We start from the raw sequence: 144,179 nt of genomic DNA, 5'->3' as shown, positions 1-144,179 counted from the left end.
AGCAGGCATGACAGATATTATCATAAAGCATACCGTTTTTAAAAATCTGAAAATAAAGAATAAAAACAACAGGGAACGAATGTTCTGAGACTACAATAGCAATGCATCCTCTTGAATGGTGCTGTGGCTAATGCAGACTGAAAATCTAGCCCATTCATCCACGCTCTAGAATTGTTCGACTCATTTGGTAATCAAAAATATGGCTTTATTATGCGATGTTCAGTCTAGGTTTTTATGCAAAAAGAATTGGACTGATTCACTTCAAATTCGGTCCTACTGATAACTACATTGATCGACATATCATAGTCAACATATCATAGTCTTTATTTGATAGGCTGTCTGTTTCGTCTAATAAAATCCCTGCTGCTACATTGGTTTCTTATTTACACTGTGCACACTACCCATCAACGAGACGTGATTTACTAAACACTGCAGGAAAAAAACGGAATGTGTTTGCGTATTAAACTATCGTGTCACTGCCGGTCTACTCGGGTTTAGTGTCAGATACACTACGTTTTGTGCACGGGATAATTTAGTAAATAAGAAGGCGGATAGATAGCGCAGATGGTTTTAAGTGTCGGGTCAGATTATTTCGTGGCTGGCTACAGTGGTAAAACTCATTCTGACGGAAAACACACGCACACACAGAGAGAGGAGAGAGGAGAGAGGAGAGAGGAGAGAGAGAGAGAGAGAGAGAGAGAGAGAGAGAGAGAGAGAGAGAGAGAGAGAGAGAGAGAGAGAGAGAGAGAGAGAGAGAGAGAGAGAGAGAGAGAGAGAGAGAGAGAGAGAGAGAGAGATCCCTTCGGGCTCTTTTTGCATGAATTATGGGAGGCTCATTCTGCGCGAGAAGCTGTTCATTCTCATACTGCGTGCCATAGCTTCTCCATCATTCACAGACATACCTCCAAAATGTGTTTTTTTTTTGCTGAATTTTGCAGAATGGACATAGTTTAAATATATTTCGTATTTTCAAACATCTATACATGTTTTATCCTAGTATCGTAATAATAATCAAACACAGAAATTGGTTTGAATAAAGAAAACATTAGCAAATTTGTCATCAAGGTGATAGTAAGTAGGCATTTAGCCTATACTATCAGTGTGCTGTTGCAAAGTAACCAGATAGACATACTCTAGGCTATATGAGAGCAGTAGACGGATTAAGACGATTAAAGGGGTCACTATTCATGAACCCACATAGGTTTAGCACCTCACTTCTAAATTGGAAATATAGTAACTATAAGATTCACTCTCAAGACTGGTTGGTACTAGAGGTTCCACGGGTCTCCTCAGAGTTAGTCAAAACTGCTTTCAGTCACTATGCCCCTCAGTCCTGGAATGACCTACCTTTCACTCTAAAACTTGATTCCTTGGCCCCTAAATGTGAATTTAGGTCGCTAATTTAAAAAAAAACGTGACCAATGAAAACTGCACCTGTTTTGATTGACTGAATATATTCGTTTCTACTGCCCTTTTTAATGTAATGTAATTTACTTGTAGTGATCATGCTTAAATGTGTTGCTCACATTGCTTGAACTATTTTTCTCAGGGCACCATTGGAAATGAGACCATGGTATCAATGGGTTCCTTTCGTTAAATACAGGTTCATTATACAAATAAAATAATAGTCTAATTATCGGTGAATAACCCTAACTATAGGGCCTCCAGATAGGGCACAGCCGATGGAAAACAGTAGGCCTAATGAAGATGAGTGACAGGGTGCTGGTTTGAAATATTTAGATGCCTTTAAATATTTCATCCTGTAGGCCTATCCTAACCTACATTTACAAGGACACTTGAGTGCATGAATAAAAGATGGTGACATTTTGGATATCATAAACGGAGGTCTGTCAATAAACAATTACGCAGACAATGGAACAGCGCGAAAACTTAGGCCTACCGGTAGCCTAAGCCAAGCTTACAGTAAGCCTGCCTATATGGCGGTGTAAATGTTGATTTCATATGGAAACATAGTAATTAACAACATGCTGTTACTCTTTTACTTAGCTTAGACATAACCTATATATCAAGTGATAAGACTGCATTCACGTTTTTAGAAATTAAAATCAAAAACATACATTTCTTGAGGGGCTAATAGACACATAGGCTAGGCTAAAACCAAAATACTGTAACTAATTGAAATAAAACAATCAATTTACCACGTATATGGTTCTGTTTAAGTCTATGGGTAAGGTTTTGTCAAGTATAAGCTTATATGCTTACTACCACAATTTCGTATAATGTTTAATGTGCGCATTTTACATGACTTTAATAGGTATAGGTCTTTAATTGGTTAACAAAGGCAAAATATGAAATAATACATATTTTTCGATGATTGACACAAAAATAATCAGTTAAGCTACATTGCCAATCAAAGTATGGAATACTTATTAATTGTATAAAATACAGTTTGAGGTAGAGCTACAGTGAACATATTACAATTGCATACACAACTGTGCCAAAAGACAGTATCCTGACACCGATATCCCCGGATGGACATTCACCAACTCAACCACACACAGACAGTGGATTTCATACAACGACTTCGGTTCTGTCTATTGCTTTGTTCGTCATAGACCACACAACCCCATCCACAACCAAACTCGACACTGTCTATGAGCATGATTAGACAAACCAGGTCTGGTATTGAAGCTGGCACATTTTCATTGTCAGATGGGATACCGTCCATTCTATTTGTCTAAAAATTCCAATGTACTACTTAACAAAAATCACACACACACACACACACACACACACACACACACACACACACACACACACACACACACACACACACACACACACACACACACACACACACACACACACATGGAATCATGTAGTTACCAAAATAGTGTTAAACAAATCAAAATATATTTTATATTTGAGATTCTTCAAAGTAGCCACCCTTTGCCTTGATGACAGGTTTGCACACTCTTGGTATTCTATCAACCAGCTTAACCTGGAATGCTTTTCCAACAGTCTTGATGAAATAGCCCTTACACAGCCTAGAGGTGTGTTGGGTCATTGCACTTGAATAAACATTCAAAGTTCTTGAAATTTTCCAGATTAAGACATGAAGGTCAGTTAAAGTAATGATGGACTGTCATTTCTCTTTGCTTATTTGAGCTGTTCTTGCCATAATATGGACTTGGTCTTTTACCAAAGCTGTGTTCGAATACTCATACTAACTGCACTAACCGTACTATTTGTGAAGTAAATTGAGTATGTAGTATGTTTATTGGTCATAGTATGGATATGGTTAGTATGCCAAAAGTTCCCGGATGTCGTACTAAATTCGTCAAAATACGAAGTATACAAGCAGTGGACACTATTTCCCTGCTTTTAGGGCCCATAATGCAATTCTTCTGAAAATGGGCGTGGCTTCACAACGTTTTCAGATTTGAAGAAAATGGCAGAAAATATGCAGCAGAAGTCCAACGACAGCAGATACAAATTCATTGCTTTAACTAATTATGATAAATGTTAAGAAAATGTTAAGCAATGTAATAAAGTAATGACTTTTCAAAAAAGTTACGTTACACGTTATGTTAGCTGACAATTTGCTAGCTATGCTATCCATACGAAACGCATAGCATTACAGCAGTATGTACCGGTATGTTATCTACTGTTCGTTACCTAACGTTAGTTGGTTACTATTACATCGAACTTGCCAGGCAGTATATTAAGTATAATCTAACTAACTACTAAAAGTTTATTGACTTGATTATTCACGTCCTTCTTAGCTAAGTGGCATAGTCAATGTGCGTTCTCAATGGACATTGTTCATTCTGTCTATCTACTCTGATTTCAGAGATCTCTCCTCTGAGTGTGGCAGAGCGCAAAATAACTGTTGAATTTATGAACGCTCAACACGTGTAAGTAAACGTTGGCAAAAAAAAAGCGTAATTAAATTGTTGCCAGCAGCACAGAAACAGTCACCAACGCTCTGGTTAACATGAAAACAGCCTAATCAGCTCTGCTAGGGCGAGTAAAATGATCAGAGTGAGGTGTTCTGTCATTTGTGTCTGGAAGTAGCTAGTAAGCTAGCCAACGTTAGCCAGTTAGCTTGGGTGCTTGACTGCCGTTGTGAGGTCAGAACGCTCAGATCAACCATACTCCTCAGCAAGAGAGTCCAATGTGTGCGCCGAGATCGAAACGCTCTGAATTCACGAACGGACAATCTGACAATGCTCTGGATTTATGAAAGCCCAGAGCGCACTCTGAGGACACAATTTACAAACACACCCGAAATCGTAAAATGTCTAGCTAGTCATTTGTTATGCTAACAAGCTAGGAAGAGATTTTATAGCAACAGCATCAACTTCCGGGAAACAGGCGAAACGTTAGTACACTCAACTGAAAGGATACCATTCGTTTACACTAAAATGAACTAATAGTATATACTATGCAGAATGTACTCATTAAGTATGGAGCATACAGTATGTTAGTATGGGTATTCGAACTCAGATAAAATAGGGCTCTCTTCTGTATACCACCCCTAACTTGTCACAACACAACTGATTGGCTCAAATGCATTAAGAAGGAAAGACATTCCACAAATTAACAAGGCACACCTGTTAATTGATATGCATTCCAGGTGACTACCTCATGAAGTTGTTTGAGAGAATGACAAGAGTGTGCAAAGCTGTCATCAAGGCAAATGGTGGCTACTTTGAAGAATCTCAAATACATGTTATTTTGATTTGTTTAATAAACCAAACAACAGAAACACAGGTGAAACTAATTAGACAAAACAAACAGACAAACGAAAAAGGGATCGGTGGCGGCTAGTAGGACGGTGACGACGACCGCCGAGCACCGCCCGAACAGGCAGGGGAGCCAACTTCGGCGGAAGTCGTGACAGATGTAGAATAGTGCAATAATACATCTAAAAATAGAGGTGGTCAACAAATAACACTGACCATGACAAATGAGATTATTCTAAACCTGTTTGACTGTATTAAAGCATACTGTTTTGTCAAATGCTATTTATTCAAACAATACTGCTCTTAATTTCTAATATACAGTACCAATCGAAAGATTTGGACACACCTACTCATTCCAGGGTTTTTCTTTATTTTTATTTTTACTTTACTATAATAGTGAAGACATCAAAACTATGAAATAACACATATGGAATCATGTAGTAACCAAAAAAGGGTTTAACTTCTTGACGCTAGGGGTCAGATTTTTTTTATTTTAAATAACGTTCCGAAGGTAAACGGACTATTTCTCAGGTCCAGATCGTAGAATATGCATAGAATTTACAGATTAGGATATAAAACACTCCTAAGTTTCCAAAACTGTCAAAATATTGTCTGTGAGTTTAACAAAACTGATTTTGCAGGCGAAAACCTGAGGAAATCTAACCCAGAAGCGATTTTTTAAATCTGTGTTTCATTGCCCGTCTTTCTTCCATTTAAAGGGGTATCAACCAGATTCCTTTTCCAGTGGCTTCCTCAGGCTGTGACCAGGCTTTAGACATAGTTTCAGACTTTTATTTTGAAAAATTAGCGAGATTTTTCTAAACAAGTTAGGTGTCCTTTGATTAGTTCCTGCGCGCGAGAGGGGTAGCTCTCCATTTTCTTTCTCTCTTTTATTGAATAGGTTACTGTCCGGTTTAAATATTATCGGTTATGTATGTTAAAAACAACCTGAGGATTGATTATAAAAAACATTTGACATGTTTCTACGAACATTACGGATACTTGGAATTTTCATCGAACGGAACGAGGCTGTGGTTTTCTGAACATAACGTGCAACCCAAATGGCGTTTTTTTGTTATAAAAGTAATATTTATCGAACAAAATGAACATTTATTGTGTAACTGGGAGTCTCGTGAGTGCAAACATCCGAAGATTAACAAAGGTAAGCGATTAATTTTATTGCTTTTCTGACTTTCGTGACCATGCTAATTTGGGGCTAGCTGTTCTAGCATTGATTGATACACTCACAAAAGCTTGGATTGCTTTCGCTGTAAAGCATATTTTCATATCTGCATATCTGACACGATAGGTGGATTAACAACAAGCTAAGCTGTGTTTTGGTATATTTCACTTGTGATTGCATGATTATGAATATTTTTAGTAATATTTGGCGCCCTGCAATTCAGCGGTTGTTTAGGAAAATGATCCCGCTAAAGGGATCCGTAGCGCAGAGAGGTTAAACCTCTTGACACTACAGGGGGTGCTGTTTCAACTTGGACATTTATCGTTCCCAAATTAAACTGCCTCGTACTCAATTCTTGCTCGTACAATATGCATATTATTATTACTATTGGATAGAAAACAATCTCTAGTTTCTAAAACCGTTTGAATTATGTCTGTGGGTGAACCAGAACTCTTTCTGCAGCGAAATCCATGACAGGAACTGCGAAGGTCTGAAAACGAGGCTCTGTTCTCAGATCAGTTTAAAGCTCTGTATGTATCCTATGGGTCGACATGAACTGCACCCGCCTTCCCCTGGATGTCAGTAACCAATGAGAAGTGGAATGGAGTTTCTACGTAGTTCTCAGAGCTTATAAAAGGCCAAGGAACAAAGGGAGCTCTCTTTTCGACGTTCGTCATTGCGCAAAGCAAGACCTCAGGATGGCATTTTGAAACGCTCAGTTATCGACCTTAGATATATCCGTCTGTAATTTAATTCGATATAGGTGTTAGAAACATCATAACGAAGTTATTTTAAACCGAGTTATATCAGTTTATGCGAGTATATTGCTATTTTCGGAATTTCCTTAGTATTACGTTTTGGGGATTTGGGCATGTTGTGGCCACATAGCTATTGTTAGCTGCTAATTCCGAAGTTGAAGACGACGTTTTACAACCAAGCAACGATTCTTTTGGACAAAGGACACCTTGCCCAAGATTCTGATGGAAGCTCGTCCAAAAGTAAGAGCTATTTATGATGTTATTCCGTATTTATGTGGAAAAATGTAAACGGATTTGTCCGCCATTATTGCGGCACTAGTCTGGCTGTAACGCACACTGTATGTCTAGTAACGTTAATTTTAAAAATCTAACTCAGCGGTTGCATTAATAACTAATGGATCTTTCATTTGCTGTCCAACCTGTATTTTTTAGTCAATCTAATCGATAAATAATCGTAAACTTAGGTGCCTTTCCAAGATGGCGCCGGCCAGAATGCATGACCTGTTGCCACTGATCACATTGTATAACCACGATTTGTGCTGCTAAATATGCACATTTTCGAACAAAACCTATATGCATTGTGTAATATGATGTTACAGGACTGTCATCTGACGAAGTATATCAAGGTTAGTCAAAAATTATATATCTTTTGCTGTATTGTTACGATCGCTAACCTGTGCTGCTGGTAAATTGCTTGTGTTTCTGGCTATTGTGCTAAGCTAATATAATGCTATATTGTGTTTTCGCTGTAAAACACTTAAAAAATCTGACATATTGGCTGGATTCACAAGATGTTGGGCTTTCATTTGCTGTACGCTGTGTATTTTTCAGAAATGTTTTAAGATGAGTAATTAGGTATTTGACGTTGGTCTATACAATAAATATGTTATCAGACTGTCATCTTATGAAGTTGTTTCTTGGTTAGTGGCTATTTATATCTTTATTTGGTCGAATTAGTGATGGCTACTGATGGAGTAAAAAACTGGTGGAGTAAAAAAAGTGGTGTCTTTTGCTAACGTGGTTAGCTAATAGATTTACATATTGTGTCTTCCCTGTAAAACATTTTAAAAATCAGAAATGATGGCTGGATTCACAAGATGTGTATCTTTCATCTGGTGTCTTGGACTTGTGATTTAATGATATTTAGATGCTAGTATTTACTTGTGACGCTATGCTAAGCTATGCTAGTCAGCTTTTTTACTGTGGGGGGTGCTCCCGGATCCGGGTTTGGGAGGAATTAGAGGTTAATGAGCTTTCCTATTTTTAGTAGTTGGAACCGCCCTTGTTTTGTGCGGGATTGTCTTTTTGTTACGTGTGTCCGTTTTAGGTAGAGGTGGATTTATTTTTTTCTATTTTACTTGGCACCCTGTGTTTTTGGGTTGTCACGTTGCTGTCTGCGAACCTGTATGTTTGGGCTTATCATTCTTGTGTGCATAAGTAAAAAGCACTTTTCCCCAGTGGAACTCTCTGCGTCTGTTCCTTCACCCACCTAGTCCCGCGTGACAGAATCCCACACCAAACGAAATGGAATCAGCAGGAGCAGCCGCACCTCCTCTCCCATCGATGGAGGAAAGGGTCCTCCACCATACCAGTGTTCTCCACAGGATTGGTTCTGCTATGGATCTTATGATGGAGAGAATGAATCGATGGGAGAGGAGTGGCCTTCCCACCTCATCTCCAGCACCCCCTCCTCCAGCACCTCCTGTTCCTGCTACCGCATCCGGCTCCGGGGCTCTTCGGCTGGCACTCCCACGGGAGTATGATGGAACGGCGGCAGGGTGTCAAGGTTTCCTCCTACAACTGGAATTTTACCTGGCGACCGTTCGCCCTACCCCCTCCGGAGAGGAGAGCGTGAGCGCCCTCGTCTCCTGTCTGACTGGACGAGCCCTAGAGTGGGCAAACGCAGTGTGGAATGGTCCAGACTCGGCGAGGGATCATTACCCCGAGTTGAACGGCTGTTCCACCTGCGTCAGGAGACGAGGAGCGCAAAGGAATTTGCCCTGGAGTTCAGGACCTTGGCCGCAGGAGCAGGGTGGAACGACAGGGCCTTGATAGACCATTTCCGATGCAGCCTCAGGGAGGACGTCCGCAGGGAGCTAGCGTGTCGGGACACCACCCTCACGCTGGATGAGCTCATCGACATGGCCATCCGTCTCGACAACCTGCTGGCTGCCCGCGGGCGTTCGGAACAGGACCTGTCATTTCCACCTCCCAGCCCTCCTGCTCCTATCCCTATGGAGTTAGGAGGGGCGGCTTCGAGGGGGACCGGAGGAGGAGTGTGGTTGGCGAGGACACACGTCCGACCGGTGCTGGAGGACCTCGTCTGGGAGTCGGGAGGGCAGGCGGAGCACTACTCGATCACCCCAGGTGAGTCAGCACCAGACTCACCCAGAGCTTCCTGTCGGTCATATGTATGTGTTAATCTCTTTCCCTGGTTTTTCTCCCTCTCTACAGCATAAGGTGCTAGTCGATTCAGGCGCAGCTGGGAATTCCATGGATCGGGGGCTCGCGTTAAGGCTAGGGATTCCCCTTGTGTCGTTAGACCTACCTTTCCCCGTGCACTCCTTAGATAGCCGACCATCAGGGTTAGGAGTGGTCAGGGAGGCCACGGTGCCGCTGGACATGGTAACGCAGGGGAGTCATAAGGAGCAGATTAATCTGTTCCTTATTGATTCACCTGCGTTTCCAGTGGTGTTGGGAATTCCCTGGCTAGCTCAGCACAACCCGGTGATTTTCTGGCGACAGGGGGCTCTGAAGGGGTGGTCAGAGGAGTGTTCAGGCAGGTGTATAGGAGTTGCCGTTGGTGCGACTACGGTGGAGAGTCCAGACCAGGTTTCCACCGTGCGCATTCCCTCTGAATATGCCGATTTGGCTATCGCCTTCAGTAAAAAGAAGGCGACCCAATTACCACCCCATCATCGAGGGGACTGTGCGATAGACCTCCTGGAGAACGCTGCACTTCCTAGGAGTCATGTGTATCCATTGTCCCAGGCGGAGACAGTAGCTATGGAGACATATGTTGCTGAATCGCTGACCAGGGGTACATTCGGCCCTCCGCATCACCCGTCTCCTCGAGCTTCTTTTTTGTGAAGAAGAAGGAGGGAGGTCTGCGTCCGTGCATTGATTATCGAGGTCTAAATTCCATCACAGTGGGGTTTAGTTACCCACTACCTCTCATCGCTACGGCGGTGGAATAATTTCACGGGGCGCGCTTCTTCACAAAACTGGACCTGAGGAGTGCGTATAATCTGGTGCGTATCCGGGGAGGAGATGAGTGGAAAACCGCATTTAGTACTACATCTGGCCATTATGAGTACCGCGTCATGCCATATGGGTTGAAAAATGCTCCAGCCGTCTTCCAATCCTTCGTAGATGAGATTCTCCGAGACCTGCTCGGGCAGGGAGTGGTAGTGTACATCGATGACATCTTGATCTATTCTGCCACCCGCGCGGCGCATGTGTCTCTGGTGCGTAAGGTTCTTGGGCGACTGCTGGAGAATGACCTGTATTGCAAGGTGGAGAAATGTGTGTTCTTCAAACAGGCCGTTTCCTTCCTGGGTTATCGTATTTCCACCTCCGGGGTGGTGATGGAGGGTGACCGCGTTACAGCCGTGCGTAATTGGCCTACTCCGACCACGGTGAAAGAGGTGCAGCGGTTTTTAGGGTTTGCCAATTACTACCGGAGGTTTATCCGGGGTTTTGGTGAGATGGCTGCTCCCATTACCTCACTGCTGAAGGGAGGACCGATGCGCTTGCGTTGGTCAGCAGAGGCGGGCAGAGCTTTCAGTCGTCTGAAGGAGCTGTTCACAAATGCGCCCGTGTTGGCGCATCCAGACCCCTCTTTAGCGTTCATAGTGGAGGTGGACACGTCCGAGGCGGGGGTCGGGGCCGTGCTGTCCCAGCGCTAGGGCGTGCCACCGAAGCACCGCCCTTGTGCCTTCTTTTCGAGGAAACTCGGTCCGGCGGAGCGGAACTATGACATGGGGGACCGGGAGTTGTTAGCTGTAGTCAAGGCTCTGAAGGTGTGGAGACATTGGCTTGAGGGGGCGAAACACCCTTTTTTCATCTGGACTGACCAGCGTAATCTCGAGTATATCCGGGCAGCGAGGAGACTAAATCCGCATCAAGCTAGATGGGCCATGTTTTTCACCCGGTTTCGGTTCACCATTTCGTACCGGCCAGGCTCCCAAAACACCAAAGCCGATGCGCTGTCCCGCCTCTATGATACCGAGGAGCGGTCCGTTGAGCCAACTCCCATCATTCCACCTTCATGTCGCGTGGCACCGGTAGTATGGGAGGTGGACGCGGAGATAGAGAGGGCCTCACGGTTGGAGCCACCCCCCCCTAACTGTCCAGCGGGGACTCAGTACGTGTCGAGGGGGGTCCGGGATAAGCTAATCCGTTGGGCTCATACTCTCCCCTCCTCGGGTCATCCTGGCATCGAGAGGACAGTGCGGAGTCTTAGAGGGAGATACTGGTGGCCCACGTTGGCTAAGGACGTGAGATTTTATGTCTCCTCCTGCTCGGTGTGCGCTCAGAGCAAGGCTCCTCGGCACTTGCCTAGAGGGAAGTTACAGCCCCTCCCCGTTCCACAACGGCCGTGGACACACTTATCGGTGGACTTTCTTACCGACCTTACCCCGTCCCTGGGAAGTACTACGATCCTGGTTGTTGTGGATCGGTCTCCTGCCGTCTCATCCCGTTGCCCGGTCTCCCTACGGCCCTGCAGACTGCGAAGGCCTTGTTTACCCATGTCTTCCGGCACTATGGGGTGCCTGAGGACATCGTTTCTGATCGGGGCCCCCAATTCACGTCCAGAGTTTGGAGGGCGTTTATGGAGAGACTGGGGGTCTCGGTCAGCTTGACCTCGGGTTTTCACCCCGTGAGTAATGGGCAGGTGGAGCGCGTAAACCAGGATGTGGGCAGGTTTCTGCGGTCATATTGCCGGGACCGGCCTGGTGAGTGGGCGAGGTATGTTCCTTGGGCTGAGCTCGCTCAGAACTCCCTCCGCAACTCCTCAACGAACATGTCCCCTTTTGAGTGTGTGTTGGGTTACCAGCCGGTCCTGGCCCCATGGCATCAGAGCCAGACCGAGGCTCCTGCGGTAGAGGAATGGGTACAGCGCTCCAAGGACACCTGGAAAGCCGTCCAGGAATCGCTAAGACTAGCGGGAGAACGGCAGAAGAGGAGCGCTGACCAGCACCGCAGTGAGGCCCCCGTGTTCGCACCGGCGGACCGGGTCTGGCTCTCGACCCGAAACCTGCCCCTCCGCCTGCCCTGTCGGAAGCTGGGGCCGCAGTGTGTAGGGCCGTTTAAAGTCCTGAGGAGAATAAACAAGGTGTGTTACAGGTTACAACTTCCTAGGTATTACCGTATTAACCCCTCGTTTCATGTCTCTCCTCAGGCCGGTGGTGGCTGGTCCCCTGCAGGAAGGTGAGGTGCCTGAGGTCCCTCCGCCCCCTCTGGACATCGAGGGGTCCCCGGCGTACACAGTACGTGGCATTCTGGACTCGAGACGACGGGTGAGGGGCCTACAGTACCTCGTGGACTGGGAGGGGTACGGTCCGGAGGAGAGATGCTGGATTCCGGTGGGGGACATTTTGGATCCTTCTCTCCTGAGAGATTTCCACCGCCTCCACCCGGATCGCCCGGCGCCTCGCCCTCCGGGTCATCCTCGAGGCCGGTGGCGGCGCGTTGCGGGAGCCGCACGTCAGGGGGGGGGGTACTGTCACGACTTCCGCCGAAGTTGGCTCCCCTGCCTGTTCGGGCGGTGCTCGGCGGTCGTCGCACCGTCCTAATAACCGCCACCAATCCCTTTTCCGTTTGTCTGTTTGTTTTGTCTAATTAGTTTCACCTGTGTTTCTGTTGTTTGGTTTAATGAGCTTTCCTATTTTTAGTAGTTGGAACCGCCCTTGTTTTGTATGTTACGTGTGTGCGTTTTAGGTAGAGGTGGATACATTTTTTTCTATTTTACTTGGCACCCTGTGTTTTTGGGTTGTCACGTTGCTGTCTGCGCCCTGTATGTTTGGGCTTATCATTCTTGTGTGCATAAGTAAAAAGCACTTTTCCCCAGTGGAACTCTCTGCGTCTGATTCCTTCACCCACCTAGTCCCGCGTGACAACATCGAGGGGGGGTCTAATCCTGAATGCTGATTGGTTAAAACCGCATTCCAAACGGTGTCTATTCCACAAGATACAACCGGCTAAATCTATGATGTTATAATACATATTTACTCTGTTCCATCTGACTGTGCAATACAATTCAAAATCCATATGTCTGCAGCTTGCCTTCCCTTATGGCTTACCAAATTATTGAATTAATGACTTAAGGCCAGGCACCACAGGCTGAAATTACATTTTTGAAACAATTTTGAGATGTTTTGGTATTTTGGTCCTTTAATATGAGTACTTTCAAAAAGTAAACATAAAAATGTAAAAAACATAATGTAAATGTATATTTTCTTTAGTTCATAATACTACAATCATCAACTTTTCATGAATTTAACCACTTTTAAATGGACATACATCCGTAATTTCAAAGCTCACTACATTGAATCACACATAATTTTAAAGCCAATTTCATAAAGAATGTTACAAACTGGACTATATGTAGTAACTTACTTTGAAGAAATGGTTCTCGGGTCATAATAGGCGTTTGGTGATTGGCAGGCAAAAAATTACATGTAGGCCTACTTGTCTTTAATAACTGCATGCCATTCCCGAAAGTCAGATTCCTCCCACACGCCAACAACATTTTCTCAGTTTCAGAAGCATCTACATTTACCAAAGTTTGTGTGGTTATCCATAGATACATTCTCCAGACTTACTCAGAAGGAATTGTTAATATGTTGTCAAAGTTTTATTCTAGATAACATTTTATTGGAAAAATGTGCCAAAAAAAAGCATTTTTAGATAACAAAAGTATGAGGACACCTGCTCGTGGAACATCTCATTCCAAAATCACGGTCATTAATACGGAGTTGGTTCCCCCTTTGCTGTTATAACAGCCTCTACTCTTCTGGGATTGCTTTCCACTAGATGTTGGAACATTACTGTGGGAACTTGCTTCCATTCAGCCACAAGAGCATTAGTGAGGTTGGGCACTGATTAGGCCTGGCTCGCAGTCAGCATCAGTGAGGCCATTCTACTGCCAATTTTTGTTTATGGAGATTGCATGGCTGTGTGCTCGATTTATACACCTATCAGCAACGGGTGTGGCTGAAATAGCCAAATTTGAAGGGGTGTCCACATACATTTGTATATATAGTGGATGTGTCTTTAGTATTTTACAGATAGAAAGATGAAAAAAGTATTTATCCAAAATCAGGTCCTGGAGTCTCTTAACAAACTAAAACCATAATATTTAGGCCAACTTCATCCAGTGTTGAGAAAAATGGATTTGCGGTATGTGCAAATACCACCTAATTTGCATGTTTTATACAATATTTCCGTAAAAAAATGTATAGGCTACAAAAAAGTATTATATTTGTGTCTAGAGCTGATGGTAACATATCCATTCTATCAGGTACACAGGCACTATGCTAGATAACATTCTCTAGTGACACTGTGTCAGACACTGTATCAGACATGTAAAGCCTGGATTAAAATATATATCTGTATAACAACGTGTTGCTTTTCTCATAAGCTTTGCCATGATCAGTTGAGATGAATGAATATTTGTTTTCAATCAAAATGTATTCTTTCTTTTTGACTGCAGCACAGACTATAGTGCTATTTGTAAAAGTGGTGATATACTAGTACTGTACCATTCCATTGTGCTCATTCTCAACAACAAATGGAGAGTAGAGAGAGACACAAAGAGAAGAATAGACAGCCTTGAATGCCCTGATAGATATGCGGCAGGTAGCCCAGCGGTTAAGAGTGTTGGGCCAGTAACCGAAAAGTCGCTGGTTTGAATGCCCGAGCTGACTAGGTGAAAAATCTGCCGATTTATCCTTGAGCAAGGCACTTAACCCTAAATGCTCCTGTAAGTCGCTATGGATAAGAGTGTCTGCTAAATGACTAAAATGTAAATACACTGCTCAAAAAAATAAAGGGAACACTAAAATAACACATCCTAGATCTGAATGAATGAAATATTCTTATTAAATACTTTTTTCTTTACATAGTTGAATGTGCTGACAACAAAATCACACAAAAATGATCAATGGAAATCAAATTTATCAACCCATGGAGGTCTGGATTTGGAGTCACACTCAAAATTAAAGTGGAAAACCACACTACAGGCTGATCCAACTTTGATGTAATGTCCTTAAAACAAGTCAAAATGAGGCTCAGTAGTGTGTGTGGCCTCCACGTGCCTGTATGACCTCCCTACAACGCCTGGGCATGCTCCTGATGAGGTGGCGGATGGTCTCCTGAGGGATCTCCTCCCAGACCTGGACTAAAGCATCCGCCAACTCCTGGACAGTCTGTGGTGCAACGTGGCGTTGGTGGATGGAGCGAGACATGATGTCCCAGATGTGCTGAATTGGATTCAGGTCTGGGGAATGGGCGGGCCAGTCCATAGCATCAATGCCTTCCTCTTGCAGGAACTGCTGACACACTCCAGCCACATGAGGTCTAGCATTGTCTTGCATTAGGAGGAACCCAGGGCCAACCGCACCAGCATATGGTCTCACAAGGGGTCTGAGGATCTCATCTCTGTACCTAATGGCAGTCAGGCTACCGCTGGCGAGCCCATGGAGGGCTGTGCGGCCCCCCAAAGAAATGCCACCCCACACCATGACTGACCCACCGCCAAACCGGTCATGCTGGAGGATGTTGCAGGCAGCAGAACGTTCTCCACGGCGTCTCCAGACTGTCACGTCTGTCACATGTGCTCAGTGTGAACCTGCTTTCATCTGTGAAGAGCACAGGGCGCCAGTGGCGAATTTGCCAATCTTGGTGTTCTCTGGCAAATGCCAAACGTCCTGCACGGTGTTGGGCTGTAAGCACAACCCCCAACTGTGGACGTCGGGCCCTCATACCACCCTCATGGAGTCTGTTTCTGACCGTTTGAGCAGACACATGCACATTTGTGGCCTGCTGGAGGTCATTTTGCAGGGCTCTGGCAGTGCTCCTCCTGCTCCTCCTTGCAACAAAGGCGGAGGTAGCGGTCCTGCTGCTGGGTTGTTGCCCTCCTACGGCCTCCTCCACGTCTCCTGATGTACTGGCCTGTCTCCTGGTAGCGCCTCCATGCTCTGGACACTACGCTGACAGACACAGCAAACCTTCTTGCCACAGCTCGCATTGATGTGCCATCCTGGATGAGCTGCACTACCTGAGCCACTTGTGTGGGTTGTAGACTCCGTCTCATGCTACCACTAGAGTGAAAGCACCGCCAGCATTCAAAAGTGACCAAAACATCAGCCAGGAAGCATAGGAACTGAGAAGTGGTCTGTGGACACCACCTGCAGAACCACTCCTTTATTGGGGGTGTCTTGCTAATTGCCTATAATTTCCACCTGTTGTCTATTCCATTTGCACAACAGCATGTGAAATTTATTGTCAATCAGTGTTGCTTCCTAAGTGGACAGTTTGATTTCACAGAAGTGTGATTGACTTGGAGTTACATTGTGTTGTTTAAGTGTTCCCTTTATTTTTTTGAGCAGTGTATATGGATTTCAACGATAACTATCCAGTAGATATGTCTATATACTAGACAGACACAAAGGTGGGAATAAAAGGTATATTACTAAATGAGACCACTGAAGATTGAGACACCAGAGAGGGGGTGATAGTGCAACAATCACACAAACAACTACTGTTCATTTATTTCTCAATTTGCCATAAAAGATGAGTACATTTACTTTGAGTCATCAGCATGGAGCTAGCTGGGTCGTAGATTCCCCAGGGCAGATAGGACGGAACATGGAAGGAGAGTCGAACATACACAGTAGCATGTAAACAGTCTGGAAGTGACCCAGATTCCCTCGGATCAGTCGAGCAGACGAGACGGTACAACACTCATCCTGCCACTGTTTCATTCTGAATCACCTTCATTGTTCCCTCCCACTACTAAGCATACACCACACTATTATTACTCCCTCATAGAATCACATGCAAAATACACACACCTGCTTACAATCACACACACTGTACAGTAAGTTAACATTCACTCACACTAACCTAAATACACACACACACACACGCTTGAACATTTTAATAATTCTGTTGAGTCTATAACCCTGAAGCAACCATGTCATACCCTTTGACCTGTCTCTAAACCTCCTGAACCCTGTAAATCCTGCATTCCAAAGCAACCAAACAACATCAACACATACTGTATCTGCCTGGCATGCATACAGGGGAGCACATACCCATGCTATCTGTTCCTAGAGCTGCCTAAGGCATGGAGTTAGTCACCCTGGCTTGCCAAACTCTAAGGAAGCCATCAAATACTACTGTCTAATAATTGTTCACAGGGCGATTTGTGTCAGTATTGTGTTCAGTTCATTCTGCTTGACAGACTGTTTTACTCTAGTTTCATAAGGCTCAGCTGCCACAGGATTAACTTTCCAATTAAGATATCATGTCAACAACACTGGCCATAACCCTATTTTGCCCTGGATGTATTTAAGTCTGCTACAGAGAACTCTAAAATAAGTCATTTCATCCATACATTGCTTAATCACTACACAGACAGAAGGGTTAAGCCAAAGCTGGAGGCCTCGCAGAGCTGTGTTTTCAGTCCCATTTGTCCTCGAGGGAGCACTGGCTCTCGATGCTGCGTTTAATCTGTGGATTTGAGGTAACAGAGAAGACTTCTTATCCAGTGACCCATTGGCCTCCAGTGTGTGTAATCCACCGACTCCCAGTCAGAGAGCCCTGCTGACACGAATAGAGGAGGGCCAGGGCTAGTGCAGCTGCCCGCCAGTGTGGGGACAACCCACATGACTTGCTGCCTGACACAGATACTGCACACAACACTTTGTCTCAACAGACACACAGTACACAGCATATAGGCATCACAACAGAGGTGTAATAAGAAACACGATAAAACATACAATATTTTTTATCTTCATGCCGTTTTACAATCCTCTTTTACAATACTCTTAATGTATGCTACATTTAATTGGAATTAGGCTACATTGTGTTACTAGTGAGAAGATAACTGTTACATATATGCAAATCATATCAAATCCAATTTTATTTGTCAATTGCTTCGTAAACTAATGGTGAAATGCTTACTTACGGGCCCTTCCCAACAATGCAGAGAAAAAGGAAATAGAAAATGAATTAAAAAGTAAAACACATAAAAATAAAATCATTAACAAATACACAATAGGTAACGATAAGTTGGCTATATACACGGGGTACCAGTAACGAGTCGATGTGCAGGGGTACAAGGTAATTGAGGTAGATATGTACATATAACTAGGAATAAAGTGACAGATAATAAACAGTAGCAGCAGCGTATGTGATGAGTAAAAAAAGTTAGTGCAAAAAGGATCGATGCAGATAGTTAAATTGTGTGTAACCAAATAGCTACACGGACTAACTATTTAGCCGTGGTACAGCTTGGGGGTAGAAGACGTTCTGGGTCCTGTTGGTTCCAGACTTGCTGCATCGACATCGCCTGGTATAGAGGTCCTGGATGGCAGGGAGCTTGACCTCAGTGATGTACTGGGCTGTACGCACTACCCTCTGTAGCGCCTTGTGGTTGGATGCCAAGCAGTTGCCATACCAAGCGGTGATGCAGCCAGTCAAGATGCTCTCAATGGTGCAGCTGTAGACATTTTTTAGGATCAGAGGGCCCATGCAAAATCTTCACAGCCTCCTCAGGGGCAAGAGGCATTGTTGTGCCCTCTTCATGACTGTGTGTGTGTGAACCATGATAAATCCTTAATTATGTGGACACCGTGGAACTTGAAGCTCTCAACCCGCTCCACTACAGCTCCGTCGATGTGAATGGGGGCGTTCTCGGCCCTCCATCTACTATTGTCCACGATCAGCTCCTTTGTTTTGCTGACGATGAGGGAGAGGTTGTTGTTCTGGCAACACACTGCCAGGTCTCTGACCTCCTCCCTATAGGCTGTCTCATCGTTGTTGGTAATTAGGTCTACCGCCGTTGTGTCGTCAGAAAACTTAGTTATGGTGTTGGAGTCATGTGTGTGGGTGAACAGTATGCAAATTGGAGTGGATCGAGGGTGTCTGGGATGATGCTGTTGATGTGAGCCATGACCAGCCTTTCAAAGCATTTCATGCCTACAGATGTTAGTGCTACGAGGCGATTGCCATTTAGAGAGGTCACCTTGGCGTTCTTGGGCACAGGGACTATGGTGGTCTGCTTGAAAAATGTAGGTATTACAGACTTGGTCAGGGAGAGGTTGAAAATGTCAGTAAAGACACTTGCCAGCTGGTCAGAGCATGATCTGAGTACTCGCCCAGGTAATCCGTCTGGCCCTACGGCCTCGTGAATGTTAACCTGTTTAAAGGCCTCACACAGCCTGGTGTGTTGGGTCAAATGATAGTCCCACTAAGCTCAAACCAGATGGGACGGCGTATCGCTGCAGAATGCTGTGGTAGCCATGCTGGTTAAGTGTGCCTTGAATTCTAAATAAATCACAGACAGAGTCACAAGCAAAGCACCCCCACACCATCACACCTCCTCCATGCTTCATGGTGGGAACCACACATGCGGAGATCATCCGTTCACCTACTCTACGTCTCACAAAGACACAACAATTGCTACCAAAAATCTAAAATTTGGTCTCGTCAGACCAAAATGACAGATTTCCACCGGTCTAATGTCCATTGCTCGTGTTTCTTGGCCCAAGCAAGTCTCTTCTTCTCATTGGTGTCCTTTAAATCAAATCAAACTTTATTTGTCAAATGCACCGAATACAACAAGTGTAGACCTTACCGTGAAACGCTTACTTACAAGCCCTTAGACAACAGCGCAGTTCAGGAAGAGTTAAGAAACTATTTAACAAATAAACTAAAAGTAAAAAATATTAAATAATAAAAAAATAACACAATAACATAACAAGGCTATATACAGGGGGTACTGGTACCGAGTCAGTGTGTGGGGGTACAGGTTAGTTGAGGTAATTGTACATGTAGGTAGGGTGAAGTGACTATGCATAGATAATAAACAGCGAGTAGCAGCAGTGTACAAAACAAATGGGGGGGGGGGGTTCAATGTAAGTGGCCATTTGATTAATTGTTCAGCAGACTTATGGCTTGGGGGTAGAAGCTGTTAAGGAGCCTTTTGGTCTTAGACTTGGCGCTCCGGTACCGCTTGCCGGGAGGTAGCAGAGAAAACAGTCTATGACTTGGGTGACTGGAGTCTCTGACAATTTTATGGGCTTTCCTCTGACATCGCCTATTATATACGTCCTGGATGGCAGGAAACTTGGCCCCAGTGATGTGCTGGGCCATACGCACTACCCTCTGTAGCGCCTTACTGTCAGATGCAAAGCAGTTGCCATACCAGGCGGTGATGCAACCGGTCAGGATGCTCTCAATGGTGCAGCTGTAGAACCTTTTGAGGATCTGGGGACCCGTGCCAAATCTTTCAGTCTCCTGAGGGGGAAAAGGTTTTGTCGTGCCCTCATCACGACTGTCTTGGTTTGTTTGGACCATGATAGTTCGTTGGTGATGTGGACACCAAGGAACTCGAAAGTCTTGACCCGCTCCACTACAGCCCTGTTGATGTTAATGGGGGCCTGTTCGGCCCGCCTTTTCCTGTAGTCCATGATCAGCTCCTTTGTCTTGCTCACATAGAGGGCGAGGTTATTGTCCTGGCACCACACTGCCAGGTCTCTGACCTCCTCCCTATAGGCTGTCTCATCGTTGTCGGTGATCAGGCATACCATTGTTGTGTCGTCAGCAAACTTAATGATGGTGTTGGACTCGTGTTTGGTCACGCAGTCGTGGGTGAACAGGGAGTACAGGAGGGGAATATGTACACACCCCTGAGTGGCCCCAGTCTTGAGGATCAGCGTGGCAGATGTGTTGTTGCCTACCCTTACCACCTGGGGGTGGCCCATCAGGAAGGCCAGGATCCAGTTGCAGAGGGAGGTGTTTAGTTCCAGGGTCTTTAGTTTAGTGATGAATTTGTGGGCACTATGGTGTTGAACGCTGACCTGTAGTCAATGAACAGCATTCTCACATAGGTGTTCCTTTTGTCCAGGTGGGAAAGGGCAGTGTGGAGTGCGATTGAGATTGCGTCATCAGTGGATCTGTTGGGGAGGTATGCGAATTGGAGTGGGTCTAGGGTATCTGGGAGGATGCTGTTGATGTGTGCCATGACCAGCCTTTCATAGCATTTCATGGCTACCGACGTGAGTGCTATGGGGCGGTAATCATTTAGGCAGGTTACCTTTGCTTCCTTGGGCACAGGGAATATGGTGGTCTACCTGAAACATGTAGGTATTACAGACTCAGTCAGGGAGAGGTTGAAAATATCAGTGAAGACTCTTGCCTGTTGGTCCGCGCATGCTTTGAGTACACATTCTGGTAATCCATCTGGCCCTGTGGCTTTGAGAATGTAGACCTGTTTAAAGGTCTTGCTCACATCGGCAACCGAGAGCGTTATCATGCAATCAATGCAAATTAATTTTTGTTTTTGTTTTAGATTCAGTCTCTCACAGTTGAAGTGTACCTATGATAAAGATTACAGACCTCTACATGCTTTGTAAGTAGGAAAACCTGCAAAATCGGCAGTGTATCAAATACTTCTTCTCCCCACTGTATGTGCCCTCTGTTCCCCACTGTCGGTTATTGTTACCATGTCCGTTGGTCCTGTGAGTACCTGTGCTGTTGTATCGGCTTCCATGCTACGTGTTATTGTGCACTTGTTTTACGGGTCTTGTCCCGTGTATTATTTAGAGGTTTACACCTTGCTATTTTGTTTGTGTGGAGTAAATAAAAAACCCTATTACATATTCCTGCGCCTATCTCCAATCATTAGACAATGTGACAGATTGGCTCAAACGCAGAAAGAAATTCCATAAATTTACTTTTAACAAGGCACACCTGTTAATTGAAATCGATTCCAGGTGACTACCTCATGAAGCTGGTTGAGAGAATACCAAGTGTGTGCAAAGCTGTCATCAAGGCAAAGGGTGGCTAATTTGAAGAATCTCAAACATAAAATACATTTTGATTTAACACTTTTCTGGTTACTACATGATTCCATGTGTTATTTCATAGTTTTGATATCTTTACTATTATTCTACAATGTAGAAAATAGTAAAAATAAATAAAAACCCTGGAATGAGTAAGTGTGTCCAAACTTTTGATTGGTACTGTATATCATGTGCTGTTCCACAATCTGTGCTCTGAAATAGCATCTTCATACAAGTTCATTGTCACGGCTGTTCAAGGAAGAGGACCAAGGTGCAGCGTGGTGAGCGTACATTTTCCTTTATTTAATAAAAATGATGCCGAACAAAACAATAAACACTACAAAAACAAACCATGAAGCTAAAGGCTATGTGCCATAAACAAAGTCAACTTCCCACCAAGACAGGTGGAAAAAAGGGCGTATGGGCAGTCTGGTACGTTGAGCTGCCACAGGGCTCACCAGGCTGTGGAGACATACGGGAGGATTAGTTCTAGGCGCAGGCACAGGCCTCACCAGGCTGGAGAGACATACAGGAGGCCCTGTCCTAGGCAGAGGCACCGGATACACTGGGCCGTGGAGGCGCACTGGAGGTCTCGAGCTAGGAGCCTGCACAACCCGTCCTGGCTGGATGGTTACTTTCACCCTGCAGATGCGGGGCGCAGGCACAGGACGCACTGGGCTGTGCAGACGCACCGGAGACACAGTGCGCAGAGCCGGCGCAGGATATCTCGGGCCGTAGAGACGTACTGGTGGCCAGATGCGCTGAGCCGGCATCCTCCGACCTGGCTGGATGCCCACTCTAGCCCGGCCGAGTCGGGGAGCTGGAACGTAGCGCACCGGGCTGTGCACACGCACTGGAGACACCGTGCGCTCCACCGCATAACACGGTGCCTGACCAGTACGACGCTCGCCACGGTAAGCACGGGGAGTTGGCTCAGGTCTCCAACCTGACTCAGCCACACTCCCCATGCTGCCTCTCGGGCTTCCTTGCTAGCCGAGTCCTTTCGTAACGCTGCCGTTCTGCTCTTGCTGCCTCCAGTTCCTCCCGTGGACGGCGATACTCCCCAGCCTGCCTCCAGGGTCCCTTACCGTCCAGGATCTCCTCCCAAGTCCATGAATCCTGGACACGCTGCTCCTCCTTACCACGCTGCTTGGTCCATTGTTGGTGGTGGGAAGTTCTGTCACGGCTGTTGAAAGAGGAGGACCAAGGTGCAGCGTGGTGAGCATACATTTTCCTTTTATTCATAAAAATGAACAATAAACACTACAAAAACAAACTGTGAAGCTAAAGGCTATGTGCCCTAAACAAAGTCAACTTCCCAACAAGACAGGTGGAAAAAAGGGCTACCTAAGTATGGTACTCAATCAGAGACAACGATAGACAGCTGCCTCTGAGAACCACACCCGGCCAAACACACAGAAATAGAAAACATAGAAATAAAGAAACTAGAATGCCCACCCTAGTCACACCCTGGCCTAACCAAAATAGAGAATAAAAGCCTCTATGGCCAGGGCGTGACATTCATGGAGTACAGCTGCTGTTTCGTACGACAGAATGGAGAGGTCTTATCAAAGGCTTCCTAGAATCTACCTCTCAGGTCATGTAGTAAATGAGAAAATTAGATATGGCTAATTGCAAACAAATATGCCTGAGCAGACCTCTGCCTTTATCTGTATAGTATCTGGATGCAACAAAAAGCCATGAGGAATCTTCTCGAACAGCTCGTTCCAAAATCATTGGCATTAATATAGAGTTGGTCCCCACTTTGCTGCTACAACAGCCTCCACTCTTCTGGGAACTCTTTCCACTAGATGGAACATTGCTGCTGGTATTTGTTTCCATTCAGCCTCAAGAGCATTAGGAATTTAATTCAGTCTGGTATTTTTTGTAACCACAATGACAGCAGAGGGTACAAACACATATACGACCAAAATAATAATCTTGTATGTATTTTCCATTACTTTCATGTCAACCTCTATCCATCCATGCAGTAACTGTCCAATCCATTTTCGTGTCCAGTCCATTAGTAAAAAGGTTGGATGGATAGAGGTTTAATTGAAAGTAAGGAAAAATGTATGAGATAAGTATGCTGGTCCTGTGAGTGTGAGTGTGTGTGTAAATAAGTGAATATAGGCTACAAGATATATATGGGTTCGTTGTCACTATTAGGTAGGCCTATAACACCCTGCCCTATATATGGTTGCTATATGTATGCTAGCCACAAGCCATCTATTTTCCGTCTATGTGGAAATGCTCATATTCAAATGCTCACTCCGAAATTATGATGAATATGCATAACCATTGTGTAATACACTGAGTGTAAAAAACATTAGGAACACCTGCACTTTCCATGACAGACTGAATAGGTGAATCCAGGTGAAAGCTATGATCCCTTATTGATGTCACTTGTTAAATCCACTTCAATCAGTGCAACTCAATATTAGGAAGGTGTTCATAATGTTTTGTACACTCAGTTTAAGTCGCGGGCATACTGGGTATACTGTATAAGCAGGAATAATTTTCAACACAAATCCTTGAAATATGTCTGAAATAAGAGTGAATAGAAAAATGAATCCGGAGAATATATAAAATGAAAATATCTGTGATTGTTAAACAGACTATTTATTGTATAGTGTTACAGTACTGTACACTGTGGCATTGACAGTGTAGATAATGGTAGGTATAGGAGAACAAATAGCTACTGTAGTATGCTTCATAACAACTACCTTGGACAAATGTCAAAAACGCAGTTGAAGGCTAGCAACCTGGCTGTTCAGCAAGGAATTATCAAGAGCAAGACTTTTTTTCTGATAAATCTGTTGCATGTCAAAATAACTGATCTTCTTAACATTCTTTCATTGTACACTTTCCACTTTGCTAAATGTACGCTAATGACATTTGACAGAAACAATATGTTTATTTCCCATGAAAAAATGTTGGAACACTTTTAAAGAACATCAAAACAAAATGACAAAATGTAGTGTCAATCAAAGCATTTCAGGTTGCTAAAATACAGTGAACATTGTGATGACATGGCAATTATCATCAGATAGCCTTATAAAATGAGTTTAGCTTTTGCAAAAAGTTATTCACCATCACTGAATGTTCAGATTTATCCTCTCTCAGTCAGAGGAGAGATGGTCACCCGCAGAACATTCGTGGCTGAGGAAGCATCCCTCCTGTCCTATCCATGTCAAAGGGTCTTGACGTCACCCAAAGATGATAGGAGTCAAAATTCATCATGGCGCGAAGCTAGGCAAGGGACCCAAATTATGCATGAGTCAGGGCACAGGTCTCTGCACTGCAGTGTTGCTGCCTTCCCCTCACATTTTCTGCGCGTCTCAATCACTCTCACATGCATACTAAAAGACTCTCCATGTCTGTCGGTCTGTCAATAAACATTTCCCTTTGCTATAGCCTTTGCCATCACGGATTACAAAGGGAAACCCAGCCTCGAGCTGCCCAGTGACACATGCCTACCAGACGAGCTAAATGCCTTCTATGACCTCTTCGAGGCAAGCAACACTGATCCATGCATGAGAGCACCAGCTGCTCTGGACGTGTGTGATCTCACTCTCCGTAGCCAATGTGAGTAAGACCTTTAAACAGGTTAACATTCAGAAGACTGCGGGGCCAAAAGGATTACCAGGACGCGTAATCAGAGCATGCGCTGACCAGCTGCCCAAAAACACCAAGGTAATCTTTCTAAGCGGGTCAAGAGCTTTAAGATCATCGGTGTCCACACCACTAAGGAATTAACATGGACCACACACACCAACACAGTAGTAAAGAAGGCACGACAACGCCTCTTCCCCATCAGGAGTCTGAAAAGATTTGGCATGGGCCCTCAGATCCTCAAAAAGTTCTACAGCTGTACCATTTAGAGCATCTTGACTGGCTGCATCGCTGCTTGGTATGGCAACTGCTTGGCGCTACAGAGGGTAGTGCGTATGGCCCAGTACATCAATGGGGCTGAGCTCCCTGCCATCCAGGACATCTATACCAGGCGGTGTCTGAGGAAAGTCTTAAAAATTGTCAAAGACTCCAGCCAACTAAGTCATGGACTGTTCTCTCTACTATCGCATGGTACCGATGCACCAAGCCTGGAACCAACAGGACCCTGAACAGCTTCTTCTCCCAAGCCATTGACTGCTAAATAGTTAACCAGAAACCCAGATCCCCTTTTTCCACTAACTCTTTTGACTCATCACATACGCTGCTGCTACTGCTTATAATCTATCCTGCTGCCTAGTCACTTTACCCCTACCTAAATGCACATACACTACATTACCAAAAGTATGTGGACACCTGTTCGTCAAACATCTCATTCCAAAATCATGGGCATTAATATGGAGTTGGCCCCCCATTTGCTGCTACAACAGCCTCCACTCTTCTTTCCACTAGATGTTGGAACATTGCTGCAGGGACTTGCTTCCATTCAGCCACAAGAGCATTAGTGAGGTCGAGCACTGATGTTGGGCGATTAGGCCTGGCTCGCAGTCGGTGTTCCAATTCACCCCAAAGGTGTTCGATGGGGTTGAGATCAGGGCTTTGTGCAGGCTAGTAAAGTTGTTCCACACCGATCTCCACAAACCATTTCTGTATGGACCTCGCTTTGTGTAGAGGGGCATTGTCAAACTATTTACACAAAGTTGGAAGCACAGAATTGTCTAGAATCATTGTATGCTGTAGTTTTAAGATTTCCCTTCACTGGAACTAAGGGGCCTATCGCGAACCATGAAAAACAGCCCCAGACCATTATTCCTCCTCCACCAAACTTTACAGTTGTCTTTATGCATCGGGAAGGTAGCGTTCTTCTCGCATCAACCAACCCAAATTCATCCATTGGACTGCCAGATGGTGAAGCGTGATTCATCACTCCAGAGAACATGACATTTTCATCCCTAACTAAAACATTTCCCGCCACGGTAAAACTGCCAAAGGGGGCGATCTACTGCAGAGATAGCCTGCAGAGTTCTGTCTGACTATCCAGGTCTGTACCCAAACAATTCAAGCTTCTACTTCTAAAAATCCACCTTTCCAGAAACAAGTCTCTCACCGTTGCCGCTTGCTATAGACCACCCTCTGCCCCCAGCTGTCCCCTGGACACCATGTGAATTGATTGCCCCCCATCTATCTTCTGAGCTCGTGCTGCTAGGTGACCTAAACTGGGACATGCTTAACACCCCGGCCATACTACAATCTAAGCTTGATGCCCTCAATCTCACACAAATTATCAATGAACCTACCAGGTACAACCCCAAATCCGTAAACACGGGCACCCTCATAGATATCATCCTAACTAACTCACCCTTCAAATACACCTCTGCTGTTTTCAACGAAGATCTCAGCGATCACTGCCTCATTGCCTGCATTCGTAATGGGTCTGGGGTCAAACAACCACCCCTCATCACTGTCAAACGCTCCCTAAAACACTTCAGCGAACAGGCCTTTCTAATTGACCTGGCCGGGGTATCCTGGAATGACATTGACCTCATCCCGTCAGTAGAGGATGCCTGGTTATTCTTTAAAAGTGCCTTCCTCACCATCTTAAATAAGCATGCCCCATTCAAAAACATGTAGAACTAGGAATAGATATAGCCCTTGGTTCACTCCAGACCTGTCTGCCCTTGACCAGCACAAAAACATCCTGTGGCATTCTGCATTATCATCGAATAGACCCCGTGATATGCAACGTTTTAGGGAAGTTAGGAACCAATATACACAGGCACTTAGGAAAGCTAAGGCTAGCTTTTTCAAGCAGAAATTTGCATCCTGTAGCACAAACTCAAAAAAGTTCTGGGACACTAAAGTCCATGGAGAATAAGAGCACCTCCTCCCAGCTGCCCACTGCACTGAGGCTAGGAAACACTGTCACTATAAATCCACAATAATTGAGAATTCCAATAAGCATTTTTTTACGGCTGGCCATGCTTTCCACCTGGCTACCCCTACCCCAGTCAACAGGCCTGCGCTCCCCACAGCAACTCGCCCAAACCTCCCCCACTTCTTCTTCACCCAAATCCAGATAGCTGATGCTCTGAAAGAGCTGCAAAATCTGGACCCCTACAAATCAGCCGGGCTAGACAATCTGGACCCTTTCTTTCTAAAATTATCTGCTGAAATTATTGCAACCCCTATTACTAGCCTGTTCAACCTCTCTTTTGTATCGTCTGAGATTCCCATAGATTGGAAAGCTGCCGTGGTCATCCCCCTCTTCAAAGAGACACTCTAGACCCAAACTGCTACAGACCTATATCTATTCTACCGTGCCTTTCTAAGGTCTTCGAAAGCCAAGTTAACAAATAGATTAACAACCATTTCGAATCTCACCGTACCTTCTCCGCTATGCAATCTGGTTTCAGAGCTGGTCATGGGTGCACCTCAGCCACGCTTAAGGAACTAAACGATATCATAACCGCCATCGATAAGAGACATTACTGTGCAGCCGTATTCGTCGACCAGGCTAAGGCTTTCGACTCTGTCAATCACAACATTCTTATCGGCAGACTCAACAGCCTTAGTTTCTCAAATGATTGCCTCGCTTGGTTCACCAACTACTTCTCCGATAGAGTTCAGTATGTCAAATTGGAGGGCCTGTTGTCCGGACCTCTGGCAGTCTCTATGGGGGTGCCACAGGATTCAATTCTCAGGCCGACTCTTCTCTGTATACATCAATGATGTCACTCTTGCTAGTGATTCTTTGATCCACCTCTACGCAGACGACACCATTCTGTATACCTCTGGCCCTTCTTTGGACACTGTGTTAGCTAACCTCCAGACGAGCTTCAATGCCATACAACTCTCCTTCCGTGACCTCCAACTGCTCTTCAATGCAAGTAAAACTAAATGCATGCTCTTCAACCGATCGCTGCCCGCACCTGCCCGCCCTTCCAGCATCACTACTCTGGACGGTTCTGACTTAGAATATGTGGACAACTACAAATACCTAGGTGTCTGGTTAGACTATAAACTCTCCTTCCAGACTCACATCAAACATCTCCAATCAAAAATTAAATCGGCTTCCTATTTCGCAACAAAGCATCCTTCACTCATGATGCCAAACATACCATCGTAAAACTGACCATCCTACCGATCCTCGACTTCGGCGATGTCAATTACAAAATAGCCTCCAACACTCTACTCATCAAATTGGATGCAGTCTATCACCGTGCCATCCGTTTTGTCACCAAAGCCCCATATACTACCCACCACTGTGACCTGTATGATCTCGTTGGCTGGCCCTTGCTTCATACTCGTCGCCAAACCCACTGGCTCCAGGTCATCTACAAGTCTCTGCTATGTAAAGCCCCGCCTTATCTCAGCTCACTGGTCACCATAGCATCACCCACCCGTAGCACGCGCTCCAGCAGGTATATCTCACTGGTCACCCCCAAAGCTAATTCGTCCTTTGGCCGCCTCTCCTTCCAGTTCTTTGCTGCCAATGACTGGAACGAACTGCAAAAATCTCTGAAGCTGGAGACTCATGTCTCCCTCACTAGCTTTAAGCACCAGCTGTCACAGCAGCTCACAGATCACTGCACCAGTACATAGCTCATCTGTAAATAGCCCATCCAATCTACCTCATCCCCAGACTGTAAATAATTTATTTCAACTTGCACAATCATCTTCTGCACATCCTACCATTCCAGTGTTTAATTGCTATATTGTAATTACTTTGCCACCATTGCCTATTTATTGCCTTACCTCTCTTATCCTACCTCATTTGCACATGCTGTATATAGATTTTTCTACTGTATTATTGATTGTATGTTTATTCCACGTGTAACTGTGTTGTTGTATGTGTCAAACTGCTTTGCTTTATCCTGCCCAGGTCGCAGTTGCAAATGAGAACTTGTTCTCAACTAGCCTACCTGGTTAAATAAAGGTGAAATAAATAAAAATAAAAAACACGTTTCCACTGCTCCAGAGTCCAATGGCTGCGAGCTTTACACCACTCCGGCCGACGCTTGGCATTGCGCATGGCGATCTTAGGCTTGTGTGCGGCTGCTCGGCCATGGAAACCCATTTCATGAAGTTCCTAACGAACAGTTCTTGTGCTGACGTTGCTTCCAGAGACAGTTTGGAACTTGGTAGAAAATGTTGCACCGAGAACAGACTATTTTTACATACTATACGCTTCAGCACTCAGCGGTCTCGTTCTGTGAGCTTGTGTAGCCTACCACTTAGCGGCTGAGCCATTATTTCTCCTGGATGTTTCCACTTCACAATAACAGCACTTATAGCTGACCGGGGCAGCTCTAGCAGGGCAGAAATTTGACAAACATTCTGACGGTGCCACGTTGAAAGTCACTGAGCTCTTCAGTAAGGCCATTCTACTGCCAATGTTTGTCAATGGACATCGCATGGCTGTGTGCTCGATTTTACACACCTGTCAGCAACGGGTGTGGCTGAAATTGCCGAATCCACTAATTTGAAGGGGTGTCCATATACTTTTGTATATATAGTTTATCTACCTCAATTACCTCATACCCTGCACATCTATTTTTCTCTCTGAATTGTTGGGAAAGGCCCGTAACTAAGCATTTCACTGTTTGTCTACATCTGTTGTTTATGAAACATGTGAAAAATAACATTTGATTTCATTTACTCTTTTATTGTCTGCAGATCCCAGCTTTTCAGCAACAACGACCTCTAGACACCCAAACTGGGGATAACTCCTAGATACTAGAAATAGTGATATTTTCTTATGGTTAGATTTCTATATGCATGAATTTGTATATCTTGATACATGGTGTTGTGTGATTCATGGCAGGCCCCTGGTAGCACAATGACTTCACCCTGAGCTCAGAGTTATAGTACACTACACTTTGGTCTGTCGACTCCGTCCCCACTTCTTCCATGACTTAAGAGGCTCCCTTAATTAGTTCATTCTCTATAAAAATAGCACTGTTCTGCTTCCTATTTAGGAGTAAGTATTTTAATAGACTCGGCCGTAGTACAGTCAGGCACCTGACGTGGCCTTCTGTTGCGGGAATGGGTATTTGGGCTTTGCATAGTAAGTCCAGGAGCAACGTCACCAGACAACAAAATCAGTGTAACATATGTCACCATGTGTAGCTTACAGACACCAATCTGTTACTTAACAGTAAAGCATGATGATCATGTCTTGGAATAGGTGTCTGGAACATGTTGTACATTCCTGGACATCACTAGTCAAGTATTACAGGGAAAGGCCATCAACCATCAAATACATATTTCCTCTGGTACTGTTCTTTTCAAACTACAACATAACGCAAAGCAAACTTTTGGAGCACTAAAAAAAGCATTCCCACACTATTAGAAAAACAGTGCAGTTATTGTACTGTATTGTTCCCTGGGCTACAAAAATATCAAAATACACATAATGTACTTTGAGGTACACATATGAACTCATATGGTACTGTTGGGTACCTTTTAGGGTACATGTGAGGATAATCTAAAATAATAGTACATTTTTGTACCCAATATTTTGAATATAATAAGGTACAATCATCACACACTCTCAAAAAAGGGGTACAGAAAAGGTACATTTCTGTTTCCAAGGGTACAAACTTATTTTGTGTACCCTCAAGGGTACTCATCTGTCCCTTTGCTTAGCAGAATAGCTACAAATTGACAATGTATTGAAGAGGCATGGCTTAGTGGAGGCATGGCTTTCAGTTAGATATTTTTGGGCACTCATGAGTGGAAGCGTTGTGCCAGTTTAAATGGTCTATGGTTATGTTAATTAAGCAATAAAACCCAATGGGGTGTGGTATATGGCCAATATAACAGCCCTTAGCTGTGGTATATTGGCAATATACCACAAACACCTGAGGTGCCTTAAGTACAATTCAGTACCTTTTTTTCTGAGAGTGCAGTGTGGTAACCAAATAGAAGGGAGTGTTTAAGCTTGCAATCACCAATGTATGCATTTCATAAGCATACCGTTTATGGGAATGAATAAAGGATGCACTTGTGTAATATGTATGGCAGCACATAACCCAGATTTCAATCTGAGTGATGTTACATGGATAACTGTCAGCTGTGCAATAGATTAGAACATCCAAAGAGGGACTTGTGCCCAGATTACAAGGTTAGCATTACTGCTGTGTGTTTTTCCTCTTCAGGAGACCAGGGGCCAGGGATCTACTGGATTTCCACAGTCTTAATGTCTGTCAACTGTGCTTTATTGATGGCTTATGTCAAATGCCATTCTGCCAGAGTTCATTAGGCTGAGAGGCTCTGCTAGGTCGACGGAAGGCAGGGGAAGGCAGAGCTGGTGCGATGCCTGATCACTGTCTGTGCAAACCCTGCTGTACCAGTACCAGGGGGTTGATGTGGTGATGAGTTTGACAGGGCTTTGCTGACAGGTCTGTGTGTGTGTGTATGTGCCTGTGTAACTACTTGAGTCACACTGTGTCACAGAGCAGGTCCCCTGCTTGATGCCATGACTCCGATCACAACTGACAGGCTGAGAGTCATCTCACTTTCACCCCTCACACATATTCAAATATTTATCTCTGTAGAGCCTCTCCAGTGCAGTGCCTCACGTCAGCAGTCCTGCAATGGGAAAACAAGGCATTGCAGAGGCATCTGACTGAGACTTTGAGTGGGTGAGTCAAACGACTTCTCATTGATCCTCTCGGTCTGTCGAACATGCCAAAATACATGCAGCATCCAAAATTACTTTCATAACCCCGACTCATAGCCTAACTAGGAAACACTAGGTGCATAACTACAGTACGGGCCGTCCCTTCAGCATCACCTTGACATTACATCACCATGTTTACACAATGTTGTGGTCACTAAAAAGAATCCCTCATTACACTAACAGACTCAAACACACTGTTTCTTGTATTATTGCTGAGGACTGTTAACTGACATCTTAAGGAGTTTTTCTAATGTGCTGATAAAAAAATTATGTTTGGAGGGCAAGCAGAGGGGTGCACTGGGAGGTCCTGCCAGAGCATATGAAATCATTTTAATTAATATACATTCTCAGGACTAGGGTCAATATAAATTTGCAAACTGTCAGATGCCAAAGTCAGCAGTCGCCCAGATAACTCTACAAAAGGGGGCATAAAGATAATGGCAAATGCATGATAAAAGTCCTTGTACATGGGTGCATATGTTCAAACTGTAACTGAATCACATGGGGTCTACCTTATAGGGCTGAATACTTTTCATCTAAATTGCAGTCAATTCAAAACAAATCTTTGATTAAATGAACCTGCTAAATTATTTCATGAATTTAATGGAATATAAATCAAATGTATCCCAACTCGGTTTCCTTTATCCAATGTACAAGCATAATACTACCATACAATTTCATATAAATTCAACTAACAATATACCACAGTTGTTTTGTCAACAGTATTAGTCACATTTATTTTTTCCTTTTGAGTGTAAATGAATATAGTTAATACCATTAAAAATGGCCCTTCCCACTGGCTTGGAGATGATAGAAGACGCACAGGCATCTAAGTTCAATGGAAGCCTTGCCAAATAGTTTGGCACACCGCTCTACATTACTGTAGCCCACAACAGAGACAGACACACACACAGAGAAGCAAAATCCTTGGCAGTGATAATGCCTTCATAGCTTAGAGAATCTCATCCTGGTACATCCTAAAGTCCTTTAGCGGTATGCAGAGTGGCCAAGGAGATGTGGCTACTAATCCAATCAGCTAACAGACAAGCCCATATGCTTTGAATCAGGCATTGAATTGAGCCAATCAATATCAAGCCAATGTATTTATGAAGCCCTTTTTACATCAGCAGAGTCCACAAAGCACTGTACAGAAACCCAGCCTAAAACCCCAAACAGCAAGCAATGCAGATGTAGAATCCCTGCTCTCCTATCCAACAGTTCCCTGCATTGCCAAGATTCTGAAAAAACACTGATTGAATATGCAGCTACAATATGCTACTACACACCATACACCATGCGCACGCACGCACATATGCGCACGCACACACACACGGGCACCCACAGATCAGTCCTGCTACAGTAGCACACCCATAGTACTGTTACAGCTAACGATTAATATAAATTGAGAATTTCTCCAAGGTAGAAATTTGTCCTATAGTTTTACAACAATGAACGTAAAGTGTTCAGTGAGTGTCCTGTGAACTTATCCCTGTGTTTTGGTTTATGGGCTGAAATATCATCTAACCTTGATATCGCTGTTTAGAATTCTTTCTCCCTCCACATCTATTTCCTGGTTCTAATGACGCCAGCACTGGGCCTTTAATTATTCCTGTTGTGATGCGAAAATGCAAATCACTCACAATTCAGTATGTCCTCTCTCAGAAAACATATTAAGTTGCACACAGTTTACACCACACCCACACACCAATCTCCCCCTTTTTGTCCGTAAGCCTTTTGCTTTCATACAGAAATTATGATCCATTGGAACTCAAGTAGAAAAACTAATGTGCAATATTGAGTGTTTTCTCATTCTCTACAGTATGCAATTAGCTCGATGTGGAATAACTTTTCTTTAGGAGAACAAAATGAACTTTTCTTCTGACCAACAATCCTTCAAGGGGAAAAATAGAAATGTATTCTATGAAGTAGTCAAACGAGGACATTGATGAGAGTCATTGAGCCTGGGCAAGAAAGAAAAGACAGAGAGAGAGTAAAATACTCAATTCAGTAATAGTTGTTGGGACAAGGAGGAAAAATACAATAGTATACTATGGTATAAATACTAATAGGTAGGACTGGAGTCCGAACAGATAGTTCAGAGCTTCTGCTCTTTTCTATAACCTATAGGGAACACAACCTATGGTCTATACTTGGTATGTAGGTTACTTACTCATTGGTGGCACAAATTGAGATATGGGGGAGGGGAATGGGTAGGGTATATGCAAATTAAATACTGTAGTATTACTATAGTAAAAAAACAGTATGTCACACGCTGATCTGTTTCACCCCCTTCCTGGTGTCGCCCATCTTCCCCTGTGTATTTATACCCGTGTTATCTGTTTGTCTGCCAGTTCGTTTTGTTCATTCCTACCTACCACCGTTTTTCCCCTTGCTCCTGTCCTGTCTAGTGTCTGTTTTCTAGTTTTCCGGGTTTTGACCTTTTCTGCCTGCCCTGACCCTGTCTGCCGTTCTGTACCTTTTCCCCGCTACTCTGGATTACCGACCTCTGCCTGACCTGACTCTGAGCCTGCCTGCCGTCCTGTACCTTTGACTGCACGTGTTCGAATTAATAAACTTTTGTTACTTCGACATTGTCTGGACCTGGGTCTTACCTTCAAGCGTGTTACTGTAGTGGTTTTGCAGACACTGTAGGGTTTTGGTGAACATTACTGTAGTATTTACTGCAGTGTTTATTGTGGATAATATTGTAGTATTTTCTATATTATTAGAAAGTGTGCTACAAAATGATATAGTAAGTACTACACATGATCAAGAGATACTACAGTGTGGAATATAGTATTTTACAGTATACTAAAACATTCTATAGTAAGTACTACACATGATTGAATGATACTACAGTGTGGAGTTGTAACGGGTGTCGTCGTCGGAAAAGGTTAATTCTCGGCGCAGGCATAGGACTCACCATGCTGGGGAGACATGCAGGAGGCCTTGTCCTTGGCCGAGGCACCGGATACACTGGGCCGTGGAGGCGCACTGGCGGTCTCGAGCGCATATCTGGCTCGACGCAGATCTGGCCCGTTCTGGCTGGATGCCAGCTTCCACCCGGCAAATGCGGGACACTGGCACCGAGCACACCGGCCTGTGGATGCGCGGCCGAGACACCGTGCGCATCACCCCATAGCACGGGGCCTGACCCGTCACATGCTCGCCCCGGTAAGAACGGGGAGTGGGCTCAGGTCTCCAACCTGACTCCGCCACACTCCCCGTGTGCCTCCCCCCAAGTTTTGGGGGGGCTGCCTCTCGGGTTTCCTTGCCAGCCGTGTTCCCTCGTACCGCTGGTTCCCTTCTCCTGCTGCCTCCGCTCTCCTGGCTGCCTCCACCTGTTCCCATGGGAGGCGATCCCTTCCAGCCAGGATCTCCTCCATGTGTAGGATCCCTTCCCGTCCAGAATGTCCTCCCATGTCCATTCCTCCAGAAAACGCTGCTTGGTCTTTTTGTGGTGGGATCTTCTGTAACGGTTGTCGTCGGAAGGAAGAGACCAAGGCGCAGCGTTCTTAGAGTTCCACATAATTTAATCACGAAGTGAAACTAAAACAGGACAACACAATAAAGAATACAATGACCGAACAGCTTCGATGTGCAAACTCCCTGCACACAAACAAAGAACAAGATCCCACACAGAAAGAGGGAAAAGGGCAGCCTAAGTATGATCCCCAATCAGAGACAAAGATAGACAGCTGCCTCTGATTGGGAACCACACTCGGCCAGAAACAAAGAAATACAAAACCTAGAAATACAGAACATAGAATGCCCACCCAAATCCCACCCTGACCAAAACAAAATAGAGACATAAAAAGGATCTCTAAGGTCAGGGCGTGACAGGAGTATAGAGTGCTACAGTATACTTTAGTTTACTACAGTTTACTATACAGTTCTATAGAAATTACTATAGTATTCTATAGTAAACTGTAGTATTTTTAATTAGGGGTGGTATGTTCCTTTTGAGAAAGCCTTTACTGTTTTAATTTACACAGAACGAACGTGAGTTTCAAACCCCCCACATATACAGTACATACCTGTATCCCTGTGCCCATTGACTTTCTTTAGACTAATTTGTTTAACAATGAGACAGTATTAAGACCGATGAGGTCAGTAAAGATCTACGGCAGATGCCTGAGTTACACTATATATACAAAAGTATGTGGCTATTTCAGCAACACCCATTGCTGACAGGTGTATACATTCGAGCACACAGCCATGCAATCTCCATAGACAAACATTGGCAGTAGAATGGCCTTACTGAAGAGATCAGTGACTTTCAACGTGGCACCGTGATAGGATGCCACCTTTCGAACAAGTCAGTTTATCAAATTTCTGCCCTGCTACAGCTGCCACCGGTCAACTGTAAGTGCTGTTATTGTGAAGTGGAAACCTCTAGGAGCAACAACTGCTCAGCTGCGAAATGGTAGGCCACACAAGCTCACAGAACGGGACCGCAGAGTGCTGAAGCACGTAGCACATAAAAATCGTCTGTCCTCGGGTTGCAACACTCACTACCGAGTTCCAAACTGCCTCTGGAAGCAACGTCAGCACAAGAACTGTTCGTCAGGAGCTTCATAAAATGGGTTTCCATGGCCGAGCAGCCTCACACAAGCCGAAGATCACCATGCACAAGCCAAGCATCGGCTGGAGTGTTGTAAAGCTCACCGCCATTGGACTCTGGAGCAGTGGAAACGCGTTCTCTAGAGTGATGAATCACGCTTCACCATCTGGCAGTCCGACGGACGAATCTGGGTTTGAAGGATGGCAGGAGAACACTACCTAACCGAATGCATAGTGACAACTGTAAAGTTTAGTGGAGGAGGAATAATGGTCTGGTGCTGTTTTCATGGTTTGGGCTAGGCCCCTTAGTTCCAGTGAAGGGAAATATTAACGCTTCAGCATACAATGACATTCTAGATGATTCTGTGCTTCCAACTTTGGGCAACAGTTTGGGGAAGGCCCTTTCCTGTTTCAGCATGACAATTCCCCCGTGCACAAAGCTAGGACAGTACAGAAATTGTTTGTCGAAATCGGTTTGGAAGAACTTGACTGGCCTGCACAGAGCCCTGACCTCAACCCCATCGAACACCTTTGGGATGTTCTTCTGGTAATACTTCTGGTAATGTAGTGTATGTTCACTCTAAGCCCATAAGTGTCTCATATCAAGATGAATGGATCTTGATATGATATCAAAGGAGACTTACACTATCCGTGTCTGTCTCACTGCACAATGCAAAGGGAGAGGTCAGACCAATCTGTCACTATGTCACATTGTTAAATCATTTAACAATGTGACATAAAGACAATCTACCTAGAGACAGTTTGGTCTGATCGCTCCCTTTGCATTGTGCAGTGAATCAGAAGGGTTACTGTCAGGTGAGTTGCCTAACTTTAGTTCCAGAGAAATTGTGTGCCAGATGAGATCATTGTATTTCATTTTTATCTTGTTGTGTCTTTGTAAGTAACTGAGAGCCCAGGAGTTTCTCTCATCTCCATTTTCTATACCTTGAATGCTTTTAGAAACATTGCCTATCATGGCCTTGCGCTTAATACTCAGCTTTCAAGTAAGCAGGGGAATTTTTCTATGGGCACAGCCTAGGTGTGCCTTGATAGTCTAAGCAGCCTCCGGCATCACAAAGGAATAGAAGATCCTTTCGATGTGAAGAGGAGGGCAGAGCGAGGTGGGGAAGCATATCCACAATGGGTTTCCCTTCTTGGTGTATTCGGCTGAGACTTTCAAGCTGAGCTTCAAATAAATGCAACACTAAGGGGTAATACACAACATCGGCATTGCCCTGAATTTCTGTACCATGCACGATGCCTTGGGTGAGTACGTGATGTTCAAAGACGGATTATAATTTTTTTTACAAATTCTGAATGTTTTGATACATTTTTGACAAATAAGAGACCTGGGTAAATTCTGTACAAGCACTAGAATTCCACGATGACACAGACATTCACATAATTCTGCAAAACTAAAAAATGCACCTAATAAACAGCGTAACCCCTTCACTGTGGCCCAGTCCTCCTTGGCACATCATACTGAAGCTAAACTATTAAGATGCTCCCTGTCTCAGTGGGTGCTGTCAACATTTTAAAGATACTTGGACCCACCCTTAATATTCATACAGTTAGGGGCCAGATGACTTCTCTAGCCCTAGGTCACCCCACCCCACCACACAGACACAAACACACACACACACTCTTCCTTGGGTGAAATATCAAAAGAGCAAGCTGCAGATGCTACTACAGACTTCAACGTTTTCAATTAACAGTCTGTTGTACACATGCTGTTTCAATCTGCAGAAGCTTGTGTCAATGATGGCTACAGTGTATTGGAGTTGTCTCAGGAGTCTATCTGCCATGTTGACTGTACTCATATGCCTCTCAAGCTCACACTCATCCCTCCCTCCATCTCCCTCTCCATCCCTGACCTTAGACTGTCCCCTGAGCAGTAGAGGTGCCATGCTTGACATGCTGTAATGGGAGGGGTGACAAGGTGAGTGATCAGACTGAGTCAGGTAGTGCTGGAGCCAGGCAAATAGAGGATGGAAGAGCAAGAGATTCTGCACAGGACATTTGAATTATTATGCAGAATAAAGAAACAGGCTCTTAGTGTACCTAGGTTTGTTAAAATGGCTGACCAAAATGGGGGAAAGAACACAGTTTAAAATAAAATTTTATTTGTCACATTCGCCGAATACAACAGGTGTAGACTTTACAGCGAAATGTTAACTTACAAGCCCTTAACCAACAATGCTTCAAGATGTTTTAAGAAAAAAAAAGTGTTAAGTAAATTTAAAAAGTGTAGTAAAATAACAATAGCGAGGCTATATACAGGTGGAACAGAGTCAATGTGTGGGTGCATCGGTTAGTCAAGGTAATTGAGGTAATATGTACATGTAGGTAGAGTTAAAGTGACTATGCATAGATAATAAACAGAGAGTAGCAGCAATGTAAAAGAGGGGTCTGGGTAGCCCTTTGATTAGCTGTTCAGGAGTCTTATGGCTTGGGGGTAGAAGCTGTTAAGAAGCCTTTTGGACCTAGACTTGCCGCTCCGGTACCGCTTGCCGTGCGGTAGCAGAGAGAACAGTCTATGACTAGGGTGGCTGGAGTCTTTGACAATTTTTAGGGCATTCCTCAGACAACGCCTGGTATAGAGGTCATGGATGGCAGGAAGCTTGGCCCCAGTGATGTACTGGGCCGTACGCACTACCCTCTGTAGTGCCTTGAGGTCGGACGCCGAACAGTTGCCATACCAGGCAGTGATGCAACCAGTCAGGATGCTCTCAATGGTGCAGCTGTAGAACCTTTTGAGGATCTCAGGACCCATGCCAAATGTTTTCAGTCTCCTGAGGGGGAATAGGCTTTGTCGTTCCCTCTTCGCGACTTTCTTAGTGTGTTTGGACCATGATAGTTTGCTGGTGATGTGGACACCAAGGCACTTGAAGCTCTCAACCTGCTCCACTGCAGCCCCGTCGATGAGAATGGGGGTATGCTCAGTCCTCCTTTTCCTGTAGTCCACAATCATCTCCTTTGTCTTGATCACCCTGAGGGAGAGGTTTGTTGTCCTGGCACCACATGGCCAGGTCTCTGACCTCATCCCTATAAGATGTATCATCGTTGTTGGTGATCAGGCCTACCACTGTTTTGTCATCGACAAACTTGGTGATGGTGTTGGAGTTGTGCCTGACCATGCAGTCATGAGTGAACAGGGAGTACAGGAGGAGACTGAGCAACACACCCCTGAGGGACCCATGTGTTGAGGATCAGCGTGGCGGATGTGTTGTTACCTACCCTTACTACCGGAGGGCAGCTCGTCAGGAAGTCCAGGATCCAGTTGCAGAGGGAGGTGTTTAGTCCCAGGGTCCTTAGCTTAGTGATGAGCTTTGAGGGCACTATGGTGTTGAACGCTGAGCTGTAATCAATGAATAGCATTTTCACATAGGTGTTCCTTTTGTCCAGGTGGGACAGGTGGCAGTGTTGAGTGCAATAGAGATTGCATCATCTGTGGATCTTTTGGGGCGGTATGCAAATTGGAGTGGGTCTAGGATTTTTGGGATAATGGTGTTGATGTGAGCCATGACCAGCCTTTCAAAGCACTTCATGGCTACAGACGTGAGTGGTACAGGTCGGTAGTCATTACGGGTAGATTACCTTAGTGTTCTTGGAGGTCTGCTTGAAACATGTCGGTTTTACAGACTCAGTCAGGGACAGGTTGAAAATGTCAGTGAAGACACTTGCCAGTTGGTCAGTGCAAGCTCGGAGTACACGTCCTGGTAATCCTTCTGAAATCAAATCAAATCAAATTTTATTTGTCACATAAACATGGTTAGCAGATGTTAATGCGAGTGTAGCGAAATGCTTGTGCTTCTAGTTCCGACAATGCAGTAATAACCAACAAGTAATCTAACCTAACAATTCCACAACTACTACCTTATACACACAAGTGTAAAGGGATAAAGAATATGTACATAAAAATATATGAATGAGTGATGGTACAGAACGGCATAGGCAAGATCAGTAGATGGTATAGAGTACAGTATATACATATGAGATGGGTAATGTAGGGTATGTAAACATAAAGTGGCATAGTTTAAAGTGGCTAGTGATACATGTATTACATAAAGATGGCAAGATGCAGTAGATGATATAGAGTACAGTATATACATATACATATGAGATGAGTAATGTCGGGTATGTAAACATTATATTAAGTGGCATTGTTTAAAGTGGCTAGTGGTACATTTTTTACATAATTTCCATCAATTCCCATTATTAAAGTGGCTGGAGTTGAGTCAGTATGTTGGCAGCGGCCACTAAATGTTAGTGGTGGCTGTTTAACAGTCTGATGGCCTTGAGATAGAAGCTGTTTTTCAGTCTCTCGGTCCCTGCTTTGATGCACCTGTACTGACCTCGCCTTCTGGATGATAGCGGGGTGAACAGGCAGTGGCTCGGGTGGTTGTTGTCCTTGATGATCTTTATGGCCTTCCTGTGACATCGGGTGGTGTAGGTGTCCTGGAGGGCAGGTAGTTTGCCCCCGGTGATGCGTTGTGCAGACCTCACTACGCTCTGGAGAGCCTTACGGTTGTGGGCGGAGCAGTTGCCGTACCAGGCGGTGATACAGCCCGACAGGATGCTCTCGATTGTGCATCTGTAGAAGTTTGTGAGTGCTTTTGGTGACAAGCCGAATTTCTTCAGTCTCCTGAGGTTGAAGAGGCGCTGCTGCGCCTTCTTCACAACGCTGTCTGTGTGGGTGGACCAATTCAGTTTGTCCGTGATGTGTACACCGAGGAACTTAAAACTTTCCGCCTTCTCCACTACTGTCCCGTCGATGTGGATAGGGGGGTGCTTCCTCTGCTGTTTCCTGAAGTCCACAATCATCTCCTTTGTTTTGTTGACGTTGAGTGTGAGGTTATTTTCCTGACACCACACTCCGAGGTTCCTCACCTCCTTCCTGTAGGCCGTCTCGTCGTTGTTGGTAATCAAGCCTACCACTGTAGTGTCGTCCGCAAACTTGATGATTGAGTTGGAGGCGTGAGTACAGGAGAGGGAGTACAGGACAGGGCTCAGAACGCACCCTTGTGGGGCCCCGGTGTTGAGGATCAGCGGGGTGGAGATGTTGTTACCTACCCTCACCACCTGGGGGCGGCCCGTCAGGAAGTCCAGGACCCAGTTGCACAGGGCGGGGTCGAGACCCAGGGTCTCGAGCTTGATGACGAGTTTGGAGGGTACTATGGTGTTAAATGCTGAGCTGTAGTCGATGAACAGCATTCTCACATAGGTATTCCTCTTGTCCAGATGGGTTAGGGCAGTGTGCAGTGTGGTTGCGATTGCGTCGTCTGTGGACCTATTGGGTCGGTAAGCAAATTGGAGTGGGTCTAGGGTGTCAGGTAGGGTGGGGTGATATGGTCCTTGACTAGTCTCTCAAAGCACTTCATGATGACGGAAGTGAGTGCTACGGGGCGGTAGTCGTTTAGCTCAGTTACCTTAGCTTTCTTGGGAACAGGAACAATGGTGGCCCTCTTGAAGCATGTGGGAACAGCAGACTGGGATAAGGATTGATTGAATATGTCCTTAAACACACCAGCCAGCTGGTCTGCACATGCTCTGAGGACGCGGCTGGGAATGCCGTCTGGGCCTGCAGCCTTGCGAGGGTTAACACGTTTAAATGTTTTACTCACCTCGGCTGCAGTGAAGGAGAGCCCGCAGGTTAAGGTAGCGGGCCATGTCAGTGGCACTGTATTGTCCTCAAAGTGAGCAAAAAAGTTATTTAGCCTGTCTGGGAGCAAGACATCCTGGTCCGCGACGGGGCTGGTTTTCTTTTTGTAATCCGTGATTGACTGTAGACCCTGCCACATACCTCTTGTGTCTGAGCTGTTGAATTGCGACGCTACTTTGTCTCTATACTGGGACTTAGCTTGTTTGATTGCCTTGTGGAGAGAATAGCTACACTGTTTGTATTCGGTCATGTTTCCGGTCACCTTGCCCTGGTTAAAAGCAGTGGTTCGCGCTTTCAGTTTCACGCGAATGCTGCCATCAATCCACGGTTTCTGGTTTGGGAATGTTTTAATCGTTGCTGTGGGTACGACATCGTCAATGCACTTTCTAATGAACTCGCTCACCGAATCAGCGTATTCGTCAATATTGTTGTTGGACGCAATGCGGAACATATTCCAATCCACGTGATCGAAGCAGTCTTGAAGCGTGGAATCAGATTGGTCGGACCAGCGTTGAACAGACCTGAGCGAGGGAGCTTGTTGTTTTAGTTTCTGTTTGTAGGCTGGAAGCAACAAAATGGAGTCGTGATCAGCTTTTCCGAAAGGAGGGCGGGGGAGGGCCTTATATGCGTCGCGGAAGTTAGTATAACAATGATCCAAGGTTTTACCAGCCCTGGTAGCACAATCGATATGCTGATAGAATTTAGGGAGTTTTGTTTTCAGATTAGCCTTGTTAAAATTCCCAGCTACGATGAATGCAGCCTCAGGGTGTGTGGTTTCCAGTTTACAAAGACTCAGATAAAGTTCGTTCAGGGCCATCGATGTGTCTGCTTGGGGGGGAATATATACGGCTGTGATTATAATCGAAGAGAATTCCCTTGGTAGATAATGCGGTCGACATTTGATTGTGAGGAATTCTAGATCAGGTGAACAGAATGACTTGAGTTCCTGTATGTTGTTATGATCACACCACGTCTCGTTAATCATAAGGCATACACCCTCGCCCCTCTTCTTACCAGAAAGATGTTTGTTTCTGTCGGCGCGATGCGTGAAGAAACCAGCTGGCTGCACTGACTCCGTTAGCGTCTCTTGAGTAAGCCATGTTTCCGTGAAGCAGAGAACGTTACAATCTCTGATGTCTCTCTGGAATGTTACCCGTGCTCGGAATTCATCAACCTTATTGTCAAGAGACTGGACATTGGCGAGTAGTATGCTAGGGAGTGGAGCGCGATGTGCCCGTCTCCGAAGCCTTACCAGGAGACCGCTTCGTTTGCCCCTTTTTCGGCGTCGCTTAGGGTCGCCGGCTGGGATCAGATCCATTGTATTGGATGGAAGGCAAAACACTGAATCCGCTTCGGGAAAATCATATTCCTGGTTGTAACGATGGTGAGTTGACGTTGCTCTTATATTCAGTAGTTCCTCCCGACTGTATGTAATGAAACCTAAGATTACCTGGGGTACCAATGTAAGGAATAACACATAAAAAAACAAAATACTGCATATTTTCCTAGGAACGCGAAGCGAGGCGGCCATCTCGGTCGGCGCTGGAAGTAGTGCTGCAGCCTTATGAATGTTGACCTGTTTTAAGGTCTTACTCACATCGGCTATGGAGAGCGTGATCACACAGTCGTCCGGAACAGCTGATGCTCTCATGCATGCTTCAGTGTTACTTGCCTCGAAGCGAGCATAGAAGTAATTTAGCTCGTCTGCTAAGCTTGTGTCACTGGGCAGCTCGTGGCTGTGCTTCCCTTTGTAGTCTGGAATAGTTTGCAAGCCCTGTCACATCCGACGAGCCTCAGAGCCGGTGTAGTACGATTCAATCTTAGTCCTGCATCGACGCTTTGCCTGTTTGAAGGTTCGTCGGAGGGCATAGCGGGATTTCGAATAACCTTCTGAGTTAGAGTCCCGCTCCTTGAAAGCGGCATCTCTACCCTTTAGCTCAGTGCTGATGTTGCCTGTAATCCATGGTTTCTGGTTGTGGAATGTACGTACGGTCACTGTGGGGACAACGTCATCGATGCACTTATTGATGAAGCCAGTGACTGATGTGTTGTACTCCACAATGCAATCCCGGAACATATTCCAGTCTGTGCCAGGAAAACAGTCCTGTAGCTTAGCATCTGCTTCATCTGACCACTTTCTTATTGACCGAGTCACTGGTGCTTCCGAGCCACTGGTGCTTCCTGCTTTAGTTTTTGCTTGTAAGCAGAAATCAGGAGGGTAGAATTATGGTCAGATTTGCCAAATAGAGGGCAAGGGAGAGCTTTGTACGAGTCTCTGTGTGTGGAGTAAAGGTGGTCTAGAGTTTTTTCCCTCTGGTTGCACATTTAATATGCTGGTAGAAATTAGGTAAAACAGATTTGAGTTTCCCTGCATTAAAGTCCCCGGCCACTAGGAGAGCCGCCTCTGGATGAGCGTTTTCCTGTTTGCTTATGGCCTTATACAGCTCATTGAGTGCGGTCTTAGTGCCAGCTTCGGTTTGTGGTTGTATATAGACAACTAAGAAAAATACAGATGAAAACTCTCTTGGTAAATAGTGTGGTCTACAGCTTATGATAAGATACTCTACCTCAGGCGAGCAAAACCTTGAGACTTCCTTAGATTTCGTGCACCAATTGTTGTTTACAAATATACATAGACCGCCACCCCTTGTCTTACCAGAGGCCGCTGTTCTATCCTGCCGAAAAAGCTTAAAACCCGCCAGCTGTATGTTATTCATGTCGTCGTCCAGCCACGACTCGGTGAAACATAAGATATTACACTATTTTATTGTCCCGTTGGTAGGATATACGTGATTGTAGTTCGTCTATTTTATTATCGATTGATTGTGCGTTGGCTAATAGGACCGATGGTAAAGGTAGATTACCCTCTCGGCGATGGATCCTTACAAGGCTTTACAAGGCGAGGCGACGTGGACCGTCGTCCACGATACCTCCGTCTCTTTCTCCTGCGAATGACGGGGATGTGGGCCTTGTCGGGCGTCTGAAGTAAATCCTTCCCGTCCGTCTAGTTGAAGAAAAAGTATTCCTCCAGTACGGGATGAGTAATCGCTGTCCTGATATCTAGAAGCTCTTTTCGGTAATAAGACATTATGTACAAAATAAGTTACAAACAGCGCGAAAAAACATACTCAATAGCACAATTGGTTGCGGGATCGTAAAACGGCAGCCTTCTCCTGCGCCAGTTTGTGCATATCTTTATTCTACTGTTAGTAGGAATAGGTAGTAAAGGTATACTTTATACAAGACATAATGTCACTGCTGTGCAGATTAATTCAATGAAATGTCCTTGGTAACAAAAATGACTGTCTATAATTCATAGATCTTAGCAGAATTTAAATATTATAGTGGAAGATAAAACTAACCATACAGAGCACCACACTGTATTATATTATTTTTAATATAATATACTTTGAAATTCAGAGACGGGTCCAATGTATCTTACCGTTTGTTCCCTTTGATATTGATGCTGTATTTGTATGATAAGGAGCAGATAGAGCCTCGATATTCCCTGGTAGCAGCCCTGCTATGGAAGAGAGTGGGGACAAAGGGAAATTCAGCCTGTTTTTATGTGTCACTTACCAGCTTCTAGAAAATACCATATTTCTGCTGATGTTGCAAAGTGTCTCTATGAAGCTAATACTTAATGCCAGATTCTATACTCACCTCTACATAGTTAAAAAGATGATGACTGGGTTCTTAAGTAGTGGTCGGTAAACAGTACGTCTCCTGCCTGTTTTAGCCACTCTCTCTTTACCTTCATTATCAACACTTCATCAATGAGGAGGGACAGACAAGTAAATTGGTGGGAGGAGGGAAGGAATAAAACAAAATAAAAAGGAAAACAGAAAGAAGTGCCAAGCAATGAAAACTGGCATGCTGCAGTTGTCTGTCAGTCACCTAGCAACAAGTTGTCCCCATCACTTATCCCCCCCCATCTCCCGCTGTGCTCTCTAATTCAACAAATCTGCTCAGAATGTATGGCTGCTCTCCTGACAAAACACATTCTGTGCTGGGGGCTAAGGACGTGGGCCTCTGCTGAACACGCCACTCAGCTGCCCATTGACCACCGGGGCCTCTCTCTGCACACACTAAGGAGCTGGGGACAAAGCCCCTGAAAGAAGGCCAGCTCCACAGAAAAAACATTTGTTTGTAATTGTGTTTGACTGCGTAATGAAAATGATGTTCTTTTTTAATTTGGGCTTGTTAAGGCCACACTATTTTCCTCTGGTCACCTGATTATTTTAAAGAAGCCCCCCCCCCCCCCCACCCACCCTGTAGGGGCTCTTTACTATAACCCCTCTTGTGTTTCAAGTATTCAGTGAGAACAACATAAATATGAACACTTGGTTCATTACAGGATGGGAGACAGGATGCCGGAATTTGGGTTTTCAGATAGGAAAAGGGTGTGCACACAAACACTCACTCACACAGCTCTGTCATGCGGTTCTAAAACCTGCAGTGAGTTGGGAGGTATTGAGGAGGTAGCATTCCTTGTGCTACTTCAGATAAACAGGCCATTAGGGGAAGCATCGGGCGAACACCAGAACACTGCCTCAATGGACACATTCACAACCACTGGTGATTTGCAGATGTTAGCCTCTAATTTCCTGTTTCATTAACTGGACTTTTCCTCATTCCACATCCACTTGGTTTTCTTCCATTTCTCCTTCACTTTAACGAATGGAAAAGTGAATGTACAGGTGAATGTACAAGGGAGAAAAAGTAAAAAACAAAGAGAAAACCCTCACATTGAAAGACCCCTTAGTTTGATTGTTATTTGAAAGGGTAATTAAGCTTGAGAGAATTTTGTTCCTAATCAAAAAAAAAACCTTCTGCTCTCTCCAAGGGGTCAGCATGTTTTTCTCCAATGTACAGCCACACATTGTTGTCACGACTGATGACATGTTACATGAAACTTGTGGCCATCAAAGAGCAAAGGTTGGTGTATTCCTCAAGGTTTCTCCTCACACCTCATATAGATTGCTATTGAATTACATAATTGCTTTGGATGTTGTCCCATCTCTCGCCTTCATTGTGCAACAATGAGTGAGCATGAGGCTTTTCAAAGAGACGGAGGGAAAGCAGACATTATTTCTGGTTCAGACATTGATATGCAGTTTTTTTATGTATATCTCTGAGCCACTGGCTTACGTAACCCTGCTCCATGTATGTTGCTTTTCATACACATGTAGCTGTTTTCTTTGATAGTGTCCACATCTTTGCTTACGTAAACTAATGTCAGACTAGCAAACTTATTCAGTTTTCCCAGTTAGAAAAAAAAAAAAATCTACTTTATGGTTCTCTACAGCCACACACAACTGCACAAACTGAAGAGGACACTTCTTTCAGGACATCTCTTACATTGTTATTACTGATGTATTTACTTATAAGTGTCTCTCTCATGAGCACAATCGCAGTGGGATTTCAGACAAATACTATACCTGAGAACTTTTAGTGCATTTCCCTAATCTCTGTAACACTATAGTTAATGTAGGGTTCAACGGGTGTATGAAGTAAGGATTAATAGTCTGTGAGGTCAGATGTGAGTGGTCTCAGTCTTAGGGGCTTGGTCACACTTGACTTGCTTGAGGGCTTGCGGTGACAACCCTCACGGAATTAACGAGTTCCACCACATTGACCAGAGCCTGTTTTATTTGTTTTTAAAAGTGGAAACAAGCAGAAGTGTGGGTCTGTGGGTGTTTTTGGAACTCTCTTTCACCATCAAGACTCCAACTCTGACACCAATTAAAGAGATTATGTTTTAAACTGAGAGGAAAGCTATAGCCCTGTCTGTTACCACGGTGATTGCTTTTGACAAGGTCATGGGGTGCCATGCAACAGTGCATGACCTTAATAGAAATTTACTTTGCTGCACAAATGCCAATTTAACTAATATTCCTCTCTGCATTTAGCAATTTCCAATACCCAATTACGGTTGGCAAATATCTGGACGAAGGGACACACCTGCACATATGATAGACAAAGGGACACAACTGAAAAGGGTGATCCGTTTTCAACTGTTGCCCACAAAACAATATGATATTAGCCATATTGTGATGAAAAAAAAATCAGAAGTGAAAAAATATGGTCAAAAAATGTTTCATGCTGTTTGTGAACATGCCAGTTTATGAAAAAGGTTGGAATAGGTTAGATGTCTTGCTATTCCTTCTTGTCATAAATAAAACATGTGCAGAAGCCTTTTTAAGTGCTCTGAAAAATCCTGTTATATTTTGAATTTATATACATTTCTTAAACCTAGAATCATTAATTGAAACAATAACAAAGTGTTCACGGTTCCGGTAAAAAGCTGAGGGAACACTGCATCGCAGCGCTAGCTGTGCCACCAGAGTCTCTGGGTTCGCGCCCAGGCTCTGTCGCAGCCGGCCGCGACCGGGAGGTCCGTGGGGCGACGCACAATTGGCCTAGCGTCGTCTGGGTTAGGGAGGGTTTGGCCGGTAGGGATATCCTTGTCTCATCGCGCACCAACGACTCCTGTGGCGGGCCGGGCGCAGTGCGAGCTAACCAAGGTCGCCAGGTGCACGGTGTTTCCTCCGACACATTGGTGCGGCTGGCTTCCGGGTTGGATGCACGCTGTGTTAAGAAGCAGTCGCTTGGTTGGGTTGTGTTTTGGAGGACGCATGGCTTTCGACCTTCGTCTCTCCCGAGCCCGTACGGGAGTTGTAGCGATGAGACAAGATAGTAATTACTAACACAATTGGATACCACGAAAATTGGGGAGACAAAGGGGGTAAAATTTCAACAACAACAAAAAGAAAAGCTGAGGGATGGCCCGGCAAAATGTTTAATTCATGATATATAGACTGATTCTTGAAGAATATAACTTATAAATGGCTCATGAGCCTAGTTCAATTGTCTAACCCCATCAGAACCCAAAATATAAGCTTTATAAGGTACGTCTTTGTTTGTAAACAATGTAGGCTAATGGTAGCCTAAACAAACTCTATATGGCCATAAAAACATAGTTAAAACTATACTGAACAAAATCATAAACACAACATGTAAAGTGTTTGTCCCATGTTTCATGAGCTGAAAATGTCACGCTGGTTTAAAGGATTTTGAAGATAGGCGCATGTCACGCCCTGACCTTAGAGATCCTTTTTATGTCTCTATTTTGGTTGGTCAGGGCGTGAGTTTGGGTGGGCATTCTATGTCTGGTGTTCTATGTTGTTCTATGTTTTGTATTTCTATGTGTTTGGCCTGGTATGGTTCCCAATCAGAGGCAGCTGTCTATCGTTGTCTCTGATTGAGAACCATACCTAGGTATCCTGTTCCCACCTGTGTTTGTGGGTAGTTGTTTTCTGTTTTGTGTGTATACCTTGCAGAACTGTTCGTTTGTCGTTTTGTTGGTTTTTGTTCAAGTGTTTTGTATTTATTAAAAGTAATATGGACACTTACCATGCTGCACCTTGGTCCTCTTCTCCTTCTCCCAACGACGTTCGTTACAGAGCAGGAATACACAATAGAGGTTTTTAATACACCCAAAACAAACACGTATACAAATACACTGGGCTGTACCCAAACAAAAAAGCGAGGGTAAACCTTGTTGACCGACACGGGACGATACCCGTAATAAACAATATACAATATACAATGTATATATAAAGCACGCAGCATAACAGCTGAACCAACGCATAGGTACTCACACCACCAATGGACATGGGAACAATAATCGAGAAGACAATGGAAACCAAAGGGCACATATATACAAATACTAATCAGTGAGAATAGGGGACAGGTGTGCGTGATGAATGTTCCGGAGGGATCCGTGACAGAAATAAAAGATCCCAGACATTTTCCATATGCACAAAAAGCTTATTTCTCTCAAATCCCTGTTAGTGAGCATTTGTCCTTTGCCAAGATAATCCATCCATCTGACAGGTGTGGCATATCAAGAAGCTGATTAAACAGCCTGATCATTACACAGCTGCACCTTGTGCTGGGGACAGTAAAAGACCACTCTAAAATGTGCAGTTTTGTCACAGACGTCTCAAGTTTTGAGGGAGCGTGCAATTGGCATGCTGACTGCAGGAATATCCACCAGAGCTGTTGCCAGAGAATGGAATATTAATTTCTCTACCATGAACCGTCTCCAATGCCATTTTAGAGAAGTTGGCAGTATGTCCAACTGGCCTCACAACCGCAAACCACATGTAACCATGCCAGCCCAGGACCTCCACATCCTGTTTCTTCACCTGTGGGATCATCTGAGACCAGCCCTCTGGACAGCTGATGAAACTGAGGAGTATTTCTGTCTGTAAAGCCCTTTTGTGGGGAAAAACAAATTCTGATTGGCTGGGCCTTGCTCCCCAGTGGGTGGGCCAGTCTCCCAAATGGGTGGGCCTATGCCCTTCCAGGCCCACCCATGGCTGCGCCCCTGCCCAGTTATGTGAAAGCCATAGATTAGGGCCTAATGAATTAATTTAAATTGACTGATTTCCTTATATGAACTGTAACTCAGGAAAATCGTAAAAATTGTTGCATGTTGCGTTTATATTTTTGTTTAGTATATAATTGTGATATCATGGATGGTCAGTCCTTGCACCCATAGCTCTGTCTATGAATTTGAAAATGGTTACATTTCTACAGCCCCAACCCCTCAGCTGTTTACAGAAACAGTGTAGATTGCCCCTTTAATGACTCCGAACACGCATTCTCAGAGGAAAATAATAATTGATCTTATGCCAAACAGACAACCTTCAGACAGTCCAACTGGTTTTAATCGGATATAGGAGTTTTGTGCAAGATGGGTTTTTTACAGGTTTTAATTAACCACGTCATGTCTTCCCACAGGTAGCCTATTCAATTATCACAAGTTTAGTGAAATATACATGTTGTGGACATAGGCCTACATGCCATGTTTGTTGGGAATGTGATTTACTGCTTGTAGGCTACATACATGAGTATATTTTGTTATTTTGAATGTTTGCGATGTCTAGTTCAACATATAGAGGGCCGGAGGATATCGATTCATGGTCATCTCGTCTCACAATGGTGTGTGAGTGCAAACCAGAGCGGCTCATCTCTTTTCAGTTCAAGTTTAAGCTAAGTTATTTGGCAATGTTTTACTTTACAATAATACACGAACAGTGGCGATTTTAGCATGTAAATCTTGGTAGGGGGGGAAAAAGTGGGATGCATGCCAGAAAAGCCACTACACAACACTAAACAATACATTAATTGCACTATAACGGTGACAAATAGTGCCCACAAACTGTTAGGGCCTACATAAAGCTGTCCCAACAGCAGTCCCAACATCTTACCACTGCTACACCTAACTATCAGCGGAATCTTGTCTGGCAGCGAAACAGTTCACTCAGCCTCATTTACTGCCTTTAAAAAAAACATAGCTGATATGAATGACTTGCTTAAACAAATGTGGTTTCTTCTGACAATTGAGATGTACAAACTATGGCATAATGGGACAACAAGTGGATAAGAGGCCATCTGTAATTTGATATTAAGACATTAATGAGCCAGCTAGGACGGACGTAGTCAATATAACGATTTGTTAAGCACTTTTGAAATGTACAGCAATAGATTTCAGAACATAGGTCGTTCTTACAGTGTTTTCCCTATACACCAAGTCAGAACCATAGGATAAATAATGGGGGCATATAAGCAGACAATGAAAGCTCTTACAATATTCGATGATTACATTTCTCAAAAACAGGTTATAGGCTACAATATCACCACCAAGTCAGAACAGTAGGCGAAATTAAGAGGTGAAAATAGACCAAATTATTAGGGTGAGACACATGGGCTACTAACAGCTTACTACACAACATACACTTCATCTTACTTTCTTAGCTACATTATACATATCTCCCTGGCATATTACATCATTTATGCAGCGGCATACAATACATTTTTGGACTCACCTTGTTGTGCTGTGTTCACTTGAACAGGAAGGTGGTGCGGTGGTCCTTTTGGGCAAATTTTGTCATCAAACTTTGTCATCAAAGCCTGACATTCTCTGGATTTATAGTGCTGTCAAGACAACTGGGAACTCTGGGAAAAAAAGGCTGAATCATGACGACGTCGGTGATCTTCAGGTCGTAGCTCTAGAAAGAGTCCCGAGTTCCGAATTGACAATTCCGAGTTGGATGAAAGTTCAAAACCTATTTTCCCAGTCGTAGCTCATTTTTCCAGAGTTCCCAATTGTCTTGAACTCACTAAAGTCAGATTTTGCAGTTCCAAGTTAACAGTTGTTTTGAGCATGGCACAAATCATGCTTCATTGACAGCATGGCCAATGTTGAATGTTTATCATTTTAAACTAGGAAAAGAGACCCTTAATCTTAGACTTGGGATCATACAGCAACTCCACTGAATAGCAGGCTAATGATTGCTTTGCAATGCTTGCAGTTATAGCCACTGATTCCTTCCAAACCAGTCATTGTTGAATTTGCGATTTCCAACTTGTTGTGTAATGTTTATGTCTAAAGGCCGATGAGCACCGATCTCTTCATATGACAAGGATTACGAAGGATTTGCCAGTAAATTGTTGACTTGATTCATGATGATGACTGCTTGATAAGATTTTGAAAGTATGATGTCCAATCAAAGATCATATTTCGTTAATCTAGCTGAACAAAGTTACATATAAATCGAATAGACATACATTTTGGACAGACGTTTATTAAGACGAAATTAATTAATTAACCTGTAACCAGTTGCCTACAATTTCAAAGTGAGCATATAGACCGAAGGCTCCAATAATTTCTCGCTGGCCCATGGAAGGAAGATTTAACAGCAGCCTATCCCGGGGGTCAGCCTAAAATATACACAGTTAACAGTGTTTGCCTGATACTTTGACGTTAAGGTTGATCATGACCTTTATTTCGAGTGTATGATTTATCTTACATTTTATACGAAAGTTAAAGCTGGCTTCCTCTATCATGGGAGTTCTCTTTCTGTCTGTTTTCACGTCAATTGGTGGTTGCAATGGGCGCCGTAAATCAAGCACTACGGAGTGTATTAATGAGTTGGACCACCCAAGACACCATTTTATCCCCAGTTTCTTGATGGACAATGTAAGGATACTCGAGTCTTGCACGCTCTGAAAACCATTCATGAACATTCACAAGAGCAATGGTCTCCTACTGTCACATTTCCAGTACAGGCCTGTGGTGGGGTGCAGGCCTACAACTGTATTTCACAAAGCTGAAGTATTTTGGATACAAAATTAAACTAATTTGTTTATTATACATGCCATATGTTTGTCCAAATCATGAACGGTGTGCAATTGCATTGAACGACAATGCAAGAGGGATGGGCCTAGTGGCTGTGCAATAAACTGTTTTGTAGATTTTTTAAATATTTTAAATCGTGGGGAAATGTGAATGCCATTGCCATACCATGCAATATTTGAATACGTGATATTTTACAAAAACACCAAATGTCCTTGGTGCATAATTGGGCTCATTTCAAACGAGGGAACACGTTGTTTAAACTTATACAACTCTAAATACAATTGGTTAACCGTTTCAGAAGAAAGCCTTTGGTCCGTCTGCTGTCAGCTTCTCTTTTGTTTTGTTAATATGATTATTATTTTTATTTTTTAAATCGGCCAAAAATATCCTAATAAAGGCCTAATAAAAAAAGATATAATACATATCTATAAAAGGCCGAAACGTTTTATTGCTAAAACAATTTTACATTACATTTTTAGTCAGACGCTCGTATCCAGAGCTATTGAAAGCTATTTATCCTCTTCAACCCCAATGCGTATCTCCTGGTGTTTCTTCAGAGTGCTGAGTTGTGAGAATGCTTTCTCACAGACATTGGAACGTTGGGGCAGTTTCTCTCCGGTGTGTTATCATTTGATTCTTTAGAGCGCAAAATAAAGCATTTAAAGTTTATTTTATTTCATGGTATAAAGTAGGCGACAAATCACGTTGTACCATGAAACATCTCAATATCTCCAAGACCTCATTCCAAAATCTCATTAAGTTGTTATTACTATTCCAAGAAACGCAAGACCATAGTTAAAACATTGAGACGGCCCACTGAAACGTCAGGCAGTCAGTAATTAATTAACCTACCATTACTCCAGAATATGCCTATGATTTACAAAGCGTAATAGATGATTTTTAAAAAGTATTATATATTTGAACTTTTTATGAACTCTTTGAATAGCAAAATTAAATAATATATCAATCAGTCACTCACCAAAAATCACATTCAACTAGTCCTACGTTCTCGGTATTTTGTCTTTTAAAGTGCACTTCATTGATTAATAACTTAGTTCAAAAAAGTTATTTCCCCAAAATGTTTTACTTTAAAAACCTGCCAGAGGTTCTTATCGGAAAATAAAGAATTAAACCTATTTTGCACACCAATGTGGAGCGCAGGCTTTTACCACCGCCCAAATTGAAAATTGTCTTCCATTATAACAGTTCACAAAGATAGACCAGTGAACTATAAAACACAAAGGCTATAATCTTGTTAAAAGGTTTTTCCTCCAGGATACAAAATACTACATTTGCAAAATACACTCATCAATATGAAGGGAAAGTATTATTAATTGAAATGTTAACCTTGATGAGCAGGCTTTGAACTTTCAACCAAGTTTGGCATTCATCATTCATAGTGAACCCAAATTAAACATCACATTTACACAAGACTGATGATTCGAAAGACTGATGATTAGTTTTTAAATATCTTTAAAAAACATTGTTTTGTCATGTCAATGGGTAATATGTATGTCCCTGAAAATTTGTTCAGGAATCCCCACTGCTCTAACTCACCCGTTTCATCCTTCTCACCTGTCTACAATAACTCTCACTTGTTCAGGTTAGCATTCAAGATGTAGGATTTCTGCCTCCTCTCTCCTTCCTTCTTTCCCTCACACACTGTCTATTTACTCAGCCAGGCTGTCCAAGCCATTCCTAAAGTGGAGAGCGGAGGAGTCCGCATTGGGGAAGCTAAATGCCCATCTTAAGAGACTTTTGTTCTCTGACACTGTGGCTTTTTAACCCACATCCTCGTGCTGAAAGATGTCGTCTTCCCACACCTGGCCCTGAAATGTGTTCTCTCCAAACACTGTAGCTCTCTAAACACTGTAGGCCTGTGTGTGTCCCTCTCAATGAAGGGACCTCAGTCAGACAGGCAGTTCAACCAATTACCTTTAAAAACTGGATGGATGACCATAGATATTGAAAAAAGGGCTCATGCAGTTATCTTACTTGAAGCAGTTCTATACTGAGAACACTGAAGGGGCTGTAGCAAAATAACTGCCTCATTTTCAACAACTGCCTTTTAGGTTGAATACAAATGGAAGTAACCACCCATTCTAATCATAATCACACCAAGTCTAACGGTAGTTGTCACCTAATCACTGTTTGGGTTTGTGTGTATGGTACGTCATTGCACTGGGAAATGTAGAACAAAAGACTACTGTGATAGGAAAATGGTCACACACCTGGTAAATAAATATCACAAATAGGACAACCATGAAAAAGTGTTAGGTAGATATTCCTACTGGATTCCAGTCTATCCTTTCTTACCCACGTCATCATATTTTTCAGCTTGGTCTCATATACTAGACGTAACATAGTAAATGTAAATCCGGCTACTCAAATTAGTAAGAAATGTTATTTTGGTATGGTTAAACAAAACAGATGGTTACTTAAAGCAAAAACGAATGTAGGGTGGTTGGTCGGGGTGGACATAACCCAAGCGTCTAGCAATCCAAAGGTTGTGAGTGTGAATCTCATCACTGACAACTTTTTCATTTTTGCTAATTAGGAACTATTCAACTACTTACTACGTTTTAGCTACATTGCAGCTACTTAGCATGATTGCTAACCCTTCACCTAACTTTAGCTAACTCTTCCCCTAACACTTTAATTTAACTCCTAAACATAACCTTAACCCTAACCCCTAGCCTAGCTAACGTTAGCCACCTAGCTAGAATTCGCAACATAACATACATTTTCATAACATATCATACCAAATGGAGTGTCTCAGATTTACGTTAAGAATACTTTTTTTATTTTACCTTTATTTAACCAGGTAGGCTAGTTGAGACCAAGTTCTCATTTGCAACTGCGAGCGACCTGGCCAAGATAAAGCAAAGCAGTTCGACACATACAACAACACAGAGTTACACATGGAATAAACAAACATACAATCAATAATACAGTAGAAAAGTCTATATACAGCATGTGCAAATGAGGTAGGATAAGGGAGGCAAGGCAATAAATAGGCCATGGTGGCGAAGTAATTACAATATAGCAATTAAAAACTAGAATGGTAGAATGTGCAGAAGATGAATGTGCAAGTAGAGATACTGGGGTGCAAAGGAGCAAGATAAATAAATAAATACAGTATGGGGATGAGGTAGATTGGATGGGCTATGTACAGGTGCAGTGATCTGTGAGCTGCTCTGACAGCTGGTGCTTAAAGCTAGTGAGGGAGGTAAGAGTCTCCAGCTTTAGTGATTTTTGCAGTTCGTTCCAGTCATTGGCAGCAAAGAACTGGAAGGAGAGGCGGCCAAAGGAAGAATTGGCTTTGGGGGTGACCAGTGAGATATACCTGCTGGAGCGCGTGCTACGGGTGGGTGATGCTATGGTGACCAGTGAGCTGAGATAAGGTGGGGCTTTACCTAGCAGAGACTTGTAGATGACCTGGAGCCAGTGGATTTGGCGACGAGTATGAAGCGAGGGCCAGCCAACGAGAGCATACAGGTCGCAGTGGTGGGTAGTATATGGGGCTTTGGTGACAAGACGGATGGCACTGTGATAGACTGCATCCAATTTGTTGAGTAGAGTGTTGGAGGCTATTTTGCAAATGACATTGCCGAAGTCGAGGATCGGTAGGATGGTCAGTTTTACAAGGGTATGTTTGGCCGCATGAGTGAAGGATGCTTTGTTGCGAAATAGGAAGCTGATTCTAGATTTAATTCTGGATTGGAGATGTTTAATGTGAGTCTGGAAGGAGATTTTATAGTCTAACCAGACACCTAAGTATTTGTAGTTGTCCACATATTCTAAGTCAGAACCGTCCAGAGTAGTGATGCTAGACGGGTGGGCAGGTGCGGGCAGCGATCGGTTGAAGAGCATGCATTTAGTTTTACTTGCATTGAAGAGCAGTTGGAGGTCACGGAAGGAGAGTTGTATGGCATTGAAGCTCGTCTGGAGGTTAGCTAACACAGTGTCCAAAGAAGGGCCAGAGGTATACAGAATGGTGTTGTCTGCGTAGAGGTGGATCAAAGAATCACTAGCAAGAGCGACATCATTGATGTATACAGAGAAGAGAGTCGGCCCGAGAATTGAACCCTGTGGCACCCCCATAGAGACTGCCAGAGGTCCGAACAACAGGCCCTCCGATTTTACACACTGAACTCTATCAGAGAAGTAGTTGGTGAACCAGGCGAGGCAATCATTTGAGAAACCAAGGCTGTTGAGTCTGCCAATAAGAATGTTGTGATTGACAGAGTCGAAAGCCTTAGCCAGGTCGATGAATACGGCTGCACAGTAATGTCTCTTATCAATGGCGGTTATGATATCGTTTAGTTCCTTGAGCGTAGCTGAGGTGCACCCATGACCAGCTCTGAAACCAGATTGCATAGTGGAGAAGGTACAGTGGGATTCGAAATGGTCGGTAATCTGTTTGTTAACTTGGCTTTCGAAGACCTTAGAAAGGCAGGGTAGAATAGATATAGGTCTGTAGCAGTTTGGGTCTAGAGTGTATCCCCCTTTGAAGAGGGGGATGACCGCGGCAGCTATCCAATCTATGGGAATCTCAGACGATACAAAAGAGAGGTTGAACAGGCTAGTAATAGGGGTTGCAATAATTTCAGCAGATAATTTTAGAAAGAAAGGGTCCAGATTGTCTAGCCCGGCTGATTTGTAGGGGTCCAGATTTTGCAGCTCTTTCAGAACATCAGCTATCTGGATTTGGGTGAAGAAGAAGTGGGGGAGGCTTGGGCGAGTTGCTGTGGGGTGTGGAGGGCTGTTGATCGGGGTAAGGGTAGCCAGGTGGAAAGCATGGCCAGCCGTAGAATAATGCTTATTGAAATTCTCAATTATTGTGGATTTATCAGTGGTGACAGTGTTTCCTAGCCTCAGTGCAGTAGGCAGCTGGGAGGTGCTCTTATTCTCCATTGACTTTACAGTGTCCCAGAACTTTTTTGAGTTTGTGCTACAGGATGCAAATTTCTGCTTGAAAAAGCTAGCCTTAGCTCTCCTAACTGCCTGTGTATATTTGTTCCTAACTTCCCTGAAAAGTTGCATATCACGGGCGCTATTCGATGCTAATGCAGAACGGCACAGGATGTTTTTGTGCTGGTCAAGGGCAGTCAGGTCTGGAGTGAACCAAGGGCTATATCTGTTCCTGGTTCTACATTTTTTGAATGAGGCATACTTATTTAAGATGGTGAGGAAGGCACTTTTAAAGAATAACCAGGCATCCTCTACTGACGGGATGAGGTCAAAATCCTTCCAGGATATCCGGGCCAGGTCGATTAGAAAGGCCTGCTCGCTGAAGTGTTTTAGGGGGCTTTTGACAGTGATGAGGGGTGGTCGTTTGACCGCAGACCCATTACGGATGCAGGCAATGAGGCAGTGATCGCTGAGATCTTGGTTGAAAACAACAGAGGTGTATTTGAGGAAAAGTTGGTTAGGATGATATCTATGAGGGTGCCGAGTTTACGGATTTGGGGTTGCTCTGAGACCAGGTTATATTTCTTTATACAGTATTCATACATACTGCAAATGACTTGTAACAACCAATCATTGGTCCAATATAGTGTACATTAGGTGTTTGTGTGTGTAGCCTGCCCTTCACAATGAGGACCCTTGACCCCTCGGTGAAAGGGTGAAAAGTTACCTTTTCTCAGCCCAGATACTTACCCACCACGAATACCAATGACTGTTAGCATGCCATGGGTGTCACACAGACCAATCAACCAACCAACCACACACAAACCAACCACACACATACCAACCATTCAACCAACCACACAAGAAGGGATTTGGAGAAAGCGTTTTCTGCTCACATCAAATAAAATGTTATTGGTCACATGCTTCGTAACCAACAGGTGTAGACTGTGAACTTACTGGCCCTTCCCAACAATGCAGAGAGAAAGAAAATAGAAAAATAATAGAAAAGAAATAACACGTAATAATAAAAGGAATAGTAACAATAAATACAAAATGACCGAGTCGATGTGCAAGGGTGCAAGATAATTGAGGTAGATATGTACGCTATATATACAAAAGTATGTGGACACCCCTTCCAATTAGTGGATTCGGCTATTTCAACCAACACCCGTTGCTGACAGGTGTATAAAATTGAGCACACAACCATGCAATCTCCATCGACAAACATTGAATGGCCTTCAGTGACTTTCAACGTGGCACCATCATAGGATGCCACCTTTCAGTTTGTCAAATTTCTCCCCTGCTAGAGCTGCCCCGGGCAACTGTAAGTGCTGTTATTGTGAAGTGGAAACTTATAGGAGCAACAAGCAGGCCACACAAGTTCACAGTACGGGATCACCGAGTGTTGAAGCGCATAGCGTGTAAAAATTGTCTGACCTCGGGCTGCAACACTCACTCCAAACTGCCTCTGGAAGCAACGTCAGCACAAGAACAGTTAGTCAGGAGCTTCATGAAAGGGGTTTCCACAGCCGAGCAGCCGAGCAGCCGCACCCAAGCCTAAGATCACCATGCTCAATGCCAAGTGTCGGCCGGAGTGGTGTAAAGCTCGCCGCCATTGGATTCTGGAGCAGCGTAAACGTGTTCTCTGGAGTGATGAGTTACGCTTCACTATCTGGCAGGCTGACGGACGAATCTGGCTTTTGCAGATGGCAGGAGAACACTACCTGCCCGAATGCATAGTGCTAAAAGTAAAGTCTGGTGGAGGAGGAGTAATGGTCTGGGGCTGTTTTTCATGATTCGGGCTTGGCCTCTTAGTTGCAGTGAAGGGAAATCTTAACGCTTCAGCATACAATGACATTCTAGACGATTCTGTGCTTCCAACTTTGTGGCAATAGTTTAGGGAAGGCCTTTTCCTGTTTCAGTATGACAAAGCCACCGTGCATAAAGCGAGGTCCATACAGAAATGGTTTGTGGAGATCGGTTTGGAAGAACTTGACTTGCGTGCACAGAGCCCTGACCTCAACCCCATCGAACACCTTTGAGATGAATTGGAACGCCGACTGCGAGCCAGGTCTAATCGCCCAACATCCGTGCCCGACCTCACTAATGCTCATGTGGCTGAATGGAAGCAAAGGCTGAATGCAGATAGTTAAATGGTTAACCAAATAGCTACCAGAATTAACTATTTGGAAGTCTTATTGCTTGGGGGTAGAAGCTGTTCAGGGTCCCGTTAGTTCCAAACTTGGTGCATCGGTACCGCTTGCCGTGCGGTAGCAGAGAGAACAGTCTATTTTTTATTTTTAGGGCCTTCCTCTGACACCGCCTGGTATAGAGGTCCTGGATGGCAGGGAGCTCACCCCTAATGATGTACTGGGCCATACGCACCACTCTCTGTAATGCCTTGCGGTCTGATGCCAAGCAGTTGCCATACCAAGCGGTGATGGAGACAGTCAAGAGGCACCAAATGGTGCAACTGTATAACCATTTGAGTATCTGATGGCCCATGCCAAATATTTTCAGCCTCTTCATGCCTGTGCTGGTGTGATGTTGACACAGAGGAACTTGAAGCTCTCGACCCGCTCCACTACAGCCTTGTTGATGTGAATGGGTGCGAACTCGGCCCTCCGTTTCTTGGAGTCCACTCTCTGTGAGGATCAACACTGGAGATGAGAAGCAGGTATAGGTAGTGAACATTTAATTAACAACAGACATGAAACAGAACAGGAACAGCATCTGGACAGGGGGAAAAAAACGACATCATTGCTGACACAGGGAACAAACTGAGGAGCATACAAATATAGAAGGGGTAATCAACAAAGTAATGGAGTCCAGGTGAGTCCAATATTGTGAGGCTGCATGTAATGACGGTGACAGGTGTGCGTAATGAAGGGCAGCCTGGCACCCTCGAGCGCCAGAGAGGGAGAGCGGGAGCAGGCATGACAGTACCCCCCCCTCTAGGGGCGCCACCCGGCATCCCACCTGGGTGAGCCTGACGGACAAGCCGAGGCATGGGCGTGGGCGCTGGACAAGCTGGCTGAGGCGTGGAAGCCAGACGAGCCGGCAAAGGCGTGGGAGCCTGGCGAGCCGGCTGAGGCGTGGGAGGCTGACAATCCGGCTGAGGTGTGAAAGCCTGACGATCCCGCTGAGGCGTGGGAGCCTGACGAACCGGCTGAGGTGTGGGAGCCTGACGGGCCGGCTGAAACATGGCGTGGGGTGGGCGCCTGCTGAGCCCAAAGAGGCGAAAAGACCTCTCGAGCCAGCTAAGGCGTGGAAGCCCGACGAGCTAGCTGAGGCATCCTGGTTTCATCGGCGACGGCACCCGGAACCGACGTTACAAACCACTCCCTGATGCTTCCTTTAGTGGTGTCAGCATTCTGTGAGGAGCACCAGAGAGGGAGAGCGGGAGCAGGCGTGACCCTTTCAGCTCTTTTGCCTTGCTGACGTTGTGGGAGAGGTTGCTGTCATGGCACCACACTGCCAGGTCTCTGACCTCCTCAATATAGGCTGTCTCATCGTTGTCAGTGATCAGGCCTAGCACCGGGTCGTCAACAAACTTGATGGTGGTGTTGGAGTTGTGCGAGTCGTTGAACAGTATGCGAATTGGAGTGGATCCGCGGTGTCTGGGATGATGGTGTTGATGTGAGCCACAAGCAGCCTTCCAAAGCATTTCGTGGCTACAGATGTGAGGGCTACGGGGCGATAGTCATTTAGACCAATTATCTTGGCGTTCTTGGGCACAGGGACTATGGTGTTCTGCTTAAAACATGTAGGTATTACAGACTGGGTCAGGGAGAGGTTGAAAATGTCAGTAAAGACACTTGCCAGCTGGTCAGATTACGCGCCCTGGTAATCTGTCTAGCCTTGCGGCCTTGTGAATGTCAACCTGTTTCAGGGTCTTACTCACATTGGCTACAGAGAGCCTGATTACACAGCTGGTGCTCTCGTGCATGGTTCAGTGTTGCTTGCCTCAAAGCGAGCATAGAAGGCATATTTTATTTTATTATTTATTTAAGTCATTTAGCAGACGCTCTTATCCAGAGCGACTTACAAATTGATGCATTCACCTTATGATATCCAGTGGAACAACCACTTTACAATGGTGCATCTAACTCTTTTAAGGGGGGGGGGGGGGGGATTAGTCTCCCGCTCCTTGAAAGTGGCAGCTCTAACCTTTAGCTCAGTGCGAATGTTACTTGTAATCCATGGCTTCTGGTTGGGATATGTATGTATGGTCACTGTGGGGACAATGTCGTCGATGCACTTATGAAGTAGGTGACTGATGTGTTAACCTCTTCAATGCCATTGGATGAATCCCGGAACATATTCCAGTCTGTGCTAGCGAAACAGTCCTTCATCGGATCACTTCCGTATTGGGCGCGTCACTGGTACTTCCCGTTTGAGTTTTTGCTTGTAAGCAGGAATCAGGAGGATAGAGTTATGTCATAGTTGCCAAATGCAGGGTGAGGGAGAGCTTTGTATGCGGTTCTGTGTGTGGAGTAAAGGTGATCTAGAGTTTTTTCGCCTCAAGTTGCACAGATTACATGCTGGTAGGAATGAAGTAAAATGGATTTCAGTTTCGCTGCATTAAAATCACTGGTCACTAGGAGTATTTCCATGTTTACTTATAACTCTATACAGCTCATTAAGTGCAGTCTTAGTGCCAGCATCGGTTTGTGGTGGTAAATAGACAGCTAAGAAAAAAATTGATGAAAACTCTTGGAAAATAGTTTGGTCTACAGCTTATCATGAGGTACTCTAAACAGGCAAGCAGAACATAGAGACTTCCTTAATATTAGAGATTGCGCACCAGCTATTGTTAACAAAGAGACACACACCTCCCCCCTTGAGCTTACCCGAAGCTGCCGATCTGTCCTGCCTATGCATAGAAAAACCAGACAGATGCATATTACCCATGTCCTTGTTCAGCCACGACTCTGAGAAACATAGGATATTACAGTTCCTCAGGTCAAGTTGTTAGAATAGTCTCGAATGGAGCACGTCCAGTTTGTTCTCCAGTGATTGTACGTTTGCAAATAGAACGGAGGGTAGAGGCGGTTTATCAACTAGCCGACGTAGTTTCATCAGTGTGCCTGCAACAAATTGAAATGAACATTCAAAGCACTTGTGAAAATACAGTACATCATAAAGAGAGAACCATTTAGAGTTTTAAGTGCTAACCCAAATACTGTGGTCATCGGAACAGATATCACACCTTTAGGGTCCCTATTTTTCTGAGAAGTTCGGCTTGATTGGCTGTTTGGAAGCCTCTCAGATCAGCACCATTGGATGGTCTTGTGGCTTAGAAGCTAGAAGGAGATGATAGGGAACCATGTCTGCATCAGCCAGTCCTTTTAGTTACCATGAAAATGTTATTGTACTTAGCGAGCAGATAAAACCTTTAAGGGGCCACAGCCTACTCTTGAATAATCCTATTCCATTTTACTCAAACATCCCTGAGACAACATAGAATGTATTGTCCAAGTTGATGTGCTCGTCACACTATTCACAATGGGCCACACACTGACTTGAGTTGAGCACACAAACCCCTGACAATTGAGCACATATGCCATTGAAACCAGAGGTTGCACCAATGCATCTCAATTCACGATTGAGCCCATTGTTTGGAATGATTTAACATTTCTTAGGGCACCTTTTTTCTCAATTTCCGCCTGACTGACGTGCCCAAAGTAAACTGCCTGTTGCTCAGGCCCTCAAGCCAGGATATGCATATAATTGGTACCATTGGAAATAAAACACTTTAAAGTTTGTATAAATGTTAAAATAATGTAGGAGAATATAACACAATAGATATGGTAGGAGATAATCCAAAGAGTTTCTCCAAAGCATGGAGAGACCATGCTCTTACAATGGAAAGCATAAGGGCATACTGAATTCTAGCTACCAGGATGCAATTTATATGGCTTCCACAGGGTGTCAGCAGTCTATGTTCAAGGTTTCAGGCTTGTAACTTCCAAAACGAATAAGAAATATCAGTTTTAGTACAGGGACACAGTCTTAGAAATTCGTGTTTGGGCTCACGATGAAGTCAAGACGCACCTGCTAAAATCGGTTTCCAATTGAACATACTTCTTGCCGTAATAAATATTATAGTTTGATTACATTTTAGGGTATCTGAGGAGTAAATAGAAACGTATTTTGACTTGTTGAAACAAAGTTTAGAGGTAGATTTTCGGATTCCTTTCTCTACATGTTGAACGAGCGGATTACTCAAATCGATGGCGCCAACTAAACAGACTTTTCGCTATTTGTGAATTTATGAAACCTGTTCCGGTGGAAAAATATTTTGATGTGGGGCGCTGCCCTCAAACAATCGCATGGCATGCTTTTGCTGTAATAGCTACTGTAAATCGGACAGTGCAGTTAGATTAACAAGAATTTAAGCTTTCAACCAATATAAAACCTGTACCTAAATGTTTAATATCCATCATTTTTATGATTCTTTTTTTAATTGCGCCCCCTCCATTTTCACCGGATGTTGTCCCGCTAGCGGGACGCCTAATTAAATGTTCGAATCAGACAGGAGAAATGTGTGAAAAAATTACCTAAATATATCTTCAGTTCTTGCCAAACAAGGTGCAGATAACAATTCACAGCCTGTTTGGGAGGAGGGGGGTGGTCTACATTTTGAACAGTATTCAAAGTCATAAAATATAACAGTGAGAGAAAAATCACTGATCACAGACAGTTCAAGGTCTGACAATAGACAACAGCAAACACCTCAGTAGGTGGGCGGAGATCATTGGTTTAGCTGAAACCCTGAAAGAAGAGGATGTCCTGGGGAGGATGTAGGTGAAAGATGGAGAAATAGCACAAGCAACTAACTGCATGCAGGGGCATGGATACTGAACATTATTGATGCATGTTAACAAGAGACACAAAAACGTAACAACTGTCTGCATTCTGAGGGACAGAAAAGCATACCTTCTCAGATGTACTAAGACATGTTTTTCTTTCTGTATTCCGAGGAATAAAACGACCACTGACTGAAGGCCAGAGGTAGCGGGAAAGGCGATAAAAATACATCTAAATTAAATGTATTCAAACAGAGGGAAAACCTTCCACCTCACTACAGCATAGTCCACAGGGCAGAAAGCACAAACTGACAGAAGGGCAGAAAGACACGGACCATGCTTAGTCATCAGAACAGGTGCTTTATAGTACAGTCAGCCACAGAGGAAAAACACTGTCAGCCATGTATTCATCAATACATTTAAATAACAAGAACAAACAGTATAGTACACAAAAAGAAACAAACAAAACATTAGGTAGAGCTTGAAATGATACCGGACATGCAAGGGCAGTTTCTATCACCCTTTTGTGCAAGCATATGGGAAGCATATGATTAAAGGTCCAGTGCAGTCAAAACCGTGATTTTCCTATGTTTTATATATATTTCAAACAACCATGTGGCATCACCAGGCAGTTAATTAGTTAATAGACCAATAAGAAAGAGAGTTTCAAACCTCTCTGCCAATAACAGCTCGTTTTCCCCTCCCCACTCAGATCACTCCCAGACAGTTCTAGCAAAACTCTTGCTTGAGAAATTGCTTTCTGCTAAGAAGTATTTTTTTTGTTGCTTTTTGACCATTTTAATTGAAAACAATCACAGTAAGGTACTTAATTGTTACCCTGAAATGATTTGATATTGAGATCAAATCTGCTGCATTGGGCCTTTAAAGTTGTAATAAGCAGAAGGGCTGAATGGTGCAGTTTACATGAAGAAAACGTGTAAATAACAATCCCAATAAACTTGAAACAATGGGCAACAGGTTTGGAGTCAATTCCATTTAAATTCCAGTCAACTCAGCAAGAATACAAAAATTCCAATTCCAATTATCTTCAATGCTTTTCAATGACAAACATTTTGAATTTGAAACGGAGTTTGGTTCACTTTTTGAGTTGACTGGAATTTTAATGTAAGTGAATTCAACCCTGATGGTCAACCATAAAGTTGGGACTAAGGACAAGGCTTTTTTACAAGGCAGAGAAAGCTGTAAACTCCAAATGAACATAGGAGAGGTGATAAGAAGAGGATTTTCATGCCCCAACAGAGAACGAATCCCTGATGCAACTTGACTGTCATGCTGCATCAAAACAAGGGGGATCCTAAAAATGGATGTATTTCCCTGCAGTGCCATTTGTAGGGGAAAGGGGGAGAGGGGCGACCAAAGGGGGTGTCACATATACAAGTTGAAACCGGAAGGAAATCAATCAGTCTCATAACTGGAGAATAACAACAGTGGTGAGCTGTGGGCCATATCTGACATTAATCCTGAACCTTCCAGTCAGCGTAAAGGAATGACAGGACACAATTTGGTGGGAGAGAATCTTGATACGGGGTCTAACGAGGAAAGTGCTGATGCTAATGAGTGCATCAGTGGGCCTTAACGAGGCTGTCTTGTTTGGTATCTTAATTTACAATGAGTCGCATCTCAGGGGTTCAGGATAAAATGAGCCGGGCTGGGATTCCCAGGGTAGGGGGCGGAATAACCCACCTCACAAAGAGGACACAAACTCCCACAATGTGTGTGTGTTTGTGTGTGAGAGAGTGTGATAGAGAAAGCGGGAGGGAAACAGTGTGTGTGTGAGTATGAGAGAGAGAGAGATACAGTATGTCTGTCTGTGGGAGGGGGCGAGAGAAGAGGAGGGTAAGAGAACAGCTAGATGTCATCCCTGCCTGAGACGCTTGTTTATACACTCACATCATTGAATCACCGTGACCAAGTGAGAAAAGCTTGTGCTCTCTATGACAAACTGACCTCGGGCAACAAATAGACTCACGGATAGAGGAATCGGGGAGGGAGGGAGTCTGAGCAAGACGAGAGAGAGGGGTATAAGCAAATAAGAGAAAAAGCCATACAGTCCTAAAAAAGGTTGAATGTTGATTCACTGCAATATTTTCATTGACATTAAGTGTTGTTGGCATTGACCTTGGTTGACTGCATTACTAGGAGCTATGGCCCACTTCAATCTGTATCAATGAAGTAAGGTCAGCATGTCTACCTGTCCATGAGCATTCTCTATACTATCAAGGAGAAATGATCAACTAAAGGGATGGCATTCAGTTTCAGGTCTTTCTTACCGGACTACCCAGAGAAAATATTCTTGCACTGCGTTCCGAAGTCAGCTAACAAATACAGAGGCTCGGTGACCTCAGTGTATAAAACCAAATGCAGAGTATGCACTGAGCCCTGCCGCCCCGCCTCTTTCTGCTATGTCTGCATTAGTCAGGCTCAAATGGGTTCCTGCCATGAGTAACAGAGCATGACAGTCGCTAAACAACGCCAGGCGGATGACAGGACAGCTCCGTTTGATGATGGCTGCTGCTGATGAGCCCGCTTTTTGATTTGGAGGAATATCAGGGCAGCGTGATTAATTATGAGATGCAGGTGGATTCGGATCTAATGAGTCTGCCATATTACACACACCTCAAAATGTAAATCGAAAAATAACCACAGGAAATATGTAACATTCACAGTATATATTCACCCAATGGTGAGTTATGGTCTCTTCTGGACTTTAAGCAAAAGCTAAAATATGGGACTTCTTGGCACGGTCTTTGAGAACTGTGTTTAAGGATTCAGAGACTTCATAACATGTTAATGTTGACCATCAAGGGCCATCAAATAATTCAGACACCACTCTGAAAACTCTGATCAATCACTTTAGTGGAATTTCTCCTCACAGTCCACTACTGTCTGTGAGAATGCGTGGATCCACACAACTCTAATTGACACAGTTAATAACACTCTGGCTAGCTAGCTGGCTGGCTTAATGCAGCTCTACCAGTAACGGGCATATTGGTCATTCCTCCGGTCACATTCACAGATCTGAATAGAGTACCAACATTATGAGTCATAATACCCATAAAACCTAGTGGTCACAGGGAAATGGTTCCAATTGTCATTAAACCATTAATTTGCCCCGCCATTCATTTTTCCCATAGGGGATTTTAGAAACACTTAAAATAAGGGCTGTGTTTCGTGTAGGCTTACCCCGACGATTGGAACCATTTCCCTGTTTGACTGCTAGGTTTTATGGGTATTACGACACCTCCACTGTGGGGCTCTATTGGAAGAGGGGTGAAAGAGATGCAATATGAATGAAAAATGACCTTCGTTATCTAACTTAAATTCCAGAACTTGAGATGCACCAAAAGAGTGATCGTAAACGGCTAACTACACTGACATTAATTTACAGATGATTAACAGGATTGTTTAAAAGAAACAGACAGAATAGCATCCCCCAAAAATCTTTGGTATGTAAAGTATTCATTCATTTATGGTATTATGTTACTTTAAATCTGATACATTTACTCTATTCCTCAAATAAACCGGACAATATTCAGAGTACATACATTTCAATTACACTGAAAAAAAACCTAATGAAACATGTAAAGTGTTGGTACCATGTTTCATGAGCTAAAATAAAAGATCCCAGAAATGTTCCATATGCACAAAAAGCTTATTTCTCTAAAATGTTATGCACAAATGTGTTTATATCCATTACTGAGTATTTCTCCTTTGCCAAGATAATCCATCCACCTAAAAGGTGTGGCATATCAAGAAGCTGATTAAATAGCATGATTATTAAAACAGGTGCACCTTGTACTGGGGACAATAAAGGCCACTAAAATGTGAGGTTTTGTCACACAACACAATAACACAGATGTCTCAAGTTGAGGGTGTGTGCAATTGGCATGTTGACTGCAGTTATGTCCACCAGAGCTATTGCTAGAGAATTGAACGTTCTGAAATAAAGCTGAAAATGTCCCAGTTGTTCCATGGCCTGCATACTCACCCATTGAGCATGTTCACTCTGAATCGACAATCATGTTCCAGACAATATCCAGTAACTTCGCACAGCCATTGAAGAGGAGTGGAACAACATTCCACAGGCTACAATCACTATATGCGAAGGAAATGACTCGCACTGCATGAGGCAAATGGTGGTCACACCAGATACTGACAGGTTTTCTGATCCACATCCCTAACTTTTAAAGGTATCTGTGACCAACAGATGCATATCTGTATTCCCAGTCATCTGAAATCCATAGATTAGGGCTTAATTTATTTATTTCAATTGATTGATTTCCTCATATGAACTGTAACTCAGTAACATCTTTGAAATTGTCACGTTTATATTTTTGTTCAGTACATACAGTTGAAGTCGGAAATCTACATACACCTTAGCCAAATACATTTAAACTCAGTTTTTCACAATTCCTGACATTTAATCCTAGTAACAAATCCCTGTTTTAGGTCAGTTAGGATCACCAATTTACTTTAAGAATGTGAAATGTCAGAATAATAGTAGAGAGAATGGTTTATTTCAGCTTTTATTTCTTTCATCACATTCCCAGTGGGTCAGAAGTTTATATACACTCAATTAGTATTTGGTAGCATTGCCTTTAAACTGTTTATATTGGGTCAAACGGTTCAGGTAGCCTTCCACAAGCTTCCCACAATAAGTTGGGTGAATTTTGGCCCATTCCTCCTGACAGAGCTGGTGTAACTCAGTCAGGATTGTAGGCCTCCTTGCTCGCACACGCTTTTTCAGTTCTGCCCACAAATGTTCTATAGGATTGAGGTCAGGGCTTTGTGATGGCCACTCCAATACCTTGACTTTGTTGTCCTTAAGCCATTTTGCCACAACTTTGGAAGCATGCTTGGGGTCATTGTCCATTTGGAAGACCCATTTGCGACTAAGCTTTAACTTCCTGACTGATGTCTTGAGATGTTGCTTCAATATAATCCACATAATTTTCCTGTCTCATGATGCCATCTATTTTGTAAAACACCCCCACAACATGATGCTGCCATCATCGTGCTTCACGGTTGGGATGGTGTTCTTCGGCTTGCAAGCCCCCCCCTTTTTCCTCCAAACATAACGATGGTCATTATGCCAAGCAGTTCTATTTCTGTTGGAAAGACAGTACCGTGCAGTATCGAAGAGCCCTCACTGCTGCTCGATCATCCTACTTTTCCAACTTAATTGAGGAAAATAAGAACAATCCAAAATTTATTTTTGATACTGTTGCAAAGCTAACTAAAAAGCAGCATTCCCCGAGAGAGGATGGCTTTCAAGCAGTAATAAATTCATGAACTTCTTTGAGGAAAAGATCATGATCATTAGAAAGCAAATTACGGACTCCTCTTTAAATCTGCGTATTCCTCCAGGGCTTAGCTGTCCTGGATCTGCACAGCTCTGCCAGGGCCTGGGATCGGGAGAGACACTTAAGTGTTTTAGTACTATATCTCTTGACACAATGATGAAAATAATCATGGCCTCTAAACCTTCAAGCTGCATACTGGATCCTATTCCAACTAAACTACTGAAAGAGCTGCTTCATGTGCTTGGCCCTCCTATGTTGAACATAATAAACGGCTCTCTATCCACCGGATGTGTACCAAACTCACTAAAAGTGGCAGTAATAAAGCCTCTCTTGAAAAAGCCAAACCTTGACCCGGAAAATATAAAAAACTATCGGCCTATATCGAATCTTCCATTCCTCTCAAAATTTTTAGAAAAAGCTGTTGCGCAGCAACTCACTGCCTTCCTGAAGACAAACAATGTATACGAAATGCTTCAGTCTGGTTTTAGACCCCATCATAGCACTGAGACTGCACTTGTGAAGGTGGTAAATGACCTTTTAATGGCGTCAGACCGAGGCTCTGCATCTGTCCTCGTGCTACTAGACCTTAGTGCTGCCTTTGACACCATCGATCACCACATTCTTTTGGAGAGACTGGAAACCCAAATTGGTCTACACGGACAAGTTCTGGCCTGGTTTAGATCTTATCTGTCGGAAAGATATCAGTTTGTCTCTGTGAATGGTTTGTCCTCTGACAAATCAACTGTACATTTCGGTGTTCCTCAAGGTTCCGTTTTAGGACCACTATTGTTTTCACTATATATTTTACCACTTGGGGATCTTATTCGAAAACATAATGTTAACTTTCACTGCTATGCGGATGACACACAGCTGTACATTTCAATGAAACATGGTGAAGCGCCAAAATTGCCCTCGCTAGAAGCCTGTGTTTCAGACATAAGGAAGTGGATGGCTGCAAACTTTCTACTTTTAAACTCGGACAAAACAGAGATGCTTGTTCTAGGTCCCAAGAAACAAAGAGATCTTCTGTTAAATCTGACAATTAATCTTGATGGTTGTAAAGTCGTCTCAAATAAAACTGTGAAGGACCTCGGCGTTACTCTTGACCCTGATCTCTCTTTTGACGAACATATCAAGACTGTTTCAAGGACAGATTTTTTCCATCTACGTAACATTGCAAAAATCATAAATTCTCTGTCCAAACATGATGCAGAAAAATTTATCCATGCATTTGTTACTTCTAGGTTAGACTACTGCAATGCTCTACTTTCCGGCTACCCGGATAAAGCACTAAATAAACTTCAGTTAGTGCTAAATACGGCTGCTAGAATCCTGACTAGAACCAAGAAATTTGATCATATTACTCCAGTGGTAGCTTCCCTACACTGGCTTCCTGTTAAGGCAAGGGCTGATTTCAAGGTTTTACTGTTAACCTATAAAGCGTTACATGGGCTTGCTCCTACCTATCTTTCCGAGTTGGTCCTGCCGTACATACCTACACGTACGCTACGGTCACAAGACGCAGGCCTCCTAATTGTCCCTAGAATTTCTAAGCAAACAGCTGGAGGCAGGGCTTTCTCCTATAGATCTCCATTTTTATGGAATGGTTTGCCTACCCATGTGAGAGACGCAGACTCGGTCTCAACCTTTAAGTCTTTACTGAAGACTTATCTCTTCAGTAGGTCATATGATTGAGTGTAGTCTGGCCCAGGAGTGTGAATGTGAACGGAAAGGCTCTGGAGCAACGAACCGCCCTTGCTGTCTCTGCCTGGCCGGTTCCCCTCTCTCCACTGGGATTCTCTGCCTCTAACCCTATTACAGGGGCTGAGTCACTGGCTTACTGGTGCTCTTTCATGCCGTCCCTAGGAGGGGTGCGTCACTTGAGTGGGTTGAGTTACGGACGTGATCTTCCTGTCTGGGTTGGCGCCCCCCCTTGGTTTGTGCTGTGGTGGAGATCTTTGTGGGCTATACTCGGCCTTGTCTCAGGATTGTAAGTTGGTGGTTGAAGATATCCCTCTAGTGGTGCGGGGGCTGTGCTTTGGCAAAGTGGGTGGGGTTATATCCTTCCTGTTTGGCCCTGTCCGGGGGTATCATCGGATGGGGCCACAGTGTCTCCTGACCCCTCCTGTCTCAGCCTCCAGTATTTATGCTGCAGTAGTTTATGTGTCGGGGGGCTAGGGTCAGTTGGTTATATCTGGAGTACTTCTCCTGTCTTATCCAGTGTCCTGTGTGAATTTAAGTATGCTCTCTCTAATTCTCTCCTTCTCTCTTTCTTTCTCTCTCTCGGAGAACCTGAGCCCTAGGACCATACGTCAGGACTACCGGGCATGATGACTCCTTGCTGTCCCCAGTGCACCTGGCCTTGCTGCTGTTCCAGTTTCAACTGTTCTGCCTGCGGTTATGGAACCCCTACCTGTCCCAGACCTGCTGCTTTCAACTCTTAATGATCGGCTATGAAAAGCCAACTGACATTTATTCCTGATTATTATTTGACCATGCTTGTCATTTATGAACATTTTGAAAATCTTGGCTCTCTCTAATTCTCTCCTTCTCTCTTTCTTTCTCTCTCTCGGAGGACCTGAGCCCTAGGACCATACGTCAGGACTACCGGGCATGATGACTCCTTGCTGTCCCCAGTCCACCTGGCCTTGCTGCTATTCCAGTTTCAACTGTTCTGCCTGCGGTTATGGAACCCCTACCTGTCCCAGACCTGCTGTTTTCAACTCTTAATGATCGGCTATGAAAAGCCAACTGACATTTATTCCTGATTATTATTTGACCATGCTTGTCACTTATGAACATTTTGAACATCTTGGCCATGTTCTGTTATAATCTCCACCCGGCACAGCCAGAAGAGGACTGGCCACCCCTCATAGCCTGGTTCCTCTCTAGGTTTCTTCCTAGGTTTTGGCCTTTCTAGGGAGTTTTTCCTAGCCACCGTGCTTCTACACCTGCATTGCTTGCTGTTTGGGGTTTTAGGCTGGATTTCTGTACAGCACTTCGAGATATTAGCTGATGTACGAAGGGCTATATAAAATAAACTTGATTTGATTTGTTTTATCAGACCAGAGGACATTTCTCCAAAAAGTACGATCTTTGTCCCCATACGCAGTTGCAAACCGTAGTCTGGCTTTTTTATGGCGGTTTTGGAGCAGTGGCTTCTTCCTTGCTGAGCGGCCTTTTAGGTTTTGTAAATATAGGACTCGTTTTACTGTGGATATAGATAATTTTGTACCTGTTTCCTCCAGCATCTTCACATGGTCCTTTGCTGCTGTTCTGGGATTGATTTGCACTTTTTGCAACAAAATACGTTCATCTCTAGGAGACAGAACGCGTCTCCTTCCTGAGCGATATGACAGCTGCGTGGCCCCATGGTGTTTATACTTGCGTACTGTTGTTTGTACAGATGAACGTGGTACCTTCAGGCGTTTGGAAATCGCTCCCAAGGATGAACCAGACTTGTGGAGGTCTAAAATTATTTTTCTGAGGTCTAGGCTGATTTCTTTTGATTTTCCCATGATGTCAAGCAAAGACGCACTGAGTTTGAAGGTAGGCCTTGAAATACATCCACAGGCACACCTCCAATTGACTCAAATGATGTCGATTAGCTGTTTAAAGGCACAGTCAACTTAGTGTATGTAAACTTCTGACCCACTGGAATTGTGATACAGTGAATTATAAGTGAAATAATCTGTCTGTAAACAATTGTTGGAAAAATTACTTGTGTCATGCACAAAGTAGATGTCCTAACCGACTTGCCAAAACTATAGTTTGTTAACAAGAAATTTGTGGAGTGGTTGAAAAACGAGTTTTAATGACTCCAACCTAAGTGTATGTTAACTTCAGACTTCAACTGTATATTGGCTAAATCAGGGATACAAGATAAAAACCTCCCCTCCCCAACCAGACCATTCATAACGCATCATAACATGTCCCAAGCATTAGTGCAACCACACTGGGGTTATGGGACAAATGCAGGCATGTGCGTTCAATATGCATGTGTATAATGCAGCGTTTCCCAAACTCGGTCCTCGGGACCACAAGGAATGCACGTTTTGGTTTTTGCCTTAAAACTACACATGATCAAAGCTTGATGATTAGTTGAATCAACTGGTTAGCTCTAGGGCAAAAACCAAAACTTGTACCACTTGGGGTCCCAAGAACCGAGTTTGGGAATCGCTAGTAATGTGTATAATATGAAATATGTGAGCATTGTGTAAGAGAGGGAGTGTACCCTACGTTCCCATCCTAATTTAAGCTGGGTGAGTGTGTAACACTGCATAAAAGCAGTAGTAAACTCTGCAATTCATCACCAGTCTACTGTACTACACACTATATCGTCCCCCACTTCAGGGTAAAACACCCCACAAACATGGATGCACTAAATTTACACCTATGTGACATTGACTCCAATCCTGTTGTCCATGCATGAGTGGATAATGTTATACTGCTGCATACAGCAGCAGTCCAAAATAGGGTACTGCTACGGTATAATCAGTTAGACAAAAGGTCCAATCTGTTGGCTTGGATCACTTACAGTTAGAATTGATCTTTTAGAGACCACCTTTATTCCATAACAAGGGGCGGGGCAAATATATGAACACTAATATGTTCACAATCTGGAAGGCTTTATAGAGGACTGGTAAAAACACATCACTTAATCTCGATAGCATGCAAAAACATGGCCTCATCATACGCCATCACAGGTCTAGGAATACAGTGCCTTCGGAAAGTATTCAGACCCATTGACTTTATCAACATTTTGTTACGTTACAGCCTTATTCTAAAACGTATTAAATTGTTTTCCCCCCCCCCCCATCAATCAACACAATACTGCATAATGACAAAGCAAAAACAGGTTTAGAAATATGAGCTAATTTTCCCCAAAAACTACTTAAATATTACAAATCAAATTGATTTATATAGCCCTTCGTACATCAGCTAATATCTCGAAGTGCTGTACAGAAACCCAGCCTAAAACACCAAACAGCAAGCAATGCAGGTGTAGAAGCACAGTGGCTAGGAAAAACTCCCTAGAAAAGGCCAAAACCTAGGAAGAAACCTAGAGAGGAACCAGGCTATGAGGGGTGGCCAGTCCTCTTCTGGCTGTGCCGGGTGGAGATTATAACAGAACATGGCCAAGATGTTAAAATGTTCATAAATGACCAGCATGGTCAAATAATAATAATCACAGTAGTTATCAAGGGTGTAGTGTGACGGCCCTGAATATTTCTGAACCGTCTCAGTGCTTCTCCTTCTAATAGGGCGCTTCCCCTTTAATTCCCCATTAAATAGCCAGCATCAGCTGCGCAAAGGTGAAGTTGTGATTGAGACATGAATGAGGATGTGTACTACCTTCAGGTCATGAAGCTTCGCTATTACGTTTGTTTGTTGCCTTACAGTGTGTTTTGTAGCCTTAAAACGAGTTTACCCAGGATTGGATCCACTCTGTGCGTCTGTGGACTACAACTCTCCGTTGGTTTTCGGGGCCTTTTCTCCGCTGGAGATCTGTTGGCGGATTGTCTGACTGACCGACTGACTACAACTTTTTGTACACGGTATTTCATTTGTTTGGGGTGATGTATACTGTGACTTATCTAGTTGTTAAGACGTATTATTCTTTGATTAGTCTTTGATACGCTTTCTAGTTGTGTTGCAAAATAAGTGTTATTTTGAGTGTATGAATATACTGGGTTTATGCTACGGACAAACGTTGCGTGACTAAGGTCACTTGAGTCACTGAACTTTTTTACCGGGCTGGACTCTTTTTATGCCCGAGGTACAGGACATTTCTAAATGAACATAAGTGCATTGATTTGTTATATTGTTGTGTGTGTGATCATTTATGTTGTTAATACAACCACGCAAAAGAATACACTTGTTTGAAGTTCTTTCCAATGTTTTAAGGGGTTTATGAAAAGTATATTTCCATCTTGACTTTTACATAAGTCCTTTGTATTGGTGTGACTTGACGGACCAGATGGGACTCATTCCCTCCCAAACTAAAAGGAGAAACCCATGCTTTCTCTGGTAGGCACAACCTACCTGGCACCCCTATAAATAACCTCAAGTCAAAACCGTTACAGTAGCAAGTCAGCACCTCAGGAGTAAATGTCAGTTGGCTTTTCATAGCCGATCATTAAGAGTATCTCTACCGCTCCTGCGGTCTCTAGAGAGTTGAGAACAGCAGGTCTGGGACAGGTAGCACGTCCGGTGGACAGGTCAGGGTTCCATAGCCGCAGGCAGAACAGTTGAAACTGGAACAGCAGCAAGGCCAGGTGGACTGGGGACAGCAAGGAGTCATCATGCCCGGTAGTCCTGACGCATGGTCCTAGGGCTCAGGTCCTCCGAGAGAAAGAAAGAGAGGAGAGAATTAGAGAGAGCATACTTAAATTCACACAGGACACCGGATAAGACAGGAGAAGTACTCCAGATATAACAAACTGACCCTAGCCCCCCGACACAAACTACTGCAGCATAAATACTGGAGGCTGAGACAGGAAGGGTCACGAGACACTGTGGCCCCATCCGATGATACCCCCAGACAGGGCCAAACAGGAAGGATATAACCCCACCCACTTTGCCAAAGCACAGCCCCCACACCACTAGAGGGATATCTCCAACCACCAACTTACAATCCTGAGACAAGGCCGAGTATAGCCCACAAAGATCTCCGCCACGGCACAAACCAAGGGGGGGCGCCAACCCAGACAGGAAGATCACGTCAGTGACTCAACCCACTCAAGTGACGCACCCCTCCTAGGGACGGCATGAAAGAGCACCAGTAAGCCAGTGACTCAGCCCCTGTAATAGGGTTAGAGGCAGAGAATCCCAGTGGAGAGAGGGGAACCGGGCAGGCAGCGACAGCAAGGGCGGTTCGTTGCTCCAGAGCCTTTCCGTTCACCTTCACACTCCTGGCCAAACTACACTCAATCATAGGACCTACTGAAGAGATGAGTCTTCAGTAAAGACTTAAAGGTTGAGACCGAGTCTGCGTCTCTCACATGGGTAGGCAGACCATTCCATAAAAATTGAGATCTATAGGAGAAAGCCCTGCCTCCAGCTGTTTGCTTAGAAATTGGAGTCCACCTGTGGTAAATTCAATTGATTGGACAGGATTTGGAAAGGCACACTCCTGTCTATATAGAGTCCCACAGTTGACAGTGCATCTCAAAGCAAAAACCAAGCCATGAGGTTGAAGGAATTGTCTGTACATAATTATTCAGACACTTTACTCAGTACTTTGTTGAAGCACCTTTGCCAGCGATTACATAATCGAGTCTTCTTGGGTATGACGCTACAAGCTTGACACACCTGTATTTGGGGAGTTTCTTGCATTCTTCCCTGCAGATCCTCTCATGCTGTCAGGTTGGATGGAGAGTGAAACCACTCCTGTGTTGTCTTGGCTGTGTGCTTAGAAAGTCACTGTCCTGTTGAAAGGTGGACCTTCGCCCCAGTCTGAGGTCTGGAGCAGGTTATCGTCAAGGATCTCTCTGTACTTTGCTCCGTTCATCTTTGCCTAAATCCTGACTAGTCTCCCAGTCCCTGCCGCTGAAAAACATCCCCACAACATGCTGCCACCACCATGCTTCACTGTAGGGATGGTGTTAGGTTTCCTCCAGACGTGACGCTTGGCATTCAGGCTAGAGTCAAATCTTGGTTTCATCAAACCAGAGAATCTTTAGGTGCCTTTCAGCAAACTCCAAGCAGGCTGTCATGTGTCCATTACTTAGGAGTGGCTTCCACCTGGCCACTCTACCATAAAGACCTGATTGGTGGAGTGCTGCAGAGATGGTTGTCCTTCTGGAAGGTTCTCCAATCTCCACAGAGGAACTCTTGAGCTCTGTCAGAGTGACCATCCGGTTCTTGGTCACCTTCCTGACCAAGGCCCTCCTCCCCCGACTGCGCAGTTTGGCTGGGCGACCAGCTCTAGGAAGAGTATTGGTGGTTCCAAACTTATTCCACTTAAGAATGATAGAGGCCACTGTGTTTTTGGGGATCTTCAATGCTGCAGACATTTTGTGCTACCCTTCCCCAGACCTGTGCCTCAACACAATCCTGTCTCAGCGCTCTACAGACAATTCCTTCAACCTCATGGCTTGGTTTTTGCTTTGAGATGTACTGTCAACTGTGGGACTCTATATAGACAGGAGTGTGCCTTTCCAAATCCTGTCCAATCAATTGAATTTACCACAGGTGGACTCCAAGTTGTACAAAGGATAATCAATGGAAACAGTATGCACCTGAGCTCAATTTCAAGTCTCATAGGAAATGGTCTGAATACTTAAGTAATTATGGTCTTTTTTTTTTAATACATTTGCAAAAATGTCTAACCCTGTATTCGCTTTGTCATTGTATATGGATGACTGAGGATTTATTTCACCCATTTTAGAATAAGGCTGTAACGTAACAAAATGTGGAAAGGGTCAAGAGGTCTGAATACTTTGAAGGCACTGTGTATATGCACATTGGATCAACAAAACACTAAATCAGTACTTGTGTTGGGTCTTACAGTATATTGTGTGATTGAAAACATTGGTCTTTTATGAAGGAATCGATACGTCTGAGATTGAGTTTTAGATTTCTGGTTTTAAAAATGAGGCAATGATTTGAGCAGATAAAGAGAGATGAAATGAGAAGAGCGATACAAGGTAACAACCCATTTATTTAGTGGTACATTCTGCGAAATATAAATTTTATTTAAAACTTCAAAAAGGCAAAAACAAATTAAGGAGAAGATCAGGGAAATAGGAGAACGCATAAATTCACAAGCAAGGAATGCAATTTGTTCAATCGACTCACATAGTACAATAAAGTTCAGGGAACAAAGCTTTTTAACATTTGCTTTTATCCGTCTTTCCTTTGGAGCAAGAACATAATACAAAATATACAGTTATTGAACGTTGTAGTCAATCACAGAGGCCTCTGAGAAGCAGTTGAATCAACATAGACAATACTTATCTACAGCACTAAAGCTATTCTTGAATGCATTCATAAATATAGCAGACATGTATGCACATTTCAAATGCTTACAAGGTTACCCAATTGTTTAACACTTGCATTTGCTGAAAGTAGGACATCTGAAGGAGTGAGCAATTTAAATAATATTTCAAAAGATTCAACAAGGTAACATTTGTCTTTAATATAAACCAGAAATGAAAACTTGTACCATGTGACTACCAACATAGTATGCCACTTTGTAGAGAAGTACCCTAACTTGGAAACACTATTTGAAATTACTCCTTGAAGTGTTCCAATGAACAAGTACTTTAGGGGGTTGAGTTAGATGGGGTAAGGCAAATCGGTGAGCTTATTAGTGAGCTGAAAAAGGTCAGCAACATGGGGTTCAGGCCCCCTGTTAAAGGGGACAACTCACCACTGCCAAAGGGTCACACAGTATCACCACAACTGAGGTACATCAATATTATGTACATTATGGGCGCCAGCATTAAAATCTCTTTTACTCCAATATAAATATGTTCCTTATGAGGCTTAAATAAGAATTATATGACAGAGATGACGCCTTACATGAACCTTAGTCACTATGCAAGTCCTACAGTACGCGAGTAGCCCACTTTAAAACTAGTGTGTTGACAACAGAACGCTGACCTTAAATCCCAAACTCCTTAAACAGCAGCAGGGCAGCACAAAATCAGTGTTGAGTTGTACAGATGACAGAAAAATGTCAGGCTAGCCTAAAGATTAAGTTAATGCATTATGGAAATAAAAAAGTATTAATTTCCAGTCTTGTAAAAAAAAAAAAAAAACTGATAGTAAAGACCGATTTTCCTTGGTTACATCATTTCGTAAATGAAAAACAATATACATACTGTAGTATTTCTGTAGAAAATACTTTAGCTTGTAAAAAGGACAACAGCGTAACCGAATGTTTGCACTCCTTAATTTAAGATCCTAAACTACTATTCACAGACATTAAAAAAAGCTAGGGCTTGTGTTAGTTGTTCACGCCTCTTTGCAATCCTAAAACTTGATTCCCTTTACACAAAATCACAGTAGAGAAAGACAACATTTACCAATTTAACCACATTTCTTTCTCAATTTGGAAAAGTGACTTGGGTACCTGTGACAGTTGAACCGAATGGGTATATTGCATCTCAACAATGACTACATAATCACTTCACCAGATTCATTCATCAGTCACTTCATTGCTTAAAATTATGAAGGCATTGTTAGACTTGTTTACCCTTTAACAAAATTGTAAGTATAATTGACATTACAGCTGTATCAATTGTCCATATGGCAAGTTCAGAAAAAATAAACATTTTAAGAGTTAATCTGTGATGTACTTCGTATTGTTTAGAATTTCTAAAAACAACTGCAGGTATGGAAAAAATACAATAACAAGGGTGGCATATCAAGCCATCTCTAAACTGTTTTTCTTGGGGTCAAATTCAGGAGTCAAAGTGGTAGTTTGTTGCCAGAAGTTACATCATTAGATTGTCAGTTGGTTAAAGAGAAATTATAAATTCAGTACGTTACCCTGTGTTAGACCAGTGTTTCCCAAACTTGGTTCTGGGTCCCCCGGGTGCACGTTTTATTTTTTGCCCTAGCACTCTGCTGCGGATTTAAAAAAAACTTGTCATCAAGCTTTGATTATTTGAAATCAGCTGTGTAGTTCAAGGGAAGAAAAAAAAAACGTGCATTGGGGGGGCACCAGGACCAAGTTTGGGAAAAACTGTTTTAGACAAACAGGACAGAACCCTGGGGGATTAGGACACATTTACCTACAGCGCTCAATTCTAATTGATTCAACATCCAAAAACAAGAGTATCTTGCTAACCATGCATCTAACTCAAGCAACATGATTTCTTCCTTGACAATAGGTCAGAAAAGACATACATACATTTGCAGCAATGCAGTTCAAAATAAAATAAAATCTCACCAAGAAATACATCTGTGTTTTAAATACAGATTTAGTCTGACTATTCATTTGATTTTTTAAGGGAAAGATTTACAGCAAAATCACACACACTATAGAAGCATACCATATTGTGCACGGGCTCCTGGTGCAGTGGCTGAGGACTCTACACTGAGAGCCCCCCAAACCACTCATAGTAAATACAAGGTACTCTAGGACAGCTCATTGCATTCAGTGGATTTGTTCTTGGTTGTATAATTGAATATTGCAACAATTAAAAAATACCAGCTCGAAATTGTTAAGGGAAGATTGAAGGTTCACTCAGACTGATGGTGATAATTAGGGTTTTTAACAAATCGGCACTTATACACTTGTATAATCAAATAGATGTTGTGATTTGAACTCCTCTCAGTACCAAAACGCAGGCTTGTAACAAATAAAATGCACTAAATCTCAGAAAACTTCACTTGGCATGCCGGGCCGTCATAAAGCTGAAATATGTGCATCTGTGACATATTACATTTATTTACATAAATGACATGAAAACTAGTCAGACTAGCATAAATCACTGCATGTCAGTAGAATTACAAAATGGTTGTGGCAGATGTCACAAGTTAAAAATAGAAATAAGTCAACTTAATCCATCCAGTGTCATATAAAGTGTCCTCCAAAGCTCTGAAGTGAAGGGTAGTATCGTACTAATATACAAGACGGGTGCACAATAGGTATGTAGGAGTAATGGAGGAACATTTGCCATAATCTGCACCACCATAGCAAACATTAGCTTGCAGCTACAGATATACAGATCTACCGCTATACAAACATGTGCACGCGCACAAGCACCTAGGACCACTTGCCAGTACCCACAGTCAGGCGCACACAGAGCAAGTGTTAAAAGGTGTCAGGTGAGCTCATCTTCATGTGCATCTAGGAACTGCTTCGTTACGTTGTTTACAGATGAACAAGAATTTCCCCCAAAAGACAGAACACACAATGAAAGACTGTAGTACCATAGTTACTACACAACGTAATTTGTTTTTATACAAACAAAAGAAATGTAGATATTAAAATTGATATGGTTTAGAGAGCTTACTGTGCTGTGAACCTATACAATTTACCCGTTTCTTAAGGAGCAAAGACAAAAATAAAAAATAAAGAGCAAGAGGATAATATCACCTGGAGGACAAACAGTAATATTCACTGAATATACATTTGTTGGAACTCCAGAAGAGCAGGAAAAGGGCTGATAGTGTATAAAGGCAATTTTTTAATATATTTTTTACTTTAACTAAAGCTGCATTAAATACAGGCTTTGTACAGGACAATTGCACTTCACAAAAACAGAAATATACAAACACAAGGAAATTAGAGCCCAAAATAGTTGTTTCAACTGACTATTTAAAAAAAGAAAACCTAAAACATAACTACCGAGTCCCAACAGGTTAAGGGTGGGATTGAAAATAAAGGTGAGACAAAATGGAGGGGATCCTGAACTCCAGAGCTGACTGGTGCTGCTCTATCCGGGGTGTAGGGGTGTGCGTGCGTCTCCTCCTCCTCCCATCATATTCCCTGCTTACAAATGGAACGCTCAGAGTGGTGGGGAGACAGACCGCTGAATGGAGCTGCTGTGAGTCTTGAGGGTAGAGGTTTGTAAACTCTGTGCTGTGTTAGTGGTACGGGTTGTGTTACCACATGTCGTCTGTGGACGCTGAGTCCTTGAAGGATGGAAGGAAGGAAAAACCCATCAGATACTGGATCAACATCCAAGGGGTCTCTATTTCAACTCCTGGAGATGTGCTGATCACCCAAGAGGATAATTTTGTCCTAAACTAGTTACGAACTTTGACAGGCATCCAGAAAATAATTTAGGCATGAGCAAAGCTTTCTGGGAATTGAGATTGAGATCCCTGGTATAAACAGCAATTTCTTGAAGTCTACCCTTTTGCCTAAATTTCTTACAGTATTTTATTTATGGTTAGTTTGAATAGAACATCTCACTAACGACAAGTTGTAGGAGTGAGTTGTCATCATGAAAATGTTTAGATATGAATTCTGCGTTTTTCACGCTGAAAGAAAAATATTAAAAAACATAAGAAATATATTGCTGCGTTTTGTAAAAGGAGATCTAATTTCTGCTCGGATTCACACAAATTTCGTGCTTCAGTTGCACATCTCCACTCGGAATAGAAATCTTTCCTCTGGCCTTCAGACCAATCAAATTCCCGCATTCAAGAACAGCATTCGATCAATAGACAGTGAGCCGACTGATGGCAGAGAGGAATAATGGTTACTTTTAGCTGGTCGTTTTGGCAAAAGATTAGGAAATGTAGCTGGCTACATTCTTTCTATGGTAAACATAAGAAATCTCATAGCCATGCGTTGTCTTTGCAAAAAAATACCTTACTTTTTCATTGTGGCTAATTTACTTGTTTGTTTGTCTGCTCGCCAAATTGTGTTGCACTTCTGTTGTCATCTGATGAAAACAAAGCCATTTTCGGACTAATGTTTTGCATTACTTTATTTTGTGTGATGAAAAACTAGAGTTGCACGCCACTTATCACTCAATTTATAGCAACAAAAACTGTTGCCTTTCAATATAAAATGCAGGTGAAATGGTTTAATAAGACAGTTTTTTTGACGGTCTATGTTTTGAAAATGCAGATTTCTGAACGCTCATGCGACCCCTGTATAAACAGCTCCACAAAAGAACCATTGCCTTTTCAAAGTGAAGCGAAAAGCTTATTTGATCATGACAGTACCCAACTAGTAATAGAAACCCTAAATCAATCTGGAGGCTAGCTAAATACTGATTTACCTAGTTAATCAAGCACGACAAATGTGATTGCAAGTGCTGGTTTGGTTTCATAGACCTAGGTTAGGCCTAGTCTTAACATAATCTTAATTGAAAACACAATTTATTAAACTGTTTCATGGGCATGGCTGACCTCTGCTAGATATGTACACTGGCTAAGAACATTGTTCATGCAATCTCATCTGCTCAATAGAGTATAAAGCATTTTGGATCTTTACATCAAAGGCTGTCAATTCAGGAGTGAACTAAACAATACACATGAAACAGCTGTGAACTGTGGGAAGAACTAAATGCATTCTGGGATGGTATGGTAATGAGCAAAATGGATTACAGGTCAAATAGAAGTGGATTACAAACAAGGATTATATACAGTTGAAGTCGGAAGTTTACATACACCTTAGCCAAATACATTTTAACTCAGTTTCTCACAATTCCTGACATATAATCCAAGTAAAAAATCCCGGTTTTAGGTCAGTTAGGATCATCACTTTATTTTAAGAATGTGAAATGTCAGAATAATAGTAGAGAATGATTTCAGCTTTTATTTATTTCACCACATTCCCAGTGGGTCAGAAGTTCACATACACGCAATTAGTATTTGGGAGCATTGCCTTTAAATTGTATAAAACGTTTTGGGTAGCCTTCCACAAGCTTCTCACAATAAGTTAGGTGCATTTTGGCCTATTCCTCCTAACAGAGCTAGTGTAACTGAGTCAGGTTTGTAGGCCTCCTTACTCACACGCTTTTTCAGTTCTGCCCACAAATGTTCTATAGGATTGAGGTCAGGGCTTTGTGATGGCTACTCCAATACCTTGACTTTGTTGTCCTTAAGCCATTTTGCCACAACTTTGGAAGTATGCTTGGGGTCATTGTCTATTTGGAAGACCCATTTGCGACCAAGCTTTAACCTCCTGACTGATGTCTTGAGAAGTTGATTCAATATATCCAAATAATTTTCCTCCCTCATGATGTCATCTATTTTGTGAAGTGCACCAATGATGTCAATTAGCCTATCAGAAGCTTCTAAAGCCATGACATCATTTTCAGGAATTTTCCAAGCTGTTTAAAGGCACAGTCAACTTAATGTATGTAAACTTCTGACCCACTGGAATTGTGATACTGAATTATAAGTGAAATAATCTGTCTGTAAACAATTGTTGGAAAAATGACTTGTGTCATGCACAAAGTAGATGTCCTAACCGACTTGCCAAAACTATAGTTTGTTAACCAGAAATGTGTGGAGTGGTTGAAAAAGAAGTTTTAATGACTCCAACCTAAGTGTATGTAAACTTCCGACATCAGCTGCAGCTATCCATAAGGCAATGATAGGAAAAGAGCAGTTCAATGCAAACATGAGGATTATCCTGTGCTATGTCATGCTATATGTCATCCTATTATTCAGCATATGTCTGAATAATTGTGTGTGTGTGTGTGTGTGTGTGTATATATATATATATATACTGCTCAAAAAAATAAAGGGAACACTAAAATAACACATCCTAGATCTGAATGAATGAAATATTCTTATTAAATACTTTTTTCTTTACATAGTTGAATGTGCTGACAACAAAAATCACACAAAAATGATCAATGGAAATCAAATTTATCAACCCATGGAGGTCTGGATTTGGAGTCACACTCAAAATTAAAGTGGAAAGCCACACTACAGGCTGATCCAACTTTGATGTAATGTCCTTAAAACAAGTCAAAATGAGGCTCAGTAGTGTGTGTGGCCTCCACGTGCCTGTATGACCTCCCTACAACGCCTGGGCATGCTCCTGATGAGGTGGCGGATGGTCTCCTGAGGGATCTCCTCCCAGACCTGGACTAAAGCATCCGCCAACTCCTGGACAGTCTGTGGTGCAACGTGTCGTTGGTGGATGGAGCGAGACATGATGTCCCAGATGTGCTCAATTGGATTCAGGTCTGGGGAACGGGCGGGCCAGTCCATAGCAACAATGCCGTCCTCTTGCAGGAACTGCTGACACACTCCAGCCACATGAGGTCTAGCATTGTCTTGCATTAGGAGGAACCCAGGGCCAACCGCACCAGCATATGGTCTCACAAGGGGTCTGAGGATCTCATCTCGGTACCTAATGGCAGTCAGGCTACCTCTGGCGAGCACATGGAGGGCTGTGCGGCCCCCCAAAGAAATGCCACCCCACACCATGACTGACCCACCGCCAAATCGGTCATGCTGGAGGATGTTGCAGGCAGCAGAACGTTCTCCACGGCGTCTCCAGACTCTGTCACGTCTGTCACGTGTGCTCAGTGTGAACCTGCTTTCATCTGTGAAGAGCACAGGGCGCCAGTGGCGAATTTGCCAATCTTGGTGTTCTCTGGCAAATGCCAAACGTCCTGCACGGTGTTGGGCTGTAAGCACAACCCACACCTGTGGACGTCGGGCCCTCATACCACCCTCATGGAGTCTGTTTCTGACCGTTTGAGCAGACACATGCACATTTGTGGCCTGCTGGAGGTCATTTTGCAGGGCTCTGGCAGTGCTCCTCCTTGCACAAAGGCGGAGGTAGCGGTCCTGCTGCTGGGTTGTTGCCCTCCTACGGCCTCCTCCACGTCTCCTGATGTACTGGCCTGTCTCCTGGTAGCGCCTCCATGCTCTGGACACTACGCTGACAGACACAGCAAACCTTCTTGCCACAGCTCGCATTGATGTGCCATCCTGGATGAGCTGCACTACCTGAGCCACTTGTGTTGGTTGTAGACTCCGTCTCATGCTACCACTAGAGTGAAAGCACCGCCAGCATTCAAAAGTGACCAAAACATCAGCCAGGAAGCATAGGAACTGAGAAGTGGTCTGTGGTCACCACCTGCAGAACCACTCCTTTATTGGGGGTGTCTTGCTAATTGCCTATAATTTCCACCTGTTGTCTATTCCATTTGCACAACAGCATGTGAAATGTATTGTCAATCAGTGTTGCTTCCTAAGTGGACAGTTTGATTTCACAGAAGTGTGATTGACTTGGAGTTACATTGTGTTGTTTAAGTGTTCCCTTTATTTTTTTGAGCAGTATATATATATATATATATATATATATTATTTTTAAATAAATATTGCCTCTCCTTGATTCATCTTAAAAAACTGATTTTTTTGGGGGGTTCAAATTCTAAAAAGTGTTAAATATGTTGAATGTTCCAAATTGATGAAAATTGTATTTTTCCCCTTGACATACAAACAGACGTGCAAACACAAACGTACGTACGTAAATATATATACATTCAAATTAAAAAGCATTTGTAAGAGGATAGCAATTTGCGGGTGATACTTACTGTGTCATCACCTCGGTATGGGTTGAGTTTGTTGTACACTGCTTCAATAACGCTTCGTCTAAAACATAAAAAAGTAAAGTTACCAACCATGCAGGTTTAGCTATGCAAGCAATAACAAAACCATTGTATGTAAGTCCAACGAAAACAAAACAGTTTATACAGGCGAGCTAAATGCTGAGCATAAGAGGGGAAAATAGAAGGCTGGAATTGAAGTGCAAAATTCAATTATCCCAATAGCCCAAACTTTAAAGCAAGTCCAAGCTATCAAAACCACTTTGGTGAAAAGTTATGAGTGCCTGTGCACCTGAGATCAGAAATAGATTCCTCCCCCTAAAGAAACCTTACAGTGCAAAGCATGCTACTCTATTTTGCTAGTACTTAATCGACCTCAGAAACATTCAGTTGGCTGAGGTACAGTCAAAAGAGCTCACTCACTTGCTGGCCAGCTCTCCCCCAGGAGGGAGGTTAGGGATGCTCTCCGATGCTAACGTCCGCATCACGTGGACCAAGTCTGGAACCCCTTCGTTTCCCTGCTTCTTTATGATCTCTGTGGAAATTAGCAGAACCACACATTCTCTAAGTGGAAAACAATCTATGAAATACACAATTTGTGATGCGAGCTTCAAATCACATTAAATTCATGACAAGGTTCTTGTATTATCTAGGTTTCTATACGCATATTAAGATGCTGCACCTTCTACTCTGCTTTCCAGGTACTTATCCAGCTCCGCTTCCCTTTTCACAGCTTCTGCAGTCACCTTTGGAGCCCCTGGGAGGCAGATCAGCACAGCACTCATATTGTCCCGACTCCCCTGTTCATAGAGCGAGTGCAATACAGACAGACTTAAAGTAAAACGTTTAGCATGTGCTATCCATGATGCCTATTCGTGTGATAAAATGTTGTGAAAATTTTGAAATGGACTGTCTACATGTGAGTGGTAACATTCAAGTGCATGCAAATGCTTAACTGTTAGCGATTCTGTGAACAATAAATTGACCAATCTCACCTTGTACAAGCAAGTGTCAACAATTTCATTGCAGACTCTCTCAAGGTCATCGGTCACCTCAAGCCTGGACCTGACAAAGTTACAAAGTTCCTCATTGGCCATGACATCCCAGATGCCGTCGCAGGCTAGGACGATGAACTCATCTTCCACCTCAGACCTTTCAATGGCATACACCTCAGGCTCTGGTGAAACAAGCTGCTCTGTGGGGCCCTTGCCATGCACACACTTGTAGTCAAAGTCTCCCAGTGCCCGGGACACTGCCAGAGAGCCATTCACTCGCTGGATCATGACAGAGCCACCTGCGTTCTGGATCCTCTCCTTCTCTAGTGGGTTGCTGGGCTTGTGGTCCTGTGTGAAGAAGTGCACAGCTCCTCCACGGCTAAGAAGACCCCGGGAGTCTCCACAGTTGATGAAGTAGATGTGACCTGGGGAAATCATGACCCCCACCGCGGTGGAGCCGCTGCGGTCCACACCGTGCTTCTTCTCAGAGATGGACCGCATGTGCTCGTCAATCTGCAGGAAACCTGTGCGGATGCCGGTCTTCACACTCTCTACGTTGGGTTCCGGCTGCAGAGCACTCTGGAAGTCTGGGTTGCTGGTGATGTGCTCCAGAAGGTGCCCACAGCAGTATTTAGCCACCTGGGAGCCAGCATGCCCATCATACACCGCAAAGAAGGCCCAAGGGTCGAGCCCATGAGGCAGGCCAATGACTGCCGTGTGGGCATCCTCCATCTCCACCCTCCAGCCCTGCATGCTGCTCAGGCCATAGGTCAGACGGTTCCCCTCACCATGAGCATTGTGCTTCTCCATCTTTGGCTTGTCCAAAAACGCCCCCATTGTGTCCCCCTTAAAACAGGAATGAAACAATTATTCTATTCAATTTAGGACACTTGAGTTTTTATAATATTGACATTTGTTATTCTGCTAAGCTCAGCTAGCTACAAGTTCAATAAATAAACACCTAAATATTAGCCAGATAACAAAATGTTAAGATAGGGATTATTTAGAAGCAGATGACACATCTGCAATCATTTTATTGCAAAATGATTAACTAGCACCTTAGGGCTGATCTCATGCATTGCAACGTGGTCTCAGAGCATTTCATATTATTCTGCAGGTAAATCCTAGACACTCCATTTCGTATGATATGTATTAATTTGTGGATGTCCATGATCCATTTCAAATATCTTCGAATTGAAATTCGTACAATGTTACAAATTGCAATTCATTCAACATTAAGAATTTGCAAAACGTACAATATGTTACAAGTTCCAATTTGTTATGGCTAACGTTTGCTAGGTGGCTGATGCTAGCTCTAGGGGTTAAGGTTAGGAGTTAGGTTCAAGGGTGAAGGTTAGGGGAAGGGTTAGCTAAAAGGGTTAAGGTTAGGGGAAGGGTTAAGGTTAAGGAAAGGGTTAGCTAAAAGGGTTATGGTTAGGGGAAGGGTTAGATAAAAGGGTTAAGGTTAGGGGTAGCTGAAAAGTAGTAAGTATTTTGCATGTAACCATACACTACCAAAAGTATGTGGACACCTGCTCGCCGAACATTTAATTACAAAATCATGTGCATTAATATGGAGTTGGTTCCCCTTACATGCTATAACAGCCTCCACTCTTCTGGATAGGCTTTCCACTAGATGTTGAAACATTGCTGTGGGGAATTGCGTCCATTCAGCCACAACAGCATTAGTGAGGTCGGGCACTGGATGTTGGGCGATTAGGCCTGGCTCGCAGTCGGCATTTCAATTAATCCCAAAGGTGTTCGATGGGGTTGAGCTCAGGGCTCTGTGCAGGCCAGTCAAGTTCTTCCACACCGATCTCGACCAACCATTTCTGTATGGACCGCGCTTTGTGCACTGGGGCACTGTCATGCTGAAACAGGAAAAGGGCCTTCCCCAAACTGTTGCCACAAAGTTGGAAGCACAGAATCGTCAGAATCTCATTGTATGCTGTACCGTTAATATTTCCCTTCACTGGAACTAAGAAGCCAAGCCCGAACATTGAAAAACAGCCAAAGACCATTATTTATCCAGCAAACTTTACAGTTGCCACGAAGCAGTCGGGCAGGTAGCATTATCCTGGAAGCCGCAAAAAACAGATTTGTCTGTCGGACTGCCAGATGGTGAAGCGTGATTCATCACTCCAGAGAATGCGTTTCCACTGTTCCAGAGTCCAATGGCAGCAAGCTTTACAGCCAAAGTTTGGCATTGTGCATGGTGATCTCAGGCTTGTGTGTGGCTCCTCTGCCACGGAAACACATTTCATGAAGCTCCTGACAAACAGTTATTGTGCTAACGTTGCTTCCAGAGGCAGTTTGGAACGTGGTAGTACGTGTTGCAACCGAGGACAGGCGATTTAAACACGATACGCACTTCAGCACTTTGTGATCTTGTGTGGCCTACCACTTTGCGGCTGAGCAGTTGTTGCTCCTATACGTTTCCACTTTACAATAACAGTCCTTACAATTGACCTGGGGAGCTCTAGCAGGGCAGAAATTTGACTTACTGACTTGTTGGAAAGCCGGAATCCTATGACGGGGCTACGTTGAAAGCTCTTCAGTTAGGCCATTATACTGCCAATGTTTTCTATGGAGATTGTATTGCTGTGTGATCGGCAACAGGTGTGATGAAATTGCCGAATCCAATAACTTTTGTTTATATACAGTACCAGTCAAAAGTTTGGACACAACTACTCATTCCAGGGTTTTTCTTAATTGTTTTTATTATTTTCTACATTTTCTACTATGAAATAACATATTGAATCCAAAAATGTTTATATTAAAGATTCTTAAAAAGTAACCCTTTGCCTTGACAGCTTTGCACACTTGGCATTCTCTCAACCAGCTTCATAAGGTGCCTTCACCTGGAAGGCATTTCAATTAACAGGTGTGCCTTTTTAAAAGTTAATTTGTGGAATTTCCTTCTTAATACTTTTGAGCCAATCAGTTGTGTTGTGACCAGGTAGGGGTGGTATACAGAAGATAGCTTTATTTGGTATAAGACCAAGTCCATATTATGGCAAGCACAGCTCAAATAAGCAAAGAGAAACGACAGTCCATCATTACTTTAAGACATGAAGTGGCGCAGCGGTCTAAGACACTGCATCTTAGTGCTAGAGGTGTCACTACAGACACCCTGGTTCGAATCCAGGCTGTATCACAACCGGCTGTGATTGGGGGTCCCATAGGGCGGCACACAAGTGGCCCAGCATCGTTCTGGTTTGGCCAGTGTAGGCCGTCATTGGAAATAAGAATTTGTTCTTAACTGACTAACCTATTTTTTTTTTTTTTTTTTTTTACAGCTCAAATAAGCAAAGAGGAACGACAGTCCATCATGTCTTTAAGACATGTAGGTCAGTCAATCCGGAAAATTTCGAAGAACTTTGGAAGTTCAAGTGAAGTCACAAAAACCATCTAGCGCTATGATGAAACTGGCTCTCATGAGGACCGCCACAGGAAAGGAAGACCCAGAAGATAAATTCATTAGTTACCAGCCTCAGAAATTGCAGCCCAAATAAATGCTTCTAATAGTTCAAGTAACACATCTCAACATCGACTGAGACTTGCTTGGTCCAAGATACACGAGGAATGGACATTGGAATGGACATTAGACCGGTGGAAATCTGTCCTTTGGTCTGATGAGCCCAAATTTGAGATTTGTGGTTCCAACCGCCGTGTCTTTGTGAGACACAAAGTAGGTTAACGGATGATCTCTGCATGTGTGGTTCCCACCATGAAGCATGGAGGTGGTGGTGTGATGGTGCTTTGCTGGTGACACGGTCTTTGATTTCTTTAGAATTCAAGGCACACTTAACCAGCATGACTACCACAGAATTCTGCAGCGATATGCCATCCCATCTGGTATGCGCTTAGTGGGACTATCATTTGTTTTTCAACTGGACAATGACCCAACACACCTCCAGGATGTTTAAGGGCTATTTGACCAAGAAGGAGAGTGATGGAGTGCTGCATCAGAGGACCTGGCCTCCACAATCACCCGACCTCAACCCAACTGAGATGGTTTGTGATGAGTTGGACTGCAGAGTGAAGGAAAAGCAGCCAACAAGTGCTCAGCATATGTGGGAACTCCTTCAAGTCTGTTGGAAAAGCATTCCAGGTGAAGCTGGTTGAAAGAATGCAACGCTGTCAAGGCAAAGAGTGGCTACTTTGAAGAATCTAAAATATATTTTGATTTGTTTAACCATTTTTTTGGTTACTACATCATTCCATATGTGTTACTTCATAGTTTTGATGTCTTCACTATTATTCCACAATGTAGAAAATAGTAAAATAAAGAAAAACCCTGGAATGAGTCAATGTGTCAACTTTTGACTGTAAACTTACTGTAGGTATCATACTAATTTGTCTGTCCCGGGTTTACGTTTACTATGTTACCTCTAGTCTATGCGACCAGTCTGCAAAAATAGGTGACTATTGTAAACTAAATATTTGTCTCACTACACTAGCTATGAACGTCTATAGCTATCAATGAATTACTAACGTTACCTGGTAAACGATGTTATGGGTGTTGGCCATTGATTGCATGAGTTCATTACAGAACAGTCAGTACTGCAATAACCTAGCTAATCCATCCAGCTAGCTAGCTTCCTAGTTAGGTCCCAAGCCAACGTCCACTACTAGTTACGTGTTGTTCTTGTGTGGTTAGTTAGCTAACGTTAACTAGCAACATTACAATAAACAGTGTAGCTAGCTAACGTTAGCTAGCTATCTTGGTGTGTTAATGATGTTGGCTACCTAACTGGTTTAGCAATCTGTTAAATAGTTAACTAGCAACCTACATAGCGAGCTAGCTGGCAAGATTTGTTAGGTAACGTTAATTAACGTTCGCTAGCTATGTTTGCTGGTAAACTTGTATTAGTTAATAGCTACGTCACAATAACAAGCTAACACTAGTTAGCTAGTCATCGGCTTACTAAGTCAATGACAGAGCCAGTACTAGTTAAATTTCTAGAACAATAAAAACATTCACGAAATTACCAACAATGTTTTGAACGGCGTTTATTAGTTGGCTAACTAGCGAACTTAAATCCTCCCGCGGCAATATGACAATTAAAATAAAACATTGCGTCGTTGTGGGCCTCGGCCCCAAGAACCTCAAGCGTTCACATAACGTTAACATTGACAGGCCTTTACTCCCTCACGGACTCATCGCGCTGCCCCCAATGCTAGTGAGTATGGCTAATCGCAAATGTTAACGGACTAACTTGGTAGACAGTTTCTTACAGGCACAAACAAATGTGACTTACCAAAATCAGAAAGAGCTGTTTTGAAAGTGTAAAGACAAACAGAAGTTGCGACAGAAACACCAACAAGACTGATCGTGTGTGGGTAACGTTAGCTAGCACCTCTCTGTACATCAATTTGTGAAAGTTCGGAACTCCCTGTGCTAAGTAAACCAGGGATACATTACTTTCTCATTTGGCGACGTGAAGTATATTTCAATTGTCCCTCCTTTAAACTTTTAGGCCGGAGCTGTTGAGGCCAAATAGCGTCAAGCCGAAAGCCCCAGCCTCTTCACTTGACAGACAGCCTGCACCTAGCTAGCTTAACGAAACAGGAATCGAAAAAGACCCGGATGTTGCAGGTTGCGTACTTGAAAGCATTACATCATTCCTGTGAGGCAGTCAGTGGTTGATATCCTCTAGCAGATAATATTGACAAAATTCCAGTGAAACTTTCTGCTTTTCATCGGCAGGTTTTCTTGTCATGGTCCTTAATTTATAAACACAATTTTTCTCCACACAGATATTATATATGGAATAATCGGGATATATTGTATAAAAATACTTCTTTGTTTTTAGAATATTGGTTCCGAAATAATATCCTATTGGTGAGCCAACTGGTAAATGCAGAGGGTCTTTTACTCAGTTATAAGGAATTCTTATCTCTTTACAAGGTCCCTGTAACACCTAAAGATTTTGCAATTGTTTTAGACGCCATTCCCTCAGGTGTTGCTCTGTTATTCAGGAACGTGTCAAGACCTGACCCTCAGAGCCTACCTTCTATTGACCCTGTTGACTCATCAGTAGGAAAGATTTGTTTCTCTTTTGGCCCATTCAACAACAGAGCGATACGAACCTTGTTTCAGCAGGATGTTGTATCTATACCTTATGTCATGCCTTATTGGAATGGATTTATTGATAATATCTGTTGGGGAAAATTTTGGATGTTGCCACACACATACCTACTGGTTAACAAAATGAAGGAGGTTTCCTTTAAAATTATTCATAAATATTACCCTGCCAACCACTATATGAAGAAGTTTAAGGAAAACATAAATTCAAATTGCTCCTTTTGTAATGACCACCCAGAAACAGTGTTGCATCTTTTTTGGCATTGTATACATGTAAGAAAACTGTGGCAAGACATCAGTAGATTTATAATTGAACACATTTATGAAGATTTTACACTATTGTGGAGAGATGTACTGCTTGGATTCTTTACATACGATAAAAATAAGCTGAAACATTTTTATGTAATTCATTTCATTATTCTTTTGGCCAAATTTCATATACACAAATGTAAATTTACTAACAAAAAAACACATTTTCTTACCCTACAAAAATAAATTTAACTGTATTTTAAGACTATTAAATACTCTACTAACAAACAAGCTGTTAGAATTGTAAGTGTATGTATGTCCCTTAAGGTCCTTGTGTAATTGTAATGTGATATTTGTACCCCCTAGCTAGATTGTCCATTATATATAATCTATATATACTTGTGTTCCCTTATGTACTTTCTGTATTGATTTGATGTTAATAAAAAAAAGAAAAAAAAGAAGATATCCTCTAGCAGTGGTTGATGTGTATGTCATATCAAAACAAAAACCCATAAATGGATTAAACATTGTAAAGGCAAACACAGAATTAACAGAAACAAAAATACATTTCGTATGGAAATAGCTGTGGCCAATCTTATTTTTCTCACTAATACATTTCTTTCAGTCACATTATCCTTTATCACTCTCTGTCTCTATTAAAGCGGCACAGTGCGCCAAATATCAGCATGAACATTGTCTATTTATCCTGACATATATTTCTAAATTCTAAATATTTCTTTAATATTTTCTAATAGAGTAAACTGTAACCGGAAGTGTTTTCGTTTCTATTAATAGTCGCTTCCGGGTTATTTACGTTTTTATTACAGCGTTTTTTTTCTAACGCTGGAGAGCAGATAACTGTTGTTCTTGTACTGCGACTTTGATAACATTTTCACACAAGCCAGAAGACTATGGATTTGGGCGTGACGTTGCTCACAGGAATTGCACTTTACTTGCTTGTACAGTTTGTGTGCTTCATATTTGCGGACGCTGACTTGACCTTACTATGGGCAACCTTGTTTGGGAGCAAGCCAGGTAACACACCTGTCCCTTAATTAACTTGTATTGACCAATAACTCAAGGCAGTCGCCACAATGTGGCAATGTACGAGGAGTCAATCTTTCAATACAGACTGTTACACGTTACTCTCACTTGTATATCTACATTGTTTCAGTGCAGATCCATGTTGAAGAATCCATCTAATGTAACACAGAGGTTGTTTTGATGACACGTTCTGTAGTCTGAGCACCAAGCAGACTTTGACCTCTCAGGATCTCATTCAGATTTGAACAGCAATGGCCACACAATGTTGCAATGATATGGAACATCTGGAGATCCAGAGAGGTCCGGCTACAGAATTTGTCATATAAACAAAATGTCTTTGTATTACATTGGTTGCTTGCCCTCCAGGGCCAATAGGGGAAAATTACAACAACGTGGAAGGACCTGTTCTATAATGGTTGGAGAAACCGGGTGACGGTGAATATGACCGCTACAACTGTATGGCACAATATGACTGTTCACCACCCTCCTCAAACAACGTTGTAGTACTGTTACTCAGTATTTGCTGTGAAAAGTAACACAATCTGCTGCTTGTTTTCTAGAGACCAAGTTGAAAGGACTGGTGGTGTGGGTCACAGGAGCCTCCAGTGGCATAGGGGAGGAGCTGGCTTACCAACTAGCTCGATGTGGGTCTCGTCTGATTCTATCTGCCCGCCGTGTGGATCAGTTGGATAGGGTGAAACTTCACTGTTTGGGTGAGGATGATAGTTCTCTCGTCTAATGAAAACCGTATTCTCTCGCACACAATTAGGTTAATTCTCTTTACTGTTAAGCATTATAAATTACATAGCTTACTGCTTCAATGCAGTCACAGTAGTAAGTGTGATTTTATACACCTAGCCCTTTCATTTGCAGACCAGTTAACAACATTTTTCATTCCCAAGAGTGCTCCAACTTGAAAGATAAGGATATTCTTGTTCTTCCACTTGATTTGCTGGAGAGAGCGTCCCATGAGGCAAAAATGAAAACTGCTATCCAGCACTTTGGCAATGTAAGACCACTACACTTGATAATTTGTAATAACTCTCCCTTATCGCTCTTTATTTTGTCGGGATTTTAAGTTAGTTCAATTTAACTCAGTGTTTGACCATTTCCAATTGATTAACCACTCAATAAAGGTTGAAGAAGTAACCAGGCATTAGTCATGTCGGACGGGTTCCCAAACATTTTCACTCGGGGGGGGGGGGGGTGGTGTATGCAATGACTAACATGACAAGAGGAACTGATGATTCACTACCCAATTTTGAAATTGCACCTTGTGCGTTCAGTTTGAAGCTGGACTGCGTTCCTTGAAATTGTTTCATGTGTGTATATATACACTGCTCAAAAAAATAAAGGGAACACTTAAACAACACAATGTAACTCCAAGTCAATCACACTTCTGTGAAATCAAACTGTCCACTTAGGAAGCAACACTGATTGACAATACATTTCACATGCTGTTGTGCAAATGGAATAGACAACAGGTGGAAATGATAGGCAATTAGCAAGACACCCCCAATAAAGGAGTGGTTCTGCAGGTGGTGACCACAGACCACTTCTCAGTTCCTATGCTTCCTGGCTGATGTTTTGGTCACTTTTGAATGCTGGCGGTGCTTTCACTCTAGTGGTAGCATGAGACGGAGTCTACAACCAACACAAGTGGCTCAGGTAGTGCAGCTCATCCAGGATGGCACATCAATGCGAGCTGTGGCAAGAAGGTTTGCTGTGTCTGTCAGCGTAGTGTCCAGAGCATGGAGGCGCTACCAGGAGACAGGCCAGTACATCAGGAGACGTGGAGGAGGCCGTAGGAGGGCAACAACCCAGCAGCAGGACCGCTACCTCCGCCTTTGTGCAAGGAGGAGCAGGTGGAGCACTGCCAGAGCCCTGCAAAATGACCTCCAGCAGGCCACAAATGTGCATGTGTCTGCTCAAACGGTCAGAAACAGACTCCATGAGAGTGGTATGAGGGCCCGACGTCCACAGGTGGGGGTTGTGCTTACAGCCCAACACCGTGCAGGACGTTTGGCATTTGCCAGAGAACACCAAGATTGGCAAATTCGCCACTGGCGCCCTGTGCTCTTCACAGATGAAAGCAGGTTCACACTGAGCACATGTGACAGATGTGACAGAGTCTGGAGACACCGTGGAGAACGTTCTGCTGCCTGCAACATCCTCCAGCATGACCGGTTTGGCGGTGGGTCAGTCATGGTGTGGGGTGGCATTTCTTTGGGGGGCCGCACAGCCCTCCATGTGCTCGCCAGAGGTAGCCTGACTGCCATTAGGTACCGAGATGAGATCCTCAGACCCCTTGTGAGACCATATGCTGGTGCGGTAGGCTTGGGTTCCTCCTAATGCAAGACAATGCTAGACCTCATGTGGCTGGAGTGTGTCAGCAGTTCCTGCAAGAGGAAGGCATTGATGCTATGGACTGGCCCGCCCGTTCCCCAGACCTGAATCCAATTGAGCACATCTGGGACATCATGTCTCGCTCCATCCACCAACGCCACGTTGCACCACAGACTGTCCAGGAGTTGGCGGATGCTTTAGTCCAGGTCTGGGAGGAGATCCCTCAGGAGACCATCCGCCACCTCATCAGGAGCATGCCCAGGCGTTGTAGGGAGGTCATACAGGCACGTGGAGGCCACACACACTACTGAGCCTCATTTTGACTTGTTTTAAGGACATTACATCAAAGTTGGATCAGCCTGTAGTGTGGTTTTCCACTTTAATTTTGAGTGTGACTCCAAATCCAGACCTCCATGGGTTGATAAATTTGATTTCCATTGATCATTTTTGTGTGATTTTTGTTGTCAGCACATTCAACTATGTAAAGAAAAAAGTATTTAATAAGAATATTTCATTCATTCAGATCTAGGATGTGTTATTTTAGTGTTCCCTTTATGTTTTTGAGCAGTATATATATATATATATATATATACACACACACACACACTACCGTTCAAACGGTTGGGGTCACTTCGAAATGTCATTGTTTTTTAAAGAAAAGCAATTTTTTGGTCCATTAAAATAACATCAAATTTATCCAATAATCCAAGTTTATAATTTTAAAAGGCTAATTGATCATTAGAAAACCCGTTTGCAATTATGTTAGCACAGCTGAAAACTGTTGTACTGATTAAAGAAGCAATAAAACTGGCCTTCTTTAGACTAGTTTAGTTTCTGGATCATCAGCATTTGTGGGTTCGATTACAGGCTCAAAATGGCCAGAAACAAATAACTTTCTTCTGAAACTCGTCAGTCTATTCTTGTTCTGAGAAATGAAGGCTATTCCATGCGAGAAATTGCCAAGAAACTGAAGATCTCACACAACGCTGTGAAATACTCCCTTCACTGAACAGAGCAAACTGGCTCTAACCAGAATAGAAAGAGTGGTAGGCCCCAGTGCACAACTGAGCAAGAGGACAAGTACATTACTGTCTAGTTTGAGAAACAGACGCCTCACAAGTCCTCAACTGGCAGCTTTATTAAATAGTACCCGCAAAACACCAGTCTCAACGTCAACAGTGAAGAGGCGACTCCGTGATGCTGGCCTTCTAGTCAGAGTTCTTCTGTCCAGTGTCTGTGTTCTGTGTTCTTTTGCCTATCTTAAGCTTTTCTTTTTATTGGCCAGTCTGAGATGGCTTTTTCTTTGCAACTCTGCTTAGAAGGCCAGCATCCCGGAGTCGCCTCTTCACTGTTGACGTTGAGACTGGTGTTTTGTGGGTCCTATTTAATGAAGCTGCCAGTTGAGGACTTGTGAGGTGTCTGTTTCTCAAACTAGACACTCTAATTTCATCCCTTCTTACTGCGTTTGAGCCAATCAGTTGTGTTGTGACAAGGTTGGGGTGGTATACAGAAGATAGCCCAAGTCCATATTTTGGCAAGAACAGCTCAAATAAGCAAAGAGAAACGACAGTCCATCATTACTTTAAGACATGAAGGTCAGTCAATCCGGAAAATCTCAAGAACTTTGAAAGTTTCTTCAAGTGCAGTCGCAAAAACCACCAAGCGCTATGATGAAACTGGCTCTCATGAAGACCGCCAACAGGAAAGGAAGAGACACAGAGGATATGTTCATTAGAGTTACCAGCCTCAGAAATTGCAGTCTAAATAAATGCTTAACACAGTTCAAGTAACAGACCCATCTCAACATCAACTGTTCAGAGAAGACTGCGTGAATCAGGCCTTCATGGTCGAATTGCTGCAAAGAAACCACTACTAAAGGACACCAATAATAAGAAGAGACTTGCTTGGGCCAAGAAACACAAGCAATGAACATTAGACCGGTGGAAATCTGTCCTTTGGTCTGATGAGTCCAAATTTGCGATTTTTGGTTCCAACCGCCATGTCTTTGTGAGATGCAGAGTAGGTGAACGGAAGATCTCTGCATGTGTGGTTCCCACCGTGGCTTGACCCCCTGCCGACCCCCTCAGTTTGGGAACCACTGATGTAGGACATACTTTCTTCGCATTTACTTAAGTCTAACCAGACTGGCCTTATTTATAAGACAATACATATTATTCAGGCTGTAATACACAAATAATTGGTATATACAGCCGTAAACATTTGTGTGTAAAATTTTGTAAATGTTCCTTGCAAGCCAGAATGTTAAATAAAATTACATTTGAACTTACTCTACCGGTTGTCTCTGAGACAAAATGTCCACAGCAAAGTATTGTTTACCCAACTTTTTAGAGAGCCGGTAGGTATATTCTTTACTGAGGTGTGGATTGTTCTCCATCCTCCCCTGATTCAGAATATACAATTTTAATTGTACCGAACTATATACCTACCGGCTGTCTAAAAAGTCACTTATCCAATACTTTCCTGTGGATATTTTGTCTCAAATTTTGTGCAGCTGAAGTACAAACCGCACAGACAACCAGTAGAGTAAGTTCACATGTCATTTTATTCAATATTCTGGTTTGTAAAGAACATGTACTGTCAACGATTTTGTACACACATGTTTCTTGCTGTATATACCAATTCATTGTGTATTACAGTCTGATTAATCAGACTAGCTTACTACCAACCAGCTCCCAAAGGCAAATTATGCACATGCTCAACATGAAAATTCAAGGCTAAGTCCAGTATTAGCGCCGTCTTATTAGACGTGTTCTCTTATTCTGAGACATGAGGTTGTTTCCACTTGTAATCTGTGTTTTGATTATACCTTTGGCAGAAATGTTCACAACCAAGTCTTGATTTTGTTACCAGTGTATCATGAATTCAATGAATTCCTTTGAAGAATAAGATAATTGGTGATATATGGCTTGCTTTGTTCCGGTCTCTCTCTGCACTATGCCCATTTAGATTGACATCCTGGTTAACAATGGTGGCCGCAGCCAGCGTTCTCTGTGCCTGGAGACCAGTGTGGATGTGTACCAGGCACTGATGGAGCTCAACTTCCTGGGCACAGTGTCACTTACCAAGCAGGTGTTGCCCCACATGACACAGCGAGGGTCGGGCAGTGTAGTTACTGTAAGCAGTGTGGTCGGCCTGGCTGGGGCACCTCTGGCAACCGGATACTCTGCCAGTAAACACGCTCTTCAGGTTAGATCAATCATGGGCCACCCTCTGCCCGTTTGTAGTTGTACAACATCTAGATAGATAAATTGATTACGATCTTGAGATAAATTGATTACGATCTTGAGATGACAATCTACTTTTTCCACAGGGCTTCTTCAATTCTCTTCGAACAGAGCTGACTGAATACCCAAGGATACTCATCAGCACAGTATGTCCAGGGCCTGTACAGTCACAGATAGTCCAGAATGCTTTCACAGAAGAAGTGGGAAAGGTTGGTTTTGCTTCCAATTTGTGATAATTTTAATTCACATTATTGCTGAATTCATGCTTAATTTTACATCGACATTGGACATGTTGCAATTGCATCACATTTTGTTATTGTCAAGATGTCACAAACGCATTCATGGGAAAGCCATTGGTCTTTCAAATAATTGTCATTAAAGTATTTTTATTTTTATTTTTTATTTTACCGTTATTTTACCAGGTAAGTTGACTGAGAACACGTTCTCATTTGCAGCAACGACCTGGGGAATAGTTACAGGGGAGAGGAGGGGGATGAATGAGCCAATTATAAACTGAGGATTATTAGGTGACCATGATGGTTTGAGGGCCAGATTGGGAATTTAGCCAGGACACCGGGGTTAACACCCCTACTCTTACGATAAGTGCCATGGGATCTTTAATGACCTCAGAGAGTCAGGACACCCGTTTAACGTCCCATCCGAAAGACGGCACCCTACACAGGGCAGTGTCCCCAATCACTGCCCTGGGGCATTGGGATATTTTTCAGACCAGAGGAAAGAGTGCCTCCTACTGGCCCTCCAACACCACTTCCAGCAGCATCTGGTCTCCCATCCAGGGACTGACCAGGACCGACCCTGCTTAGCTTCAGAAGCAAGCCAACAGTGGTATGCAGGGTGGTATGCTGCTGGTATGATTTAACTTCCGTTGAATTGAACATTTTTGTATGAGTGTTGACATTAATTTCCTGTCTTATCCCTTCCATATCTAAGGCCATTCCCACTGCTGGGGACCAGCAACACAAGATGGTCACTAGTCGTTGTGTGCGTCTCATCCTGGTGGGTATAGCCAATGGCACCAAGGAGATGTGGATTGCCCAGCAGCCCTTTCTGCTGTTCTACTATGTGTGGCAGTATGCTCCCACCTGGGCCTGGTTCATCACTGATGTGCTGGGCAGGAAGAGGGTGCAGAACTTCAAGGCTGGCCTGGTTAGTATTGGTTTTCTGTAGGTCTCGCAACATGATTTTGCTTAAGAATGTGTTTTCTGAGCTGCATACTATATATTGTTACAGTTTTGCCTATAGAATGATCAGAGCTCAGTGTATTCCATAGACCAGTGTTTCCCAACTCCAGTCTCCTCCAGTACCCCCAACAGTACACATTTGTTGTAGCCCCGGACAAGCACACCTGATTCAACTTGTCAATTAATCATCAAGTCCTCAACAAGTTGAATCAGGTGAGTTTGTCTGGGGCTACAACAAAAATGTGTACTGTTGGGTGTACACAAGGACGAGGTGGGTGAAACACACTAGGCCAGGGATGGGCAACTCCAGTTCTCTGGGCTGGAGTGGTGTCACACTTTCCCTCCCATCCCACAGCTGATTAAACTAATTTCCTTCTAAACTGAAGATCATGATTATTGGAGTCAGGTGGGTTAGATGGGGATGGGGCAAAAGTGACACCAATCAGACCCTAGAGGATTGGAATTGCCCATCCCTGCACTAGGCATCGTTTATGCATGGTCTTGCTTTCACATTCTCTAAGGTTAACCTTGCCAGGCCAGGAATAAGGGGACACTAACCGTGTGAACAGTCAAATACTTCAGTAAAGCAGACTCTATTTAGAGCTGTCTCTTAACAGCTAGGGGGCTCAGCTGTTACTGACCTTGCTTCAGCCTGATAAAGAGAAGGGGGCGGCCACACTGGCCAGGGTATAGCAGTGGGCATGACTGCTTCCCAGTGGCAGTGACTGACTTACTGACTTCTACGTCTGGTGGCCTCTGCTGGATAGCTGAGGGCCACGCAGAAAGGTCATTTTCTGACTGACCAGACATTTTTGTGTCAGGATTTGGATGGACAATGTCACCCAACCACTGTGGTTTAGTTGTGTGTTGGAATGCTCAAGGTTTGGTCAATATATTAAAAAAAGTATACAAAGGAGAGAAAATACAGACTGAGGAAAGGCAAAGGCAACTTAGATAGTGAGTTTGCAGGTTTTCATTCTTCATCTGTCAATGAACAGTATTTGAAATCTAGACACCTGAAACAGACAATGAAGCAAGATCAGCCTCAGAACATAGGACATATGGATAAAGTAGAATCAGTCACCTTTCATTAAACTGAGATATGACCCATTCCCACATCATCCTGTTGACAAGTCCATGTTCTGATGCCTTAACTTCTTGAGTGACAGCGTCTCCCCAGAATGTAAAATGTTTATATTTGGCATGTGCTACAGATTTGTTTTTACAGTCGAAAAAAGATAACTTTAAAATTAAGCTTTGTTTTACAGGACGCAGACTCTGCTTACTTCACAAAGCCCAAGTCTTCCTGAAAGGCATTCCAAATGCTTGAGCTCCACCTTGAAATGGGTTAACTTGAACCTGGAAGCAATTGTCTCATTTTTAGCTGAAAGGAAAATGTTTTAGGACAGCCCTCTTCACAAAGCAGAAGAATAGGGATGAGGGTGGAAATAGAAACATTGAAGATTTTCCTCTAGCCTATGAAATTAGGATGTGTCCAGGCTGACTCAGTTGATGGGGGAAAAAGTATTTCAGAATAAGGAGGAACATTAAAATTGATTAGATTGTCTGATAGGTGGAGTATAATTAATGCACTCCCCACAGATCTGTGATGAATGTCTATAGCACTAACCAATCTCCAGTAAACAATAGCCTATCAGGTTTCTTTGAAAACGTTATTATAAGTGTATATACAATTACACACATCAGTATGTACAAGAGAACATTAGTTAGTCTTAAAAACAAGAACTGTAAACAAAATGATAGCAATATGAAGACCAACCGAAAGGCACATCCTTGAATTTAACACTGAATAAAAATAAATTAAAAAAAAGCAAAATCTTTGTCCCATTTTGCCTTTGGGAGCATTACATAACTGTATTTGAGGGAAAACATTTGCTAAATAAGTTTATCATGAAATTGGCACTGTGTTGGCTGTCCTCTTGAGGGGAAGGTGGTTGTATCTGATTTAAATTTTATTTACACATGATACAATTGTTTTTTCCAGAATGATAAATGTATTCTGAACAATTATATCCCATGTAAATATTTTTTTCTCTCCAGAAAGCTGATATTCCGTTGTTTGAACTAGTACCACACCTTTGGTAATGTCGCTCCTGCATGAATGAAACCATTTGTTTTAATCTGCCTTCCAGGTACTTTCCTAAGATACCCTTGTGCAGGGGTAGGCGACTAGATTCAGCTGCGGGACGATTTTTGCCGAGGGGACGCAAAATAATTATAACTTGTAAACTGCCATTTGACCACAACTAAGCCCAAAAGAGATTGAATTTAGCAAAAAAATATTTCATACATTGAGACACGAGCACCTGTTTTTATTTGTAGGAACACTGGAACAGATTTCCTAAATGAAACACTTTTTGTTGAATTTCTAGTGATTTCTAGTATTTTTTTCACAAACTAAAATCCCCCAAATACATTGAATCTTGTATTTTACAAAACTTTTTGGGGCCAAAAATGAATTGCGGGCCAGTTTTGGCTCGCCTGTTGCCGACCTCTAGATGGGTTACATTTACAGCCCACAACATTGGGCTTACCCAGTGATAAAGTTAGGAAAACCAGAGGCAGGGTGGGTATAGGGGAGTTAGTGAAGATGGCGTATCCCAACAAGGGGTTGGGGTTAGAAGCAGGGGAGGTGCAGGGGGACAGAGGAGTAGATGGGGTACCCCAGAGGGGGTCGGGTGCCTGGACAGTGAGGTTCCTCAGCATGATGGGGTGGGCCTGGATGCTGTAGTGCTCCTCATCATCGTTGGTGGCGTAGAGCAGGTCCCAGGACAGGTTAGCCCACTAGCCACGCACCACCACCTCATTCAGACGGCCTACCTGAACCAGCCCTGTGTAAGTGCTCTGTGGAGACAGGCAGGTAGAGATCACTTACTGTACTGACCACTAGCTCAGTTTAAAATATACACACCCCAAAGATAAGACTACACAAACCACTCTATACAAACAAACAATTTTTAAGCAATGTTAATAGTTCATCAGTTGTTTGTTGGGTTACTTTAGTGAGAACCCTGTGAGTTAGTAAGGTAACAGAAACACAGGTGTAGTGTGGTGAGTTTGGTTTCCAGGGTGAGGTCATGGCCCGGTGAGAAGAGGAAGAGTTTCTCCTGTAGGACACAGTCCTGCCAGCCTGTCAGCCACCAGGCCGATGTACCAGTCCCTCTCATACTCCTCCAGTGTGCTGAACAGCTCCTCAAGACTCTCTATTGGCCCCAGACTCACCTGATCAAACAGCAGCTTGAAACTGTACCTGCAGGTAAATAGATCAGGGACAAGCTTAGTTTGGATAGCAATATTGAATATGTGTAACACACATCCAGTATATACGTTTTAGATTCCCTATGTTGGATAGCAGCTACACCCATGTTTCACCCCTGCCCTCTTTACCTGAAAGCCTTAAGTGCAAGCTGGTGAAGTAATTTGTTTTCAGAGAGCCACTCCAGCCCCTCTGTCCAAGGCACGTCCCCACAGTAGACCCTGTAGACATAGCTGGGGCTGGTAAAGGCAGACTCTGCCCCCAGGGAGATGAGGCATGACAGGTCCCTCAGCTCCTCATCTTCCTTCAGGGCTTTGGTCACATCTTCCAAAGCCTTGTCCTGAATGGACAGTGCCAACTGCCCCAGAGTGAACCGAAACCACTCAGGGAACAAAAGCATAGGGCTGCTGCAACCGGGATGATAAGGGGGATGTCCTCTACCCAGGGGGCAGACTGAACAGCTCAGTGTGGGGGCAGCTGAAGTTTGCATGGGCCAAGATGCCGGAGAACTCTGTGGGGGTTACTTCAGGGTTCCTGCCCTTGTCCACAGCCGGGAGCCCCAGAGGCTGGAGGGACGAGAGGGCCATGTTTTCAAACCTGTCCATCTCCACAGAGCCTGGCAGTGAGGGGCTGGTGTGGAGCACTGTGTGTCCCAGCTGGACCACCGTACTTACCAGCACCACCGTCCTCCTGGCTGGCTGAGCCCCAAACAGGTCATCCTCATCTGACCAGTCACCGGAGAAGGTCAAACTGGAGCTGTCCCGTCTAAACTTGAGAGAGGAGACGGACTCCACCATGACAGCCTCTGCAGGCTGGGTGACAGTTGACTGGCCAAGATGGGAGGCTACTTCCCTTTCCCGGTGTCCCCAGTAAAAGTCTTATGTCTCTGGACAGAGTTCCTCAGCAGCAGCCACACCAGGGCCTTCAGGAAGTCATCCTGGAGCTTCCTCAGGTCATGCGAGTCAATGATACCCGAAAGCACATTTCAGGCATCAGAGTAGACGTGGACAGGCAGGGCAGCACAAGGGGTAAGTGCAGGTTTAATCCCTGGTTGAGACCAAGCCGCTTAGGGCGCTCAAAGGCCCCCTCAAACACCTCATCCACCCTCCGAGCCTCCACTGTATGGCACGACGTCTCCTGCAGCTCCAGACCCTGAAACAAAATGGTCAAATGAGTTCACCACAAATGAGCGATTCAAACACATAACCATTAATGAACCAGTACCTTGATGTTGACCGTGCAGTAGCCATATCCTCTCTCCAAGATCATGATCCAAACCATGCGGTGTCCTGGAAGCGACCCAGGAAGTGGGGGCCAGGAGCCAGAGAACCTTCAGAGGGGAGGAAAGAAATCAAATGTAGGCCTATCAGCTTCTTCATACACTTATCCACAGCTAAGATTTCGGGTAAGGCTTATTCCATTACGCCTCTTGTCCCTATTCATAGCATATTCTCATCCCAGCCTTTGAGTGGTGTTATACTTGGTCACAGTCATCCCAGTGGTAAATTATTATTATAGGACATGCAGTCAAGAGATGCTGAAGATGAGAAAGCTTGGAGTATATACATAGATAAGTTCCCCCTGGTCACAGAACCCTTTCATTTTGCATCAGTAGTGAGTCTTTCGGCTGTGGATAACTTGGCTGTCGGATTAACTTACCATTTCAGTTGTAGAGGAAGGTCATGATACAGTTTAAACTGGCTGACTGCACAGATCTAAATAGTGAATTCCTTCTATTTCTCTGCTTTCCATTAGTCTCTAAATATTCATTCCTCTCATGGGAGTAGACTTGGGGAATTTGTAGGAGGGGGCATTTCATTTTTGGTCGACAGAGGGGAGAGCGGACAGACATTTTTGGTGAAATTGTAGTGGCAGAGCGATGGTTGCCTTCGTTTAAGTTTGACTAGTGTTCAAGGATAATGTCATATCCTAAAGCGGCGTCTCGGAATAGTCACCGACGCTGCCTCGCGATGGGAAATGACACGCTGTGCGTTCTCCGCTCCCGCTCAATGCTCACTGATGCACAGCCGCCAATGTCACAGAGGGGGCAAAGGGAAAAAAAGAACACTACACTACAAACTCTCCTCTTTCTACTGGGTATAGCATGCCCAACAAGCGCTTAGCCTAAATTAAACATCACAGCTCAGGCACCCTCAGTTAGCCAAGAAAACAATAAGATTGAGTGATGACATTACTATAGCAATTTTTTCTGTTTCGAGTAGTCAATCAATAAATAATTAAGCTTGTACTTGCTCAGTTTTTTCCTTGCCCCCTCCTGACAGCAAATAGAGCACTGAACACATTTTTTGGAAGAAGCTCTGGCTGGCTTTAGAGTATTGAGGTTAATGGTGTTGAAACATTTGGATGTAATGAATACAGATCAGAGCGATTTTGTTCGGGTCACTTCTCGGGAATCACAACTGGATCCTGCAAGCTTACATTACTGCCGACGGCTCTACTGAGCAACTCGCAACAACATTCCTCTTAATATGAAACAGTAAGAGGCTCCCCCCGCCCGGCTCTCATCTGCATACATTCCCTGCTCGACCAATCTAAAAGTTCACTGTCACTGCGATTGAGTCAACATACACAGTGAGTAAAAAAACAACCATGAGGACACGGAGCTGGAGCTGGAACACCTTGAGTGCACTATGGTGTTCTGTTCTAACTGCTTGTGGTTGGGAAATTAATGGCTTCTCCCAACAATAGGGGTTAAAGATTCAACTGAAAACATATGCCCAACACCTAATGCAGTATGTAATGTATACTGTAAAGTGTGGGTAAATAAGGAAGTCTGACAACATTACTGCCGGTGTAAATGTAATGTTTACCTCGCCATTATCATTTCATACATTGTACATAAGCTACAAAGTCATGTCTAGAAATTATTAAAGTTATATCAAAGTACTTTCACTTCACCCAGTACCTGGAGTCGCAAGCCAAATAGAAAAAGTAACAAGCCAGGCCTCCCCGGTTTGAAGTTTTTGCTGAACTACAGTGCATTTGGAAAGTATTCAGACCCCTTCACTTTTTCCAAAATTTGTTACGTTACAGCCTTCTAAAATTGATTAAATTGGGGGGGGGGGGGGGGGGGGGTTCTCAGCAATCTACACACAATACCGCATAATGACAAAGCAAAAACAGGTTTAGATATTTTTGCAAATTTTATAATTTAAAACATCACATTTACTTAAGTATTCAGACCCTTTACTCAGTACTTTGTTGAAGCACCTTTGGCAGTGATTACAGCCTTGAGTACTTGGGTATGACTCTACAAGCTTGGCACACCTGTATTCGGGGAGTTTCTCCCATTCTTCTCTGCAGATCCTGTCACGCTCTGTCAGGTTAGATGGGGAATGTTGCTGCAAAGCTATTTTCAGATCTCTCCAGAGATTTTAGATCGGGTTCAAGTCCAGGCTCTTGCTGGGCCACTCAAGGACATTCAGACACTTGTCCTGAAGCCTGCGTTGTCTTGGCTTTATGCTTGGGGTCGTTGTCCTGTTGGAAGGTGAACCTTCGCCCCAGTCGGAGGTCCTGAGTGCTCTGGAGCAGGTTTTCATCAAGGATCTCTGGCCTTGCTCCGTTCATCTTTCTCTTGATCCTGACTAGTCTCCCAGTCCTTGCTGCTGAAAAACATCCCCGCAGCATGATGCTGCCACCACCATGCATCACCGTAGGGATGTGATTGCCCAGGTGTTGAGTGGTGCCTGGTTTCCTCCAGACGTGACGCTTGGCATTCAGGCCAAAGAGTTCAATCTTGGTTTCATCAGACCAGAGAATCTTGTTTCATGGTCAGAGTCCTTTTAAGTGCCTTTTGGCAAACTCCAAGCGGGCTGTAATGTGCCTTTTACTGAGCAGTGGCTTCCGTCTGGCCACTCTACCATAAAGAACTGATTGGTGGAGTGCTGCAGAGATGGTTGTCCTTCTGGTTGATTCCCCCCATCTCCACAGAGGAACTCTGGAGCTCTGTCAGAGCAACCATCGGGTTCTTGGTCACCTCCCTGACCAAGGCCCTACTCCACCGATTGCTCAGTTGGCCAGGAAGCCAGCTCTAGGAAGCGTCTTGGTGGTTCCAAACTTCTTCCATTTAAAAATGGAGGCCACTGTGTTCTTGGGGACCTTCAATGCTACAGACATTTTTTGGTACCCTTCCCCAGATCTGTGCCTTGACACAATCTTGTCTCGGAGCTCTACAGACAATGTCTTTGACCTTATGGCTTGGTTTTTGCTCTGACATATACTGTCATCTGTGGGACCTTAAATAGACAGGTGTGTGCCTTTCCAAATCCTGTCCAATCAATTGAATTTACCACAGGTGGACTCCAATAAAGTTGTAAAAACATCTCAAGGATGATCAATGGAAACAGGATGCACCTGAGCTCAATTGAGTCATAGCAAAGGGTATGAATACTTAAAATAAAAAAAATACCTTATTTACATTACATATACAAACATGTCTTAACCTGGGGGGGGGGGTATTTAATTAATTTTAGAATAAGGCTGTAACAAAGTGAAGGGTTCTAAATACTTTCTGAATGCACTGTAAATGTGTCTGTGTGCTAAGATGCAGAGAATCAGAGCAGGTGGTCAGTCCAGTTCAAGTGTTCAGCAGTCTGATGGTTTGTAGATAAACTGTCTCTGAGCCTGTCTCTAAGGGGCGGGCCTTTACCGTGGTAACGGTGGAATTCACATGTCTGACTGAGATTCTCCGACATACCTTTGCTAGTACCAATTGAGCAAGCTCAAACAAATATTGAACAACCTAGCGTGTGAACAAAACAATGTCAAGAGCCAAGAAACACAAGGACAAAGTCACACTTCAGTAGACTTTTTGGTAAATTCGACCAACTTTATGGTTGTGCGCTTCTAAAAATATATTTCAGTGCGCACACCGCCCCAGGCACAGTTGCTACGGCCAAGGCACTGTTGTTGCGCACAAGTTGGGATATATGGGACTCTACATAGGTCTTTGTATAGAAATAAATCATTCTTATTTCTATGGTTCTTTGTGATTAGCTACCAGCTATGAAACACAATTGCATAAAGACATTGAAAATAGCTACGGCTGGATTTTTTTGTTGTTGCTATAAATCACAACTCGCACATGCTCATATTTAAGCTTACTTTTTCAGTTCATACGCATCTACTTATAGGCGATTATGAAAGTATAATGGTCACATCGTAGAGCCCTGAAATTCACTCAAAGCATCATGCTCTCCCCTTCCTCTGTGTAAATAAATTTGACTACAACCAACCGAACCTCAGCGCGCACAAAATCACACTGCCCACAGCAGACTGTCAAACCAGCATTGTTTCCCTGTCATCGCTCGCTTTGTGACTGACAGGCACCTGTCCTATCAATAGATCGCTAGAAGAGACATCGTTTATTGTAGCGGGAGAGGGCTCGTCTGACTTTTAACTTTTTTTAAAGTAGCCTAGTTAATTCAAGTGGAAAAAGTAGCCGGCTGAAAATGAGTCTAATCTGCTGTTTAGCCGACAGCCAGCGCTAGTGGAAAACACTGTTCACCAATGAATGGAAGAAAATAAGAAACAGGGGAAAATAACTAAAGAATGACACCCACAAACCAAGTGATCCCCTGGTGAAGGTACTCCTCAGAGCACAGGCCAGGCTCCCACTCATCTGCTGGTAGTAGATGGAGTCTGGACAGAGGCAGGCGGTGCCCCCGGGCCCAACCCAACTACGCTGAGGCCTAGGGAAGCCCAAAGGAAGATGGGCAGGGAGAAGAGGGGCAGCAGAGGAGCAGAGATCATGGCAGACCGGAACACCACAGAGAGCAGCAGAGGACACAGGGAAGCGTTCAGGGTCCCGGCCGACTGACGCCGCTGTTTCTTCTCAGTCCAGGAGGTCACCAGCACGGCCAGGGCCAACTTAAGCTTGGACAGGACCTGGAGCAGCCTATCACTCAGCAGGCCCACCTGGGTTGACCAATGACAGACAAACTTTGTGCATTTCTGATTTTGGGAGATACTGAAGATTTAACCAGGACTTCAATTGCAATGTTCAACTTTAAATATTTTTCCGGAAAAATATCATGCCTATGTCATGTGTTGTTACCCTTATGCCCATACTGTCCCACCCAGGCAGTCTGGTTTCCCCTGCAGCCAGCCTCACTGACACCACCATCTGAAACAGGGCATCCTCAAAGCTCTGCCACACCTGCACAACAGAGACCCATTACTCAAATCAACATGACTTAAATCATATTGATAACAATCAGAGGATTAATTGTCATGAGGTCACCGGAGAGAGAAACTCTGGTTGATTGATATACAGTACATGCTTACGTTATACATAAAATAATCCATGTGTACCATTCTGAAGGCCCGGGTGAATCCCACACAGAGAGGCTGTGTGGAGTTGCTGAACGGAGCCATCCAGCATCAGCAAAGCAATCATTGCAAAGGGAGACACTGCAATGTAAAACACAAAGTCAATGTTAAATATAATGTATTAAGATGCATGAATAGTATGTTTCAGTAATGACAAAGCAATACTATATTGCAAGGTGAGCTCACTCGGATTGAGCAGCACCCTCCTGGCCCCAGCCACCCGGTACCCGGACATTGGCCATTCCTCTTGGGTACAGTGGGTTGAGGAACACTCCTCCAAAAACATAGGCTCCCTGGATCTCTCCGAGAGCCCAGCAGACAATGAAGAGGATGAGGAGGTAGCTGACAGCAGCTTGAGGTTCTGGGGCTGAGAGGGACTGAGGAAGTGATGTAAGAGGCCTGCCTCAGCCATGGCTCCCAGCAGCAGCCCCAGGTAGAGCAGCATCTCCCTGCAGCACAACTGCCAGCCAAACCAACGGGGAGTGGCAGAGGATGCCCCCCTACGCCATCCACTGTCGCCGCGGGTCACCCTGGGCCCTCCTCTACAGTGTGCCCCAAATTGTCTGAGATCTAAACTAAGCAGAAACCCCATGGCCATGGAGAAGACGACCACACCCACAGTGGACGGGATGAAGAAGGTACAAACAGTGACACATGCAGATATGGCGAACATCCCCAGCAACCTTTAGGAAGGACAGAGAGCACAGAATCATAGGAGCTCACACAGGCATATGGTAAAGAGCTCAAGGAACTACATCAGTGACTTAAGTATAATCAGACAGCATCTAAATGTTGACAAAAAAATAACTGATGTAGCAAGCAAAATAAACCTAAGGTTCCTGGACATGGGAGAGCCGCCCAAACCGAACACCAGAGCCTGCTCCATGCCCCAAAGGAGGAGGGTGTCCAGAGGTGACAGCATGCCCAGCGCCAACAGCAGAGGTAGGACCAGGAACACCACATGAAGAACCTGACTGGTTAGCTGGAGCTCTGGATCTGTAAATCTGGACACCAGCATTGGGAGAGAAAAAAACAGCAAAGAATCACAAAATGTAAGCAATCCTATCAAAATATCCATAAGTTTCAAAACAGTCATTAAGACCAATTTTGTTATTTCTTACCTATCAGCAAGGTCCACAGCTATGAAAGTTAATATGTAGAGTGGTCGGATGAGTGGGATGATCTCATAGGTGTCCTGTGCCTGGAATGTGGCCATCTCTGTGGCCGTGTTGATGATAAGGGAGTACTCTGCCGTACAGTCACCCAGCTCAGGACAAAGACTACCAAGGCTACACCCACACTGCCGTAGAGTGCAGTTAACCTGCCCAGGAGCACATACCATGTTCCCAGCCCACAGAGGGCCCCCGCCAGCATGGTGTGGAGCACCACGTTCACCCCAAACCTCTTCCCCGGGGCGATGAACCTCACCGTCTCTGGGCCTACACAGTTGGTGAACTCCACCTCCTCGTCAGCCAGGATGTTAGGCACTCCCAACCTCTCCACCGTGCCATTCCTGCGGGCTGCATACAGTGCCAAGGCCTGGACACCCACTGCTGCCCCCAGCATGAGCATACCAGACAGCACGGCAGCGTGGAGCTCCTCCTGCAGCTGGCACAGCAGTGTGCCAATGCCACCCAACAGCCATGGTGTCAAGAACAAGACCGCCTGGTTGACATAGATATAAGGCAGTAGCCCAACTTCAAGCGCAGACCCCCCAGCACCATCTGAGGGAAGCGCTTCCAGAACTCCTGCTTGTATTCATTGAGCAAGGGCACATCTGGCCCCATCCCGACCATGCCCTAGGGTGGTGCAGGTCATCTTTCTGGGGCTGCAGTTAGCTTCTGTGTCATCCTATAGGACAAGATCAAAGAGGCAGCTTGAGTCATATGTCTGCTACAAAAGGAATGGTGCTTGCAGGAGATTTATTTTTATACAAACTCGCTCGAAAACCTACCTAACATCAGTAATGTATAATTGTAAACAAATTTGCTAGGTATGTTTTCAACTGCTGTCAAAGAGCTGGCTGCCTGGGTGTGTCAGTCACCCACGCACGGATGACTAAGTTCATAGTCAGGTCGATAACATTGCATAGTTACACTAGTACATGTTGTATAAACTGACCTTGACTAAAACATGTAAACAGTAAGGGCTAGCTAACGTTATCGCAGCAAGGTTGCAAAGAAAACATGAATACAAGCTAGCAGCATAGCATACGCTAACTGCATTCATATATATGGGATGGCTAGCTAGCTACTGAGGCGAATGTCAGAAATAACGTTTGTGAAAAAAATAATTTGCTAGCTACATTAGATTTAGCAATCTAGCTAACTTACCTATTGTACCTTTGAATGGAGAGATAGGATATCCTTTAAATTAAGCGACTGTCTTATTAATTTTCGACAGTAAGTATAGCAATTTGTTTAGATACAAAAATGCTGTCTAAATGTGTCGTTCCCAGTGAGCAACGATAGCTAGCTAACATTTGAGGCTAGAAAACAATAATAACAAGAAGTGAGGGCGTGCGCTCCAACTAGGATAGGCGAAGTTTGCACTTTGTGACAAATGGGTGTGTCGCGTGGTCGTGACAAAACAGTCAGCCTACCCATCAATTTCCACCCCGCTCTTCTTCTCTTCTTAGTAGTCTTCTTCTTCTTCGTGGTTTAACGGCGGTTGGCATCCAATAAATGTTGCATTACCGCCACCAACTAGACTGGGGTATAAATCCTATATACCTTGAGTGGGAAAAGGGGGAAAATTACAAATACTGTGTAATCTAACCCTATTCCAATATTTAAACCTATCTAATCCTAGCTCAGGCCAAGGGTCTGGAAGGATGGGACACCACCACTCAACTGTAACTCTTCTGATGTCAAATCTCGTACACCCAAATACTTCCCCGCAGCTGCCACCACAGGCTCTATTTTTTGCGGTACAGTTGATAACCATTGCTATGTATGCTACAAAGCCAATCTTACTGAAGCATATATCACTCGTTATATATATATATATCCCTCTGTACTGGCACAGATCTACCACTCACACAAATCCTTTCAGAATCCCTCCCCATTGACCCATCTTCCGCTACTTTCTTCACTGCCTCAGCATATGGACACCCTCTCCATTACTCCAACCCTGGTACACTCAACCTGCCTCTCTCGCACCAGACACTTCTGATCCCCAGCCCCATGGGCACCCCTACAATTAACACATACTGCTTCTTTCCCCAATACTTCACATTCTTTTCTCTTGTGACCTTCTGCTCTCCCCACTCACCAGATGGGACTATCTAATGACATTTCTATACAGCTATTACCGAAAGTGACTTTTTCGTAGCAAGTTAGGAGAACTTACGCAGCAGGAGAATTAGGTTAAGATTAGAAAAAGGGTTCGTTTAAAAAAAAAAAAAAATCTTAACCTGCTGCGAAAATCACTTTGGGCGAAGTGACATGTTTTTGGGGAGTCCCCTCACCAGACAGACCGAAAGACAAACAGAGAGAGACACACGCCCAAACACACATATCCTCATGTTTGCATTGAACTGCTCTTTTACTATCATTGCCTTATGGATAGCTACAGTTGAAGTCGGAGGTTTACATACACTTAGGTTGGAGTTTTTCAACCACTCCACACATTTCTTGTTAACAAACTATAGTTTTGGCAAGTCGGTTAGGACATCTACTTTGTGCATGAGACAAGTAATTTTCCAACAATTGTTTACAGACAGATTATTTCACTTATAATTCACTGTTTCACAATTCCAGTGGGTCAGAAGTTTACATACACTAAGTTGACTGTGCCTTTAAACAGCTAATCGACATCATTTGAGTCAATTGGAGGTGTGCCTGTGGATGTATTTCAAGGCCTACCTTCAAACTCAGTGCCTCTTTGCTTGACATCATGGGGAAATCAAAAGAAATCAGCCAAGACCTCAGAAAAAAAACTGTAGACCTCCACAAGTCTGGTTCATCCTTGGGAGCAATTTCCAAATGCCCGAAGGTACCACGTTCATCTGTACAAACAATAGTCAGCAAGTATAAACACCATGGGACCAAGCAGCTGTCATATCGCTCATATCGCTCAGGAAGAGCGAGATGAACGTACTTTGGTGCGAAAAGTGCAAATCAATCCCAGAACAACAGCAAAGGACCTTGTGAAGATGCTGGAGGAAACAGGCACAAAAATATCTATATCCACAGTAAAACGAGTCCTATATCGACATAACCTGAAAGGCCGCTCGGCAAGGAAGAAGCCACTGCTCCAAAACCGCCATAAAAAAGCCAGACTACGGTTTGCAACTGCACATGGGGACAAAGATCGTACGTTTTGGAGAAATGTCCTCTGGTCTGATGAAACAAAAATAGAACTGTTTGGCCATAATGACCATCGTTATGTTTGGAGGAAAAAGGGGGAGGCTTGCAAGCTGAAGAACACCATCCCAACCGTGAAGCACGAGGGTGGCAGCATCATGTTGTGGGGGTGCTTTGCTGCAGGAGGGACTGGTGCGCTTCACAAAATAGATGGCATCATGAGGCAGGAAAATGATATGGATATATTGAAGCAACATCTCAAGACATCAGTCAGGAAGTTAAAGCTTGGTCGCAAATGGGTCTTCCAAGTGGACAATGACCCCAAGCATACTTCCAAAGTTGTGGCAAAATGGCTTAAGGACAACAAAGTCAAGGTATTGGAGTAGCCATCACAAAGCCCTGACCTCAGTCCCATGGAAAATGTGTGGGCAGAACTGAAAAAGCGTGTGAGTAAGGAGGCCTACAAACCTGACTCAGTTACACAAGCTCTGTCAGGAGGAATGGGCCAAAATGCACCTAACTTATTGTGGGAAGCTTGTGGAAGGCTACCTGAAACGTTTGACCCATGTTAAACAATTTAAAGGCAATGCTACCAAATACTAATTGAGTGTATGTAAACTTCTGACCCACTGGGAATGTGATGAAAGAAATAAAAGCTGAAATAAATCCTTCTCGCTACTATTATTCTGACATTTCACATTCTTAAAATAAAGTGGTGATCCTAATTTACCTAAGACATGGAATTTTTACTAGGATTAAATGTCAGGAATTGTGAAAAACTGAGTTTAAATGTATTTGGCTAAGGTGTATGTAAACTTCAACTGTAAGTATTATGATGGGCGACCAATTGTGAAAGGATTTCCATTCCCAGTACTGTATACAAAGAGGGACCTTAGTTAGTTCACTGGTGTCAAGATCAACTTTCAGTTCAGGGTTGTTTGTGTCACCTCTGAGACTGGGGCGATTTTGACTGTGATTAGGCCAAAAACGATCAGGATGTTGGAAGGTGCAGAAGGGTAGGAGAAGTTGATTCCATACAGTGTGAGCAAACCACAAATCACATCAGATTTTGCTGTTATTGTCCTCAACAATTATTTCAAAGAGATCATTTTAGGTTATGCACGATGGCAATGGCTTCATCTCTTCTATAGGCTACAGTACAGTAAGTTCTTGTTTGAGAGTTTTATATAAGGAGAATCTGCACTGATTAAATCATCTTTCCTTCAAATGTCTAAAACAATGCTTAATCAGTAAACAAGTCCTCTAGGTATAATGAGATGGAGGGGATGGCCCATTGTTTTAAAGAGAGAAAATAGGACAAAATGAATACTACATAAAAGTCGAATAAAAAGCACATACTGTTGTTCAGGCAAAGTAAAATAACGAAGGGATTTACCACCTCAGATTGTTTTCCCTCAAGAACAATGAAAATCACATCCATCGCTGTAATTAGAATGACATCAAATACATAGCTTCAGTCTATCCTTCTTATCCCAAGTAATTTTCTACCTTAACACTTGACAGTGTCTTTAATTCCTAGAGCTTATGCGCAGACCACAAATGACTCAAAGGATTACTAATATCAATATTAAATTTTAACTTATCGTTTAATGAAAAATAGCAAATCCTCAGCTCCTTTTTAAAATTTTAATATCATGAAAGTGATTGCAGTTCATAGCTTGTCTGGTCCCTCCAGATGTTATATTTTCTGTCAGGGTGAGAGAGGAAGACTAAACAGGAGGATCATGGAGAGTGATCAAGAGATGAGGCTAAAATATCAACACAAAGAAAGATCACCTGGAGTGATCTCTCTCTACTTTTCTCCGTTCATCTTTCCCTCGATCCGGACTCTTTCCCTCTCCTAGTCTCTGCTGCTGAAAAACATCCCCACAGCATGATGCTGCCCCCACCATGTTTCACCGTAGGGATGGTGCCAGGTTTCCTCCAGACATGATGCTTGGCATTCAGGCCAAAGAGTTCAATCTTGGTTTCATCAGACCAGAGAATCTTGTTTCATGGTCTGAGAGTCCTTTTAGGTGCATTTTTGCAAACTCCAAGCAGGTTGTCATGTGCCTTTTACTGAGGAGTGGCTACTTTACCATAAAGGCCTGATTGATGGAGTGCTGCAGAGATGGTTGTCCTTCTGGAAGGTTCTCCCATCTCCACAGAAGAACTGTCAGGGTGACCATTGGGTTCTTGGTCACCTCCCAAGGCCAGCTCTATGAAGAGTCTTGGCGGTTCCAAACTTATTCCATTTCAGAATGATGGAGGCCACTGTATTCTTGGGGACCTTCAATGCTGCAGACATTTTTTGCTAGCCTTCCCCAGATCTGTGCCTCGACACAATCCTGTCTCGGAGCACTATGGACAATTCCTTCGACCTCATGGCTTGGTTTTTGCTTTGACATGCACTGTCAAATGTGGGACCTTATATAGACAGGTGTGTGCTTTTCCAAATCATGTCCAATCAATTGAATTTACCACAGGTGGACCCCAATCAAGTTGTAGAAACATCTCAAGGATGATTAATGGAAACAGCATGCACCTGAGCTCAATTTCGAATCTCATAGCAAAGGGTCTGAATAATTATGTACTGTAAATAAGTTATTTCTGTTTATTTTTAATAAATTTGCAAAAATGTCTAAAAACCTGTTTTAACTTTTGTTATTATGGGGTGTTGTGTGTAGATTGATGTAATTAAAATAATTTAATCAATTTTAGAATACGGCTGTCATGTAACAAAATGTGGAAAAAGTGAGGGGGTCTGAATACTTTCCGAATGCACTGTATATATATGAACTGAAGAAAATAAATAACAACTTTTTTTTAAGGGCATGCTTTCGGAGTAGTATACACAGAATAAGCATATTTTCCCTTTCTCGCTCATTATCCCTCTTTCTCTATCCTTTCCTATTTTGCTCCAGGGAGATAGACAGGAAATTAATTACAGGGAGCCTGACAGACCACAACAACAAGACAATGACAGGTTTTTACAGAGGGCATTATGTCAAGATTATCTCTGAATGGGGTATTTGCTTGTGGGTCTGTAAAACTAACTTGCAACATAATACGTACCTTGTGAAAGAAAAATATATTCACATTTTGATAATGCTACATTGTGGAAACACGTGGTTGCCATAGTAAAATTATATTTCATCTTCATAATAATCATTCAAGGAAACTGATTTGTGTTGCGATAATTGTAATCTGTACACCATGCACACATTACACACAGCTTCGAAACGTGTTATGAATAAGTAATATATTTATCCTCATGACTTGGTCACAGAATATTTTCCTTTATAACGAATATAGAACTAGGCTATATCTTTTCAAAATATTGGTATTTCTTCATCCCCTGGATGAACTGTCACTTTTTAAGGCGCTGTAGTCTGTATTATTTGATGATTGAGCTTAAACATCCATTAATGTGCTCAACACTCTCACTTCACCTACAACCCCAATCCCCTGCCTTGGAATCTTAGTAGATAGCACAGAAAACATGGTCCATTCAGCAATTATTCACACAGTCTTGGGCTAATGGTACTCTGAATGCACAGACACAGCAGAATGAAGTGAGTCAGTGGACCAGCAGTAATGGCCCCATGTAGTGTGTGTGTGCAGGGGCGCAACTTTCACTGGGGACGGGGGGGACATGACCCCCCCCCCCCACACACACACACACATTTTAAAATGGCATTTTTGACCCCCCCCCCAGTTTTATAATTGCAGAGTGATACAAAAAGTGGCATTGGTGTGCTTCAGGAGCATGCAGACGCCTCAGAGAGTTCTGGTAGACTGTTTGGTGGTTTCAGCCGGCAGGATTTAGGACTGTGCAGACACTACAGAGCATGCTGACAGGCTGTGTGAAGGCAAAGCTATTATTATAGGACCAGCACGATGCTGCTGTCTGGAGCTGTTGTCTCTATGTGTTGCGCTTTTTCTCCGGGTTGTAAAAGCAAGCAGAGCAGAAACTAAACAGGCTACTCTTTATTTGATTGGTGTAGCTGGCAAGGTAACTGTTGTTTGACTTAACAGAAAAATAAGTATTTATTCCCAGTGCTGAGCTAGTAGTGTAACTGACATGTAACATTACATGATTCATCCTCTCTCGACTGAAGTTCCTTCTGAAGAGAATGAACTAGCTAGTGGGCCACCACAGCCAGTTCAGCTTTAGCCATCTGTCAGGTAGCAGCATCTAACAGCTGTTGTGTGTATGGAAATGTTTTATAGCCTTTTTGTCCCGTTTCAACAGAAGTAAATTAACTTTGCTAGTTTTTCGGCAGTTGATGTACCATTAGAGCTAGCCAAAAGTTGGCTAACATTAGCTAGCTCACTAATTTTAGCTATTATTTATGCCTCAATCCCGCTAGACCTGAATCAAACGATGAAACAAGCTGCCAAATGATTGAAGACCAATATTTTGACATTTCTTGACTGTGCAATGTGATTTTTTTATTAGTCAGTATAGCAATATAATGTTATTGATTTGTCCGTTTCCCTTGCTAATTCCCTACTTTTCTTTTACATTTAGTGTGTGGATCAGCTTTAATATTGCGGATAGATTGTAGCTTCCATCAATGTAATTGTCTGAATCATTTCAGATTGGATACAAAGTTCCAGTCATGTGTGCTCCCTCTCCGGCCTCTAGGTCACCAGGCTGCTCGTTATGGTGCACACCTGTCAATAGCGTTACGCGCATCTGGGCATAATGACACTCACCTGGACTTCATCACCTCCTTGATTACCTGCCCTATATATGTCACTCCCTTTGGTTTCTTTCCCAGTCGGCATTGTTCCTGTTCCATGTCGGTGCGCTGTTCGTGGTTCTTGGTTTGTTCATTTATTAATTAAATGTATTCACTCCCTGAACTTGCTTCCCGACTCTCAGCGTACATCGTTACAGTTCCGTTTTGAATTGATGGGTAGGCTACAGTCTGGGGTCTGGGAGTAATGGTCATTTCAATTACTGAACCATTCTATGCTTGGATGATATAATTTTTAAATGTACACCAAGGTAATTATTTTTCATGCCTCATCTGAGCAGGATCAGATGGTGATAGGGGTCTCAGCAGGGTCAGGCAGCCAGGGAAGACCAGTCTGTGACGGCGCTGAGGGGAACTTTTGCAGAAACAACACTTTATTCTCTCTGTGCAGCAAACACTTCAAAACTGTATCAAGGGTTGATAGAGGCTTTCCCCGACGAGCCAAAACATGTCAAATAAAAATGTGAGGAAGACCTGGGACACACTGATGATGATGCATGGATACCCAGGTTTAAATGCCCAGTCATGTTCATATCATCTCAGACATAAATTACTGCAGTTTAAGGCCATCCATAGAACGTACTATATGCCAGTGAAACGGAATATCATGCACTCAGAAATGTTATTCCTCTGCTGGAGGTGTAAAACACAAAAGGGGACATATTTGCATATGGTATGCAAAGGTTGGCTGAATTCTGTCAAAAAGTATGTTATTTTATCAGCATGTCTACAGATTCTCTCTTCTCCCTGTTTTTGTTTGCCTTGAAATGTTGATACTGGAGACTTATAAAAGAAGAAACTGTGTAATCTAGAATTTATAGCAGCTAAGAAATGCATTGTCATTAATTGGAAGGTTGGTTATCGTCCCCCAATGTCAAAATGGATGGCAGAAATGTCAAGTTATGCATCACTGGATTACATTTATTACAAGATTAAAGGTATACTGTTCAACTTTCTAAGGTCTGGGTGCCTTATATGGAATACTGTATGACAGTAGGGGTCTGTATTGAAAACATTTTTTTTTGTCGAGCAGTCGCAAATAAACATTTTTATGGCACACAAGACACCTGTACGATTTGCCCCTGTCTCAGTGGACTAATCAAATGGAGGCCGCAGGGATGCCACAGTCCAAGAATATGGGGATTGTGGCTCAGATGCACAAGGCACATCTCTCTCCAGAATGCTCTCATTCCCAGCATTTCGTGGGTATTCATTGTTTTATAACTTAATTGTGTCCCTTGTTTGCTTTGTCTATCAACTCCCCATTACATATATCACCAGTAGTAGTCTACATTTACCGTTAATTCCCATAATTTCTAATCTGCAATGTTTGTTTGGTTACGGTGATTTCTGTTATTGCATTCAATATATTATTATTTCTACAGTCAGTTACCATTCTCATTGTCAGAGTGGACATGTATTTTGCAGAACACACAATCTATGCTACACTTGTGAGAAATACGTTTTTGTTTATTTCATTCCATTTATGAGTTGTCAATTTTGTTTGAATTCCTCTTGTCAATGTTGAGTAAGGACACGCACCTGATTATGCATATAGAGGTAGGACTAGTCTATGCCTAGCCAATGTGATTTATATGATATTAATTTTTACCTACCAGGTACAACCCCAAATCCGTAAACACGGGCACACTCATAGATATCATCCTGACCAACCTGCCCTCTAAATACACCTCTGCTGTCTTCAACCAGGATCTCAGCGATCACTGCCTCATTGCCTGCGTTGGTAATGGGTCAGCGGTCAAATGACCACCCCTCATCACTGTCAAACGCTCCCTAAAACACTTCAGCAAGCAGGCCTTTCTAATCGACCTGGCCGGGATATCTTGGAAGGATATTGACCTTATTCCGTCAGTAGAGGATGCATGGTTATTCTTCTTTAAAAGTGCTTTCCTCGCCATCTTAAATAAGCATGCCCCATTCAAAAAATGTAGAACCAGGAACAGATACAGCCCTTGGTTCACTCCAGACCTGACTGCCCTTGACCAGCACAAAAACATCCTGTGACGTACTGCATTAGCATCGAATAGACCCCGCGATATGCAACTTTTTAGCAAAGGCTAGTTTTTTCAAACATAAATTTGCATCCTGTAGCACAAACTCCAAAAAGTTCTGGGACACTGTAAAGTCCATGGAGAATAAGAGCACCTCCTCCCAGCTGCCCACTGCACTGAGGCTAGGAAACACTGTCACCACCGATAAATCCACAATAATTGAGAATTTCAATTATTGGAAAGCTGCCATGATCATCCCCCTCTTCAAAGAGGGGTGACACTCTAGACCCAAACTGTTATAGACCTATATCCACCCTGTCTTGCCTTTCTTAAATCTTCGAAAGCCAAGTTAACAAACAGATCACCGACCATTTCGAATCCCACCGTACCTTCTCCACTATGCAATCTGGTTTCTGAGCTGTCCACGCTCAAGGTCCTAAACGATATCATAACCGCCATCGATAAAAGACAGTACTGTGTGCAGCCGTCTTCATCGACCTGGCCAAGGCTTTCGACTCTGTCAATCACCACATTCTTATCGGCAGACTCAACAGCCTTGGTTTCTCAAATGACTGCCTCGCCTGGTTCACCAACTACTTCTCTGATAGAGTTCAGTGTGTCAAATCGGAGGGCCTGTTGTCCGGACCTCTGGCAGTCTCTATGGGGGTGCCACAGGGTTCAATTCTCGGGCCGACTCTTTTCTCTGTATATATCAATGATGTCGCTCTTGCTGCTGGTGATTCTCTGATCCACCTCTATGCAGACGACACCATTCTGTATACATCTTGTCCTTCATCGGACACTGTGTTAACAAACCTCCAAACGAGCTTCAATGCCATACAACACTCCTTCCGTGGCCTCCAACTGCTTTTAAATGCTAGTAAAACTAAATGCATTCTCTTCAACCGATTGCTGCCTGCACCAGCCCGCCTAGCATCACTACTCTGGACGGTTCTGACTTAGAATATGTAGACTGTAAACTCTCCTTCCACACTCACATAGAATCGGCTTTTTATTTCGCAACAAAGCCTCCTTCACTCATGCTGCCAAACATACCCTCGTAAAACTGACTATCCTACCAATCCTTGACTTTGGCGATGTCATTTACAAAATAGCTTCCAACACTCTACTCAGCAAATTGGATGTAGTCAATCACAGTGCCATCCGTTTTGTCACCAAAGCCCCATATACTACCCAACACTGCCAAAACTGGCCTACCTGGTTAAATAAAGGTGAAATAAAAAAATAAAAAATAAAAAATAAAATATGTGTAAATGTTTGTATGTGTACTGTATGTCTAAAATATGTGTTAAGTAAAAACCTTCCTACTGTATGTTTGTCCCTTGAATATATCTGTCTATTTTTTTCATTAAAATTACATTAGCATTAAGATGATGAATAATTCATTAGTTTTAGGTGTGCCCAGATGCACTTAGCCTTCACCCCCCTCCACATTTCTTTCCTAGCCCCTCTGTCTCTCCTCTCTCACACTCCGTGCCCCGTCTCGCTCTTTTCTTACCCCCCCCTCCACATTTCTTTCCTAGCCCCTCTGTCTCTCCTCTCTCACACTCCGTGCCCCGTCTCGCTCTTTTCTTATCCCCCCCCCCTCTTTCTCTGTGTGTCTCCCTGTGAGTAGAACACATGGTTCATGGCTGGTTTAATTGGATGGAATGTGACAGGTTATGTTTTCATCTGCCTGATATGGAGCCTAGCCTGGGAGGAATGGGTAGAGAAAGGGAGGGATGGAGAGTGAGTGTGGGTCTGGGCAACCATAGTCTAGGTTCATCATTAGATGCTTGTCTTGAATCAGTTGGAGATTGTACTTTATACCCCTGCCCCACACACACACACACAGCTAACTATGTAAAAATAGCCTACATAAAGCCAACACATAACAATGCACTGTCAACTGTGGGACCCTATACAGACAGCTGTGTACCTTTCCAAATCATGTCCAATCAATTGAATTTACCACAGTTGGACTCCAATGAAGTTGTAAAAACATCTCAAGGATGATCAATAGAAACAGGATGCACCTGAGCTCAATGTCGAGTCTCATAGCAAAGGGTCTGAATACTTATGTAAAGAAGTTATTACTGTTTTTTATTTTTAATAAATTTGCTAAAATATCGAAACCTGTTTTTGCTTCATCATTATGTGGTATTGTGTGTAGATTGATGAGGAAAACATTTAATTAAATGTTTGAGATATCAGCTTTGAGATATCAGCTGATATAAGAAGGGCTTTATAAATAAATTTGATTTGATTTAAGTCCAGTTTAGAATAAGGTTGTAATGTAACAAAATGTGGAAAAAGTCAAGGGGTCTGAATAATTTCCGAATGCACTGTAACAGCAGTTGTTTGTATGGAAATGTTTTGTAGCCTTTGTTTTTATTCACGTTTTAGAAGTAAATGAACTTGGCAAGCTCTCACCAGTTGATGTACCGTTAGAGCAAGCTGGGCAAAAGTTGACTTACATTAGCTATTGTTTTTGCCTCAATCAAACTGGACCTGAATCAAACGATGAAACCATCGGCCAAACGATTGAAGATTGATATTCCAATGTTTTTTCAGTGCAATGTGAGTTGTATTAGTCAGTGTGTCAATGTAACGTTATTGATCTTTCAGTTTCCCTAGTTAATTCCCAACTTTTCACATAATAAACAGCTTATCACAGGAGACAAAGGGCTGTGAGAAATGGGTTTGATTCTAGACACAGGGATGGGTCGAATAAAGCCCAGGGATATGTGAGACCAGGGATGGTGAAGGACAGGCAGAGGTTGAAGGAGACCAGCCGGAGCTTGCCGAGGAGTCTTGTTCTGCGCACAGATTGTGCATGTGGAGATGAACGTAGAGACGTCAGGAACCATGGTAGGCCACCAAAAGTGTTGTCGCACAAATGCCAGCGTCCGACGGGAGCCCGGGTTGCAGGCAAGCCTGGAGGAGTGGGCTCACTCCAGGACCAAGGAGCGGACTATGTCAGGAACAAACATCTGGTTATCTGCCCCCCCCCGGGTTTGGCTGGGAACACTGCAGCTCATGAACCTGCTTCCCTATTCCCCAGCTGAGTGCCGTCGCCAGGCACGAGGTGGGAAGGATGGTCTCGGGTTCCGGGGTTGTAGCCATGGGGCTATATAGGCGTGAGAGTGCATCTGGCGTGACATTCTTGGATCCCGGTCGGTATGAGAGGGAGAAGTTGAACCGGGTGAAAAGCAGGGCCCACCTAGCTTGCCTGGAATTGAGACGCATGGCGGTGCGGAGATTTTCCAGGGTCTTGTGGTTGGTCCACACAATGGATGGATGTTCCGCCCCCTCCAGCCAGTGCCTCCACCGTGAGAAGCTCACGATTCCCTACATCGTAGTTCCTCTCCGTGGCGTTGAGACGATGTGAGAAGAAGGCGCAGGGATGTAACTTGAGGTCCAGGGCAGAACACTGGGACAGGACAGCTCCCACTCTGACATCCGAAGCATTGGCCTCCTGTTACGCGGGGTGGAACAGGGGAACCCAAGAGACTCGGATGAAGTAACCAAGGTATTTATTGAACCCCAGGGGGGAGATGGAGTGCAGGTCAGGGAAGCTCGGGCGGGTTGCTGGAAACCAGGTGCGGAGACTGAGGCTGGAGCGAGAGGGGTTGAGACAGGGTAAGCAGGTCCGGAGGGGAATCCAAGGGGGTAGTAGAGTGGGGAATCCAGGACAGAGCAGCAGGATGACGAGACATGGGACAGGAGACAGGGACCAGAGTCAGAGCGGGCAGAACTGTAGCAGAGAGAAAAACCGCAGCAGGCAAGGAAAACAGGCACAACAGGATAGCAGGATCTGAATAGTAACAAATGGCTAGAACGTGGACTGACTAAGCAGAGATTACGATCCGGCAGCGTGGAAGTGGCAGGGCTGAGTACTTGGTGGTGAAACAGTGTTTGAGATCCCGGAACGCCCGATCAGCAGCTGGGGACCACGTGAATGGAACCTTGGGAGAGGTGAGTGCAGACTGGGGGGTAGCCAGGGTGCTCTAACCTTGGATAAATCGGAGATAAAATTTGGCGAACCCCAGGAAACGCTTCAGCTGCACCCTGGACGTAGGGTGGGGCCAATCCACCACCGCTCTCACCTTCCCGGGATCCATCTGTACACACCCTGCAGCGATGATGTAACCCAGGAAGGGTATGGTGGAGCGATGTAATTTGCACTTCTCTGCTTTCACAAAAAGCTGGTTCTCCAGGAGGCGTTGGAGAACCTGTCAGACGTGGACCACATGTTCTTGAGTGGAGCAGGAGAAGACGAGGATGATGTCGAAGTAGACGAAGACAAACCGGTTCACCATGTCGCGGAGAACATCATTAACTTCTCTGCGCTACGGATCCCTTTTACGGGATCATTTTCCTAAACAACCGCTGAATTGCAGGGCGCAAAATATTACAAAAAATATTTATAATCATGCAATCACAAGTGAAATATACCAAAACACAGCTTAGCTTGTTGTTAATCCCCCTATCGTGTCAGATTTTGAAAATATACTTTGCAACGAAAGCAATCTAAGCTTTTGTGAGTGTATCAATCAATGCTAGAACAGTTAGCCTTATATTAGCTTGGTTAGCTTGGTAACGAAAGTCAGAAAAGCACCTTTGATAATCTTCGGATGTTTGCACTCACGAGACTCCCAGTTACACAACAAATGTTCTTTTTGTTAGATAAATATTACTTTTATTACAAAACCAAAGCCTCGTTCCGTTCGACGAAAATTCCAAAAAGTATCCGTAATGGTCGTAGAAACATGTCAAATGTTTTTTATAATCAATCCTCAGGTTGTTTTTAACAAACATAATCGATAATATTTCAACCGGACCGTAACCTATTCAATAAGAGAGAAAAAAAAAATGGAGAGCTACCCTCTCGCGCGCAGGAACTAATCAGAGGACACCTGACTACTTTTGAAAAATCTCGCTCATTTTTCAGAAGAAAAGCCTGAAACTATGTCTAAAGCCTGGTCACAGCCTGATGAAGCCATTGGAAAAGGGATCTGGTTGATACCCCTTTAAATGGAAGAAAGACGGGCCAGGAAACACAGATACAATTTTTTTTTAAATCACTTCCGGGTTAGATTTCCTCAGGTTTCCGCCTGCCTGATTCAGTTTTGTTATACTCACAGACAATATTTTGACAGTTTTGGAAACTTTGGAGTGTTTTCTATCTTAATCTGTAAATTATATGCATATTCTACGATCTGGACCTGAGAAATAGTCCGTTTACCTTGGGAACGTTATTTTAAATAATTTAAAAAATCTGACCCCTAGCGTCAAGAGGTTAACCAGAGCCTGGAACACAGCTGGGGCGTTGCTAAAGGGCAAATGGCATGACCAGATACTCGTAGGGACCGCTGGCCTTGTTGAAGGCAGTCTTCCACTATAGCCTTGGTCTCCAGACCCGACAGAGAGTACAGTCATCCCCGGGGCCGGAGTGGTGCCTGGGAGAAGGTCAATCCCGCAGTCATAGGGTCGGTGCAGCAGAAGCGAAGTGGCCCGGGCCTTACTGAACACCTCCAGGAGTTCCTGGTATTACGCAGGAATGGCAGAGAGGTCCGGGGTAACTTCCTAGCCCTCAGGAAGACGTCCTGGGGCAGGCTGCGGTGTCTTCAAGCAATGAGCTTGGCAGAAAGGGCTCCAGCTTATGATGGCACCAGCAGACCAGTCAATAAGGGGATTGTGTCGCTGGAGCCAAGAGAATCCCAATACCATCCAGTCCAGTGCTCTAACATCCATGGGAATGGAGAGGGGCAAAGTGGGGATGCCCAGCTCGGACTCCAGAGTAGTGTCCATAAAGCTCTCATCTGCCCCAGAGTCGATGAGTACCCCGGAGAGATTTCGACTGGTTCCCCCACAGCAAAATTACATGGAAAGAGGTGCGAGTAAGGGGAGAGGAAAAGTTGTCCGTATGGCCCAGGAGAGTACTCGCTCCTACCGGTGAGCATGGTCTTTTAGTGGACAGGTGGAGACGAAATTATCAGTAGTCCCGCAATACCAGCAACTCTTAGTGTGAAGCCTGTATAGCCGTTCGGCTGGAGACACCCTAGCTCTGCCTAGTTGCATTGGCTCGGGAAGAGGTGAATCGGCAGACTTCAGAGACTCTCGGGGGAACTCGGGTAGCTTCGGGTTCTCTCGGCAACGGAGCTGTCGGGGACTTCTGGGATGCCTCGGAGGCGAGGTGGAATCCTTGGGCGAGCGAGTGAAATCGAATCTCCTCTCCTTCCTTCGTTCCCGTAGTCGATGAGGCAAGTCGAGATCAGTCGGTAGTTCCTGGGCTGCAAGCTTCTCCTTTACTTCCTCCGAAACTCCGTGCAGGAACCTGTCGAACAGCGCCTCTGGGTTCCAGACCCTCTCAGCTACCAAGATGCAGAAATCCACCGCATAGTCTGCCACACTGCAGAAGTCTTGTCGAAGCTGGAGTAACTTCCGGGCAGGCTCTCACCCGGACAATGGAGCATCGAAAACTCTCTTTACCGCCGCCATGAACTCCTCCAGACTGAAGCATACTCTTGTTCCCATACTGCCTTTAGCCCAGGCGAGAGCCCTCCCGGACAACAGCGTGATGAGGTACGCTTTCTTAGAGCGGTCCAAGGGGAAGGAGGAGGGCTGCAGCTCGATGATGAGGGAACACTGAGTGAGAAACACCCAACAGCTGCCCAACTCTCCATCTAAGCGTTCCAGGGGAGGTAACGCTCTAACGTTACAAGCTTCACTGTCATGGTGCACAGTAGAGGTCTGCGTGGGACCGATTTCTTGATCCCCGCTCCCACCTTCACCCGCTGGCTTCCTGTCCGACTCCCATCCGCTACCTCAAAAACTGGTCCCAAACCCAACCGCAGTCCCGTAATGTCATTTTAGGCGTATGTGACGCAACTCACTTGCCAGCCATGGTCCCAGCAATTGTGCCCCCTATAGGCAATATCAAATGCACAAAAATAACTTAAGAAATAGGTTAAATTACCAGAGATGTTTGCATGGCCCTTACATTGTATTACTGGGCTATATCAGCCAATATGCTAGATGTAGTTTGAGGAGAGCAGAGTTGGAGAAACTTGCACTTTCTCTTGAGCTATTTTATAGCCTACCTTTTAGGAGTGGGAAGATTTTTAGATGGAGAAATATGCGTGATCAATATTTAGGCCTATTTCTAGGGAATGTAGTAAACTATAGCCTCATCATAGGCCTATTTAGGAAGTACATTTCCTTGGAAAGTTAACTGTCCCGTTCTCTATTTAATTGAGACCACACGCGAGAATTATGACAGCGATGACTTGCTACGTTTTGCATAGACCTATAGGATATAGCCTGCCGTTTAGGAGGACGATTTACAGGCCGAGAAAAATAAAGGGGTAATCCATACCCAGCTAGCAATGAGGAATCGGCCCAGAAGCGGCCCTCTTCCGGGGGGATTGAATCGGCCCGGAATCGGGTGATGGACTGGCCCGGAATCAAAATGAATGACTGCCCAGAATCTGCCCAAGTACATCGGGCCGTTTCCATTCAGCCGATATTGCTGTCATTTTACCAGAATCCCCCCCATCCACAAAAAAACACTGTGTTGGAGGAAACACCAAACACCTGGTGACCATGTCAGCGTACATGCGCCTGGCCCGCAACAGGACTCGCTACTGCGCGATGGGACAAGGACATCCCGGCCGGCCAAACCCTCCCCTAACTCGGACGAAGCTGGGCCAGTTGTGCGTCGACCTCGTGGATCTCCCGGGCGCGGCCGGTACGGGTCTCGAACCAGCATCTGTCTGCGCCACTCCGGAGGCTCCGGATTGCCTTGCACAAAGTATCAAAATACTAAAATACTACACAGGACTCTTAAAGAATTTCATTTCAATGTTAACTGTATTTTTTGATCACAGAAACAATGAGAAAATATGGAAAAATAAATAATGAAATGCTAATTATATAAAGCAGCCCGTGAGATAATCTGACAGATAGTAGCCCCAATCGTCCCGAGCCCCAAGTAATACATTTGGGCCAGATAACTAAGATAACTATCACAGGAATCGCCCGAACACCAAGTAATACATAATAACCCAATAACTCACACCGGAATTGGCCTGAGCTCAATCCCCGCATCCTATCCATTAGTAATACTGCCGAAAGCGGTCCGAGACTCGGGCCACATGACGTCGGCCGAGTCTGACTCTCAGCCGAGTGCCCTGACTTTCAGCCATTATCGGTCCAGATCCACTGTGCTAGCTGGGTACTTATTGAAAATGAAAAGGCGCAATGCTCGCTAACCACAGTAGCCTAATCTATGTGCCCGTTGTGCCTTTTCCTTTTCAATCATGATTACATGTTTTGATTGCACCTAGACTCCTATTGGTTGAGTGCCCTCCACTTCTTTTCATTATCAATATTTATTTACAGACACTGTAGTAAACTACAGTCTAAAAATATTTAAGTTATTTTCATATTCAAGTTAACTGCCACATGATTCTCTGTCCATGTAGGCAGCCTACTCTATTTCAATGAGACCACCACACATACTAGGCGCACTTCGACTGTCACCGCCAACAAGGAGAGGTGGGCTTCTGAAGTTGAAGCTGCGAATTCTGTGTGTGAATAATGACAAAAAGTTGTGCTTTTAATACAATAGGTAGGCTAACGAATACAAAGGAGAATAATCTGTGGGACAACAAAAATATTTTCTTCCCCAGTCATCTGTCTGACCGCCTGCTCCTGCCTGCAGCATGAAAAATGCCGACCCTGCCTCAATGATCTCCCGCAGGGTCAAACAGCCAGGGAAGACCAGTCTACGGAGCTTAGGTGAATTTTGCAGTTTATTAAGTGAATGATACAAAGTTCGTTATTGAATTGATGGGAAGACCTACAGTAGCTACAGGACAGCAGCTTAAAGCTACAGTCTGGGATCTGGGAATAATGGTCATTTCAATTATGGAACCATTGATTATATTATTGGATAATATAATGTATAAATGTACACCAAGGGAATTCTTTGTCATGCCTCATTTTAGGAGGATCAGATGGTGACAGGGGTCTCAGCTGAGTCAGGCAGCCAGGGAAGACAAGTCTGTGACAGAGGTGAGGTGAACTTTTGCAGAATAAACACTTAATTCTCTCTGTGCAGCAAACACTGGACAAGCTAGAAACTTGAAATATTTAATCTATTTTAAGGCAGTATGACAAACCTCCAAAGTTGATTTCCAAACTGTATCAAGGGTTGATAGAAGCTTTTCCCGATGACACAAAACATGTAAAACAAAAATGTGAGGAAGACCTGGGAGATGCTATTGATGATGAAGAATGGATACAGATATGTTAGAATGTCCAGTCATGTTCACATCATCTCAGACATAAATTACTGCAGGTTAAGACCATCCATAGAACATACTATATGCCAGTGAAACTGAATATCATGCACTCAGAAACTGTATTATTCTGCTTTAGGTGTAAAACACAAAAGGGGACATATTTGCATATATTATGGTCTTGTGAAGGCTGGCTGAATTCTGGCAAAGACTATGTTCTTTTATCTCAGCATGTCTACAGATTCTCCGTTCTCCTTGTTTTTGTTTGCTTGTAAATGTTGATACTGGAGACTGTTATCAGAAGAAACTGTGTAACCTATCATTTATAGCGGCTAAGAAATGCATTGCCATTATTTGGAAGGTTGGTTATCCTCCCATTATGGATGGAAGAAATGTCAGGTTAAATCAAATCAAATGTTATTTGTCACATGTGCCAAATACAACAGGTGTAGACCTTACAGTGAAATGCTTACTTACAAGACCTACCAACAATGCTTTAAGAGGTTTTAAGAAAAAAAGTGTTAAGTAAAATAGAGATGAGTAAAAAATAGAAAATAAAAGTAACAAATAATTAAACATCAGCAGTAAAATAACAATAGCGAGGCTATATACAGGGGGTACTGGTACAATGTACGGGGGCACCGGTTAGTCGAGGTAATTGAGGTAATATGTACATGTAGGTAGAGTTAAAGTGACTATGCATAGATAATAAACAGAGAGTAGCAGCAGCGTAAAAGAGGGGTCTGAGTAGCCCTTTGATTAGCTGTTCAGGAGTCTTATGGCTTGGGGGTAGAAGCTGTTAAGAAGCCTTTTGGACCTAGACTTGGCGCTCCGGTACTGCTTGCCATGTGGTAGCAGAAAGAACAGTCTATGACTAGGGTGGCTGGAGTCTTTGACAATTTTTAGGGCCTTCCTCTGACACGATCTCGTATAGAGGTCCTCGATGGCAGGAAGCTTGGCTCCAGTGATGTACTGGGCCGTACGCACGAACCTCTGTAGTGCCTTGCGGTCGGAAGCTGAGCAGTTGCCATACCAGGCAGTGATGCAACCAGTCAGGATGCTCTCGAGGGTGCAGCTGTAGAACCTTTTGAGGATTTTTACATTTGTATTTTTTTTTATTTTACCTTTATTTATACAGGTTTTTTCTCATTGAGATAATATCTATTTTCCAAGAGAGACCTGGTCCAATAGCAGCAGGGGGAACAACGTTTCAGACAAAATAACTTACATACACTAACACAACATTAAACAAAACTATAAACACACATACAGTACAACAATTACATATTACATTAAAAACACAAACATCTTGACTAAAAACAGCTGGCCTAAAAACAATTACACTCTTCTATGATATATACATCGATCAAGTGTTTAAACTCCACCAACGAAACTAGATCATCACATTTTAAAATGTTCAGGAGAGAATTCCAGGACCACGGTGCTAAGTAACTAAAACTATTTCTACCATGACCTGTTCTAATTTTTGGTACTGTTAGAAGCAAATCAGAATGGGACCGTAATTGATATTTATTTACTGACCTGACTAAAAAAGAACAGAGATAAAATGGCATTTTACCCAATATGGCCTTATAAATCAGTGTATACCAGTGTTTAAGCCTACGCAAGGTCAATGATGACCAACCAACAGCGCTGTAGAGATCACAATGATGTGTTAGACGTTTCTGATTTGTAATGAACCTGAGGGCTGCATGATACACTGAATCAAGTGCTCTCAGGGTAGTGTCTGAGGCCTGCATATATATAACATCACTAAAATCTAAAACCGACAGTAATGTACATCGTACCAGCTCCTTCCTGGCCTCAAAAGAAAAACAAGCCTTATGTGTCACGCCCTGACCTTAGTTTTCTATATTTTCTGTATTATGTTGGTCAGGTCAGGGTGTGACGAGGGTGGGTATGTGTGTTTTTGTCTATGGGGATTTTGTATGTCTGGGTAATTTAGGTTTATGGTGGCCTGAATTGGTTCCAAATCAGAGGCAGCTGTTTATCGTTGTCTCTGATTGGGGATCCTATTTAGGTTGCCATTTTCCATTTAGGTTTTGTGGGTAGTTGTCTATGTGGAGTTGCATGTCAGCACTCGTTCTATTTAGCTTCACGGTCGTTTTTGTTACTTTGTTAGTTTGTTCGGTGTTCTTCCTTTATTTAAAGAATAATGTATTCATATCACGCTGCGCCTTGGTCTCCTCAATACGACGAACGTGACATTATGCCGGTAATAAAATCCTATTTTCAGCTTGAGCTTCCTTATCAAGTTCTCTACATGCACAGTGTGTAACTGCCAGTTAGACTTACAGGTTATGTCGTTGTTTTGTGTTTGAATTGTTTACGTGTCCGCTGTGCGGGGAAATGATAAGAGAAGCGGAACTACGTAGCTAATAACTGTTGTAACGGGGATCCTTATTGTAGCAACACACTTTTGGAGGGAAGGCAATCCCGCGCTGTGTTAGCTAAGTTTTCATGTCATCGTATATGTTAGGATGGTAACGTTATAATAATTAAGGATGAAGCGTGAATTCATGCCAGGAATAATAAGTGTGAATCTTGATTTCCTCCCTTCTGTAATAAGCAGCCAATGAGGTATTTTTCATTTACTTTATAGTTCTCACGGAAGGTGATAATTCTGACTAAATCTACAGAATAAAGCCGCCAGTTAAAATCAAGGAACGGTTTTGCTCGTGGTTACTGGAGGGAGCTATAGTGAGAACTCAATGCTCTTCACGAGCAAGAGAGAAAGAAGAATCTTACCCAGCTGTAAAACGTCTACAAGATTCCCAAATCCTGGTAGGCCCTGTCATCTGCCAGATAAGAGTTTTGCACCTACCTGCAACCTAAGAAGAAAATCTCCACATAAGGAAGCATCGTGAGGCAACATAAGGTCAAGACTAACAGGAAAGTCAGACACGCAAGTACAAGTCAAGGTGTTTGAAGGTGGTCCTAGCCTTGTGAACAGCTAATAAGAGACTTTAAGATTACAATTCGTAAGGACTGGAAATAGTTGTGTATTTCAAGAGGCTGGTATTATGCATTTGTTCTTTCTATCTTAATGTATCGCTGGTATGTGTATTACTGGAAAAATATTCTTTGATACTTACTAAAAAATATATATATAAAAAAAAAAGGTATATATATACAGTGGGGAGAACAAGTATTTGATACACTGCCGATTTTGCAGGTTTTCCTACTTACAAAGCATGTAGAGGTCTGTAATATTTATCATAGGTACACTTCAACTGTGAGACACGGAATCTAAAACAAAAATCCAGAAAATCACATTGTATGATTTTTAAGTAATTAATTTGCATTTTATTGCATGACATAAGTATTTGATACATCAGAAAAGCAGAACTTAATATTTGGTACAGAAACCTTTGTTTGCAATTACAAAGATCATACGTTTCCTGTAGTTATTGACCAGGTTTGCACACACTGCAGCAGGGATTTTGGCCCACTCCTCCATACATACCTTCTCCAGATCCTTCAGGTTTCGGGGCTGTCGCTGGGCAATACGGACTTTCAGCTCCCTCCAAAGATTTTCTATTGGGTTCAGGTCTGGAGACTGGCTAGGCCACTCCAGGACCTTGAGATGCTTCTTACGGAGCCACTCCTTAGTTTCCCTGGCTGTGTGTTTCGGGTCGTTGTCATGCTGGAAGACCCAGCCACGACCCATCTTCAATGCTCTTACTGAGGGAAGGAGGTCGTTGGCCAAGATCTCGCGATACATGGCCCCATCCATCCTCCCCTCAATACGGTGCAGTCGTCCTGTCCCCTTTGCAGAAAAGCATCCCCAAAGAATTATGTTTCCACCTCCACGCTTCACGGTTGGGATGGTGTTCTTGGGGTTGTACTCATCCTTCTTCTTCCTCCAAACACGTCGAGTGGAGTTTAGACCAAAAAGCTCAATTTTTGTCTCATCAGACCACATGACCTTCTCCCATTCTTCCTCTGGATCATCCAGATGGTCATTGGCAAACTTCAGACGGGCCTGGACATGCCCTGGCTTGAGCAGGGGGACCTTGCGTGCGCTGCAGTATTTTAATCCATGACGGCATAGTGTGTTACTAATGGTTTTCTTTGAGACTGTGGTCCCAGCTCTCTTCAGGTCATTGACCAGGTCCTGCCGTGTAGTTCTGGGCTGATCCCTCACCTTCCTCATGATCATTGATGCCCCACGAGGTGAGATCTTGCATGGAGCCCCAGACCGAGGATGATTGACCGTCATCTTGAACTTCTTTCATTTTCTAATAATTGCGCCAACAGTTGTTGCCTTCTCACCAAGCTGCTTGCCTATTGTCCTGTAGCCCATCCCAGCCTTGTGCAGGTCTACAATTTTATCCCTGATGTCCTTACACAGCTCTCTGGTCTTGGCCATTGTGGAGAGGTTGGAGTCTGTTTGATTGAGTGTGTGGACAGGTGTCTTTTATACAGGTAACGAGTTCAAACAGGTGCAGTTAATACAGGTAATGAGTGGAGAACAGGAGGGCTTCTTAAAGAAAAACTAACAGGTCTGTGAGAGCCGGAATTCTTACTGGTTGGAAGGTGATCAAATACTTATGTCTTGCAATAAAATGCAAATTAATTACTTAAAAATCATACAATGTGATTTTCTGGATTTTTGTTTTAGATTCCGTCTCTCACAGTTGAAGTGTACCTATGATAAAAATTACAGACCTCTACATGCTTTGTAAGTAGGAAAACCTGCAAAATCGGCAGTGTATCAAATACTTGTTCTCCCCACTGTATATATATATATATATATATATATATAGTTACAAAACATTAAGGGTCAGCGTACACCTATTAATTCTATTTTCACCTGTAAGTTAATAGTGTAATTGTTTGGTACGGTGTTTGTTCAAGCCTTTGTTACAAGCATTATACATGTTTATACCACGTACTAAGGTTTAAATTACAGTGAATTAGAGTATAAATTACCTACTCACTTATCCAAACCTTACCTAGAATTGATTTGATTTAGAATGTCAGAAAGAGGTAGTTTCACTAAAGGTGATAGAGATGGGGTAGGTCAAGTTGAGCAGCTGCAGCAACACCTCGCAAACTTCAAGCCTTCATCAGAACAAACAGAGCAGCAGGAAGAGGCCCAGACTGGTGTGGAGTCACTTCTGCCAGCGAATGATGATACAGAGGCTGCTAATGAGATATCACAACAAGAGCCACGAAAAGGTGAGAGGGTCCGCAGGTTAACTGAAAAGGGCAGAGAACTGCGCGACGAAAGGTGGAGACAGCTCGAACATCGTTTCAGGGTCAGCTATGAGAAGTGGAAGGCTCTGGTAAAGGAAGCAAAACAGTCACTGACAGGCTGTTGCTCTGAAGACCTACTAGAAGACCTCTTAAACAAGATTAGTCATACCTCTACAGAACTAAACCTTGTCTATGTAAATTTGTGTCAAATCGACATTCCCGACAACGATATAAGACGCAGAGTTGATACTTGTGAAGCAGTTACAATGTCTATTATCAAGACTGTAAGGTGTCATTTAAAAGGCAGGGAAGAAGGTCAAAGTAACCAGATAGAACTGAACTGGAAGGACAGCAATTCCTTGTGCGTGTCCGAACTCTCACATAAGTCAAGTCTCAACTATCAGCCCTCAAGTGCTTCCTCCCAGTCTCAAAGCAACTCAAAGGTCAACTCCAGACGCTCAAGCGTGTCATCTGTCAAGAGACAAGAGGCTGCGGCGGAAGTTGCTGCTAACCAAGCAGCTTTAGAAGTAATGGTTAAGCAAGAACGCCAACTAGAAGAGCTTCAGAGACTCGAAGATGAAGATAAGAAGAGGACAGCGGAGCAAGAAGCTGAGGCTGTGAAACGCAGCTTAGAAGAAGCTAGGCTGCGAGTCAAGTTAGAGGTAGAAAATGCTGCCAGACGAAGGACGCTAGAAGACAAGCGTAGAGAGTTAGAGCGCCTAGAAGTGCTCAAGAAACTAAATGCTGCCAAGGCGCGGATGCAAGTGTATGAGCAAGATGAAAACTCAGAGGACGAGAAGAGAGAACTACTCTCTAACTGCAAATCTGTGAAAGAAGTCATGCACAGAAGTGGGTCATTTCACAGTCTCTCACCACAACATGTTGTGACAAGCACACAACAAGAAGATGGCACCAAGACCATGTTCAGGTTACTAGCGGAATCAATCAGTGAAAGCCGCCTCCCCATACCAGAACCAGTAACATTCAATGGAGAACCACTCTCGTTCACTGACTGGAAGGTCTCTTTTCAGACTCTGATAGACAGGAAGAACATACCAGCAACTGAGAAGATATATTACTTAAGAAAATATGTCGGTGGGCCTGCCAAGAAAGCCATCGAAAGTTACTTTATGTTAGGAACAGAGTCAGCCTACCATGCTGCGTGGACCATTCTTGAAGAAAGGTACGGAAACAAATTCCTCATCGCCAAGTCCTTCAGAGATAAGCTCAATGCATGGCCTAAGATAGGATCCAAGGACAGTCTTGCACTTAGAGACCTTGTAGACTTTCTTCGTAGCTGTGAGGCTGCTATGTCTCAGAATAAGGGCCTGGAGGTGCTTAACGACTGTAATGAAAACCAAAAGATCCTCGCTAAACTTCCAGATTGGCTAACTTCAAGATGGAATAGAGAGGTCGTAGACATCTTAGAAGAAACTGAGACCTTTCCAAGCTTCAGTCAGTTTGTGAAGTTTCTCACGAGAGAAGCAAAGATCGCTTGTAATCCTGTAACATCCCTTCATGCTTTGCAATCAAGCGAAGATGGAAAACCTAAGACACCAAGGATTCAAAGCCCCGGAGCAAATGTGTTAGCAACTAACTCTGATGAGAAAGATACTGTTACTAGTTGTGTCTTCTGTGAGATGTCAGGTCACAGTCTCCACAAATGCTGTAAGTTCATGGATAAGCCCACCACAGAGCGACAGAAGTTTGTTCAAGAGAATAAATTGTGCTTTGGCTGTTTAAGGCCTGGGCATCACTCGAAAGATTGTGATAACAGGAACACCTGCGACACGTGTCAGAGGAGGCATCCATCCTGCCTGCACGAAGATCGTACTAAAGAAAGGTTAAGGGATAGGAAGACAGAGCCCCCACAAGATAAGGGGACAAGAGCGTCAAGTGAGGCCATATCCAACAGAGTCGTAAGGGACATTAACAACACTCACACCTCCACAATCATTCCAGTATGGGTGTCAACCACAAGCGAGCCAGATCGTGAAGTTCTTGTGTATGCACTTCTTGACACCCAGAGCGACACCACCTTTATCCTTGAAGAGACAACAAACGCTCTCAATACAAGGAAGGAGCCAGTCCAACTGAAACTCTCTACAATGGCTTCAAGGAATACCATTGTGCCCTGCCAGAAGCTGTCTGGTTTGCAGGTTAGAGGGTTTTACTTGGAGAAGAAAATCTCTTACTCGAGAGAATTTATTCCTGCAAACAGAGATCATATTCCTACTCCAGAGACTGCAAGAGCATGGTCTCATCTTGAACACATTGCAGAGGAGATTGCTCCTCAACAGAGCTGTGATGTCGGTCTCTTAATTGGCTACAACTGCTCCCAGGCTCTCCTTCCAAGAGAAATTGTGTCTGGTAAGGAAAATCAGCCTTTTGCTCAGAGAACAGACCTTGGCTGGAGCATAGTCGGCTATGGAAACCCATGTATCGACCATGGCGACGCTATTGGAGTGAGTCATCGGGTTATCGTTAGACAGGTGATGCCAAGCCTTCAATCTTCTTCCAACGTCACAAATCAAAATCAAGTACACTATGTTAGTAGAACACGCGTAAGAGAGGTAATCACAGCACTGGACATTATCAAGACGCTTGAATCCGACTTCAACGAGAGAACTGCAGAAGAGGACCTCATATCTCAAGAGGATATCCGGTTCCTGACAAAAATGAAAGCGGGAATCAGACGCAAGGACAATGGACATTATGAGATGCCGCTGCCGTTTAAGGAAGAAAGACCCAACCTGCCGAACAATAAAACATGTGCAGTTCACCGTCTCAAGTGCCTGGAAAGGAGGCTAAGGAGAGACAAGCAGTACTACAAGGACTACACAGCATTCATGGAAGAAACCATAGCTTGTGGAGATGCTGAGAAGGTCTCCAAAGAGGAAATTAACAAGCATCCAGCATGGTACATCCCGCACCATGGGGTTTATCACCCACAAAAGCCTGGGAAGATACGAGTCGTCTTTGACTGCTCAGCTAAGTTTCGAGAGACGTCCTTGAATGACCATCTCCTTACCGGTCCAGAGTTGACAAACACATTGCTGGGCGTCCCTTGTCGTTTTCGTAAGGGTCCAGTTGCAATCATGTGTGATGTAGAGCGCATGTTCCACCAGTTTCATGTGAAAGCAGAAGACCAAGATTATCTACGGTTCCTTTGGTGGGAGAACGGAGATCTAGAGTCTCAACCCTCAGTGTATCGTATGAAGGTCCATTTGTTCGGCGCAGCTTCATCTCCTGGTTGTGCCAACTATGGTCTCAAACATCTTGCTGCCGAAGAACGAGGAAGCTTCAGCGAGAGGTATATCCAGTTCATAGAAAGGAACTTTTATGTTGATGATGGGTTGATGAGCGTATCGTCTGAAGCTGAAGCGGCCCAGCTGGTGAAAGAAGCAAGAGAGCTTTGCAGCATCGGCAAACTCCGGTTGCACAAGTTTATCTCTAACAGCAAGGAAGTTATAGCCACAATTCCCAAGGAAGAACGTGCCGAGGGTGCCAAAGACCTGGATATGGCTCTGGGTGAACCACACATGGAGAGAGCGCTTGGTGTACTGTGGTGTGTCGCATCAGACGAGATCCAGTTTAGAGTAGTTGTCAAGGAACGCCCACTCACAAGAAGAGGAGTATTGTCTACAGTAGCCTCTGTATATGATCCGCCTGGGTTTGTGTCACCCTTTGTTCTGGCAGGGAAGCAGATCGTGCAGCAGATGTGTCGTGACAAGATCGACTGGGATGACCCCCTTCCAGATGACCTACGTTCCCAGTGGGAATTCTGGCTCCAATGTCTACAAATCTTGTCTGAAGTAAGGATTCAACGAGCCTACTTGCCATCAAGTTTCAAGGAGGTGCAGAGTTATGAGCTCCATCACTTCTCCGACGCTAGTACCTCAGGTTATGGAGAATGCTCATACCTCAGAACAATCAACACAGACAGAAATAGAATAAAGACAGAAGAAACGCAAGGATTAATGACATTGTCATCTTGCAAGATGATACTGCACCACGCAACCAGTGGAAATTGGCAAAAGTTACAGAAGTGTACCCGAGACAGGATGGCCGGGTGAGAAGATTCAAGTTACTGATCAGCGACTCAACCCTGGATGAAAGAGGTAAACGCATCACCAAACCCACCTATCTGGAGAGGCCCATCCATAAGACAGTCACCCTCCTGGAAGCCGATCAAGAAACCTGCAGACCCCTTTCACAGAAATCACCGGTGATTGGTGGGAGTGTAACTGCCAGTTAGACTTACAGGTTATGTCGTTGTTTTGTGTTTGAATTGTGTAACTGCCAGTTAGACTTACAGGTTTTGTCGTTGTTTTGTGTTTGAATTGTTTACGTGTCCGCTGTGCGGGGAAATGATAAGAGAAGCGGAACTACGTAGCTAATAACTGTTGTAACGGGGATCCTTATTGTAGCAACACACTTTTGGAGGGAAGGCAATCCCGCGCTGTGTTAGCTAAGTTTTCATGTCATCGTATATGTTAGGATGGTAACGTTATAATAATTAAGGATGAAGCGTGAATTCATGCCAGGAATAATAAGTGTGAAGCTTGATTTCCTCCCTTCTGTAATAAGCAGCCAATGAGGTATTTTTCCTTTATTCATGTGTTTAATCTAATACTGTTATAGCGCCAGCTAAACTGTTTATGTATGTAAGCACTTCAGAGTTATACCAAGCTAATAAGTCACTCGTAAGATAAGGTTGTAAGAGTGTGCTTAACTGTATTTTTCATTTACTTTATAGTTCTCACGGAAGGTGATAATTCTGACTAAATCTACAGAATAAAGCCGCCAGTTAAAATCAAGGAACGGTTGTGCTCGTGGTTACTGGAGGGAGCTACACAGTGAAGCTCAGCTTATCATCAACCCACACACTCAAATATTTGAACACTTTAACTTGCTCTATAGTATGTCCAGCCAATGTAGCAATGACATGATTTGTAACATCCCTGGCATTTGAAAATACCATGCATTTTGTTTTACCTGAATTTAGAATCAGCTTTAAATCATACAGATTCTGTTGTATGATGTTAAATGCTCTTTGGGCATTTTCAAAAGCTAAAGATAAACTACTACCACTTGAATAAAGAACAGTATCGTCTGCATAAAAATGAACATCTGCTGTTTCAATAAGATCCCCAATGTTGTTGATATACAAAATGAACAACAGTGGGCCCAAAATAGAACCTTGCGGAATACCTGAGCACACCTCTATGGACATCCGCCATTACACATTGTGTACGATTTGATAGGTAATTTATATACCAATCTAGAGCATGACCAGTAATTCCACAACATTTTAACCTTTGCACTAACACAGCATGGTCCACGGTTTCAAAAGCCTTCGACAAATCAATAAAAAGACACACAATGTAACTTCTTATCAAGAGCACAGTGGATGTCATTTAAAAACTTCAATGTTGCTGAAACAGTGCTGTGGCCAGACCTAAAACCTGATTGCATTCCATTTAAGATGTTGTTTTCTTGGAAGTAGGTCTTTAGCTGCTTACTAACTGAGGATCTGAGGACCCATGCCAAATATTTTCAGTCTCTTGAGGGGGAATAGGCTTTGTAGTGCCCTCTTCACAACTTCATGTGTTTGGACCATGATAGTTTGTTGGTGATGTGGACACCAAGGAACTTGAAGTTCTCAACCTGCTCCACTGCTGCCCCGTCGATGAGAATGGGGGAGTGCTCGGTCCTCCTTTTCCTGTAGTCCACAATCATCTCCTTTGTCTTGATCATGTTGAGGGAGAGGTTGTTGTCCTGGCACCACACGGCTAGGTCTCTGACCTCCCTATAGGCTGTCTCATCATTGTTGGTGATCAGGTCTACCACTGTTGTGTCATCGGAAAACTTGATGATGGTGTTGGAGTTGTGCCTGGCCATGCAGTCATGAGTGAACAG

At 43.7% G+C, this 144,179-nt stretch overlaps 2 protein-coding genes, 1 long non-coding RNA gene and 1 pseudogene across 6 annotated transcripts; 2 read left to right on the top strand and 2 right to left on the bottom strand.

The window, feature by feature from the left end:
• Positions 1–76,747: 76,747 nt before the first annotated feature.
• ppm1aa (protein phosphatase, Mg2+/Mn2+ dependent, 1Aa) lies at positions 76,748–94,411 on the bottom strand. Of its 4 annotated transcripts, none has more exons than XM_071327707.1 (6): positions 94,101–94,411; positions 88,837–89,682; positions 88,524–88,641; positions 88,265–88,376; positions 87,830–87,887; positions 76,748–77,195 (listed from the first exon to the last, which is right to left on the bottom strand). In XM_071327707.1, the coding sequence occupies exons 1-6, from the start codon at positions 94,209–94,211 to the stop codon at positions 77,154–77,156; spliced, it is 1,287 nt and encodes a 428-aa protein (XP_071183808.1). In that variant the 5' UTR covers positions 94,212–94,411; the 3' UTR covers positions 76,748–77,153. The 4 variants fall into 4 exon arrangements, with proteins under 4 accessions (XP_071183808.1, XP_071183809.1, XP_071183810.1 ...); XM_071327708.1 differs by having other exon boundaries at positions 94,265–94,403; XM_071327709.1 differs by lacking the exon at positions 94,101–94,411 and adding an exon at positions 90,430–90,568.
• A 1,559-nt stretch (positions 94,412–95,970) lies between these two features.
• dhrs7 (dehydrogenase/reductase (SDR family) member 7) lies at positions 95,971–104,850 on the top strand. The gene is made up of 7 exons (XM_071327705.1): positions 95,971–96,211; positions 96,781–96,933; positions 97,123–97,229; positions 101,534–101,773; positions 101,898–102,020; positions 102,763–102,978; positions 104,282–104,850. Exons 1-7 carry the CDS (start codon positions 96,088–96,090, stop codon positions 104,321–104,323), a joined length of 1,005 nt encoding a protein of 334 aa, XP_071183806.1. The 5' UTR covers positions 95,971–96,087; the 3' UTR covers positions 104,324–104,850.
• A 481-nt stretch (positions 104,851–105,331) lies between these two features.
• Positions 105,332–115,237, bottom strand: LOC139530910 (pecanex-like protein 4; annotated as a pseudogene).
• A 26,978-nt stretch (positions 115,238–142,215) lies between these two features.
• On the top strand, positions 142,216–143,077 carry LOC139584085 (uncharacterized). The gene is made up of 2 exons (XR_011676694.1): positions 142,216–142,858; positions 143,017–143,077. It is a non-coding gene; the product is annotated as an uncharacterized lncRNA (long non-coding RNA).
• Positions 143,078–144,179: the final 1,102 nt, after the last annotated feature.

This window comes from Salvelinus alpinus, chromosome 9, assembly GCF_045679555.1.
Source record: "Salvelinus alpinus chromosome 9, SLU_Salpinus.1, whole genome shotgun sequence".
Classification (NCBI taxonomy): domain Eukaryota; kingdom Metazoa; phylum Chordata; class Actinopteri; order Salmoniformes; family Salmonidae; genus Salvelinus; species Salvelinus alpinus.
This window is presented reverse-complemented; position numbering and strand designations above follow the sequence as displayed.

Bases quoted from the DNA above. Each gene is read 5' to 3' on its own strand.
- ppm1aa (XM_071327707.1), bottom strand. From the start codon at position 94,211: ATGTACAGAGAGGTGCTAGCTAACGTTACCCACACACGATCAGTCTTG. The intron at 89,683-94,100 runs GTAAGTCACATT...TCCTGTTTTAAG, and splicing joins AACAGCTCTTTCTGATTTTG to GGGGACACAATGGGGGCGTT. The intron at 77,196-87,829 runs GTAAGTATCACC...TTTCTCTCGGAG, and splicing joins CATACCGAGGTGATGACACA to GACCTGAGCCCTAGGACCAT.
- dhrs7 (XM_071327705.1), top strand. From the start codon at position 96,088: ATGGATTTGGGCGTGACGTTGCTCACAGGAATTGCACTTTACTTGCTT. The intron at 96,212-96,780 runs GTAACACACCTG...CTTGTTTTCTAG, and splicing joins CTTGTTTGGGAGCAAGCCAG to AGACCAAGTTGAAAGGACTG. The intron at 101,774-101,897 runs GTTAGATCAATC...CTTTTTCCACAG, and splicing joins CCAGTAAACACGCTCTTCAG to GGCTTCTTCAATTCTCTTCG.